General features: G+C 40.7%; 2 protein-coding genes across 6 annotated transcripts; both read right to left on the reverse strand.

Moving 5' to 3' along the window:
• Positions 1-38,595: 38,595 nt before the first annotated feature.
• On the reverse strand, positions 38,596-53,296 carry LOC136764040 (myeloid cell surface antigen CD33-like). Its single transcript, XM_066717872.1, has 8 exons — positions 53,292-53,296; positions 53,085-53,191; positions 49,921-49,983; positions 47,948-48,313; positions 46,528-46,767; positions 42,128-42,242; positions 41,784-41,865; positions 38,596-39,378 (listed from the first exon to the last, which is right to left on the reverse strand). The coding sequence occupies exons 1-8, from the start codon at positions 53,294-53,296 to the stop codon at positions 39,064-39,066; spliced, it is 1,293 nt and encodes a 430-aa protein (XP_066573969.1). The 3' UTR covers positions 38,596-39,063.
• Positions 53,297-65,402: 12,106 nt separating this feature from the next.
• On the reverse strand, positions 65,403-98,229 carry mag (myelin associated glycoprotein). Of its 5 annotated transcripts, XM_066719128.1 has the most exons (13): positions 97,998-98,229; positions 77,951-78,094; positions 77,523-77,598; positions 76,541-76,909; positions 75,879-76,175; positions 73,101-73,358; positions 72,653-72,913; positions 71,955-72,245; positions 71,199-71,298; positions 70,815-70,917; positions 70,045-70,101; positions 69,511-69,570; positions 68,863-68,976 (listed from the first exon to the last, which is right to left on the reverse strand). In XM_066719128.1, the coding sequence occupies exons 3-12, from the start codon at positions 77,566-77,568 to the stop codon at positions 69,541-69,543; spliced, it is 1,812 nt and encodes a 603-aa protein (XP_066575225.1). In that variant the 5' UTR covers positions 77,569-77,598; positions 77,951-78,094; positions 97,998-98,229; the 3' UTR covers positions 68,863-68,976; positions 69,511-69,540. The 5 variants fall into 5 exon arrangements, with proteins under 5 accessions (XP_066575222.1, XP_066575223.1, XP_066575224.1 ...); XM_066719125.1 differs by lacking the exon at positions 69,511-69,570 and having other exon boundaries at positions 65,403-68,976; positions 97,998-98,228; XM_066719126.1 differs by lacking the exons at positions 69,511-69,570; positions 97,998-98,229 and adding an exon at positions 91,653-91,767 and having other exon boundaries at positions 65,403-68,976.
• Positions 98,230-108,517: the final 10,288 nt, after the last annotated feature.

The raw sequence follows: 108,517 nt of genomic DNA on the forward strand, positions 1-108,517 counted from the left end.
TTATTATTATTATTATTATTATTATTATTATTATTATTATTATTGACAAACTCTGAAGGTCTAAACTGGTGTTAAGCGGCACTGCGACAGGGTTGAAATGCTAGTTAGTTGACTCGGGGTGACTGAACTGGAGTTAGTGGGTGCGCATGCTCAGTGCGTGCGCAGTGTCTGTGCCGGACTGTCCCCGGAATAATGCAGCTGATAATGTCAGGATATGAGGGTTTAAAGAAAGGTTAGCGGCTAAATATAACACCATGGTGGCCAACAAAGCCAGGAAGGCTTAGCAGCGCATTGCCGACAGAGTCAATTCGTAAGAACCGTGATCTTGTCATATGTTCTCTATTTTGTCTCACGGACTCTTCTTTTAAAATAGTCTATCTACATACAGTGGGGGAAAAAGTATTTGATCCCCTGCTGATTTTGTACGTTTGCCCACTGACAAAGAAATGATCAGTCTATAATTTTAATGGTAGGTGTATTTTAACAGTGAGAGACAGAATAACAACAACAAAATCCAGAAAAATGCATTTCAAAAAAGTTATAAATTGATTTGCATGTTAATGAGGGAAATAAGTATTTGATCCCCTATCAATCAGCAAGATTTCTGGCTCCCACAGTGTTCTCATTAAAAGTTCCAGTCCCCTCCCTGGACCTCACTTCATCAGCAGCAACCCCGGACCTCATTTCATTCCTCATTGCTGACACTGAGAGGAGCTTTGAACTTATTCAGACCAAAACATTTGAATTTATTTTTTACATCTCTCCCTAATTTGGCACACACTGGACTGCTAATGCATCAGTCAACCATCACCTCTGCTCATCTCTCACACCCATCATTTGTGATTTTTATTTTCTCAATAGTGTATCTGTAGTAATGTGAATGCTTATATAATGCAGTTAAAGAAATGCCACTAGAGGTCAGTAGCGCTAGATACTTACCCCTCTTCAGGGATAGGTGGGCAGAGAAAGTTTGGCTTAGTTAGAAAAACACTAATGTGTAGGTTCCAGCAGAGATTTCTCTAATAAAGACACTGTTATTACTCTAATAAAGTTATACTCTTGCGTCTTGGATCTCGGGTTATTACAGTATCTATTTGTGAATTCCAGTAGATCTAAAGCAATATCTCTAAGCCACTGCAGATTTCAAGATTCAGTCATCCTGCCCCAAGATGTCAATCCATCTTCCACAGTTAACCTAGTAACTAGAAGTCACTTAACAATCATCCATCCTTGAAACCGCTTTTCCTGGTGAGGGTCACAGGGAAGCCAGAGCGAATCCCAGTAGGCATAGGGCACAAGGCAGGAATACACCCAGGACAGGATGCCAGTCCATCACTGGGTAACACACACACACTTTGGGCAGTGGGAAGAAACCGGAGTGCTCAGAGAAAACCACACGGACATGCAAACTCCACAGAGCCAGGACTCAAACCCCAGACCCCGGAGGTGTGAGGCAGCAGCGCTAACCACTGTCCACTTTAACTATTTAGATTGCTTCCAGTGAGAATACATGATATTCATACATGATATTATATATGAATCTGTATAAATGTTATCAATTTTACCTCCCTGTTTGTTTGGTTGTCAATTAGAAACCTGAAGATGTCAAACCAGCTACAGCATGAAATGGATATGGGGAATTATAAAGTAATCAATGCATCAAATTATAATATTCCTAATATTAATAACACTGAGCTGCAGTTATAGCTTTACTACGAAATATGTATTTAAAAGGGCAAAATTATTGCAGATTATTGCAAATAAACTGAGGGAAGGTCTAAACATTTTTCCCAGAAAAGTTTTGAGTTGAAAGGATTATCTTCCTACAATTACATTCATTTACATATTAAACGATAAAGTAATACAAAAAAAACTGAAGCCACCAGATTTTTTGGTCCAAACAGGTGGAGTAAACTGTGTGAATTCCTACAATAAAGATTACTCTGTGTATTGGTATTGAAATGGATTTTGGTGCATACCTGTATATTGCGGTTTCAGCTTTATGTGAACATTGTGTAACGTACCGTGGGGCATGGGAACAGGGGACCCCATTGCGGTGTCGGGTAGAGATGATCAGACAGGCATGGGTCGGGTACCAGCAGAACAGGGCAATCAAGGACAAGGCAAAGATGTGATCGTGGTTACATGCAAGGGTCGGGCGATCAGGCATACAAAGTCAAGAGGAAAGTCCAAAGTCGTGGATGTGCCATCCTGGAGGAGCTGGACTACCTGAGCTACCTGAATGGGCTGCAGGTACCGCCTCATGCTACCAGTAGTGACAAGGACACTAGCAAAACATAGAACTAGAGAAGAATCAGTCAGGAAGGATAACAAAATAGCAATTGTCTGTGGCCACCACCTGCAAAACCATTCCCTTTTTGGGGGTTGTCTTGCTGTTGCCTCTCCAGTCCACCTGTTGTCACTTTCATTTGCACCAAAACCAGCGACATTGATTCATAATCGCTTAGGCTTCCCAAATGGACAGATTGATATCCATGAATTTTAATTGACTTGGTGTTATACTGTGATTGTGTTCGTTAATTTTTTTGAGTAGTGTATATATATGTAACGTGTGAACAGCAGGACTGTGGCTCCGTTCTAGCTTGTGTAGACTGTAGCTCACTGCTGCCGTTTCCAGCTGATGGCGCTCAAGCTGTTCTCGCTGCCTCGCTGTGTATATAGTTCCTTGGTCAGCAGGTCTGTAGCCCGCTCTGGCTGTGTGCCATAGACCAAGAGACCACTGCTGCAGTCCTCAGTGGTAAGCACTGGAGTAGGCTCTCGTGTTCTGCTGTGTACATAGTTAATCTGTCAGCACAGTAGAGCTAATGTTGCCCTGTATTAGCTGGTCTAATCAACAGGTGTCAACTGCTCCTGTGTTTCGGAGGTGGAGCATGAGTTGGTTCCTGCGCCCGTGGTGTATATAGTTTGTACAACATTGTAGAGCTGGTGTGGCCTCGCTCCTAGCTGGGCTAGTGGAGCGAGCATCCAATGCTCCCATGTTATGCGAAGAGTGCATAAACGGTATTCCTGCATACCGCAATATTTATGGTTCGATTGTCATGGTAGAGGCTGCTGTTGTCGTGCATTAGCTGCAGGTGATAGGTGACAACTGCTCCTGTGTTACATGGTGGTGCATAGGGTTTCCTAAACGGGGAGAAAATTCCAGGTCCGGGTTTTTGGAGTTTAAAATTCATAGCCCCGGTGCACCAGGGCTTGAAGCCAAACTATTTTATAGGCATATAAATGGAAAAAATAAACAATATGGAAACAAAATTAAATAAATAAATAACACAAAGCTCACTCTAAACTTTTCCGATCGTGTCTCTCTCTCTCTCTCTCTCTCTCTCATGTCATTATAAAATGCTTTCAGCAGAGCGTGCCATGGTCTCTGGCCATATCAACAAGGTAATGCTAAATATCTGTATTTTATGTGGAGCTAAAATTAAACACAAACTCAGTTACACCGCATCATCATTATTATTATTATTATTATTATTATTATTATTATTATTATTATTATTATTATTATTCATTAATTCACATAGTTATTAATTATTGATCAAACTGAAGCGACCTTGTAGAGCCCCCAGCTGTTTGCAATACCTTGTTTGCATACTTTTTGCATTTGGCTGATTGGCTGTACTTCTTGTAGGAAGTAGAACCAAACCAAGCTTGGATCGGAACGTATTTTGCAACAGTGCTCAATTATATTTTAGGTTTTGCTGACAGAATATGGAATGAACATCAATTTTCTCACTGAATGAAAAAATACACAAAAGTATAAAGGAGTTTGCTGTTGAGCTGTGCACACAAGTGTTTTTGTTTTCCACCCCCCAACCCCAGTTTAATACCTATGCCAAACCCGGGCTTGCAGGGTTGAGAAATCGCCCTGGTTTCCCGGGTTTCTGGTGCCCCGGGTCCCTGGGCTGGAAACACTAATTGGGAACAACTGGAAGTGGAAACAGTATGACAAGCATCTTTTAGAAATAATGTTCTCCCATGGTCCAGTAGATGGCACTGTTTAGTAACTCTACAGGCAATATCTTGCTGCTTCTCCAAGAAGAGAAGTGATTGAAGTTTTGTCACAGTCTGCTGTACGGCAGCATCACTTGGGAGTGAATGATGCAAGCAGGGAAGACCAACCATAAGACCCCCATAAAACCACCAGAACACACAGCCAAACAAGAAAACAAATATCTTGATGTTAAAACAAACCTCTTTTTGTTTTTGCCAATGTTATTGCTACAAGAAAAGCTACCTTGAGCGAGAGGAAGCAGAGCTCCTTTGTGGAGATGGGCTCAAAGGGAGCACCGCTAAGTCCTTGCAGCACTAATTCCAAGTCCCAGGCTGGAATTGTGTCTTTTATGGGTGGTCTCAAGTGTCTCGCACCCTTCAGAAACTGAATCGGCAGGAAATGGGCTCCTGGGGAGACATTGTCAATTTTATTGTAACATGCGGAGATGGCAGCCAGATAAACTTTTAGTGTGAATGCAGATTTCCTGTCTTCAAGCAGCTGTTTGCAGGAAGAACATGATTGTCGATATGGGGCACGACACCAGATCCACACGCTGGCTGGCTCCACGTGGCTTCTACAATGTCCACATAATCCTCAAGGAAAGGGAGGGTTTCCGCAGGCTTAGCGGTCCTCTCTCTCACCAATCAATTTTTCTGAATTTCTTCCTGGGGGCACCAGGGAATGTCCACCGCCAGAGCCGCACGTCGCATCAGGGCTTTAAACTCCATACTCGGTGCCTGGAAATGCTCTGACTTGGAACTCACCACCTCGGTCTCCCCTGTAAAGGATGCCCCGTGGAACAGCGCTTCTTCCGGTGGGGGCGGTGGCAGTTGAGGGGGGTGGTGAACATCCTCTCCCATCAGAAGTTGCACCACCATGGAGTGCAGAATTTGTTGGGAGGTGGAGGGGGGGAGACAGACTGCGCCCTCGCTCGTGAAAGTCAGGGGAAATACGACCGCCGCCTCTTGGAAAGACACTCACCAGGGGTCCACGCGGAGCCGACCCCACAGAAGAGTGGCAGGTTCCACTGCCATGGATGGGTAGTTCCTGGTCCTCTTACCCCGTAAATGCCGCACAGTGCACGCAGCCCACTTCTCCTGTCAGTGCGCTCTGGGCGTGCTCCTCCCCAAGACAGTGCATGCATAAGTTGTGTTCATCATTCGAGGGCAGCTTGCCCTGACATCCGGAACAACGATGGAAAGCCCCCTTCAGCTTCATCCCGGTCAGCAGATCTGTGTCTATGTCTCTCTCATCCAGACCCTCTAGGTATAGTGACAGTTCTTGTGGCAGATGGACTTTGCCAAACTCCTCAGCACTGATACTGTCCCCCTTGATGTCGAGATTGTCGACGTTGAGGTCCGAGAGGTCGACAAGGGCATCTAGAGGTCGAGAGCAGGTTGTGTTGTCGAGAGGACGAGGGAACAAGAAGGTCGACGAGATCGGTCAAGGTCGACACAGGATGCAGAATGGTCGAGGGTAGGTCGATATTGACGAGAGTCAAGGGATCGACAGTTTGTCGAGGTCGATGTGATAGAGGTCGACAAGGTGTTGGTCAAGCATTGCTCTGGACGAATCGAGCGGTTTAAAGTTCACTGACAGAGGTCGAGAGAATCCGGGACAGAACAGGGTGGTCGCCGACCAGCCACAGGAAGGGTGCTCGAGAGGAGGAGTCTCCGGCTCTGTCCTCTCCTACAACACTCTAATCTGTAAAAGAGAATAATGGTACAAGAAGGTAAAATCTGTACAGTAGATCTCCGTGGAGGGACCGAGGCCGGCTCCAATCGAGAAGCAAATAATATAATGAAAAATACCGTAGTCCAAGCTCTGAAGAGACAAGACTGTAAGGATACTCCGAAGAGAAAAGGTAAGAATTAACCGCACTCCTAAGAGTAGGTGAGCACACGTCTCAAGCTTTAAGCAATCACATAAGCATAAGCACATTCACAGGCAGGTGAAAGAAGAAATGTCAGGGAGCTGCAGTCAGGAGGAGACTTTTTACAGACGCTGGGGGCGTGTCTTCCTCCTGACAGCAGGGCCCCTATTGGGCAGCTTTGGTACATGTTTTCAATGATTGGCAGGTCAGAAGGCTTTTCCCTTTCGGTAATGGCTGTCTTTTTCAGCGAGCCGGTATTATGATAATAACCTATTGTTATAGCTCACAGTGTTAGTAAACCATTTCGCCACCCCCAATATCTGTCACCGGTGTGGAGAGACCGAAGCGGAAGTAAACGAGCTGCCGAGGCGGCACCGGAAACACGTCAGTTATAAGCGTTTCTAGATCCGGTCACCCTGTGTGCTGACGCGGCTCAGTGGCAGAGCGCCTGCGTGAGAGCGGGCCGACCGGCGGCTCGATTCCGGGCGTCATCAGTGCAGGTGACTAGAACAATAAACCCTCAAGACCCGTCGAGCAGTAGTTTTGTATATAACAATATTGAACATATTAAAAAGTCAATTAGTACGTGTAACAAGCGCAGCTCACAAAGCGCTTTTCAACGGCCAACATGTCAAGTCTGATGCAGGCCTCCCCCTATATCAGCGCTGCCACACGCATGATCGCATTTGAGCACAGGCTTCGGTCTGTGTTTTCGGAGCCCGTGTTAGGATGGCTTTGCTGGGCATCGTGTCTCCAGAGGGATTAGCGGGGAAATCCACGCCTGCCTCCGATAGGACGTAAAGCCCAGGAGCGGCCGGACCAAACTGCGGCTCTACTGCGGATATCACACTCAGGCGATATGTGTACAAGTGCGCTTTCTACTCATGTGTAGATCGTGAAATACAGTTGTTTCTTCTGAACATTAAAGAGGATGTCAAAGTAATGACAGAAATGTGTCTCAAGTGTACCCGTTCAGTTGAGAGGATGAATGCTGTTTTAAAAAAACGTGCTGTAGGCTATATATATGGTTTTATAAATACAGAATTTCCAAACTCGGATTTGCCTGGAATATACCATTTTAAATATGTTTGTAGTTTATTTCATTGTTTATGAATGGATACCGTTTCCCTCAACAATAGACAGGCTTTTTGATTGAAGTCGACGTTCTTGTAATTGTTATAATGTAGCCTATATAACGTTTTCAAGAACTGACTTTTTATTATTATTAATATTATGATTGTTATTTATTTCTTAGCAGACAAAATATAAGCACAATACAAACTGCAATACTACTTTTTTTTTTACTTTCCAGACATACTTTTAATGACCCCCATATGTGTGTTGTAAGAAGTGTTAGTTGTGCTCCTTGGTTCTTCTGATGTAACAGATAATGTTGTATAGTAGTGTTGAAAGCACAAGCCATATAGTGCTCTATGGTATTTTAAATGTAGTGCAACTTAATGACATTGATAATATTATTATTATTATTATTATTATTATTATTATTATTATTATTATTATTATTATTTTAATTTCTTGGCAGACGCCCTTATCCAGGGCGACTTACAACATAAGTGCAAACAAAGTGAAAAAATACAGAAGTACAAGGCATCAATTAATACAAATTTTGGAGCTTCACTTGCGTATGGAAAAATAGCTATTTTACTAAATAATCGGGAGAGCTTAAATACAGCTCTTTTGGAGCTTCACTAGCGTAGGGAAAAATATCTATGTTTTCTAAAGAATCTGGAGGGTATACATAGCGCTCTTTTGGAGCTTCACACGTATAGAGAAAAAAATCTATTTTACTAAAGAATCAGTCTGGCTTAAAGACAAATCTTTTGGAGGGTTTGAAAAGACCCTGAAAAGGGTTGAAGACCCCAACCACCCTGCACATTCCTTCGGTGCCCTGTCAACTCCACCCATCAATATGGTAATTATTCTGTGACAAGCACCCCCGCCCCCCTAGGAAGGGGCCCCCCCACCACCCTGCTGTTTTTGTTGTATTCTAACCACTGGTATTTCTGATACCAGTTACTGTTAAAACATCTTTGCTTGGTTCTTAAGAAGGTGTAAGGGAAGGCATCTTTAAAATAGTACTGTTGTCATTCACAAAAACAAGCACGGAATGTACACTTGCATTTAAACTAAAATGCCTAAACAGAGGCAATTTAAGAACTTGTTGTCATAATCAAGGTGTTGCTCAGTGTGTTATGTACCTGTTGCCGGCACAACGTGGCACAAAAACACCGGCGGTGCAGGTACACATTCGATGATGCGCATGAGGGTAGTGTGCTGGACAGAGGTGCGTGCCATGTTTCTGCACTTGTTTGTTACGTTTTAAACTCTATTGTTTGTACATTCACACACGCATATATATATATATATATATATATTGTAGCGACCTCGGGTCTGGAGGTCAATGATGAAATAAAGAAACGTAAAACCAAAGATTTCAAACAAAACCTAGACTTTATTGAAGATACAGGGAGGTACCTCAGGTTTCCCTCCAAGCTATCTCTCCTCAGAACGTCACTCATGTCTGCTTTTTTCAATGCCTCTCTTCCAACTCCCCGAGCGGTGCGTCAACCACCACCTAATATACCCCCCTGAGGCACATGACTTCCACCTGCCAATCGCCACTCCCTAACCCAAAACAACAACACACAGACGCATGCATTCACATATACACACATACTCACAGACAGATCGACAGACAGGGTCCCCAAACCGACCCACCCACCCACGATACAAACTTTACACCCCCCATCCCTTGGACAGCCCTACTTGCAAAAGACACACACGCACGCACACACACACACATACACACACACTCCCTACAGCCACCCGCCAGGATCGCTACAATATATATGTGAGAGAACGGCATTAGCAATTACACGTGTGCTAAGGGCCAAGTCTAGCCTTTTGCTGGTGTGGCCTCGCTCCTAGCTGGGCTAGTGGAGCGAGCATCCAATGCTCCCATGTTATGCGAAGAGTGCATAAACGGTATTCCTGCATACCGCAATATTTATGGTTCGATTGTCATGGTAGAGGCTGCTGTTGTCGTGCATTAGCTGCAGGTGATAGGTGACAACTGCTCCTGTGTTACATGGTGGTGCATAGGGTTTCCTAAACGGGGAGAAAATTCCAGGTCCGGGTTTTTGGAGTTTAAAATTCATAGCCCCGGTGCACCAGGGCTTGAAGCCAAACTATTTTATAGGCATATAAATGGAAAAAATAAACAATATGGAAACAAAATTAAATAAATAAACAACACAAAGCTCACTCTAAACTTTTCCGATCGTGTCTCTCTCTCTCTCTCTCTCTCTCTCTCTCTCTCATGTCATTATACACTCACCTAAAGGATTATTAGGAACACCTGTTCAATTTCTCATTAATGCAATTATCTAACCAACCAATCACATGGCAGTTGCTTCAATGCATTTAGGGGTGTGGTCCTGGTCAAGACAATCTCCTGAACTCCAAACTGAATGTCTGAATGGGAAAGAAAGGTGATTTAAGCAATTTTGAGCATGGCATGGTTGTTGGTGCCAGACGGGCCGGTCTGAGTATTTCACAATCTGCTCAGTTACTGGGATTTTCACGCACAACCATTTCTAGGGTTTACAAAGAATGGTGTGAAAAGGGAAAAACATCCAATATGCGGCAGTCCTGTGGGCGAAAATGCCTTGTTGATGCTAGAGGTCAGAGGAGAATGGGCCGACTGATTCAAGCTGATAGAAGAGCAACTTTGACTGAAATAACCACTCGTTACAACCGAGGTATGCAGCAAAGCATTTGTGAAGCCACAACACGTACAACCTTGAGGCGGATGGGCTACAACAGCAGAAGACCCCACCGGGTACCACTCATCTCCACTACAAATAGGAAAAAGAGGCTACAATTTGCACAAGCTCACCAAAATTGGACAGTTGAAGACTGGAAAAATGTTGCCTGGTCTGATGAGTCTCGATTTCTGTTGAGACATTCAGATGGTAGAGTCAGAATTTGGCGTAAACAGAATGAGAACATGGATCCATCATGCCTTGTTACCACTGTGCAGGCTGGTGGTGGTGGTGTAATGATGTGGGGGATGTTTTCTTGGCACACTTTAGGCCCCTTAGTGCCAATTGGGCATCGTTTAAATGCCACGGCCTACCTGAGCATTGTTTCTGACCATGTCCATCCCTTTATAACCACCATGTACCCATCCTCTGATGGCTACTTCCAGCAGGATAATGCACCATGTCACAAAGGTCGAATCATTTCAAATTGGTTTCTTGAACATGACAATGAGTTCACTGTACTAAACTGGCCCCCACAGTCACCAGATCTCAACCCAATAGAGCATCTTTGGGATGTGGTGGAACGGGAGCTTCGTGCCCTGGATGTGCATCCCACAAATCTCCATCAACTGCAAGATGCTATCCTATCAATATGGGCCAACATTTCTAAAGAATGCTTTCAGCACCTTGTTGAATCAATGCCACGTAGAATTAAGGCAGTTCTGAAGGCGAAAGGGGGTCAAACACAGTATTAGTATGGTGTTCCTAATAATCCTTTAGGTGAGTGTAAAATGCTTTCAGCAGAGCGTGCCATGGTCTCTGGCCATATCAACAAGGTAATGCTAAATATCTGTATTTTATGTGGAGCTAAAATTAAACACAAACTCAGTTACACTGCATCATTATTATTATTATTATTATTATTATTATTATTATTAATTAATTCACATAGTTATTAATTATTGATCAAACTGAAGCGACCTTGTAGAGCCCCCAGCTGTTTGCAATACCTTGTTTGCATACTTTTTGCATTTGGCTGATTGGCTGTACTTCTTGTAGGAAGTAGAACCAAACCAAGCTTGGATCGGAACGTATTTTGCAACAGTGCTCAATTATATTTTAGGTTTTGCCGACAGAATATGGAATGAACATCAATTTTCTCACTGAATGAAAAAATACACAAAAGTATAAAGGAGTTTGCTGTTGAGCTGTGCACACAAGTGTTTTTGTTTTCCACCCCCCAACCCCAGTTTAATACCTATGCCAAACCCGGGCTTGCAGGGTTGAGAAATCGCCCTGGTTTCCCGGGTTTCTGGTGCCCCGGGTCCCTGGGCTGGAAACACTAATTGGGAACAACTGGAAGTGGAAACAGTATGACAAGCATCTTTTAGAAATAATGTTCTCCCATGGTCCAGTAGATGGCACTGTTTAGTAACTCTACAGGCAATATCTTGCTGCTTCTCCAAGAAGAGAAGTGATTGAAGTTTTGTCACAGTCTGCTGTACGGCAGCATCACTTGGGAGTGAATGATGCAAGCAGGGAAGACCAACCATAAGACCCCCATAAAACCACCAGAACACACAGCCAAACAAGAAAACAAATATCTTGATGTTAAAACAAACCTCTTTTTGTTTTTGCCAATGTTATTGCTACAAGAAAAGCTACCTTGAGCGAGAGGAAGCAGAGCACCGTTATGGAGATGGGCTCAAAGGGAGCACCGCTAAGTCCTTGCAGCACTAATTCCAAGTCCCAGGCTGGAATTGTGTCTTTTATGGGTGGTCTCAAGTGTCTCGCACCCTTCAGAAACTGAATCGGCAGGAAATGGGATCCTGGGGAGACATTGTCAATTTTATTGTAACATGCCGAGATGGCAGCCAGATAAACTTTTAGTGTGAATGCAGATTTCCTGTCTTCAAGCAGCTGTTTGCAGGAAGAACATGATTGTCGATATGGGGCACGACACCAGATCCACACGCTGGCTGGCTCCACGTGGCTTGTACAATGTCCACATAATCCTCAAGGAAAGGGAGGGTTTCCGCAGGCTTAGCGGTCCTCTCTCTCACCAATCCATTTTTCTGAATTTCTTCCTGGGGGCACCAGGGAATGTCCACCGCCAGAGCCGCACGTCGCATCAGGGCTTTAAACTCCATACTCGGTGCCTGGAAATGCTCTGACTCGGAACTCACCACCTCGGTCTCCCCTGTAAAGGATGCCCCGTGGTACAGCGTTTCTTCCGGTGGGGGCGGTGGCAGTTGAGGGGGGTGGTGAACATCCTCTCCCATCAGAAGTTGCACCACCATGGAGTGCAGAATTTGTTGGGAGGTGGAGGGGGGGAGACAGACTGCGCCCTCGCTCGTGAAAGTCAGGGGAAATACGACCGCCGCCTCTTGGAAAGACACTCACCAGGGGTCCACGCGGAGCCGACCCCACAGAAGAGTGGCAGGTTCCACTGCCATGGATGGGTAGTTCCTGGTCCTCTTACCCCGTAAATGCCGCACAGTGCACGCAGCCCACTTCTCCTGTCAGTGCGCTCTGGGCGTGCTCCTCCCCAAGACAGTGCATGCATAAGTTGTGTTCATCATTCGAGGGCAGCTTGCCCTGACATCCGGAACAACGATGGAAAGCCCCCTTCAGCTTCATCCCGGTCAGCAGATCTGTGTCTATGTCTCTCTCATCCAGACCCTCTAGGTATAGTGACAGTTCTTGTGGCAGATGGACTTTGCCAAACTCCTCAGCACTGATACTGTCCCCCTTGATGTCGAGATTGTCGACGTTGAGGTCCGAGAGGTCGACAAGGGCATCTAGAGGTCGAGAGCAGGTTGTGTTGTCGAGAGGACGAGGGAACAAGAAGGTCGACGAGATCGGTCAAGGTCGACACAGGATGCAGAATGGTCGAGGGTAGGTCGATATTGACGAGAGTCAAGGGATCGACAGTTTGTCGAGGTCGATGTGATAGAGGTCGACAAGGTGTTGGTCAAGCATTGCTCTGGACGAATCGAGCGGTTTAAAGTTCACTGACAGAGGTCGAGAGAATCCGGGACAGAACAGGGTGGTCGCCGACCAGCCACAGGAAGGGTGCTCGAGAGGAGGAGTCTCCGGCTCTGTCCTCTCCTACAACACTCTAATCTGTAAAAGAGAATAATGGTACAAGAAGGTAAAATCTGTACAGTAGATCTCCGTGGAGGGACCGAGGCCGGCTCCAATCGAGAAGCAAATAATATAATGAAAAATACCGTAGTCCAAGCTCTGAAGAGACAAGACTGTAAGGATACTCCGAAGAGAAAAGGTAAGAATTAACCGCACTCCTAAGAGTAGGTGAGCACACGTCTCAAGCTTTAAGCAATCACATAAGCATAAGCACATTCACAGGCAGGTGAAAGAAGAAATGTCAGGGAGCTGCAGTCAGGAGGAGACTTTTTACAGACGCTGGGGGCGTGTCTTCCTCCTGACAGCAGGGCCCCTATTGGGCAGCTTTGGTACATGTTTTCAATGATTGGCAGGTCAGAAGGCTTTTCCCTTTCGGTAATGGCTGTCTTTTTCAGCGAGCCGGTATTATGATAATAACCTATTGTTATAGCTCACAGTGTTAGTAAACCATTTCGCCACCCCCAATATCTGTCACCGGTGTGGAGAGACCGAAGCGGAAGTAAACGAGCTGCCGAGGCGGCACCGGAAACACGTCAGTTATAAGCGTTTCTAGATCCGGTCACCCTGTGTGCTGACGCGGCTCAGTGGCAGAGCGCCTGCGTGAGAGCGGGCCGACCGGCGGCTCGATTCCGGGCGTCATCAGTGCAGGTGACTAGAACAATAAACCCTCAAGACCCGTCGAGCAGTAGTTTTGTATATAACAATATTGAACATATTAAAAAGTCAATTAGTACGTGTAACAAGCGCAGCTCACAAAGCGCTTTTCAACGGCCAACATGTCAAGTCTGATGCAGGCCTCCCCCTATATCAGCGCTGCCACACGCATGATCGCATTTGAGCACAGGCTTCGGTCTGTGTTTTCGGAGCCCGTGTTAGGATGGCTTTGCTGGGCATCGTGTCTCCAGAGGGATTAGCGGGGAAATCCACGCCTGCCTCCGATAGGACGTAAAGCCCAGGAGCGGCCGGACCAAACTGCGGCTCTACTGCGGATATCACACTCAGGCGATATGTGTACAAGTGCGCTTTCTACTCATGTGTAGATCGTGAAATACAGTTGTTTCTTCTGAACATTAAAGAGGATGTCAAAGTAATGACAGAAATGTGTCTCAAGTGTACCCGTTCAGTTGAGAGGATGAATGCTGTTTTAAAAAAACGTGCTGTAGGCTATATATATGGTTTTATAAATACAGAATTTCCAAACTCGGATTTGCCTGGAATATACCATTTTAAATATGTTTGTAGTTTATTTCATTGTTTATGAATGGATACCGTTTCCCTCAACAATAGACAGGCTTTTTGATTGAAGTGGACGTTCTTGTAATTGTTATAATGTAGCCTATATAACGTTTTCAAGAACTGACTTTTTATTATTATTAATATTATGATTGTTATTTATTTCTTAGCAGACAAAATATAAGCACAATACAAACTGCAATAATACTTTTTTTTTACTTTCCAGACATACTTTTAATGACCCCCATATGTGTGTTGTAAGAAGTGTTAGTTGTGCTCCTTGGTTCTTCTGATGTAACAGATAATGTTGTATAGTAGTGTTGAAAGCACAAGCCATATAGTGCTCTATGGTATTTTAAATGTAGTGCAACTTAATGACATTGATAATATTATTATTATTATTTTAATTTCTTGGCAGACGCCCTTATCCAGGGCGACTTACAACATAAGTGCAAACAAAGTGAAAAAATACAGAAGTACAAGGCATCAATTAATACAAATTTTGGAGCTTCACTTGCGTATGGAAAAATAGCTATTTTACTAAATAATCGGGAGAGCTTAAATACAGCTCTTTTGGAGCTTCACTAGCGTAGGGAAAAATATCTATGTTTTCTAAAGAATCTGGAGGGTATACATAGCGCTCTTTTGGAGCTTCACACGTATAGAGAAAAAAATCTATTTTACTAAAGAATCAGTCTGGCTTAAAGACAAATCTTTTGGAGGGTTTGAAAAGACCCTGAAAAGGGTTGAAGACCCCAACCACCCTGCACATTCCTTCGGTGCCCTGTCAACTCCACCCATCAATATGGTAATTATTCTGTGACAAGCACCCCCGCCCCCCTAGGAAGGGGCCCCCCCACCACCCTGCTGTTTTTGTTGTATTCTAACCACTGGTATTTCTGATACCAGTTACTGTTAAAACATCTTTGCTTGGTTCTTAAGAAGGTGTAAGGGAAGGCATCTTTAAAATAGTACTGTTGTCATTCACAAAAACAAGCACGGAATGTACACTTGCATTTAAACTAAAATGCCTAAACAGAGGCAATTTAAGAACTTGTTGTCATAATCAAGGTGTTGCTCAGTGTGTTATGTACCTGTTGCCGGCACAACGTGGCACAAAAACACCGGCGGTGCAGGTACACATTCGATGATGCGCATGAGGGTAGTGTGCTGGACAGAGGTGCGTGCCATGTTTCTGCACTTGTTTGTTACGTTTTAAACTCTATTGTTTGTACATTCACACACGCATATATATATATATATATATATATATATATATATATATATATATATATTGTAGCGACCTCGGGTCTGGAGGTCAATGATGAAATAAAGAAACGTAAAACCAAAGATTTCAAACAAAACCTAGACTTTATTGAAGATACAGGGAGGTACCTCAGGTTTCCCTCCAAGCTATCTCTCCTCAGAACATCACTCATGTCTGCTTTTTTCAATGCCTCTCTTCCAACTCCCCGAGCGGTGCGTCAACCACCACCTAATATACCCCCCTGAGGCACATGACTTCCACCTGCCAATCGCCACTCCCTAACCCAAAACAACAACACACAGACGCATGCATTCACATATACACACATACTCACAGACAGATCGACAGACAGGGTCCCCAAACCGACCCACCCACCCACGATACACACTTTACACCCCCCATCCCTTGGACAGCCCTACTTGCAAAAGACACACACGCACGCACACACACACACATACACACACACTCCCTACAGCCACCCGCCAGGATCGCTACAATATATATGTGAGAGAACGGCATTAGCAATTACACGTGTGCTAAGGGCCAAGTCTAGCCTTTTGCTGGTGTGGCCTCGCTCCTAGCTGGGCTAGTGGAGCGAGCATCCAATGCTCCCATGTTATGCGAAGAGTGCATAAACGGTATTCCTGCATACCGCAATATTTATGGTTCGAGTGTCATGGTAGAGGCTGCTGTTGTCGTGCATTAGCTGCAGGTGATAGGTGACAACTGCTCCTGTGTTACATGGTGGTGCATAGGGTTTCCTAAACGGGGAGAAAATTCCAGGTCCGGGTTTTTGGAGTTTAAGATTCATAGCCCCGGTGCACCAGGGCTTGAAGCCAAACTATTTTATAGGCATATAAATGGAAAAAATAAACAATATGGAAACAAAATTAAATAAATAAACAACACAAAGCTCACTCTAAACTTTTCCGATCGTGTCTCTCTCTCTCTCTCTCTCTCATGTCATTATACACTCACCTAAAGGATTATTAGGAACACCTGTTCAATTTCTCATTAATGCAATTATCTAACCAACCAATCACATGGCAGTTGCTTCAATGCATTTAGGGGTGTGGTCCTGGTCAAGACAATCTCCTGAACTCCAAACTGAATGTCTGAATGGGAAAGAAAGGTGATTTAAGCAATTTTGAGCATGGCATGGTTGTTGGTGCCAGACGGGCCGGTCTGAGTATTTCACAATCTGCTCAGTTACTGGGATTTTCACGCACAACCATTTCTAGGGTTTACAAAGAATGGTGTGAAAAGGGAAAAACATCCAGTATGCGGCAGTCCTGTGGGCGAAAATGCCTTGTTGATGCTAGAGGTCAGAGGAGAATGGGCCGACTGATTCAAGCTGATAGAAGAGCAACTTTGACTGAAATAACCACTCGTTACAACCGAGGTATGCAGCAAAGCATTTGTGAAGCCACAACACGTACAACCTTGAGGCGGATGGGCTACAACAGCAGAAGACCCCACCGGGTACCACTCATCTCCACTACAAATAGGAAAAAGAGGCTACAATTTGCACAAGCTCACCAAAATTGGACAGTTGAAGACTGGAAAAATGTTGCCTGGTCTGATGAGTCTCGATTTCTGTTGAGACATTCAGATGGTAGAGTCAGAATTTGGCGTAAACAGAATGAGAACATGGATCCATCATGCCTTGTTACCACTGTGCAGGCTGGTGGTGGTGGTGTAATGGTGTGGGGGATGTTTTCTTGGCACACTTTAGGCCCCTTAGTGCCAATTGGGCATCGTTTAAATGCCACGGCCTACCTGAGCATTGTTTCTGACCATGTCCATCCCTTTATAACCACCATGTACCCATCCTCTGATGGCTACTTCCAGCAGGATAATGCACCATGTCACAAAGGTCGAATCATTTCAAATTGGTTTCTTGAACATGACAATGAGTTCACTGTACTAAACTGGCCCCCACAGTCACCAGATCTCAACCCAATAGAGCATCTTTGGGATGTGGTGGAACGGGAGCTTCGTGCCCTGGATGTGCATCCCACAAATCTCCATCAACTGCAAGATGCTATCCTATCAATATGGGCCAACATTTCTAAAGAATGCTTTCAGCACCTTGTTGAATCAATGCCACGTAGAATTAAGGCAGTTCTGAAGGCGAAAGGGGGTCAAACACAGTATTAGTATGGTGTTCCTAATAATCCTTTAGGTGAGTGTAAAATGCTTTCAGCAGAGCGTGCCATGGTCTCTGGCCATATCAACAAGGTAATGCTAAATATCTGTATTTTATGTGGAGCTAAAATTAAACACAAACTCAGTTACACTGCATCATTATTATTATTATTATTATTATTATTATTATTATTATTAATTAATTCACATAGTTATTAATTATTGATCAAACTGAAGCGACCTTGTAGAGCCCCCAGCTGTTTGCAATACCTTGTTTGCATACTTTTTGCATTTGGCTGATTGGCTGTACTTCTTGTAGGAAGTAGAACCAAACCAAGCTTGGATCGGAACGTATTTTGCAACAGTGCTCAATTATATTTTAGGTTTTGCCGACAGAATATGGAATGAACATCAATTTTCTCACTGAATGAAAAAATACACAAAAGTATAAAGGAGTTTGCTGTTGAGCTGTGCACACAAATGTTTTTGTTTTCCACCCCCCAACCCCAGTTTAATACCTATGCCAAACCCGGGCTTGCAGGGTTGAGAAATCGCCCTGGTTTCCCGGGTTTCTGGTGCCCCGGGTCCCTGGGCTGGAAACACTAATTGGGAACAACTGGAAGTGGAAACAGTATGACAAGCATCTTTTAGAAATAATGTTCTCCCATGGTCCAGTAGATGGCACTGTTTAGTAACTCTACAGGCAATATCTTGCTGCTTCTCCAAGAAGAGAAGTGATTGAAGTTTTGTCACAGTCTGCTGTACGGCAGCATCACTTGGGAGTGAATGATGCAAGCAGGGAAGACCAACCATAAGACCCCCATAAAACCACCAGAACACACAGCCAAACAAGAAAACAAATATCTTGATGTTAAAACAAACCTCTTTTTGTTTTTGCCAATGTTATTGCTACAAGAAAAGCTACCTTGAGCGAGAGGAAGCAGAGCTCCGTTGTGGAGATGGGCTCAAAGGGAGCACCGCTAAGTCCTTGCAGCACTAATTCCAAGTCCCAGGCTGGAATTGTGTCTTTTATGGGTGGTCTCAAGTGTCTCGCACCCTTCAGAAACTGAATCGGCAGGAAATGGGATCCTGGGGAGACATTGTCAATTTTATTGTAACATGCCGAGATGGCAGCCAGATAAACTTTTAGTGTGAATGCAGATTTCCTGTCTTCAAGCAGCTGTTTGCAGGAAGAACATGATTGTCGATATGGGGCACGACACCAGATCCACACGCTGGCTGGCTCCACGTGGCTTGTACAATGTCCACATAATCCTCAAGGAAAGGGAGGGTTTCCGCAGGCTTAGCGGTCCTCTCTCTCACCAATCCATTTTTCTGAATTTCTTCCTGGGGGCACCAGGGAATGTCCACCGCCAGAGCCGCACGTCGCATCAGGGCTTTAAACTCCATACTCGGTGCCTGGAAATGCTCTGACTCGGAACTCACCACCTCGGTCTCCCCTGTAAAGGATGCCCCGTGGAACAGCGCTTCTTCCGGTGGGGGCGGTGGCAGTTGAGGGGGGTGGTGAACATCCTCTCCCATCAGAAGTTGCACCACCATGGAGTGCAGAATTTGTTGGGAGGTGGAGGGGGGGAGACAGACTGCGCCCTCGCTCGTGAAAGTCAGGGGAAATACGACCGCCGCCTCTTGGAAAGACACTCACCAGGGGTCCACGCGGAGCCGACCCCACAGAAGAGTGGCAGGTTCCACTGCCATGGATGGGTAGTTCCTGGTCCTCTTACCCCGTAAATGCCGCACAGTGCACGCAGCCCACTTCTCCTGTCAGTGCGCTCTGGGCGTGCTCCTCCCCAAGACAGTGCATGCATAAGTTGTGTTCATCATTCGAAGGGCAGCTTGCCCTGACATCCGGAACAACGATGGAAAGCCCCCTTCAGCTTCATCCCGGTCAGCAGATCTGTGTCTATGTCTCTCTCATCCAGACCCTCTAGGTATAGTGACAGTTCTTGTGGCAGATGGACTTTGCCAAACTCCTCAGCACTGATACTGTCCCCCTTGATGTCGAGATTGTCGACGTTGAGGTCCGAGAGGTCGACAAGGGCATCTAGAGGTCGAGAGCAGGTTGTGTTGTCGAGAGGACGAGGGAACAAGAAGGTCGACGAGATCGGTCAAGGTCGACACAGGATGCAGAATGGTCGAGGGTAGGTCGATATTGACGAGAGTCAAGGGATCGACAGTTTGTCGAGGTCGATGTGATAGAGGTCGACAAGGTGTTGGTCAAGCATTGCTCTGGACGAATCGAGCGGTTTAAAGTTCACTGACAGAGGTCGAGAGAATCCGGGACAGAACAGGGTGGTCGCCGACCAGCCACAGGAAGGGTGCTCGAGAGGAGGAGTCTCCGGCTCTGTCCTCTCCTACAACACTCTAATCTGTAAAAGAGAATAATGGTACAAGAAGGTAAAATCTGTACAGTAGATCTCCGTGGAGGGACCGAGGCCGGCTCCAATCGAGAAGCAAATAATATAATGAAAAATACCGTAGTCCAAGCTCTGAAGAGACAAGACTGTAAGGATACTCCGAAGAGAAAAGGTAAGAATTAACCGCACTCCTAAGAGTAGGTGAGCACACGTCTCAAGCTTTAAGCAATCACATAAGCATAAGCACATTCACAGGCAGGTGAAAGAAGAAATGTCAGGGAGCTGCAGTCAGGAGGAGACTTTTTACAGACGCTGGGGGCGTGTCTTCCTCCTGACAGCAGGGCCCCTATTGGGCAGCTTTGGTACATGTTTTCAATGATTGGCAGGTCAGAAGGCTTTTCCCTTTCGGTAATGGCTGTCTTTTTCAGCGAGCCGGTATTATGATAATAACCTATTGTTATAGCTCACAGTGTTAGTAAACCATTTCGCCACCCCCAATATCTGTCACCGGTGTGGAGAGACCGAAGCGGAAGTAAACGAGCTGCCGAGGCGGCACCGGAAACACGTCAGTTATAAGCGTTTCTAGATCCGGTCACCCTGTGTGCTGACGCGGCTCAGTGGCAGAGCGCCTGCGTGAGAGCGGGCCGACCGGCGGCTCGATTCCGGGCGTCATCAGTGCAGGTGACTAGAACAATAAACCCTCAAGACCCGTCGAGCAGTAGTTTTGTATATAACAATATTGAACATATTAAAAAGTCAATTAGTACGTGTAACAAGCGCAGCTCACAAAGCGCTTTTCAACGGCCAACATGTCAAGTCTGATGCAGGCCTCCCCCTATATCAGCGCTGCCACACGCATGATCGCATTTGAGCACAGGCTTCGGTCTGTGTTTTCGGAGCCCGTGTTAGGATGGCTTTGCTGGGCATCGTGTCTCCAGAGGGATTAGCGGGGAAATCCACGCCTGCCTCCGATAGGACGTAAAGCCCAGGAGCGGCCGGACCAAACTGCGGCTCTACTGCGGATATCACACTCAGGCGATATGTGTACAAGTGCGCTTTCTACTCATGTGTAGATCGTGAAATACAGTTGTTTCTTCTGAACATTAAAGAGGATGTCAAAGTAATGACAGAAATGTGTCTCAAGTGTACCCGTTCAGTTGAGAGGATGAATGCTGTTTTAAAAAAACGTGCTGTAGGCTATATATATGGTTTTATAAATACAGAATTTCCAAACTCGGATTTGCCTGGAATATACCATTTTAAATATGTTTGTAGTTTATTTCATTGTTTATGAATGGATACCGTTTCCCTCAACAATAGACAGGCTTTTTGATTGAAGTGGACGTTCTTGTAATTGTTATAATGTAGCCTATATAACGTTTTCAAGAACTGACTTTTTATTATTATTAATATTATGATTGTTATTTATTTCTTAGCAGACAAAATATAAGCACAATACAAACTGCAATAATACTTTTTTTTTACTTTCCAGACATACTTTTAATGACCCCCATATGTGTGTTGTAAGAAGTGTTAGTTGTGCTCCTTGGTTCTTCTGATGTAACAGATAATGTTGTATAGTAGTGTTGAAAGCACAAGCCATATAGTGCTCTATGGTATTTTAAATGTAGTGCAACTTAATGACATTGATAATATTATTATTATTATTATTATTATTATTATTATTATTATTATTATTATTATTATTATTTTAATTTCTTGGCAGACGCCCTTATCCAGGGCGACTTACAACATAAGTGCAAACAAAGTGAAAAAATACAGAAGTACAAGGCATCAATTAATACAAATTTTGGAGCTTCACTTGCGTATGGAAAAATAGCTATTTTACTAAATAATCGGGAGAGCTTAAATACAGCTCTTTTGGAGCTTCACTAGCGTAGGGAAAAATATCTATGTTTTCTAAAGAATCTGGAGGGTATACATAGCGCTCTTTTGGAGCTTCACACGTATAGAGAAAAAAATCTATTTTACTAAAGAATCAGTCTGGCTTAAAGACAAATCTTTTGGAGGGTTTGAAAAGACCCTGAAAAGGGTTGAAGACCCCAACCACCCTGCACATTCCTTCGGTGCCCTGTCAACTCCACCCATCAATATGGTAATTATTCTGTGACAAGCACCCCCGCCCCCCTAGGAAGGGGCCCCCCCACCACCCTGCTGTTTTTGTTGTATTCTAACCACTGGTATTTCTGATACCAGTTACTGTTAAAACATCTTTGCTTGGTTCTTAAGAAGGTGTAAGGGAAGGCATCTTTAAAATAGTACTGTTGTCATTCACAAAAACAAGCACGGAATGTACACTTGCATTTAAACTAAAATGCCTAAACAGAGGCAATTTAAGAACTTGTTGTCATAATCAAGGTGTTGCTCAGTGTGTTATGTACCTGTTGCCGGCACAACGTGGCACAAAAACACCGGCGGTGCAGGTACACATTCGATGATGCGCATGAGGGTAGTGTGCTGGACAGAGGTGCGTGCCATGTTTCTGCACTTGTTTGTTACGTTTTAAACTCTATTGTTTGTACATTCACACACGCATATATATATATATATATATATATTGTAGCGACCTCGGGTCTGGAGGTCAATGATGAAATAAAGAAACGTAAAACCAAAGATTTCAAACAAAACCTAGACTTTATTGAAGATACAGGGAGGTACCTCAGGTTTCCCTCCAAGCTATCTCTCCTCAGAACGTCACTCATGTCTGCTTTTTTCTATGCCTCTCTTCCAACTCCCCGAGCGGTGCGTCAACCACCACCTAATATACCCCCCTGAGGCACATGACTTCCACCTGCCAATCGCCACTCCCTAACCCAAAACAACAACACACAGACGCATGCATTCACATATACACACATACTCACAGACAGATCGACAGACAGGGTCCCCAAACCGACCCACCCACCCACGATACACACTTTACACCCCCCATCCCTTGGACAGCCCTACTTGCAAAAGACACACACGCACGCACACACACACACATACACACACACTCCCTACAGCCACCCGCCAGGATCGCTACAATATATATGTGAGAGAACGGCATTAGCAATTACACGTGTGCTAAGGGCCAAGTCTAGCCTTTTGGGGGCCCCAAGCAGGATATGATTTGGGGGTCCCCCTTCACTTTTTTTTTCCTGATCCCATTTTTTACAATGACATACATTTAGATGTTTACAAATGTACAAAGTCAGCAGCACCCAATGTGTAGTCTGAAGCCTGTCAGTCAACAAAGATCCTGATTTATATTTTTTACACACTTTGCAGTCTGTCTAGACCAGCGGTTCTCAAACTTGAACAAAATGAGCAACCCTGAGCAATGAGAAAAAGTGACTGCGCCTCCTTACAAATACAATACAGCAATATGTTGCAAAAACATATTTCTCCCTTTCTCACAAAACAATACATTTCTCTCAGGTTCTCCCAATGCACGGTGCTGAATTTACTTGTATACCTATATATATTTACGTTATACAATAACGTATAATAATTTATTTAGGAGTGCCTTTCAAGGTACCCCAGGACACTGTACAAAAACGTCACTGTTGCTTTGGAACAGAAGAACTTTAAGCAAAAGCTTTTTTTATGTATTTATTTATTTATGTATTTTTTAGAATATATGTTAAATGTATATATACACATTTTTTTATACTTTCTTTTTAACTGTAACTAAAGACACACTCCTGCACCCCCCTTGGAAGGCACAATGCACAGTTTGACCTAGACCAAGCTACAATTGCCAAATCCCATCTGTTGATTTAACTTAATAGCTAATTCGCTAACTTCAGGGATGTTTCTAGACTTCTAGTTTTAGGGGGCAGGGGGGGCACATCTAAGCTACACTAGTTTAGGGTTACCATACATCCAGTTTTTACTGGACTTTTCCCAGCGCTGAGCTACAGTCCCGGTGTGAGTTTAACCTTCTGCTCCGGCAGTGCTGCAGCGCCATCAGACATGAGTGATGACGTGTGAGGTGACTGTTCGTCTGTGTCAAGCCTTTCCGAACAACTATTGGTTGTTAATAAATGACTGGCGTCTGTAAGGACTACAACAACAAATCAGGAAGGTTTTATTTCTTGGGGCGTTACCAATTTACTAAAGGAAAGTTAGACGAGAAGGGAGAGTGACTTGAGAGGACAGAAATTAGATAAGTCGATTATAAATAGAAAGTCAACAGGATGTTTTAGAGATTTTCTTTGAAGAAACACAGGCGCGGGTCTCAGCAGGCCGAGCGTATTCTCACAAACTATCTCATCTCTAGTGGTGTTAAGTTGTTGCTGTTTCTCAGAGTTATAATTGTAGTATATTACCTTGTTATAGTGTTAAAAAGTATGACTGTTTTGCGGAGTTGCTTCTTCATTCTTAGTTTCTTTTGTTGTATTATTTTTATGGGGGCTGAGAGAAAACACAAGGGGCGGCTGATGGTGTTTTGTCGGACTGTTTGACGCACTGTTACTTCATAATCGTATTACATAAATGCTTGTGACGCGTCAGACTTCTGTCCCCTCCTGAAGAGGGTCTGCTCCACCTCTGTTGCTGGGGTAGACAGTTTATGCAGATGTGACTCACGTTGGCGATACACGAGGCATGACACATAAGAAAGTTTACAAATGAGAGGAGGCCATTTGACCCATCGTGCATGTTTGATGTCATTAATCACTAAGTAATCCAAGGATCCTATCCAGTCTATTTTTAAATGTTCCCAAATTTTCAGCTTGTAACAACTCTTTGTATGAAGAAGTAACTCCTGTTTTCCATTTTGAATGCCTTGAAGCCCAATTTCCATTTGTGTCCCCGGGTGTGTGTGTCCCCGCTGATCTGGAAAAACTCCTCTGGTTTGATGTGGTTGATGCCTTTCATGATTTTGAAGACTTGAATCAAGTCCCCACATAGTCTCCTCTGTTCCAGGGTGAAAAGGTTCAGTTCCTCAGTCTCTCAGTAGGACATTCCCTTCAGACCTGGAATAAGTCTGGTTGCTCTGCTCTGAACTGCTTCTAGAGCAGCGATATCTTTCTTGAAGTGTGGAGCCCAGAACTGTCCACAGTATCCAGATGAGCTCTAACTAGCGCATTGTACAGTCTGATCATTACTGCCCTTACTGACATTTTTGTTACCTGCATTGTATTACCTTGCACTTGTCCACATTGAATTTAATCTGCCAGGTCCACAACTGAATATTATCTAAGTCCCTTTGAATAGCCTGTGCTGCCGAGATTTTATCTGCTGAGCCACCTATTTTAGTCTCATCAGTATTTTTGAAAATCTAAGTATATCATATCATATGCTTTCACATGATGTACAGCTGCAGTTGCATGTTAAAAAAACTGCAAACTCCATATATATAATTATGACGTATACAATCTTTCAGTTCCACTTTAGCTGCAGACCTTGTAGCTCACACACACTTTAAGAAAAACAACTCCTTATTAGGCATTTCTTATTGATCTACAATCTTTCATAGAACTTGTTCTGTTCCCATTTACCCTCTTTATAGAACAAGTTCCGTTTTCCAAACTGAGGCACGTACATTCTGTTCATAGTCAGACAACTATTTTCAGTCCTATGGTTCTCTGTGCATTTCCTCTTTGTGGTTGCCATGTTATTGCTGCCAGTCCGCCACAGGAGACTCAGTAATCAGAACCAGCATCAGACATTTAGCAGAGTCTACACCGATCCCTGAGCGTCACGTGGTCCCCTCTATTCCTATTATTTTACCCCTCTTCAATGACATTATACTACAATTTATAAACTAGACGCCCTATACGAAAATGAAATACAAACATGTACAGACCTAGCCGGCTAGCTTCATGCATAATTTAAATTAATATTTAAATAAATGTAATCATGCATTACACACACCACACAGGCAGCTGATACCAACAGGGATGTTGCCACTGACTTGGCTGTGTTAATTGAGTCTCAAGCAGGCAGATGAGTGTCCTTAATTGCCAGCCCTAACACCAGCACACTGCTCAGGTCATTGTTGTAGCTGCATATGTCTCCTAACGGTTTGTGTATGGCAGGGAAAATAAATAAATAAAACCTTCATATTCGGGGACCAAATTATAATGTGGGTGGGGGGGGAAGGCAAAGACCATGCCAATCTGGCCAAAAGAGTAAAGAGACATGCACGAGAGGTATTGTACTATTTGGTTATGCTAAGTTTGTATTGCTGTGCAGTAGCTTGCTTGCTACTGGCTAAAGTAGATTATTAATCAGTGAGTAATGTGTAGCTAAACCAGATGGATGGCTGTATGGGTTTCTTGTTCCTTTAGCTGGACAGTCCAAGTTCACCTTACCTGCCACCAAATACTGTTTTATTATAACATGGTGCTGTGTATTTGCATCTATAGTGAGTTGACCTTGAATAGGATCTGCAAGAGGTCTGCTCAACCCCTTTAATGATCAGCATCAATGATCAAGATGGGTAATTAACAAGTTAAAATCAGAAAAGGGGATTTGGTAATTGTAGCTTGGTCTAGATACTTTGTTTAAATCTGTGACGTACTATCAGTGCAGACCTCTGACAGATTACACATGATGGGGGTGCTGCTAACTATGACTAAGTGGTGCAAAAACTTGTGCATGTGTGCTTATACAAATGTTTACAAGATGGTATGCTTAAGCCTATTTAAGCCTATCTTCCTCAAGCTCATCCAGTGAAGTTGTCAATATTAAGTACATCCTGGTAAAAGACTTGGTGGTAAATTTTGCAGACCGTGGTCTTTTCCTTCTTGGCGTCGGAAAGCTTCTTCTTGACTACGTCCTTGCTGACCTCTGCTGACAGCTCCGAGGTCCACACTGCCTTGAGCTCCTTCACAGGCCAGCCTCTCCAGGGACCTGTCATCCAGGCCAAAGTTGTCACGGGCCTTGGTGAGGATCTTGACCATGTTTTTGTCCACCATGGAGGACACCATTGGGATGGGGATGGCCGAGACCCCTCCGGAAAGCGACACCACAGTCCAGACTACAGCTTTGAAGGCTGCTCTCTTCTTACAGAGCATGGGCACAGAGAAGGCGGGGAGGGAGATGACCAGGGTGTTCATCCAGATCTCTGGGATATCCTTCTCCATCACCTCCAGCAGGTCCATGAAATCTAGCTGCTCCAGGGCCGAGACTGAGACCAGGACACATGGTCTTCAAGCTCTCCACGTTGGTGCTATTTTTCTCCTGCAGGGATTGGCAAGAATCCTTTGTGGTTGTGAGCAGGATGAAATAAAGCACCTTGCTGGCTCCCTGCATCTCTTTCCAGAGCGAAGCGCAGCTGGGCTGGAAGCTCTGAGCTGCCATGACAGTGAAGGCTGAAGAGACTGTATTATGTTTTATATTAATAATAGTAGGCAAACCGAGCAAAACAGATTTATTAATCTAGCAACAGCCACTAAGGCAGTTGTTCAGGGCATACCCTCTAGACATTCCTCTCTCCACTTTGACTTCTGTTTATTATGATAAGAGGAACACCCAAACAGAGAGAGAGCTGTTTGTTAAAAGTCTGTTTGTAGGACTTAATTGCTTCCCTAGATATTCAGGAACTGTCTTTGTTAATGATTGAGGGAGAGTTGTAAAAGATGACAGTGGGATCTGACCTTTTGCAAATACATCAAAGAAAGCCATTTGGTTTGCGGATCCCACACCTCCCCCCAGGAAGACAGATTTTAAACGGACTCAGGCTTAATCCTTTTGATTGGATGAACAGCCACAACATTCAACATCATTTTGTTATAACGTTTCAAAAACTAAGTTCTCACTGAAGGAATTCTCTGACGTGTTGCTTTCAAGGTAGCTTGTTAATACAGTTTCTATTTGCTTTATCTCAATAACTTTTCCAATTATTTCCAAGAAGGGTTCAACACTTGACGTCACGAACAAGGATCTGAACTTACCTCCACTCCCGGGACCAAAATGGGTGAGTGTTTTTATTCTACCACCCTGTATATTTAGATTTGGTCTCAGGATTTTTTGAGGCTCTCAGATTGTAATTTAAACTGAACCTGTGGAAAAGTAGAGGTAAAACAAATAGAACGGTTGACTGTACAGCAGAGGTTCTCAGTAGGGAGAACTGCAGGTTAAGACAGATCTGCAGGGATTGATGGCAAGGGAACTGAATGGCATGAAAAGACCTACTGAGCCCCATGTTATGCAAGGAAGTCCTTGTACGCTAAGGCCAGTGTTAGTTGCAGTCAATAGCCAGATGGAAGCGGAGTCCAACAAAAGTCCAACAAATGCCCCATCGCTGGCAAAAGATAGGATTGGCATAATGGCATTACAAGACGTGTCTGTATGTGAATACCTACAAGAGAAGTTTAAAATTTTTAAATTTTAAAAGGAAAAAATTGATCACTATGGATCAAGAAAACACAGAAGTAGTGAAATAATTGAGTGTCTGAGGTCCAGAGCGCTCTGGAGCAGGTTTTCATCGCGGATGTCTCTGTACATTGCTGCATTCATCTTTCCCTTGTTCCTGACTAGTCTCCCTGTTCCTGCCGCTGAAAAACATCCCCACAGCATGATGCTGCCACCACCATGCTTCACTGTAGGGATGGTACTGGCCAGGTGATGAGCGGTGCCTGGTTTCCTCCAGACATGAGTTCAATCTTTGTTTCATCAGACGAGAGAATTTTGTTTCTCATGGTCCGAGAGTCCTTCAGGTGCCTTTTGGCAAACTCCAGGTGGGCTGTCATGTGCCTTTTACTGAGGAGTGGCTTCCGTCTGGCCACTCTACCATACAGGCCTGATTGGTGGAGTGCTGCAGAGATGGTTGTTCTTATGGAAGGTTCTCCTCACTCCACAGAGACAAACTGGAGCTCTGTCAGAGTGACCATCGGGTTCTTGGTCACCTCCCTGACTAAGGCCCTTCTCCCCCAATCACTTGGTTTGGCCGGGCGGCCAGCTCTAGGAAGAGTCCTGGTGGGTCCAAACTTCTTCCATTCACGGATCATGGAGGCCACTGTGCTCAGTGGGACCTTCAATGCTGCAGACATTTGTCTGTACCCTTCCCCAGATCTGTGCCTCGATACAATCTCAGTCTTGGAGGTCTACAGACAATTCCTTGGACTTTACAGCTGAATTTACCACAGGTGGACTCCAATCAATTTGTAGAAACACTTTCCTCACTTTCTCCATCCAAACAATGTGGGGAATCAATAAAAAAGGCAAACAGAATGTTAGGGTATATTGTCAAAAATGTAGAATTGAGAACAAGGGCAGTAATGTTCAGACTGTACAATGCACTTGTTAATGTCCTACTGAGAGACTGAGGGAACTGAACCTTTTCACCCTGGAACAGAGGAGACTATGTGGGGACTTGATTCAAGTCTTCAAAATCATGAAAGGCATCAACCACATCAAACCAGAGGAGCTTTTCCAGATCAGCAGGGACACACACACCTGGGGACACAAATGGAAATTGGGCTTCAAGGCATTCAAAACGGAAAACAGGAGTTACTTCTTCACACAGAGAGTCACAATCTGGAACAAACTCCCAAGCGATGTGGCTGAGGCTGAAAATTTGGGAACATTTAAAATCAGACTGGATAGGATCCTTGGATCACTATTAATGGACACCAAATGAGCACGATGGGTCGAATGGCCTCCTCTTGTTTGTAAACTTTATTATGGTCTTCTTATGTTCTAACCCCTGAACCCAGGAACTAACATTTTCTGGCTAACTATACACAGAACACATGAACTGTCCCATCCCCAACACACAGATAGACAATTACAGCACCCAGTCCCAAAAGTACACAAAAAATATATATTACAAAAAATTAAAACACAAGCTATCACTTCAAACTACCCCCCCCTCCAAAAATTCTAAATATGGCCCTATAAGTTTAATTTACTGCAGTTCCAAAGTGCTAAATATTAATATATAGATATATACAGTATTAAGGTCAAGACTCTGTATTGGAATTGATGAAGAAAGTGTTTTTTATTACCTATATAATATTTTATATTGATATTAGGAATAATGACATTTGTGCAGACTTGGTAAATTGGATTTATTAGTAAAAAGCCATACAAAGCAGTTAACGATTCACCGTTTCTTAAATTCTCTCACCGCTTCTGTTTTTGTATGATAAGAGAAATGGGTTTGTCTGAATGTGTCGCCCATGGGTTTGTCCGAATGTATCCACCCATGGGTTTGTCCCCTTGTGGATTTCCTGTTTCTCCTCTCAAAGCTAAAGATGTTACCTCGTTGTTAAGAAAATCACAAGATCGTACCGTTTGTATGCTGTAACAGGACCAGACATCTGCCTCCATGATGACCTCCTCCCTTGGGAAGGGCAGCCTACAAACTTTCCAGAGCTTGCATCTTTTGAAGTCTTTGATTGAATGAACGGCCACAACATTCTACGTCATTTTCCTATAAAGCTGCACTCATGTTTGTAAACATTAAGTTCTCACTGAAGGAATTCCCTGACTTGGTGCTTCCAAGCCGGCTTGATTAAAGTTCTATTTACTTTATCTCAACGACTTTTCCAGTTATTTCCGAGATGGGTTCTCCAGAAGGCAACTATTAAGCTTTTATAATTGCTAATTAGCAATGCATATGGGGAAATGTACATCTGAAACTCATACATTGCTTCTAATTGAACTACATCATTGCAATGCTTTTTCTTTCCATTCCTCTTCTTTGCCTTTGCCAACTTACAGTTGTCTTAAAATATACAAGTTTCACACAAACCCTTTACCAAGAGCAGTGAGTATATACTATAATGTAGCCCTAATCTCAGTAAACAGGGAACACAATACACTCATGCAGTATAATGTATTGCAAAGAGCCACAGCAGACAGAAGAGCCACTTGTGTCCTTCAAGTCTTAGTCTGTGCATCACTCTGCTGCAGTGTCCAATATCTGTGTGACATCTGCAGAAGGAAGGAGGGGGTCTGAGCTTTATATTGCCGTTTAAATATTGCTGTAGCACTGAGTTATACTGAGAGTTGATGTGTATGTCTCTGCTGCCCAAGAAATATGGAAATGTGCAGTATATGGAAATGTGAAGTATTTTGTATTTTCTGACTCAATGACAAATAAAAGAAGTGGGTCTTGTGGTTATCAAGTAAACAAACTGAGTGTTTCTGCCAGATCTAAACATATGCTTCTCCACTTCAGTGTCTTCAGTTTCCTTACCAACAGTCTCAATGTTTGGCCTAAAAAAGGCAGATGAACAGAAGGTGGTCCCTGCCAGTCTTAATAATAATAATAATAATAATAATAATAATAATAATAATAATAAACCTTTATTTTCTATACCGCCTTTAAAAGTTGCATCTCAAAGCACTTAACAGAAAAAAAAAATTGAAATACAAAAAACAAGGAAAACATACAATCAGAATAATTTAATAAAGAATAAAATAATAAATCACATAATAATCACTGAAAAGCAATCCTAAAATAATGAGTTTTAAGAGAGGATTTAAAAATACTAAAAGATTCAGCATGTCTAACCTCAGAAGGGAGAGAGTGCCACAATTTTGGAGCAAAAGAAGAGAAAGCCCTGTCACCCATAGACCATAGATGAGTAAGAGGAACAGTTAAAAAAACAGATTCAGAGGAGCGGAGATCACACATTGGAGTGTAGGGGGTTAAAAGTTCAGACAAATATTGAAGGGCCCAACACGAAGTCAACACGAAACTTGACAGTGCAAGGACTCCAAAATAGGAGTGATGTGATCACTTGTCCTGGTCCTAGTCAAGGGAGAGTAGTCTTAAAGGGAGTGCTCCTAATCTCAGCTCGTTACCTGTATAATAGACACCTGTCCACAGAAGCAATCAATCAATCAGATTCCAAACTCTCCACCATGGCCAAGACCAAAGAGCTGTCCAAGGATGTCAGGGACAAGATTGTAGACCTACACAAGGCTTGAATGGGCTACAAGACCATCGCCAAGCAGCTTGGTGAGAAGGTGACAACAGTTGGTGTGATTATTCGCAAATGGAAGGAACACAAAATAACTGTCAATCTCCCTCGGTCTGGGGCTCCATGCAAGATCTCACCTCGTGGAGTTTCAATTGTCATGAGAACGGTGAGGAATCAGCCCAGAACTACACGGGAGGATCTTGTTAATGATCTCAAGGCAGCTGGGACCATAGTCACCAAGAAAACAATTGGTAACACACTACGCCGTGAAGGACTGAAATCCTGCAGCGCCTGCAAGGTCCCCCTGCTCAAGAAAGCACATGTACAGGCCCATCTGAAGTTTGCCAATGAACATCTGAATGATTCAGAGGAGAACTGGGTGAAAGTGTTGTGGTCAGATGAGACCAAAATCGAGCTCAACTCAACTCGCCGTGTTTGGAGGAGGAGGAATGCTGCCTATGACCCCAAGAACACCATCCCCACCGTCAAACATGAATGTGGAAACATTATGCTTTGGGGGTGTTTTTCTGCTAAGGGGACAGGACAACTACACTGCATCAAAGGGACGATGGACGGGGCCATGTACCGTCAAATCTTGGGTGAGAACCTCCTTCCCTCAGCCAGGGCATTGAAAATGGGTCGTGGATGGGTATTCCAGCATGAAAATGACCCAAAACACACAGCCAAGGCAACTTAGCAGTGGCTCAAGAAGAAGCACATTAAGGTCCTTCTCCAGATCTTAATCCCATAGAAAATCTGTGGAGGGAGCTGAAGGTTCGAGTTGCCAAACTTCAGCCTCGAAACCTTAATGAGGATCTGCAAAGAGGAGTGGGACAAAATCCCTCCTGAGATGTGTGCAAACCTGGTGGCCAACTACAAGAAACGTCTGACCTCTGTGATTGCCAACAAGGGTTTTGCCACCAAGTACTAAGTCGAAGGGGTCAAATACTTATTTCCCTCATTTACATGCAAATCAATTTATAACTTGCCTCCTCTCCACTCTCCTTCCTCCAGAGCCGCTCCTTCTCATCCCTGGCCCCTAAGTGGTGGAATGACCTGCCCACCGAAGTCAAAACAGCAGAGTCCTTGACCTCATTCCGACGCTTACTCAAGACGCATCTCTTCCGACAGCACTTGTAATATTAGTCCTCTATCCCTGCTAGATAGCACTTCAGCTTATTATGCTTCTCGCGTTCTTGATTGTTTTCCTCCTTGCTCCCTTTCCCGTAGCCCTCGTCTGTAACCCTACATCTTGACAGCACTTAGCTTTCACCGTCTAGGATGTAGGAAGTCTCTTACTGTACTTGTGTAAATTGTAATTGGAATTTGTAAAATGAAAATGTATTATTTTGAATTGCTATGTTTTAGCTAAGTTGAATTTGTAATGATTGATGCCTTGTACTTCTCTGTATTTTTGCACTTATGTTGTAAGTCGCCCTGGATAAGGGTGTCTGCCAAGAAATAAAAAGAAAATTATAATAATAACTTTTTTGAAATGCATTTTTCTGGATTGTTTTTTTGTTATTCTGTCTCTCACTGTTAAAATACACCTACCATTAAAATTATAGACTGATCATTTCTTTGTTAGTGGGCAAACGTACAATATCAGCAGGGGATCAAATACTTTTTTCCCTCACTGTACAGATGCTCAAATTTGTTGGCATCCACCATTGTTTGTTCCATATTTAATTAGAAATCGTACTTTGCTTTTGATTTTTTTCAACATATTATAAATAAAAAAAAATAAAAAAAATGATGGGACCCTCAACCTAATATTTTGTTGCACAACCAATCACAGGCAACCACTGCAAATCAAACATTTTCTGTAGCTCTCAATGAGTCTTCTGCACCTGTTAACAGGTAGTTTGGCCCACTCTTCCTGAGCAAACTGCTCCAGCTGTCTCAGGTTTGATGGGTGCCTTCTCCAGACTGCAAGTTTCAGCTCTTTCCATAGATGTTCAATGGATTCAGATCAGGACTCATAGAAGGCCACTTCAGAACGGTCCAATGTTTTGTTCTTATCCATTCTTGGGTGCTTTTAGCTGTGTGTTTTGGGTCATTATCCTGTTGGAGGACCCATGACCTCTTACTGAGACAGAGCTTTCTGACACTGGGCAGTACGTTTTGCTCCAAAATGCCTTAATAGTCTTGATTTCATTGTGCCCTGCACAGATTCAGGGCACCCTGTGCCAGGCGCAGCAAAGCAGCCCCAAAACATAACCGAGCCTCCTCCGTGTTTCATTATAGGTATGATATTCTATTATTTGAAAGCTTCATTTTTTCATCTGCGAACATAGGGCTGATGTGACTTGCCAAACAGCTCCAGTTTTGACTAATCTGTCCAAAGGACATTGTCCCAGAAGGATTGTGGCTTGTCAATATACATTTTGGCAAATTAAGTCTGGCTTTTTTGTTTTTCTTTCAAAAGTGGAGTCCTCCTGGGAAGCCACTTTCCCTCAAAAAGTGACAGATGGTGCGATCAGAAACTGACGTACCTTCACCTTGGAGTTCAGCTTGTATCTCTTTGGCAGTTATCCTTGGTTCTTTTTCTGCCATTCACACTATCCTTCTATTCAATCTGGGGTTGATTTTCCTCTTGCGGCCGCCCAGGGTGGTTGGCTACAGTTCTGTGGACCTTGAACTTCTTAATAATATTTGCAACTGTTGTCTCAGGAACAAGCTGCTTGGAAATTTACTTGTAGCCTTTACCTTTACCTTTACATTACATTACATTACATTATTTGTCAAATAAATTATGTCTCTTGCTCTTTCCTTGCATTTCACCATGCCCAGATGTGAAAGTTTCTGAAAACTTTTTTCTTGCTTACTTCCCCAGACCTATTCAGCATCATTCTCCAGCAGCTGTCTGAGTGGAGCACTTACTTCTGACAAGTTGGGAATTAATTTGGCAAGATACTGCAACATACCAAGACATCTTTGAAGAGCTTGTTTGTCTTCTGGTGGAGGTAACTGAACTACGGCTCTCAACTTCTCTTCATCTGGTTTTAGTCCTTCTGCTGTCAGTACATGACCGATATACTTGTTCTGCGAAGTTCTGATCTGACATTTATTTTCGTTCAGCTTGAGGTTGTACTCTCTTGTCCTTTTAAAGTTTTATCAGTCTGGCGTCATACTCTTGTATTGTTTCTACCCATACCAGCAGATCATCCACAATGTTTATTACACCATCCAGATCTTCAATCATCTGTGCTACAGCTCTTTGGAATACTTCAGATGCTGATGATATTCCAAAAGGCAAATATAGGAATCTGTATTGTCATATGGGCATGTTGATTGTCAACAATTTGGAGCTTTCCTTGTCCAATTTTATCTGCCAGAACCCTTGGTTGGCATCAAGCACAGAGAATACTTTGGCATTTGGGACGTTTGACAAGACTTGGGACAGTGACAGTGGGTAGTGCTTACGTTTAATTGCCTTGTTCAAATCCTGCGGGTCGAGACATATGCAAATTTTATTTGGCTTGACAATTGTCACCATGCTACTCACCCACTCAGTTGGCTCTGTTTGTCTCGCAATGACATTTGTGTCCTCCATACTGTGCAGTTCTTCTATTATTCTTTCTTTTAGGGCGACAGGAACTTTTTGTGGAGCATGTACAACAGGCTTTACTGATGGATCCACTTGAATGTGATGGTATCCGTGCATGTATCCTAGACCAGTGAATAGATCTTCATACTGTTTCAGAATTTCATCATCAGCAGACACTTCCTGTATCCTTTTTATCATGCCCAAAGTACCTCTTCCTAGTATTGCAGGAGCATCTCTTTCTATGATCTGGAACTGAATTTTGTGTTTTTGACCTTTGTACTCACAGGATAACTGTTTCTGTCCCAATGGCAACATCTGGTGTCCAGAGTACATAAGCAACTTGCAGGTGGATTTATTCAGCTTCTCCGTTATGCCCAACCAGTGCCCAACCAGTGTCCAGCTTCAATGTGACTTGCTTGCCTCTTATCTTGAGTATTTCTGACCACTTTCTCTTTTTCTATCTCTGTTGTGACAGCTTGTATACTTTCACTTCGTTTCTCTGCACTTCTACTGTGCCCAGGAACATATTTTTGTCACCTTCTTCTGTGTGTTCAAGCATGTGCATCTTTTTTTGCTGTTTACGCTCATTTCTGCAAATTTTTGCGAAGTGGTTCTTTTTACTGCACAGTCTGCACATTTGTCCGTAGGCAGGACATTTTCTCTGCTCATGTTTATAACCACATTTGCTGCATTTTGTGTCGTCACTTGAGTCATGTTGCACTTCTTTTGGCATACTCTTGTTGATTTTTTGCTTAATTTTTACAGTTTTGATCTTGTGGATGTCTACTTCTTTGTTCAGCGCTTTTACTTGGCTAGACATGATTTTGTTAGCTCAACAAATGTCCACAGCTTTTGCTAATGTGAGGTCTGCCTCTTTAAGTAATCTGGCTCTTACCATGTCATCTCTTATGCCATCTCGTCGAGATTTCCTTGAAGACATATTGTGAGGGAAAAAAGTGTTTGATCCCCTGCTGATTTTGTACGTTTTCCCCCTGACAAAGAAATGATGAGTCTATAATTTTAATGGTAGGTGTATTTTAACAGTGAGAGACAGAATAACAACAAAAAACGCATTTCAAAAAAGTTATAAATTGATTTGCATGTTAATGAGGGAAATAAGTATTTGATCCCCTATCAATCTGCAAGATTTCTGGCTCCCAGGTGTCTTTTATACAGGTAACGAGCTGAGATTAGGCGCACTCTCTTAAAGGGAGTGCTCCTAATCTCAGCTCGTTACCTGTATAAAAGACACCTGTCCACAGAAGCAATCAATCAAAGAGCTGTCCAAGGATGTCAGTAGTGTGGTGATTGTCTTGAAGTCCTGCTTCTGATAAAGCTTTATATTTTATCATGATCAGGATTATCATTTGCTGTATGCATTGTTTCTGTTCACAGTTTAGTTCACAGTTTAGGAGGCTACCTGAGAAAACCGATGAAGAGAAGGATGAGTGAAAATAAGCATGAAATGTGGTCAGAGGCCTCAGTTTTCACAGCTTTCATTTAAGAAAATAAGTGAGGCTGATTTGAGACCAAATTATTAGAAGTGAAATACTGATTAGAAATGTGTAAAACACACAATAATATTGTTGTTGCTGTGTTTGTTGATAATAACAGGAACTATTGGCTTATTTTATTCTACACAGACATGTAAAGTTACACTGCATTTTTTTAAACAAACAGCAGTTACTGGATATGAAAAAGGACGTATTGCCTGCTTAAGATGGTAACACAGTCAAATGACAGATCATTTATATTTGCTCTAATTATTTGAGACAGGAACTTGAACCATGAAATCTAAACCAACTGCAATGTTTAGTTTCACCTCATTCCTTGTAAAAGCTTAAATAATATTTTTTTATTTTGGTAGTAACACAGAAATAAAGCAAACCACAAATTCCTTTTTAATTATTCCTCACTAGTGTTGTTTCTGTTTATAGGTTTCCATTTCTACTGCCGTTTGTAGACAGGCAGACAATACCGACTGTAAAATGAAAATTCTGGATGACATTTGTATTATACATTGTTAAAGTATTGTTTTATCATACAGTGGCTCTCAAAAATATTCACCCACCTTGGACGTTTCCACATTTCATTGTGTTGCAACATGAAATCAGAATGGGTTTAATCAGGAGTTTTTGACACTGATCAACACAGAAAATGTCTATAATGTCAAAGTGAAAAATATAATCTGCAAATTGTTCTAAATTAATTACATGTACAAAACAGAAAATAATTACATGGTTTCCAGGCCCTGATGCAGAGAAGCATCCCCATAGCATGATTCTGCCACCACCATGCTTCACGTTAGGGTTCTTGGCATGTTATGTGGTGTTAGGCTTGCACCAAATGTAATGCCAAAAAAATCTCTTTTGTTCTCGTCAGACCAAAGAATCTTCCTCCAGTTGGTCTCAGAGTCTCCCACATGCCTTCTGTCAAACTCTAGCCAGGATTATATTTGAGTTTTTTTCTCTCCCATAAAGGCCACTTTTGTGAAGCACCCGGGCTATTGTTACAGTCTGCACAGTGTCTCCTAGCTCAGCTGTGGAAGACTAACTCCTTCAGAGTTGCCATAGGCCTCTTGGTGGTCTCTCTGACTACTGCCTTTCTCGCCCGGATACTCAGTTTTTGAGGACGGCCTGATGTATTCAGATTGACAGTTGTGCCATATTCTTTCCATTTCTTAATAATGGACTTTACTGTGCTGGGGGAGATATTCAATATCTTGGAAATGTTCTTATATCCAACCCCTGATTTGTGCTTTTGAAGAACCTTATTCTGGATTTGATTTGAATGTTCCTTTGTCTTCATGATGTAGTTTTAGGAGGACTACTAAGGAATTGTACTAACCAATTGTGGGACCTCCCAGAGACAGGTGTATTTAACCTGAAATCATGTGACACACCTTAATTGCACAGAGGTGGACTCAACATTTAACTAATTACGTGACTTCTAAAGACAATTGGTTTCACCACATAGGAAAGGGGCTGATTACTTTACATTCAATTATTTTCTGTTTTGTATTTGTAATTAATTTAGAACAATTTGCAGGTTATTTTTCACTTTGACATGATGGACATTTCCTGTGTTGATCAGTGGCAAAAACTCCTGATTAAATCCATTCTGATTTCATGCACAATTAAACTTGTGTGACAGTAAGAACCACTGTATCTTTGTCAATAATATTGTTACATATTCATAAAAATAGAATCAACCATATCAGCTGCCCCCCTTAAGCTAAAATCACTATATATAACAAAATATCTTCAGAACATTTTGAATAATAAAACAGACCTTAGAAAGGTAGAGGTGGTTTATGTAATTTTTTATTCATAACATGATCAGCAAATAGAAAAGCTGATCAATACAAATATATTGGTATAAAGAAAATTAACTTCTATAATATTAGCATATTTACATGAATATGTTTAGATAACTGATTTGTAACAAGGAGGTCAGGGGACCGAATCTGTATAACTGACTGTGCAGAAATATATTTTATTAAATATCTATAATGTATATTATATTAGAATAACTACTCTAATATTGTATTCAACATTCTATTCTCTAAAAATAACTCGGCACTAAGAGAACGTGTACAAATGGGCCTACTCAACATGACAAGAACTCTCCAATAGTCTCTGTCTATGTTTATTAGTCTGTCTGGAAAAGGAAAACTATTTAAAGATATAATTTTAAATATACTATTAAAGTAAAATCAAACATAGTAGAACCAAAAGAAATAAAGATATACATTCTTATTTGATGTTATGAGATTTGCATTGTTATTTTTTGATCGCCTTTATCTGGGAGTATACACACGAATCCACCTCTGTGGGATCGGTCCCGTTGTATTCCTCATCCTGCTCTTGCTCCTCTGTGTTGTCTTCATGCCTGTTCTTGTCTTTGAGCTTTACCTCTGCATAGTCCGTCCCGCCAACCTCTGCCTCCGTCTCCGCCGGGCTGCTCTTCCCCGGGAGTCGAGCGAAGTCAATGCTGGCGTACGGCATGTCCTTCTCTTCCCCGGCATTCACTTCTAAAGGCTCTTCACCGGCCACAGGCTTGTCCTCCTGCAGTGGGGTCTGCTCATCCTGCTGAACCTGAGCCACAGAAATAGCAGCCGTCTCAGATATAATACACAGTGTTTGAATCTCAATTTGTGGGAACAGGCAACAATTATCAATTTGACGGACTGAAATTCTCTTACAGATTTGTAATATACATCTATATCTATATAAATACATTTGGGTGACAAATTTGCAGTGACCCTTCCATCTAAGGGGACAAGTGGACCCAAACCATTCCGGGAAAATACCCCCCACAACATAACTGAGCCTCTGGACCCCCTCACTGTAGGGGTTAACAAAGTCAGGCCTGTACCATTATCTTGGTGTTGCCACACATGCACTTGCCTACATGTCAAGAACACTAGCCAGTTGAGCATCTTTGTGACTGAAGCTCCTGCCATTCGTGCCCCAATAATGACCCCTCATTCAAAGTCACTTACAGTGAGGAAAAAAAGTATTTGATCCCCTGCTGATTTTGTATGTTTGCCCACTGACAAAGAAATGATCAGTCTATAATGTTAATGGTAGGTGTATTTTAACAGTGAGAGACAGAATAACAACAAAAAAATCCAGAAAAACGCATTTCAAAAAAGTTATACATTGATTTGCATGTTAATGAGGGAAATACGTATTTGACCCCTTCGACTTAGTACTTGGTGGCAAAACCCTTGTTGGCAATCACAGAGGTCAGACGTTTCTTGTAGTTGGCCACCAGGTTTGCACACATCTCAGGAGGGATTTTGTCCCACTCCTCTTTGCAGATCATCTCCAAGTCATTAAGGTTTTAACGCTGACGTTTAGCAAATCGAACCTTCAGCTCCCTCCACAGATTTTCTATGAGATTAAGGTCTGGAGACTGGCTAGGCCACTCCAGGACCTTAATGTGCTTCTTCTTGAGCCACTCCTTTGTTGCCTTGGCTGTGTGTTATGGGTCATTGTCATGCTGGAATACCCATCCACGACCCATTTTCAATGCCCTGGCTGAGGGAAGGAGGTTCTCACCCAAGATTTGACGGTACATGGCCCGTCCATCGTCCCTTTGATGCAGTGCAGTTGTCCTGTCCCCTTAGCAGAAAAACATCCCCAAAGCATAATGTTTGACGGTGGGGATGGTGTTCTTGGGGTCATAGGCAGCATTCCTCCTCCCCCAAACGTTGATGCCAAAGAGCTCGATTTTGGTCTCATCTAACCACAACACTTTCACCCAGTTCTCCTCTGAATCATTCAGATGTTCATTGGCAAACTTCAGACGGGCCTGTACATGTTCTTTCTTGAGCAGGGGGACCTTGCGGGCGCTGCAGGATTTCAGTCCTTCATGGCGTAGTGTGTTACCAATTGTTTTCTTGGTGACTATGGTCTCAGCTGCCTTATTATTATTATTATTATTATTATAATATCATTAACAAGATCCTCCCGTGTAGTACTGGGCCGATTCCTCACCGTTCTCATGACCATTGAAACTCCACGAGGTGAGATCTTGTATGGAGCCCCAGACTGAGGGAGACTGACAGTTATTTTGTGTTTCTTCCATTTGTGAATAATCGCACCAGCTGTTGTCACCTTCTCACCAAGCTGCTTGGCGATGGTCTTGTAGCCCATTCAAGCCTTGTGTAGGTCTACAATCTTGTCCCTGACATCCTTGGACAGCTCTTTGGTCATGGCTATGGTGGAGAGTTTGGAATCTGATTGATTGAGTGCTTCTGTGGACAGGTGTCTTTTATACAGGTAACGAGCTGACTGAGGTAAGTAGGTAGAGTGTTCCTAATCTCAGCTCGTTACCTGTTTAAAAGACACCTGGGAGCCAGAAATCTTGCTGATTGATAGGTGATTTACTTATTTCACTCATTAACATGCAAATCATGTTCCTCGTGCCATCTTGATCCAAACTCGAGATCAACTGGGCCTGTTCAGCATTTTTGTACATGCCACAGAGCATGATAGGATGTTAATTGCTTAATTGTATCATGCAGTACACCTGTTTGGAGGCATCTGCATTCATTATGTTCCTCCACTCATTTATTCAAGTTTTTCCTTTAATTTGTCACCTGTCTGTGTGTGTGTGTGCATGCGTGCGTGCGTGCGTGCGTGCGTGTATATATATATATAGTGTAAATTATTTAAAATTGAATTATTATTTTCATTATTTCAAATATAATTGATCTATTGATTTATTATTATGATTTATTATTGCGTTCATGTGTGAGGATCTTAGGGCTGGAATTGATCACCTTCTCACCACTGGAGTGGTTCCCTCGGACTGTCATACTCTCAGGAGACCAGTTTAATTAATTAAATATGCATTGCCAAGATTTGTAAACTATGGTCCTAATCACACACACAATACTGTATGTTTGGTTGTTCGGGCGGGGAGGGCGGGTCAAATCTTCTATAAGCAGTTTTCTTTTCTCATGACAAACAGATTTGCAACACAGCTGTACCTGCTGAATGCTTGTGACCATCTCCAGGGTGTGATGCAGTTTCTGATCAGCTGGTTCTTGCTTTAACTTTGGCTTCTTCCTCCTTCACAACAACATTTATTAATAAGCTTCTTACATGAACATTTTCATTGTGACAGAGATATTGATGGCATTGATTCATACTTATCATTATTAATTATCATAATTTCTCTCTTTCTTTCTGAACAGGCATCCTTATCAAGGGGCGACATATAGTTTACATAAGAACCATTAAAAACATTACAAATTATCCACATGACCATGGTGGAGGGGTGACATTCATGTCAGTTACAGCTTATTATATATATTATACAAGAAATACTGACCTTTTACATATGCCTGCTATGCAACACCAAATAAAGACGACAAAAGCAGCTGCAGAAACCCCCGAAATGAATCCAATAATGGTGTTTGGATGTGTGAGAAGTAGCAGCCAGTGATCTAAGAGAAAGTGGGACATGATATGTCAGGTGGGTTGACTAAGGCTCTGTATCATGTTTTATGTATTTTTCTTCCTTGGGGTTTATTATATAAGGTGTGATTTATTTTCTTATTGGTTTGTATCACTTTTGCACTGCTTGCTTTACGATTTTATTTAACTAATTGTTTGATTGTTTAATTATATTATTTTCTGCACGAAATGTTGCACACCCGCACCTAACTGATTCAATATTTAGGAGACCTCACAACGTCCCCTAACTAGTTAGGCAGTAATGAGAAGACAGGGTCAGCGCACCCTCCGTGAAAGGAAATATGTTACAGCACTATGATGATGATGAAGAAGAGTTATTGCGATGATATACACTCACCTAAAGGATTATTAGGAACACCTGTTCAATTTCTCATTAATGCAATTATCTAACCAACCAATCACATGGCAGTTACTTCAATGCATTTAGGGGTGTGGTCCTGGTCAAGACAATCTCCTGAACTCCAAACTGAATGTCTCAATGGGAAATAAAGGTGATTTAAGCAATTTTGAGCGTGGCATGGTTGTTGGTGCCAGACAGGCCGGTCTGAGTATTTCACAATCTGCTCAGTTACTGGGATTTTCACGCACAACCATTTCTAGGGTTTACAAAGAATGGTGTGAAAAGGGAAAAACATCCAGTATGCGGCAGTCCTGTGGGAGAAAATGCCTTGTTGATGCTAGAGGTCAGAGGAGAATGGGCCGACTGATTCAAGCTGATAGAAGAGCAACTTTGACTGAAATAACCACTCGTTACAACCGAGGTATGCAGCAAAGCATTTGTGAAGCCACAACACGTACAACCTTGAGGCGGATGGGCTACAACAGCAGAAGACCCCACCGGGTACCACTCATCTCCACTACAAATAGGAAAAAGAGGCTACAATTTGCACAAGCTCGCCAAAATTGGACAGTTGAAGACTGGAAAAATGTTGCCTGGTCTGATGAGTCTCGATTTCTGTTGAGACATTCAGATGGTAGAGTCAGAATTTGGCGTAAACAGAATGAGAACATGGATCCATCAAGCCTTGTTAACACTGTGCAGGCTGGTGGTGGTGGTGTAATGGTGTGGGGGATGTTTTCTTGGCACACTTTAGGCCCCTTAGTGCCAATTGGGCATCGTTTAAATGCCACGGCCTACCTGAGCATTGTTTCTGACCATGTCCATCCCTTTATGACCACCATGTACCCATCCTCTGATGGCTACTTCCAGCAGGATAATGCACCATATCACAAAGGTCGAATCATTTCAAATTGGTTTCTTAACATGACAATGAGTTCACTGTACTAAACTGGCCCCCACAGTCACCAGATCTCAACCCAATAGAGCATCTTTGGGATGTGGTGGAACGGGAGCTTCGTGCCCTGGATGTGCATCCCACAAATCTCCATCAACTGCAAGATGCTAATCCTATCAATATGGGCCAACATTTCTAAATAATGCTTTCAGCACCTTGTTGAATCAATGCCACGTAGAATTAAGGCAGTTCTGAAGGCGAAAGGGGGTCAAACACAGTATTAGTATGGTGTTCCTAATAATCCTTTAGGTGTGTGTAGATTGGACAGAAATTGAATATTGTGTGTTACTGATATTTCTCATCATACCATAATGGCCTTAACAGCACCCAAGATAGTTCGACCGTTTATTGATTTCCCCACCGCAAATATGCCCAAAACAAGCTGCATTCATAGACTATTCATCAATAATTTGACATTACACCAATTCTATAGCTGACTATTTTTCAAACATTAATTAAAGTAAAAATAGAAATGATCCACTCATACAAAGCATATTCATGTTGAATGCATGTTAACTTTTATCTGTATTTTTTCAATACAGAAAAAGTGCCTGAAATAGAGAATCGCTGTAAAACCCTTCATGAATATACCCCAGTGTGACCTGTGACCTGTGGACAATTTCCTTCATTTTAAGGATAAATAGTGTTACATTGTAATATGTTTTAGCATATATGTATTTATTTATTAATTTAGCATTTTAATGCCATGTAGCACCTAGTAATGAAGGAATGAGGGGGAAATGTTTATTTTATGTCATATTATAAACTAATAAAATGCTGTATAGTTGTATTTTCGCTTTATTAATGGAATCATTTGATTGTGCCAATATTCTTATTTCTAAGGGTGACTCTAGCTAGCTGCCATAACCTGACTTGCAAAGAGATGTAGGCTTTACTGACCAATAGGACAATGGTTATTAAAACATCTGGACATTATTAGAAATTGTGAATAGACCTGCTTGAATAACTTAATCTATTATTCCTTCTTTTAAACTATAATGGATGTGTGGAGAGTAGGGTTGATAGGGTACAAACCAGTGATGGCACAGATTTACTAATGTGTGCTAATACCCTTATATACAATCTTAACCTTCAATGAAAACACTGTATTAAAACTTTTCGGTTTGAATTATTATTATTTATTTGAAGATGGAAATGTCCCAGAACCAAGCTGAATAATTTAAAGTGTTGAACCATCATAATTATATAGATTAAGGATGGCCCCCCTAAATTGGGTCTGTGCCCCCCCCTTGGCAACCCCATTCAAAATGTTGTGGACACGCCACTGCAGAAGAGCCTACAGCCGAGAGAGCAGCAGAGAGCTCCTGCAGCCAGGAAGCTTAGGGGTTCCTTTGTTTTTGTTTCTTTGAAAATTATATAGAATAGGGATTTTATTGTAGTATGGATTTTAGGATTCTATTAGCTCTATTAGTTTTATTTGCTTAGTTTTAGAACAGAGTTTCTTTGATAGCTTCAGGTGTTGTCCATTTTGTCCCAATTTGTGAAAAAAAAAAAAGATTCTTAATTGGTTCCTAATGGTGGCTTTCTAGGAGACTGGTCAGGGTCTAACCTGCATGGAGAATGTATCAGGGTGACATGAGGTTCTCCCTCATCATTAAGAATAAAGGGGAGTGGCATAGTCAAGGGAAATAGTAAAAGATGGATTTCTGTGAGGGGTGCTAATAGTGATTTTGGGGGTTTCTCTTGTCCACTGGGACACCCGCCCCCCGTTCACAGATATTTTAACAGTGTAATTTTTTTCCTTCAGTGCCACTGCTATGTAGGTGTGGAGAAATCACCAGCCGTCGGTCACTCTCACTCACATCCACCGTTGACTCAATTCTCCTTCCGGCTGCACAACCTATAAAGAGTGTTTCAGCTCAGGCCTCACTTGGTTTCGCTTCTCTATGTTTTGATTGGGTGGCAGACGCCTCTATGGTCCACCTGATGACACCCCAGCACAGATTAACGAGATTGTACATGCATTCTTCACCATTACAGTCTGAATATCTCTAATCCAAACCATGCTATGTGCCAAGCAATTTCTTGTTGAGACACTAAACAAGTTACACTATAATAGCATCCCTCCCTTTTCTACCAGCTCACCTGATCCATTTATGGTGTTGCTGCCATAAAGCTGCCTCCTCACCTCACCCATCTCATTTCTACTGACACACAAAACACTGTTGTTTGTAGTTGCGTTTGCAGACAGGACTATGGTGCTGTTAATGCTCTGGTTAGTTGAAGCTGTAGAGACACTGAGGGGTGTATCTGTGGTTACATGCACTTCACGCCACTCTATGCATTTGAAATGATTAAATCTAAATCTTCTCCTGCTTCTCATGCTGAAATGGCAGGACTGATCATTTCTATGGTCCGTTTCTTAATTCCTCTAATGCTGTTAGTTGCCACCTTTGCAGTGTTTCCCCCAGAAATTTGCATAGGCAGTGTGTTGTATTTCCAGTGTGCTACGGGGTGGTGCTAGCAGATTGTTGACGGGAGGGGGTCGTAGCGAACGAGAGCGGGGAGCAGAGCATGTGCACTATTGCGCTGTAACTTTTAAGGTGAGCTTGGGGGGGCAGGCCGCTCCCCTTGTAAAATGGTCAGGAAACAGTGCTTTGACCATCATGCATTCAACCTAATTGAAATGAAACTCTGTGTCATTGTTAACTCCTTCGTTCAGGGTTGGATTTGTCATGAAACATTTCACTGTCATCAACTCATACAGATTATTATGTCCAGTTTATCCTACATAAAACCAATATAAGACAATGTCTTGACTTATTTCACCTGTATGTTCTGCCCTGTTGGATCCCACTTCGCTGATATGCTTTTCTTGTTGTATATACATTACATTTAATGAAAGATTTAGGTGTTGTGTTTATGTTCTGTTTTTATTTATAAATATTTTGTACTATATTGAAAGTATTTTGTACTAAGATCAGTACGGTGTACTTACAATGTACAGAAACCATGATGGAGGCATTCACAGTGTTGTTGGCAGCATCCGTATGCGTCACATTAATGGTGTGTTTCAGTTCTGTGACCTTCTCCTTGTTGATGATTGACTGTGCTCTTCCAGCCTTAATCCAGAAAACAGTAGATGGTGGATTGCAGTAGAAATTGCATGTCAGAGTTAGAGCTTCACCCTCGTTTACTGTTTCTGGACTATGACTGACTGAAGGCTTCCTTTGAGAATCTGAAATACAGAATATTTGATTGAAATCAGTAAATGCCTTCAGCTAAAACCATTCTGAGATTTCATACTTTTCCTGTGTCAATTACTTTTGCCTTTCAATTGCTATAGAAATCAGTGATATCTGAATTGAGGAAATCTTTAATAAAATACAACAAAGACAATAGTAATATCTGTGTTATATTTTTGTCTTGTGTTTAATACTTCTGCATTGAGTGTCATCCAATGAAACTGAACATTTGATTTGCAAAGTTTGAAGGTATTTGTAGTGTGTGTGTGTATTTGTGTAAATATATTAATTGATCTAGTTTATTGGGCTTCTGTGTCAGATCTGAAAGGACATGCATTTAACATACGTGACAGGTATCTGCATCACAAATGAAACAAATGTTGAAAAAAAGAAATCTAACCATACCGAGAACCTAAGAAAGTTAATTCATTTGCATTTAGTTTTAATCAGAGTATGCTGCTGTTATGGAAGAAATGGAGGTCCTATTATCTTTCCTCTTATAGCAGTTATACCATGATCTCCAAAGCAACTCGCCATCCTGAAACCTGCAGTGTTCTTGGGTCTCATGTGTCTTTTGAACGCCTGCTTATTCTCCAAATACAATATTTCAATTAAGAAATGTTCTACAGAGAACTGTCATCTTTGTCTGCCTGTGTAATGTGTAGCTGAACAGATTGAATCTCTGTATTCCTCTGTAATACATGTAGCTGAGCAGATTTATTCTCTCTACCTGTGTAATGTGTAGCTGAACAGATTGAATCTCTGTATTCCTCTGTAATACATGTAGCTGAGCAGATTTATTCTCTCTACCTGTGTAATGTGTAGCTGAACATATTGACTCTAATACATGCTGAGCAGAGCTGGAGCTCCAGACTGTAAGGATCATGGTTGACTGCCTGTATGTGACGGGAGCTATTACTCGTCCAGAACGTCATTCACAAACCAATATTATTGAACTTCATCCAAGACTAGTGCTGATGGAGGTCTGAGAAACCAGCTACTAGTGTGACAGCTACGTTATCGGTGCCTTAAGATACTGGTTTCTAAATTCAAACAGTTTCAAATCATGTGATAATAGCAATCTTTGACCTGTCAGTATTAATTTTAAAAACTGCAGTTTTGTGTGAACTGCTTAAATGGTTTTAATTCCATCAGTTATTCTTTTCTGCTTACCATTTATAATGATATGAACTTTCTTCTTATATGTATAATTTTGCCCATTTGCTTCCACTCTGAACTGATAAGTGCCCCCGTCGCTCTTCCTCAGGTCACTGATAATCACAGTGCATTGATTCTCAGTGAGGTTGCCAAGCAGGGCAACACGGCCTCTGTACTCCTCACTCACTTTAGAGGGGCCACTGGAGTGAAAAACTGATTTGGGGGGGGTTTGTTCTGTTTTTAGCCATATTCCAGTAAAGGGGGGCTGCAGTTTATTCTCTGGATTGCTGAAGTTGCATGGGATGATCACACACAGACCCTCCTCTGCTGTGAGCTTCTGAGGAAGATTGATAGGCCAACCTGTGGTTTCACTCTGTGTCCCTGAAAAGTAATGACATTTAAATACATCAATACATCAATTCATAGATTCCTCAGCAATCAAGTAGTTCAGGATTTTGTATATGTATTAATTCCTATCGATAGGATATCTTTCAGAGCAACTTATTGTACTGCATTGTTTACATTAAGATGAAACTGCAGTATACAGGTATGCATCCAATCCTTGTGTTTAATCTTAACAGGCATTACAGGGCAAGAAAGCGGTGAATTAAAATCCATTTCAGAAAGTAAGTAACCTTCTCATACCAGTTCACTGCAGGAATTCACCCAGTTTACTACACTTGTTTGGATTATAACACTTCGTAGCTTCAGTGTTTTTAATGTATTACTTTATTGTTTAATGTGTGTCTTCATGTATTTGTAGGAAGATATTGGCAATGGATGTGGTTATGGCTCTGGACTGTGGAGTGGAGGTTTGTGGGTTCAATCCCAGGTGGGGACACTGCTGTTGTACCCTTGAGCAAGGTGCTTTACCTAGATTGCTCCAGTAAATGCCCAGCTGTATAAATGGGTAAAAGTGATACTGTAACAATTGTAAATCACCCTAGATAAGGGTGTCTGCTATGAAACTGAGTAATAATGAAACAAACTCCTATCAACTTTAAACTGTTCTGGGAATATGTTCAGTTTGTTTGTTTCTCTATAAATAAATAACTGCAAATCATCTTTTCCTTTAGGGTTTGTGTTCATTGAAATATCTAGTTTGTAGTAAATCTCTTTAGAGGCCACTGATCAAGAACAGCTATAACTGCAGCTCAGTATTGGGGAATATTATCATTTGATGTGTTGATTACACTATGTAACACAATTTTTGTTCCTGTGTGGTAAGTGTTATTTCTTAATTGCATATGCCTCGAAAGTATAGAAGATGGCTATTATTCCCCACAAACTTTGCTTTTGTGACCAGGACAGTGATATTTTGAAATTAAACTATTTTCAATGAGAAAACGGTCACATCTTTTCCTTCACATATCACTGGCCTGGTCACAAAAGCAAAGTTTTGGGGAATAATAGCCATTTTCTATACTTTTGAGGCATGAGCATTTAGGAAATAACACTTACTACCCAGGTACAAAAAAAAAAAAAGTTATCCATTTCATTGTGTAGCTGGTTTGACATCTTCAGGTTGAAATTGACAACCAAACAAACAGGGAGGCAAAATTAATAACATTTATATTGATTCATGTAGATTAATATCATGTATACTCAAAGTGGGTGTGATTGTTATGTGACTTCTAGTTACTAGGTTAAGATTAAGGTTAAGGTTAAGGTTAGAAGATGGATTGGCATCTTGGGGCAGGATGACTTCATCTTGAAATCTGCAGTGGCTTAGAGATATTGCTTTAGATCTACTGGAATCCACAAATAGATACACATTTGTGAAAATAAAATCACAAATGATGGGTGTGAGAGATGAGCAGAGTTGATGGTCAATGTGTGACAGATAAGGGAGAGATGTAAAAAGAAATGAAGGTATTTTGGTTAGACTGTGTTCAAAGCTCCTCTCAGTGTCCGCACTGGATAGAGAAGGATGAACTAACGGCCTGTACAGGTAGAGCTGTGAGAGCAGGGGGCTCCTGCAGGTTTACCTGTGACACAGAAGATCAATATGAAAACCACTGCAGGCATCCTTCTCAGAAAATGACATCGATCTGTGAAAATGAAGCAGAAAGTACATCAGCGAGGCAATGCAGAGGCACATCGTACAGCAGATTCTGAAATAACTTGCTATTTTATTTTTTGTTTCTTTGTTTCCTCTGCACACATTCACTGCACAGTTTGAGTCGTGTCGTTTAGAAACTGCTCATGTACATTTCAGATCTGATAGGTTTACTTTTTAATCACCACTTATTTTTACAAATTTTTCGGTTTCTTGTTTTGAAGGCTGTGAATCTGTGATGCTCTGCGGTTACTGTATTTGGGCATGAGAGGCAGGGGAAGAAGCCCAGTTCCTCACATCTACAATAGCTGCTTTAACTAGCAAGCCTGCAGTGTGAGCTCTTCTCATGGGGACCCTTTTGTACAGATTGAGAACAAATGGAAACACTGGTTTATTAAGGAAATGTATGCATGTTTCGGTTTTGCCAACAATTTTAGATTTGGGAAGTGATTTATGGAACATTTTCATAAAGTTGTAGTGCTGCTTTTTTACCAAGACTTATGGATAACCTGTTATATTGTTTTCCAATCACAAGTAGTTTTTCATTCTGTTTTGCCGCACTATAAGCTTAGTCTTAGTCTTTTTTGGTCAAACTTAACTATAATGGGGAACGATTCTTACTGAATTAATATCTGAATACCACAGTAATAGCACATGAATACCACATGCACTTCACCTGAGCTCTGCGGTTAATCACTTGTGTAACAAGGTTAGGGTCAGGGTTACAGACAGGGGTTGGGGTTGGGGCCGATGCATGTGATCGACAGCAGAATTTAATTAATGTTTTTCCTGTGTGATTTTGACTAATTTATTAAGAATGGCTGCATATCACTTAACAGTGCAGTTTGTGTCAATACTAAATACATCAAATAGTAAAACCCTTTCAAACAGGTTTCCTCAACTTATTTTTATGTAATACATGAAAAATGTATTTCAACCATCATCATTTATCAGGAGAAAGAGGGGAAAAACACCCAGTTATACTGAAAATTTAGTAAGCTTTTCTTTCCACTAGGATGTATGCGTATATATATATATATATATATATATATATATATATATATATATATATATATATATATATATATATCATTGTTATTTTTGAACAGTACTTTAATTTTGTACTATATTACTGCACTTTTGTAGGGGAGACCAGGGACAGCTGTAACATTTTGTACCTTTTGCTCCATTACTTCAAGACCGTTTTGACTTCAAGAGCTGTTTTGCTGTTGTTGTATTTTTAATACAAACCACTTTAATCTGTCTGCTGTAATTGCACACTGTTTTTATGTTTCTAGAGGTAACATGCGAACTGCAGTATTACTTTAAATCCAAAGAGTCTGACATTACCCCCAATTGACCCCATGACCAGGGTCAGTTGAAACAGGCACCATGGTCAAATTAACAAGTTGTGTAAAATTCAAAACATCATAGACACACCATATATTTAAGTCAGAAACTAAAATCCTAATTGATATCTTGTTTTGTTCTGATTCACACTTCATATGTACATATAGCTGCTCAAGTGCTTCAAGGGTCCTGTGCTGGACACATACTTTCTTCCCTATATGCTTTTTCATTTGCTTTTCATTATCCATTAGGCATTATTTTTTGTTAAAATTGTTTTTAACTAGTAAAATATTTTCAAACACACTTCCAACTGTTCAGTTTCAATAAATCAAAAGGATACCACTCGCTTTCTGGTTTTAAGTCAACCTTTGAGTTACAGAAAGACATGTATGATACTATGCTAATCTGATAGGGGACTCTGACCATAATACAAATCTGCAAACACAAACAAAACAAGAACATTTTCTATGGGGTCAAATGTAATATGTGTAAAGACAGACCCCATCCCTGGGAGCCATGACTAAACACAAATTTTAGATACAGGATCACAGAACTATATTACAAAACATTTACAAACCTGGCTAAAAAACTGTTTTTTTGGGCATAAAACCTTGAGGTTTTGGCTCATTTTTGACAGGCAGGTAGGAAACCAAATTCTGTGTGTCCAGAGTGAATGACATCAGTCTTCACTGTGATTAGATTAATTCAAGTGGTTAGAACTGACCCATGTTACTACAACTGTTCCCAGTCTCCCCTATTGCTTATGTAACCTGTAAGTCACTCTGGATCACGGTGTCTGACAATACATAATAATATTATTATTATTATTAATAATAATAATAATAATAATAATAATGTGATCAACCTGCTGTATCATATACAACAACCATGCAAGTATAGTACGTGTGCATTCAGTGATGTAACATTCAATGATTTGTAGTTTCTGTTGTCGTTGTGTTGGTTCAAATTGATAATATTCTAGCTTGAACTCCACACAGTTATTCACAGTTTCATGTTCAATAATCTTAATAGTGGATAGTGGGGTTTTTAAAGACAATGTATCTGCACAGGACACAAGCACATTTATTATCAGTACCTTTTCTGTTCATAGCACCATTGACTAATTATGATGATGACTATAATTGTTTATTATGATTATTTTGTTTATTATTATAATATTGGATTCAGCTGTTTCAGTACAGATTAATTCTAAATTCAGGCACTGGGTTGTGTTTGACTGATACAGCATTGACCACAATGACCTCTATGCCTCTAATTTCTGTTAATAAGCCTTGATTTGAAAGCATTGCTTCATTTTACAACCAGAACAGCAATATACAAAATTCCAGGAAACAATGCATGATCATCTTGTTAAACCTGTGCAGGGCTTCATCCATACTAACAGCCCTGTTACTTTCAGATGTAGCACTATAGAAGTGCATTATCTTCCAAAATATGAAAACAAAATATTATAGTACGTGATGTTGTGAGTAGGTTGTGAAAAGGTCATCAAGCCCCAAACCTGACCCACCTGCCAATCAGAAGTATTAATACCAAAACACAATGGCAGCTTTTTGGTTACCAATGGATTCTGTCTTTTGCCTAATGAAATCCCATCGTCTAGTACAATTATTCACTGGCAATGTAGGTGGATCAAACTTTGAATTGGTGCAGACATAAGTCCTTTAAAAAAAATCTATAATATTTTTTATAAATGGAAAAATCTGCTTATTGTCACCTTACCTTTATAACAGCAACGCATCTGCTGGGTGCAAGAGACAATGTGCTCACAGCTCTTCTTCAGCCAGGCTCCTGTGGCTCGCGGTGCAAAGAGGAACTCAAACAGCTTCCTGTCCACAAGTGAGTGTCACAGCTGGGCCTCACGCTGAGCTGTTTCTCGAGAGTTTTTCATAGTTGGTCAGTCGTGATGTTTAACTCTTGAAGTCATACCCCATTTGGAAAAATAATATGAATATGACAGCACCATTCGCTGCTCCCCACCACCACCACGTTTCCTTAGAAACCAACACACCATTCAAAAAATGTAGCAGTACAGACATTGACCATAGAGGTTAAATAAAGCAATCACGTTTGTGACTCTTTATGAAAATTAAGTTGGATTCTATCTATATCTGCATAGACAATTATATAGACATATTGTTTTTATTTGCACAGATCTAACCCCCCAAAACATTTACCAGACAGCAAGAAAACAGTATATTCTTTCCACCAACGAAAGTTGACCTGCCTGCCTTTTTTCCCTGCAAAGCATGTACAGTCTGTTAAATCCAGTTGAGCCAGTACATGCTCAATATATATTGCAAGTCCATTCAATCGTTGCTCAGTCATCATGAGGAGTTCATTCGGTTGTAGCCATGAAAAGCTGCATGCCCCCTTTGTTCTGTCATCCAAGATACCTGAACATACTGCATGCAATACATGTGTTCACCTATACTGTAAGTGTTGATGTTCACTGTCCAATATTTATGTTGAAAAAATTTAATTGGAACAGTTAAAACACAATGGAAATGCAATAAGTAGGTTGTTAATACCAGTTGTTTTTCTATGCAAAATGTATATCTGTACATGTATTTTACTTATATTTCACAGTTTCCTGATGAAGATCTTACAGTTGATTGCTGCTTCCACAACATTACTTTCTCCCGTTTATTTCATTAAAATTATTCTAACCGGTCAAAAGCTCTCTGGACTGTCACTCTGCTTAGTCCCACCTTCAAGCAGAGGTACATGATGCAATCAGTGAAGCAAGGCCTTGGAAACCACTCGGTAAGAACAGAACTGCTCCGGGGCAGATGTGATGCCCTTGATTGGTTACTTGCCTTTAGAAGGTGGGATGTACATGACACGACCTTAGTTTTGAAAGGTTAGTAAACTTGGAGACGAAGCTGCCCCCATGTCTTGCCACTCTGTGCAGTTTCAAACACTTGCTCAACAGGCAAGTTCCTTACAGGAACAAAAGGAAAAATTACCATGAATGTACATGTTGACTTTTGGAAAAGAGCTCTTCAGTTATGCAAAAAGAAATGTTATCTATTGTATTACAACATACAAAATGTTCTTGTTGCTGCACATTTATCATCCATCATCCAATACTGCTTAATCCAAGGGTCATGGTGAGCCGGAGTTTAACCTGGGACACAGGGTGCAAAGCTAAACTACACTCTGAATAGCACACCAATCATTGCTGCCCATGTTTGATTTAAATATTTAAAAAGGGTTGTTAGTTTGAGTTTTGTTTTCCATACAGCTTATTGTCTTTCATATGCTTCAATTGTATAAGTGTTTTCCATATGGGACATATTGAAATGTATAGAGACTTTCATGGACTCAACATGTTTATTTTTCACACTATAGGAAGTGCTGTTCCATATCTTTCACCTCTTTTCATTCTTCTACTGTCACAATTCAGCAGTTCAACCTACACCAAACAGGTTTTGAAGTTCCCCCTGTCTAGAGCTTAATTTGGTTTAGCTGTATTACAAACCAAAGAACATATTTATATACATGCATGCATGCTCCCGGGGGGAACAAGGAAAATCTTCAACCTACCGTGCCCCTGTTGTGGAGCCAAGCCTCTCGCTCCCTCTCCCATTCAGCTACCACCCATCCCATCATTGCTTCCCCTGCTCGATGCACTGCGCTCCGACCACTCTATCCCCCACGTCACATCAATGCCTAGCAGCGTTCCCTAATTTAAATCAGGTGCGTCATGTCCAACACCTGCCCATCAGTATTTTCCAGCTGGGAGAATCAAATCAAATTAATCAATGCATAAAACAATTAAGAGGCAATTAACCAATAAAACAACATTTTACTAATTAACAAATAATAATGAACTAAAACCCATTTCACCACCTGTGACACTATCTTTTTAATTTCCGCTAGTTCTTTCACACCGTTGGTATAGTTCATAGTCTAAAGCGGCCACAGCCTTCATTTGACATTTTAAACTAGTGATTTGTTTAGTTTTTATACATTTGATTTCTTAAACTCTATTAATCAATTCTATATTTTCAGATTCCAGTTGATTTGGTTGAAAAAGTATTTAAACCTCGGATTTCCAGTCAAATTGTAAAAGTTTGCAGGCCCCTGTCTTAACTCAGTTAAATCAAAATAAATGTTTTGAACTCTTGAAGGGGTAAGGAGGGAGAATATGTAGGGTATTGTATTGGGCAGAATAATATGCAGACCAAGCAAAGTAAATTTATTAAGCTAGCAACAACCACTAAGGCAGTTGTTCAGGGTGTTAGAAGAGGTGCTGGGAGGGGTGATTGGTGTTGCCTATTAATTGGTGTTATTTATTATGTTTATTTTATTACGGAGTTTGTGGGTTTTTATTTTCACTTGTCATTACTTTTGTATTTGTTATATTACTTGTTAATTTGTTAATTTGTTAAACTTGTTAGTTTTCATTCATCTCCTGACCCCTACTGAAGAGCACCTGCTTTAAAAAGAGTGCAGAGAGCAGGAAGGAGAAGACCTGGGACTGAGAAGGAAGGAGGACAGCACTGTGGGTGGGGAACAAGCCTAGAAGACAGCCTTGAGAAACAGAGGAAGCTGCAGATGGGAACAGGGGAATTGTTCATGGCAGGATAAGTACTCTGATGTCTTATGGGGAAAACTCTCCTTGGTTTTGAATGAGTTTTGGCTGATGATTGCTGTGCACCCTTCCTGGCTCCTGGCTGCCTCTGTGTAATGTGTGGTATCTGAAGAGAAATGAAAGTAAACTTGAGAATAGATACTGGACTGATTTCCTATTTACCTGACAGGGCTGGTAGAGACGGTGTGTTCCCCCGGTGATCAGCTGGGCCTGAGACAGAAAGCAGTGCACCTGTGGAGAGACACACTGGGGAAAAGGATAGCGGACGGACGTGAACGGGGAAAATAACCACTGTAGTGTGTGTGGTTTCACTTACCCAGCCTCAATGACGCGTCCCCTCTGAATGTCCTTTCCTTGTTCCTCTCTCCCTGCCTAGGATTGGTGGCACTGCAGAGCCTGGCCCAGGGGCTGACACAGTAGGAGGGGGGCACCGTACTGCCAAGCCTCTTAGGAATCCACCTGCCAAGAACTTGAATGGACATTGGTGACAGACTCCTTGCAACAGATTTGCACCTTAATTTTGGGACTTGGATTTTTGCGGGGGGGGGGCAAGACCGGCTTTACTTTTAGGATACTTTTATTGGGGATTTTCTTAGGACTAGTTTTAGTATTTTATTTTTTGCCTGTCTTTTAAACATTTCCTGTTTTTTTTTTTTTTTTTTTAATCGATTGCTAGTGCAATCACCTGTTATTAAAGGCGGTTTTAGTGTTTCTAGGTAATGGGGCCTCTAGGCCGGAGGACTTCGTGCCCTGCCTGGTAACCATTGTAATAAACTTGTTGTGTTGAAATTCCAAATATTGACTCTGTGGTGTGTACATTGGGATCTTGCTCTCTCACTTCTGCTGTTCAGAGAGAGACTCTGAGGTGGAGATCTTCCATGTTGGGCCCTTCCAGGCCTGGCATCTTAAATACATGTTATCCTCTGTACGTCAAGACTGGGTCCTTCAGTGGTGGAGAGTGCTGTCTACACGTCTGTCCAAAATCTCCCATAGGTGTTCAATTTGGTTGAGATCTGGTGACTGCGAAGGCCTTAGCATATGATTTACATCCTTTTCATACTCCTCAAACCATTCAGTGACCCTCATGCCCTGTGGACGGGGGCATTGTCATCCTGGAAGAGACCACTCCCATCAGGATAGAAATGTTTCACCATAGGATAAAGGTGATCACTCGGAATAACTTTGTAATGATTTGCAGTGACCCTTCCTTCTAAGTGGACCCAGACCATGCCAGGAAAATGTCCCCCACAGCATAACAGAGCCTCCGGACCCCCTCACTGTAAGGGTCAAGCAGTCAGGCCTGTACTGTTCTCTTGGTGTCCCACACATGCACTCGCCCACTTGTCCAGAACACGAGCCAGTTGATCGTCTTTGTGACTGAAGCTCCTGCCATTCATGCCCCAATAATGACCCCTCTTTCAAAGCCACTTGGATCCTTTCCTCTTGCCATCTTAATCCAAACTTGAGGTCAACTGGGCCTGCTCAGCATTTTTATACATGCCACAGATCATGATAGGCTTTTAATGGCTTGTATCATGCAGTACACCTGTTTGGAGGCATCTGCATTCATTATGTTCCTCCACTCATTTACTCAGGTTTTTCCTTTAATTTGTCATATATATATATATATATAGATCTCTTCTGCCCTCCACTCAACCCGATCCACTCTGTGTGCCAGTGAACAGTAGTGGAAGAAGTCCAAACTCCCAGCTGCTCTTGATCTCTACCACTCTCTACTGTCCACATTCTCCTCCTCGCTCACCTCAGCCAAGAAGTCTTACTTCCAATCACTCTTTGAATCCTCTGTCAACAACCCCCTCAAACTTTAATCCACCTTCTCCTCCCTCTTCACCCCCTCTCCCCTTCCTCCTCCCTCATCTCTCTCTGTTGATGATTTTGCCTCCTCCTTCTCCTCCACAGACATCCGCAAGCTCCTCTGCCATGCTGCCTAAATCTCCTACTAATCAACCTTAATTGTCTTCATTATCTCCTCTCTCCTCCTACGTCACAAACCTTCAACGTGTGCCCTGGACCCTCTCCCCACTTGTCTCCTCCAAGCGACAGTTCCTGATCTACTCCCCTTCATTTCCTCCCTCCTCAACTCCTCACTCCTCTCTAGCTGTTTCCCCTCTGGTTTTAAACAAGCTGCTGTCGTCCCATTACTCAAGAAACCAACCCTTGAGCCTACCTCTCCCCAAAAGACCCTTGAGCGTGCTGTCCACCGTCAGCTCTCTGCATTTCTTTCTCATTACTCACTGCTTGATCCTCTGCAATCCGGCTTCCGCACAGCTCACTCCACTGAGACTGCTCTCCTGGCAGTCACTGACTCCCTCAGCTGTGTTCGGGTGGCTTCCCTCTCCTCAGTCCTCATCCTCCTTGACCTCTCCGCAGCATTTGACACTGTCGATCACTCCATCCTCCTCTCCTGCCTCGCTGACCTTGGAATCTCTGGGACTGCTCTCACCTGGTTCTCCTCCTACCTCTGTGACTGGTCCTACCAAGTGACATGGCGAGGCTCCTCATCCACACCTCAACCTCTCCTAAAAGGCGTACCCCAAGGCTCCGTCCTGGGCCCCCTCCTGTTCTCTCTACACTCGCTCCCTGGGCCTCCTTGTCGCCTCCCATGGTTTCTCCTACCACTTCTATGCTGATGATGCCCAGATCTTCTTGTCTTTTCCATCTTCTGACCCTCTCATCCCCTGTCGCATCTCTTTCTGTTTGTCTGCTATATCCGCCTGGATGCACTCGCACCACCTCAAGCTTAACCTCTCCAAATCGGATCTCCTCTTTTTCCCCCACTTTTCATCACCTTCTGCTGACCTTTCTCAATTCCCTTGGAATTTATGACACACTCTCCCTCTTCTTCTGACAAGAACCTTGGAGTCACCCTCGATCCTTTGCTCTCCTACACCCAGCTCATCACCATACTGACACGCACCTACCGATTCTTCTTGAACAACATACGCCAAATCCAACCCTTCCTCAAAAACTACTCAACTCAGCTGCTCGTCCAGTCACTGGTCCTCTCCCGCCTGGACTACTGCAACTCCCTCCTGGCCGGCCTGCCTGCATCCACTACCCGCCCGCTCCAGCTCATCCAGAACTCTGTGGCTCGTCTGGTGTTTCTCTGCCACGGTTCGCACACGCTACTCCGCTGTTCTGCTCCCTCCACTGGCTCCCGATACCGGCACGCATTCAGTTCAAGGCATAGACCTTCACCTACCACTGTCTTGACCAGAATGCACCGAGTTACCTTCAGTCCCTCATCTCACTGTACATCCCCTCCCCTCCTAAGTAGTGTAATCTATTGGATATGTTGTTAAAAGTGTTATCAGTGTACAACTTGCCCTCAACCTCCTCCCATCATCATCAAATTGCCAGAACCCCCCCTCGGTTTTACATTTCACCAACACCCCCCCTCCAGGGGTCCGGTATTTTTGTATCTCAAAAGTGGCAACCCTAGTGGCAATCAGGGTGCAGGGGGTATGACTCCAGCATGTCACCTTAACTCCTTGGCATCCACCTTTTGGACAAAATAAACTCAGGACATTTCAGATAACAGATGGCTATAAAATGAGGTGAATTTGGGCAGGTGAAGAATTTGGTTGAAATAAAATAATTTGGAGATACTTAAAACTGTATAGTTAAAATGGACTTTCCTTCTTTTGTAAGTGAGTTTCCTTAACTTGCCTGTTGCCTGAGACAAGACTGTGTTCCTGTTGTAACAGAATACCTTTTTACAGAATCAATACTGCAGACACTATAATGCATTGAGAGACAAACAACAGTGCAGCATAATTGTGTAGACACAATATTTACAAGATATAACTGAAAACTTTTTTTCAATTTTTGTATTAAGTTAATGCTTTTATTACTGTTGGCTTCTACATGCATATAAACTGTATTTTAAAATACATTGTTGATACTTATAAGCTCATTAGCTTCAGCCCATTTCTAGCAAAGAGGAACTCTGTGGTGGGACATCTATCGTATTGCTGTATGTAGTTCAATCTATGCAATATACTTCCAATTTCACTACGCAGGACAGAAAAACTATTGCCCCAGTGTCTGTAATACTGTAATGTTTTTGTGAAAGTTAATCAAACATTTCAGTGATTGTAGAATTATTTTATACATTCTTACTTAAGTATGTATCTATCTCTATATTTTGTTGTATTTTGATTAAAATGAGTTTGAACAAAGTCTCCACACTTGATCGTAAATTTCTCACCATCGTGCTTCAAAGCAGAACACTTGACCTAACCTTGCTGATGCAAATCTTTTCGAAATACATAAACGGTGTTGAAATGAGGAAACTCAATCAGCCTAACCTTGCTTCCTTCTCTAGAGCTAGAAATAACGATCTGGTGGAAATGGTGCTTTAGTGTTTGTAACTAATTAAGCAATGTTTTTTTTAATTTTTATTAATTGTTTTCCTGTGCTGTCTCATATGTTTATTTACTTCTACTTTTGAAATGCTGACCACTGAGTGCCTCTTGTCTCTGCTGGCATCATCCTAATATGCATTTAGCTTTGAATCCCAGTTACAATTAAGAAGGAATAGGCTTGGAATATATCTGTTACATTTTCACCCTAACTCTCAGATGTTATTTTTGGAACTTATTGTCAGCACTTGAACAGAATACTGTTCTCAAAAGGACAAAGTGACATAATTTTCCATGGTGCACAAACAAGCATTCTGCTTATCTATATCACAATCAATTATATATCAGTTTGAAGTTACCTGTTTAATGAAAAATCTTCTAGAGTACAATGGACAATACAAATAATTGTAATTTTTCAAGCAGCTACATGACAGTAAATGTAAGCTCTTGGCCTTATTGAGAGATCTCATGGCTCTTACAGAGGAAGTAGAGGAATCCCCTCTTGCCAGAGTCCTGTCTTGACAGAATATGTATGATGATTTCTCTGCTGATCAATGGCACCACCTATTGCAGTCTCCACAATTAACATTATCATGTGCAGTTTATTTATTATTTTTATTTATTTAATTTAACCAGTAATGTTGATCTGCATTGGTTTTTAAATATCAAAGGCTCAAAATTCAATTTTCTGTAAATAATTCGGTAGGCTGTTTTTGTTTTTGAGCATTGTGTTTAACTATTAAAGTGGAATCTGAAACATTGCTTATTACAGGCCTTTTAACCATACATATTAACTTATAGATTTGCAAATTTGACTGAAAGTAAGGTTAAAAAGGAATCAACTTGAATGTTGACATAATTTTAATGTTTCTACACATTGGAAGCAATAACATAAGACATTATATCTAATGAGGGAACTATAGTTGAAATAAATCACCTCAATAGTACATGTAATACTGTAGTGAACCACTCTATTGCGATTCAAACATGTTATTCTGTGTAATTCATGCAAGAGAGCAGTCTGTAGTAAAATATATATTTACATATATGCTATCGGTCAAAAGTTTTAGAACACCCCCATTTTTCCAGTTTTTTTGAAAAATAAGCAGTTCAAGTCCAGTGAATAACCTGAAACTGTACAAAGGTAAGTGGTAAACTTACAGATGTTTAGGTTAACAAAAACTGAAAAATAATGTACATTTCAGAGTTATATACTGTGTTACTACACCCTCTTAAGCATTATTTGTCAGTGTTACGGGCAGCTCCAGTGCATTGAAGTGACAATGTATTACTACATTATGCACATCATTCTCAAACGCATCCGAGTTACAGTTTCCGCATCGCCCGCCATCATTCAAAGGTCTGCTTTGTCTGCTCCAGTCGTCTCATTCAGACGGTCACAGATCACTCAGTTTCGATCATATTTCTTTGCAAATAGGCTTGTTTTGTTGAGAATAACTTGAGTTATTGATAATGATTATTTGATGTTCTATCAAACACAGAGAAGTTCAGATCCAATTATGTAAAATCACAGCTCTCTACCGGTGTGTGTTGCTTCTACCAAAACGTGGACGGTCTTGTTTTGATCAGTAGACTGTTTTGTTCCAGAATATATCATAATTGTCAATATTTTCTGAGATTTGTATTCCTACTCAGGTATACTAAGGTATACTCAGGATACTCAGTATCCTCCCACCCCCCATTCCAGAGTCTCAGCTTTCATGGGATACCAAACACTTGGCAAACAACACAACAGTGAAGAGTACACATGGGATTAAAGAGAAGCACACAGATTTGGTGCCCCACTTATGTTGTAAGTAGCCCTGGATAAGGGCGTCTGCCAAGAAATAAAAATAATAATAATACCAGAGGGGTTTATCAGCTTAAGGGGTTACATTTTGTTAAACAAAATGATTCCATTATTTATTTTTTTATCTCCAACTGTTTATTTGTGCTATGCTTTAATTTCAGAGTACGTTGAGAAATTAAACTATGTAAATTCCAATAAAAACTGGAGAAATTGAGGTGTTCTAAAAGTTTTGACTGGTAGTGTATATAAGATAAATAATATGTTGTGTAGCATTTAGTATTTCACGAGACGTAAGCCTCCATTTAATCGAGGAAGCATGCCTGTTGGTGCTTTCACACACAGCACATGGCTCGAGACATGGCTGAGCGGTCGAGGGGAGTGTAGAAGGCAGTGGTATTTCCAGAACATTTTCAATGGGGTGGTCAAGTGGGGGCACAGGGCTGTTTTAGGGGGGCATCCTCAGTTTATCAACGCCATGTCTGACAGTGTTTCATTCACGCTGGGGGGGCGGGGGTGTTTCGTCCATGGAGCCCTTGTTCCTCGGTTGTAATTTGTCGGGTGGGCCAGCCTCATTTCAGGTACACACAGACCCATATACTATTGACAAAATAATTGTCTTGTTGTTTGCAAACCACTTTGTTGTTGCTTCATGAATATTGTGGTATCTATGTGTATTTTGGTTGTTTTCAATATTCAAAAGTTCTAGAAATTAGTATTTAAATGTATTGGCATTGCAAACATAGCAATATCAATGTCAGGCTCACATTACATGTATTATTATGTATTTCTTTTTTTAATTATTTTTAATTTTTAATCTCAGTGTTGTCAGCAGCATACTGTACTTTGAGGGAAACATCATTTGCACTGTTCAGAGATTGCTCTTTCTCCCAATCCTTATTTTGTAAGTAACCTTAAAACATTTCTTTGAAATTAGTAAAAACAAGGTCAAACAGTCCCCTTTTCTGAGAATCTGAAATTATTTGATATTATGTCTCTGCAAACTTATTAGATGCAAACCAAAGTAGGCTAACCCTAACCCTATTTATTATTCAATAAATAAATAGATAAATAAACACATAAAAACAAGGAAATACTAAATAAAACCTGTGTGTTATTTGTGTACCAGAGAGTCAAATGCAGTCCCTAAAATAGTTTATTAATTGATTTTACTATTTCTGTTTTTTCTTTCCTTTAACTATTTGAACTTGGTGCAATAGCAAATAAAAAACAAGAATCTCTTTTAGAGTGCAGTGTCTCATAATTAAACTGTTGGTACCATCTCTAATAAATAATGTATCTTGCATGTTGCAATATCTTGAATTGAGAATTTTCATTCTTGTAAAGAACAAAGAGCTGCAAAGTTTTTTAAATCATCCATCAGCCCCTATATATGTGTATTAAACATTAATAATAAAAAGCATGTTTTTGATCCTTCCTCATATTATTTGAATTATTTTAAAATCAAATCTCTCCTATTATTTGTTGTTTTGGTCTGGTGACTCCAGGAGCATAAAAGCCATTAACAGTACAACATATAGATTTGTCTTACCACAAAACATGTTTTGTTTGGACTGTAATTACACTGAATAAAAATATAAACACAACACATAACAATTTCAAAGATTTTACTGAGTTACAGTTCATATAAGGAAAACATTCTATTGAAATTAATTAATTAGGCCTGAATCTATGGATTTGACATGACTGGGAATACAGATATGCATCTGTTGGTCCCACTGAAGTTGGTTACGATGCCGAACTGCGGTCAGGTAAAGACCCTGGTGAGGACGACACTGAGCTTCCCCGAGACAGTTCCCTGTTTTTGACAGAAATTCTTCAATACGTCGGCTGGACGTACTGTCAAATTGTGTAAAACAGCATTGGAGGCTGCTTATGCTTATGGCTATGTCTGGTGGACATTCCTGCAGTCAGCAGCCAATTGCACACTGCCTACTGTATCTGTAGCATTGTGTTGTGGACAAAAGTACACATTTTAGAGTGTCCTTTTATTGTCCCCAGCAGGTGCACCTGTGTAATGAATTATGATCATGCTGTTTAATCAGCTTCTTGATATGACACACCTGTCAGGTGGAGGGATTATCTTGGCAAAGAAGAAAGGCTCACTGAAAAAGAGAAATTTAAAGAAATACGCTTTTTGTGCGAATGGAACATTTCTGTGATATTTTCAGTATAGAATCTCATGCTGAAAGCCTCACAGCCTCACTGTGGTTTTGTAAAGACTATAGGAAACGTCATGTAATATGTTCAACAGGGATAGTAATAATCCAGCCGAACAACGTTACTCAGATAAATACAGGATTTATTGTGTAGTCGTCATTAACCAACTAAATATAACATTAGGGAAAGAACAGACAACTCTCACATACCTGCAACACTCGTCACTAGGGGGCAGCATTTAACTACATTTACAGTAAATGTATATCAACGCATAACACTTCACACGTAGTTGACTTCCCTACTTTTAGTCTTCACAGTTGCCTTTGGTCTTATGTCTGATGTCTTTTTTGTGTGTGTGCGATTCCTATATAGATTTTCTAACATATTCTAACAGTTTCTATGTGTGCAGTAACTTTGTTGGACACATGAACGTCTCTACTGGCATTACCATTCTTTATATAGTGTGGGAATAATTGTACCTACAGAAACTCATTGATTTGGATTCAGACGTGTTCTAAAGAGAAGAGAAATTCACACACATGACCTCAAACTCAATGATAACCGTCCTACCAGTACCAGCTACGACAGCAGTGACATAATTTAACCCCTTATTATAGTATATACTAGGACTGTAGGTGACAGCAATTGGTCCAGAGTCTGGAGATCATTCTGTAGGTCTGGAGGAAAATGTGGATCTTGAATCATCAGTTCTGGAAATGAATCTGATCTCTCGGTCTCACCACTTGGCTTTTTAAGCCCTGTGGCTTTATGCCTACTAACCAATGACCATTTACTGTTCCACTGTCTGGCCAATCACTATTAATTATTTGTTTAAAAAAATGTGAATAACTGGCCACCCTCTGAATTTTAAACTACATGTTAAACTTTGTAAAACCCTGCCATGTGGAAAGAGCCAGTGTCTTCAGTGGCTTCATGAATAAGGATCAAATTTGCATTCATCTTAGATTTTGTTTTAAATCATAAAAAGTCAGTTGCAAAAGCATACTTACTGCTGTAAACAGGAAAACTGTAGTTTAGGATTGGCAAGAACACACACGCACACAGTGAATTGTGAAAAAGTATTATTGACCAATACAATAACTCATCTGATACATTCAAGTTAATAGATTATTGATTTCTTATATACAGGTGTGACAAACCTACAGAATCACATCAGGGTGCTGTTTTGTCTTCTTACACGAGAGGTTTTATTGCCGCTGAAAGAAAACATGTGCTTTGTGTGGGGGCGCTGTTCAGAAACATTTAAAAGCAGATTAAATTATCCCAGCTTCATGAATAGAGCCCTTACACTCCAACGGCATGAATACAGAAGCACGTTTCTTATTTAAGCCAAGGCAAAGATTATTTATAATACATCAGTACACACTAACCAAAGGGGACAGTGCAGTGTGTCTGAATGATCAGTTGACAAGGTCCAATAGTTATATGTACCATTCAATGATGGAGCATCAAAAGGAGCTTACACATATAGCGAATATTGTTCCATTTTAAATTAGGTATTCTTAGGGCTTTTGTTATAAGGTTTTGCAGTAGTCTGTGCACAGTAAAGATTCAGTAATCTCAGTAGACATGATTGAAAAGCTTGTTGCTTTCCCTCTTTGCTTTCAAATACATTTTTGTTACTACAAACATGACTAAGTATGTAGATGATACTGTGTATTGTATTCCTTTCTTTGTAAAATGAACATTCTATAATTTCATTGTACTGTAAGCTTGTGTGGCATTTGGTTTGGTTGCCCTTTGAAACTGCAGAGCAGATTTGGCCAAAATACATAATAACCTCCACACTAACTGAATCACATACTCAGTGGGTGACTGCAATGTATACATGAAAGCCCAGGGTGTTGTCTTCTGTGAAATGACATTATGATGATGTGAATTACACTCCACTGCAGTACAGTAATATATATATATATATATATATATATATATATATATATATATATATATATATATATATATATATATATATAATCTCCTTAAACCTGTCAGAAGAGCCATTTTTGAAACCATAGCTTAACTCAGGTATCCTGGAGGCCAGTGAAAACACAGAACTAATTACAACCACCTTTACAATATACAGGCGATTGTATATTTGTAGCCAGATTTCCACTTTGGATAAAGCCATCTAATTAACTTACTATGGAGGGGAAATTACAACCTTTTACTCATTTTGCAATGACAAAAACAGACAGAAAATGAAGACCAGTGGCTTATCGGCAGAATACATTTTTTGTTGACAGCGATACGAATGACTGAAAGAAATCCTGATTATGCTCAATATGCAAATTAAAGAATAATCACACAGTCATGTATATATCTCTGCTTTACAATAACTCTTACAAAATAAAAACAATAATCATTAAAAGGCAGAGTGACATTTGCTTCTCCATACATTTCTTTCAAGTTTACAAATAAATAAAACCATAAACACTGAACAAGGCATATCTCTATATATATAAAAATGTTACAAATTATTATATCTGAGAGCTGCGTCAGTTGAGATCGTTTAAAGCAGAAGGTAGTGGTTTAACGCACAGGTTAGGACATAAAACATCTAGCTCTAACACAAAAAGCAACATGCAAGGTATTTACATGTACTGTATATTGTTATGGAGGTGAAATCTCTGGGCAATCTATGCCCATCAAGACCTCAGCCCAAAACACTGACCTTGTGACACTTTCGTACTCCAAACAATCATTATATAAAGAAATATGTACTAAGGAGAGCGTGTGATGTGACCTGGGGTTTCCAGTATAATTTCAGACCTTTCAGAACTCATCTGGAGGTTGGTGCAGCTAAAAGGTATTTTAAGGAGAAAAAAGAGGGTTTGTACTAACTATCCAAAACGGCTGTGTTTTATGTGTAATCTCATACAAATCCAATCAAAACTTTGACCTACCAACACATGACAAACTACACATAAGTCCCCTATCAGATTGTTACTAATAAGTAGTAGAAAGTCACTGACAGTAATCCGCGAATGGATGCAATTCTGTGGGCACATCTATTGTTGCAATTGATTTGCATCTTTAAAATGAAATCTCTCAACTCTTGTTGTATTGAAGATGATAACATGCTAATCCCAATTGTTACTGTATATTAAAAATAAGGACTTTAGTAATTGCTAGGTGTATCACAATGTTTTCATGTGCATCGCCGTCCTTCTTTTGCTGGATTCATGGTGTCTTTTTAAGAAAAGATGATAATATCAGTCTCCAAAAAGTTCATGAACTAAAATATGCGACTTTCTAAATGCGAAGACTGTTACATGATCAGTTAATGCACAGTTTGTTGATACACATTTGTCCGGTTTTCCAACATAAATATGTCTGAGCAGAACTGACAGCAAGAGTGTATATTTATCTGGGAACAAACAAATACCAGCCCATTAGACTGCAATCGTCTTTACAATTTTTATGTTCTCTGACGAGTCAGTCCCAAGTTATGGGAGAGAAACTCCACTGGACAATATTGGATGGCCATAAAGAGAATTCTTACTTTGACGTTTGTAACTACCTTTGGCGGGTTGTCTTCATTGAACTGTTTAAACTCTTTGTCATTACAGTTATAGTTATGCATGGATGTTACATCTATCTAAACAGTTTAATGAAGAACACTAGAGTTAAAGGGTAAAAGTATTTTTAATGTCACTTCTGCATCAAGCTTACTGTTTATACCTTGTGTCGCTAACCATGTCAGAACAAGTTGCCAGTGTGTAACTGTTTGCTTTATTTATTTTCTATTGTCATGAGCTGCTAGTATTTTTTATGATTTCTTCAGTTACTTTTCATCTGCAGGCTTTGACTTCCAAATATTAATTTCCCAGATGTGAAAGTATCACCTGTGTGGTGAAAGTATTTCACATACACTTCTTAAACAAATCTCATCTTATGAAGGCTGTTTTGCACTTTTGTACAGAGTGATTGTTCCCAGATATTTTGCATGTGTAGACGTGTCTGTAGCAGTAGAAGTGCATCCCAGATTTCCTGTGGTAAAAAGTATTGTAAACCATCAGTTTTCTTTAACTAAGATACCTTGAGCTTGGCACCTCCCTTGAAATGAATTGGAGTCGTCATCTGTACTCTGAATTCAGGTGGACCTATATCTTTGACATGATGGTATTCAAGTGATTTGAAGCTGTGCATGCTAGCATCAAGGTATGTACTGAACTGCTACACCTAAATGGTTGTAATGCTTGAATAATTCTTCCAACAAACAAACAGAGCAGCTTCAAATACATGGACACAGTGAAAGACAATTGCTGTGCTATATTAGAGGTGTAATCGAGTGGAACAACGCTGATTCTGCTCAAATTATCATGAAAAGGGACAAATCCAGTGGCTTCTTTAGGCTAAAACGGTTCCTTCCTGTAAACTATCCCAAGTCCCTGGCCAGTGGTGGTGTGGTGAGGAGGGAGAGGTGACTCTACTGGGTGGTTGGGGGGGGCAGTGTTAGAGGGCATCGGTAGCTCATTTTGATTTGATCTCTGTGTAGTCACTGGTGTCGTCTGTTTTAGCCGATGCTTCTTTTGGCCGGATGCAGGAGAACTCCAGAGAGGCGTAGTTGATGTCCACATCGGAGAAAGACACGATATTCTGATAATCACTGTCTTCGCCCTGTGGGGACAGAGCAAAGTAATGTAGAAATAAAACATTTACTATGCACTTATAAGAAGCCCAGCTATTGCTTAGTTTTTCCCTAAAACTTGTAAACATTTGTTTTATAACTGTAATCATGGTCATGTAGCTGCATGTCATATCTTAAAAAGACCAAATACACCTCAAAAATAGTGAATAAATACACGGATAGCATAGACTGCTGCATTTAATCGTGAAATCAATAGCTGCTTTTAAAGTTAGAATTCAAAGATGGAATAAAACAGGAAAAGCACTCAATTGTTGCTTTAATATGGAATAATTAAAACTAAGTATCTTTCTACAGAGCAATACCAGAATCCCTTGCTGGAATATGAGGTTGACCTCTGATTGTAGTTTGATTATGAAATAAAAGATGGAATCTATTGTCTCTCAGCACATTAATTCAATAGATGACACATCACCTCAGAGATGGGTTTGTTTGTGGTAGTGGGGGGGTGGGAGAGATGGTAAGTAGGGAAAGAACAAATATGTAAGTTGAACATACACACCCACCCTGTTCTTAGATCACCAGTAATTGTTGGGCTAATGTTGGTAGTCAGCTTGCTGGGTTTCCTGTTGGTTACAGTTGACCATCAGCAGTCGAGCCAACACTGTTGAACGCGCAAACACCTTGCAGAGTTTCTTGACGACGTTAGGCAAGTGTTGAAACTAGTAATGATGGTAAACTACAGTCGTCTGAGATAGTTGGATCAATGGTATTAGGCTAATGCAGTCCCCAATGGATACATGATGATGATAGGCCAAACAGTGGCCCAGCACAGTTTTTATAACTACTTGGTAGCTCTTGCAGAATCATTTAGTTTATTAGTTAGTTTTATTATTTGTATTTTATTTGGATTCATCATTTACAGTAAGACATTAGTATTTCACAATGTGATAGACAGTTACTAATGAATACTAATACTGGATGAAGAATAAAGGCAGCTGGGTGATATGGATGGAGGGATGGGCTGTGTGATATTGATGGAGGGATGGGCAGAGCCAGTGCTTGGCATCATCATCATCTCACAGACAAAACATTCTTACCGTCGAGGGCTCCTCTAGGATTGAGTTAAACTTTGTGCCCAAAAGCTCTGTCTTAAGCTGTTAGAGTTAAGAGAAAGACAGGCACAGATGTGAGAAAGGGTGGACGAAGGGGCTACAATAGGGTGGTGTTTTAAAGGTGAGATTTAGGGGAATTATGATCACGAAAGAGAGGAATTCTTAACGTCTGTTACAATATAACATAAGGAACGCTAGACTAGGCCTCAGACTTTTATTTAATTCTTACAAATATGTATAATCCTTGAAGCCAGTGGTGTTGAGTAATAAAAACATCTTGACCTGCTCCTTGACCAGGCTTTTTACACACCAGACTCAACCACACAAAGAAAGGAGTTCAAATTCAACTGGTTTTGATTATTAAACCAATATCAAGGCCACACCAGCTGTACAGCCATAATACAAATACCCAATTAAAGTTTTTTTTAATTTAAACACTGCATGTATTAATTTGTATTTTTAATATACAGAGACCACCTGTTATGACTGGACTACAAAAGCATCAATTCAAATATTGAAAACTTGAAATAAATGAAAACAGAAAAAGGCAAATTGTCTGGAACTGCCATACTCCATCATCAGCGTCACAATAAACGTGTTAGTGGCCAGGCTGGGACAGAGCCATTCAGAGATGTGAATCAGAGCAGGGTTATGCTGTGCTTTGCAAGGAATTGTTAAGCACTTCTCTGAAAACCACTGGAAGGCATTGGGCAGAGTCGGTGTTACAGGCCGGGACACTAGGGGTCGGCACTCACCACTTTTTTCCTCAAACTGGGCTTCTCCTTCTTCACTGCACTGTAGAACAAGGCTGGGCTTTCCAGCTTCAGGGTCAGGTCCTGACCAGGGTTAGCATTCTCCCTGGAATAGACAGTGAGATGGTAAAATACCTGAGATGGACAGGCAGAATATTTTTGGTCTACTAGGGGCACAGCACTTAACTTTGGTATGACCCATTTATATTGCACCTAGATACTAAATTTAAGATAGAATATTTGTATTTGTACAAAAAAAAAGTTTTCCTTTCTTGTTGTTGCATATTATTGATCTAACAGGCCTAGCCTTCCAGAACACATCACTACAGATTAATTGGCCATTACAGTGTGCAATTTAAAATGGCCAACTCATGGGTAGATACTCACTTCTGGTTTTTGCGACTGATATATCGAACTGCAGCGATGATAAAACCGATAACTGCCACTCCTCCGATGGTGCCAATAATCACGGCCAAAATGTATTTCCCTACAGAATGAACAGCAAGGTAATGGCAATGATGTCATAAACAAAAATATCACACTATGTTAATACAAATCCTCTCATTCGAATGTCACCATTTGTTTATAAATGCATGTAATCTGGTTAAAAATATTCTCTGTTCTTAGTATTAGATGGTTATTTTATTTGTGTTAATTACATATGTTAGTGTGTGGAAAGTCTGCAAAGCCTAACAGACAGGAAGCTTTCAGCAGGAAGTAAAACAGCTTTTAGGGCACTTAAAAGGTGTTATACATCTCTACATTTTTTATGCTTAATTTGTCAGCACAAGAAAAATCATCCCCCATTTCATTGATAAGATCTTAAAGTATGCTACTGAACTAGTTATTCTGGGATCCCAATGCATTAGCAAGACCAATATGATCACCATTTCCTCAAATAAACAGCATCCAGCAACTATTGTGCTTGTTTGGAACATTCACTTAATTATACACAGGAAATATGCTGTTAGAAAATGATTTATATAAAAAAATATAAAACTATTTTAATAAAAAAGTGCAGAAGAAAGATTTGGACTCTTCCTGTAACACAGAGGAATAACCATCAACCATCTAACCATCATAACCCAATTCTCTTGTTCAGTCCACTGCTTTGTGTTGTCCAGACACTGAACAGACACGTACTTTCCTGCTGCAGTTCCAGCCGGACGGTCTCTGTGCCGTATATGTTGGTCATGGTACACAGAACATTGAGCCCAGAGGCTGGCTTGTCCTTCAGCTTGATCATGCTGGTGGCCACATAGCCATCGCTGTGGGTGTAGTAGTTGAACCGGCTCTCTGTCTCATTGATGGTGACGTTGAGGTCAGGGAGGTGGAACTCGATAGCCGGCTCGGGGTTCCCCGAAGCCACACACACGCACTGGATCCCCTCTCGGACCGCCATGCACTTGGACTCCAGGAGGAACACCGGAGCGACTAGAGAGAAATGAAATCTGTATTCATAACGATAATCAACCCGGAATACACCTTGCTCAATCTGGGATGTAAATAACTCTTCTATTATATTGGAGTCAAGGTTGATCTATGCTCCCACAAAACCTGTTGAGCTGTAGTAGACACAAGGACATATTGTCTCTTTCCTTATCTAAATTATTGAGTAGTGCAAGCATCTTACATTGATTAACCAATTAAGACACGGCCTCCCCAGTTGTACAGTTCAGTCTTATTGAATATTAAGACATTGGAAGGCCATTACATTTCTGAGAGCAGAGAGAAAAGCTCTCCCCTCCCTGACACATATTTTTTGCTGTAGAAATCTATTCTGATGGGACACCTGCCAGAAGTATCCATTAAGACTAAATGTAGTTTAAAAGGCCTTTTACACTCCACAGTGATGTTGATGACACTGCTGGCACGGCCGTGCTCGTTCTCAGCCAGGCACCGGTACTCTCCGTCGCCCTCATAAGTGATGTCTTCGATCTCCAGGACTGAGTGCTCCTCGGCGATGATGTTGCCCACCAGGTTGCCATCCTTCAGCCAGGTGAGGGTGGGTACGGGGTTGCCCTGGGTCCTACAGTGGAGATGGAGGTTGCTGCCCTCCACCACCGTCGAGGACTCGTTCACCAAAGGCTCACGTGGAGGATCTGCGTTGAAAAAGGTGAGATTTCCTAATTTAATTTTTAGTTTTTTTGACTGCGCCTTTAACTTGGCGGTGTGTGCTTGTTTCTGTTTCTTAGTAGCAAAATCACTTCACATCTTTACCCACTGTGACATGACTTACTCTGTCCTGCACATCAGCCTGTTATGGTCACTGGATGGCAATGTACTCACACTTGACGGCAAGGTAGAGGGATCTGTTCATCGTCCCATAGCCGTTGTCGGCCACGCAGGTGTACACCCCCTCCTGCCCGGACTCGATGCTCTCTATCACCAGGGAGGAGTTCAGGGAGGTCTCCGCTTGTAGCTCCGTGTCCAGCATGACCCAGCTGATGCGCGACGGGGGGTTACTGTCCACCAGGCAGTGAAGAATCACCATGCTGCCTTCCATAACATCCGTGGACACGTTCACTTCAACAGCTCTGGGAGCATCTGACACAAAATCAAGCTCACGTCAATATGTGGCCTGTCACCCTCCAAAGACTGAGCAAGAGGTACAAACACACTTTTCTCAAAATTACACTATTAGAAATTGCTGTATTACATAACATTAACTTGAAAAATGTTCAGCCATTTGTACAGTAGGCTATTCTGTTTCGGTCCACATTAAGTTTGTCCAGCAGCACAGTTGAAACAGTGTGAAGGTCGGTAAGCTCTTACTATAATGACTAATGGAATATCGGCAATGCTCACATGCATTGACGGCAAATAGATACTAAACGGAAGTCAGGCCTACTTATTTTCAGTGATATTTTTTTGTTATTTTGCAGTTGAATCACTGTTTTGAAGAACACAGTCAAATTAAACTGGAACTAAAGTCACTAAAACTGACAGCTGTCATTAGAGAGTACATTTTTCTTTTTGGTTCTAATAACAGTGTGAAAAAAACCTTATAGTCTTGGATGGGGAATCCTGTTAGATCAGCACATTGTAACTGAAAAGCCTACAATAGGAGCAGATAGTATTATCTATTCGGCTATCAGAGACTCCAAATACATTTCATGTCTGACCAGAAACATCAGAAAGTATTGTCTTCTTTAATTATATAAAATGATATTGGCAGGCCCCTTTCTCTCTACTCCAGTAGTGGCTTGTAAGGTTGCCATGATATCAACATTTCTGTTTTCAATTATTGAATAATTTTTTTCCCCATGATAATGATTCCCAGGATATCCACTATACGATAATTAAATCATATCATTGACATGATCGCATATTGTTGAGGGGGGGCAATCGTGTATTGTTGGGGGTGCTTGCTGATTGGGGCTTAGCCACAGCAGAGTTGTAATGACTTGAGTCACTGTTATCAAAAGACTCGACTTGACTCCCTACAAGAAAAGACTCGACTTGACTTGAATCAGTGCTCAAAATACGTGACCCCATCTGGCTTGTGTCATTGTCTTTATGATAAAAATAAATTAAACAAAAACTGAAACGGCCCTTCTTTACATGCAGTCATCTTTGCATAAACAGAACAGGCTTCTGCAGTGATTGACAAGACCATTGTTAAGGAAATGCTTTTCTGACCTATAGCACAGCTCTATGATCATAGCACCAGCAAGCCAGAATCAAGCTATGGTGGCGTATTGTGCACAATCGGCACAGATACTGTGAATGAATTGATTAAATGGCCATATTCTGTGTAGAAATAGCCAGTACCAGAAAGCAACATAAGATGTGAGACAGGTAGAAGATGTGGTGAAACTGAACTGTACGTGTAAGTGGCATTCTAAAAAATTACATTACCACTGAACAATATACACCGATCTGCCATAACATTATGACCACCTGCCTAATATTGTGTAGGTCCCAAAACAGCCCTGACCCTTCGAGGCATGGTCTCCACTAGACCTCTGAAGGTGTGCTGTGGTATCTGGCACCAAGATATTAGCAGCAGATCCTTTAAGTCCTGTAAGTTGCGAGGTGGGGCCTCCATGGATCGGAATTGTTTGTCCAGCACATCCCACAGATGCTCTATTGGATTGAGATCTGGGGAATTTGGAGGCCAAGTCAACACCTTGAACTCATGACCAGGCCACCTTCCTCCATTCCCCCGTGGTCCAGTTCTGATGCTCATGTGCCCATTGTAGGCGCTTTCGGCAGTGGACAGGGGTCAGCATGGGCACCCTGACTGGTCTGCGGCTACGCAGCCCCATAAGCAACAAACTGCGATGTACTGTGTGTTCTGACACCTTTCTATCAGAACCAGCATTCACTTTTTCAGCAATTTGAGCTACAGTAGCTCGTCTGTTGGATCGGAAAACACGGGCCAGCCTTCGCTCCCGTTAATAACATATACATTACAACCCTCTGTATTTTGTGCCTCCATATGAAATTAAATCCCACCAAATTTTCATTTAATGTGGTGTCTGAAACAATTATAGTATAGTGTCAAAAAAAAAAAAAGTGAGAAAATATTAAGTAATGACTTAATACATGTTTCCAGTTTTCGTCTTTTTCATTTAGGTGCTAGTTGCAATTCTTCTGTTACTTGTGCAGGTGCAGGTGGTGGGGATTTTAGAGACATACTGGTCATGTTTGCATAGACCAGATCTGCAGCTCTGCGCTGCTCCAACAATGGGATCGGTGGGATTCTGCAGATCTGTGCAGAACTGTGGAAATCTGTGCTAAAGAACGTGACCACTGTGACTCTCTCCTTCAAATTGTTCCTTGGTGCTGTATTCTCTTTGAGTATGAAAAGCGGCCAGGGAGTATGACCTACATAGCTCTTTTTTGTTACATTTGAAATCTCAAATGGTCAATTTAAATTTCCCAAGATTTAAAATAAAATCCCAAATCTTTTTATAAATACAGAAAATACTACGATAAGTTGTATAGTAGTAATTTAATATGTATATATCATGAGGAATGATAATCATGGCAACCTTACTTGCTAGATAGTGACCCAGTTTCTAAAGTTAGCACAGAGGAGAGGAGCAGAGGGAGGCTCACATTTTACGTCCAGTGCGATGATCCTCTCGTAGATGTACGTGGTGTTGGGGTACTGCACCTTGCAGCCCAGGAGCTTGCCATTGTGTTTGTGGGTGGGGGTGAAGGTGATTGTGGTGGACATGACTGCAGTCGTGCTCTCCACGAGGTATTCACTAGAGAACTGAAGGTTGGGGAGATACTCGGTGTTCATCCAGTTCACCTCAGGGCTCATGTCGGGGCAGTTGTCCGGGGCATAGCAAGTAACCTCCAGGGACTGATTGCTGATTATCTCTTCAGGCAATTCGATGATGGGCTGATCTGTAGGAAGGATATAGAGATATTTATTCCATTGCTTTTTGTAATTGTTTAATCTCGCTGTAAATGCTTGACCGCTCAAGTATGTGCACCTCTGCCAATGAGTTTCTAGAATCACGTGATTTAAATTTTTGGAACTTGAGGTTTTTGAAACACATTTGCTGTTCTGATTTCTGCTGAAACCAGCTCCCAGTCATTCAGTTTGAAACTATCACTGCTTCACATTGCATTTACAACATCTCCACACATTAGAATCGGTGTGATTACTGTGTCTAAATATTTCTGGAGGAATTTAGACAGCTCATGCATCAGGGTGGGAAACAGCTTTGTAGAATCGTGCTGATTACAGCAGATTTTAAATGGCTCACCCAGTACTTTAACCTCAGAGAAGTCGGGGTAGGTGAAGATGTTGGTGCCGCCCAGGTCTGCTCTGAAGTAATATCTCCCAGAGTGCTCAATGCCAATGTTGTTGATCTGCAGGGTGCAGTTTCTCTGTTGCAGGTCGCCCAACAGTTTGGTGCGGCCCTTGTAGCTCTCGTGGACGATGTCAGTCCGAGATTTAAACACCACGGGTGGGAAGAACTGTGGGTAGGGCTGCCCGAAGTACCAAATTCCATGAATGCCCCTGTATGGCCTCACCCCCGAAGGATACATGAAGGTGCATGGGATGACCACGCACGAGTTTGTCATGGTGGAAATGTCTCTTGGCATCCACACATTCCACTGCGCCCAGGTACCTGCAGAACACAGAACAGAGCTGGGGATTGGATATATTTGGTTTTGGGGTGGGGGCTGCAGAACTATGATTAAGTAATATGCCAGACCTTTAAGAGTTGTATAGTGTAATACATGATTTTATAGTCATGCCAAACACCAGGTTTTCACAAGTGTTATTGTAAGTCTTGACAACTACAACCAGGCACATGCACAGGTAGGCCCCAGGGGGAGCATGAACCCCTGCTCTTTTTCCCTGTGACTCTACAAGGTGTATAGTGCTCATTTTTGGCTTGAATCCCTGCCCCTCAAAATGTCTTTCCACAGCCCTGACTGAGACTTACAGTAAATCAGCACAGAAAAATACTGCAGGGAATCTTGTAGAAATATCAAAAATTAAACCCACTGGGCTGGAAAAACAACAGCTTTAAAAACATTTTAGCTGTAGTAGAAAACATAATCCTGCTTACATTTAGTCTACAAAGAATGTACAGGAATATTCACTTACTTAACATCCTAATTTGTTACTGCTGTTAAATATTTTGTGTGATACCCCTCTGCAGCCTCACACTGGCCAAACATCCAGAGTGTTGAAATGAACATACTTCTAATGGTGGAATTACTTGAAGAGCATACCTTTAAAGACTAATAAAATTGGCAATAACAACTCAAAGCCCCACATGGTTCCTGTTGATTACTGTACCATAGACTTCTGGGGGGAAAAATAAAATAAAAATAAATTAGATTATGTAAAGAAAAAACTTTCAATGTAATAATTCCTCAGAAGTGTAATATTCTTTGTGAAATGATAATATGCTATACAATTAGTATTTGAATTCAACTTGTTACACTGTTGTTTATTGGTATTTTAATACTTAACAAAATGATTATTTTTAGTATTTATATGAATATGAGTCTTTAGTAATTATTATTTCATCAACAACTTACATATATAAAATATATACAAATATAATTTACTCGGAATCTATATTAGTTTGCTGTTATTATTTAAAATGTATTTATTATTATGATTATGATGATTATTATTATACAAAGGGTACAACCTGAGGTTCCTGAGGTGTTAGGAAGAAGAAAGTGCTTGTTCTACAGGGTGCAGTCTTTCTGTAAGGCTTCAGCTACAATGCCAATTCTTCTGTGTCACACCAGGGGGCACAGTGCTTCTGGAAATTCAACCCTCCAGCTTCTCACTGCAACAAACAAATGACATACACATCACTTGGCACAACAGACGCTGACAACAGACCAGCTGGCGTGCCTGAATCACACTTAAAAGGGTGTAGTGTCAGCAAGTGTTGAGGTAACCAGTAGCTCTCAGAGACAGTGTCTCGAACACACACACACACAATCTGGCCACTATATGAAAACCTGTGACTTATGTTTGCTCTGAAGTGACATGGTTCAGACACCAACACATGTGCAGGAATGTCTCTGATGAGATGTAAGACCATTTAATGAAGATGTGAAGCAACTGGTACAGAGAGACACAGAGAGATGAGACAAAGGACATCCCAAAGATGCTCAACTGTTTTCTTGTTTTGATGAATAGATGAATGGATACATTGTGAGGTTTGAACTGTTAACTAGGGTATCTTCAACCATGTTTGAGATTCACTCTCTGTCTTTTATATTATGGGCACAGTCAGATCCTGGCCTATCTGCTACCGCTTTGCAGTTGATACAGCTTAGGAGCCCCCCAGAAGCAAGTGTCTCATTACTTCTCAGAACATTTTGACCTTTCACTCAGGATATCAATCTAATAAATACTGATCTTCAGAAAAAAGGATGTCATACTTTTAAGTGCCAGAAATGAGCTTGGTTTATTTGAGAAAATAAAGTTTGGTATCTATAGAACAAGATACCATTTATTTTTTTCTGACAACATAAGCTACAATGTAATTAAACAACAATTTAAAAGCAGGATTCTTTTTTCTAGGAGTTTTATTTTTTTATTTAGTTTTCATGGCCTCTCTTATAGATGCACATAATTGCGGATACAATTGTATTCTGATTGTTTAAAAGACTTAATTAGCAGAAAACTGTTCATGTTACTATATTAAGGTTGTATCTAGGGTTGCTAGTACAGAGGGCTGTGAGACAGCATTGTCTCAGACTGGGGCTGCAGAGTGCATTGTGAATGCATTGTGGTTAATGCTGAGGTTTTCTTTTAATCAAAGCTTTCGGAAAGTGTGTCGGCTGCGCAGCTCCGCCATAGAGACATGCAGACAGCAGTATGGCACCGGAGATGGGACAAAATCAAAGAGATCAAGCAAAGAACTGTGTGTGTTGTCGGAGCTAGTAACAGTTAAGGCAGGTGTGCATTCAGCCCTTTACAAGTAAGAATAGGAAAACAAGATGATGGAAAATTGAGAAATGCTAAACCAAGTTCTAAACCCCATAAGTATTGAAGTCAAGATCTTCAAGGCTTTTCAAATGTGTGCAGGTAATTATGGGAGCCTTTGTAAAGAGAATGTGAACAGCAGGCTGGCAACCAGCACCAAAAATGTAAAAATAGGAATTGGTATTTATTTTGTACCTTCTAAATAAAGTTTCACTGGTTTCACAGACATCAAATTGCACTAGTTGTTGACTACCCTACCCAAAGTAACATTGCTTAGCCCAAGACTAGTTTTATTTGCAGTCTGTGTAACCTGCTGTATTGCCCATGTCTTATTAAGTCACAGAATAAATACATATTATTTGTATGTATACATTTTTGGTCATACAATCTAAACCTGGAGTTAGAGTGTCTACAGGTGGGATACAAGTTGAGGGTTTCCAGCAGGGGAAATCAAAGCACAATTACATTGTCAGACCACCCACCCCAGGAGCAGGATCTTAGAGTGGCATGGAGGAAGGATGGATTCAAGATTATCACAAGTGCTATGAATCATACAGCAGGTAAAATTAAAAATGTCTGTGATTTAAATACAATTTTAACATAGGCAGGGCAGATTGTAGATTGTTCTTACAATGTTCTTTATCAGTGTTGGGAATTTTTTTAACCTTTTGCTTTTGGCACTGTTTGTTCATTCAACAAGGCAAGGTAACCAGACCAGCAACTATCCAGAGTGAAACAAGGGAGGCAGGACACTTGCAGGGACAGTTTGGACAGCAAGTTAACTTCTGCTATGGCTTTGATTTAATTGAGCTGTAGCATCATACTGATGTTTCTCCTGTGGTCGCAAGATAAATAGCATGATGTAATGTGCCTTCACATTTAATAAAACAGAACTAAATATGCACACATATTTAGGCCAATAATCTCAGCTTCTTCGTACTGGTAATCCTTCTGTACTCTTTTCCCATTCATACTCGAGGAGACTGTACAGTAATCATTTCATTGGATCTGCTGGAACAGTCAAGCAGATACAGGAGAATTAATTAAAGACAAAAGGAGAAAATAAGTAAAATACATTAAGTGGGCAAACGTAATAAGATACATTAAATGGACAGAGCAAGGTGGCACTTAAGAACCAATTACTGATTCAGAGGGAGCTGACGTTTCTTTGAACACACAGGCAATAATCTACTCTACAGGCTGTTTTCAAACTGAGGAGAACTTGTGGCATCTGTCTCTTTAATTGGGACAAGAAAGGCCATCAGTTTTTTTTAACAGTGGCCCTGCTTGAGTAGAGAAGCCGGCTGCTCCGCTGACAGGACGTGGGCAGGAAACGGGTGGCTGACAAACTGTGATTCCAGAGCTGAATTGTTGTGGGCTGCCTTTTCACCACAGTGCTGCAGGTCACACACACACACACACAGGGCCATCGCACACGCGCACACACACACTCGAGTGGGCTGCTACACAATTACAACGCTAATGAAAGGAAAGGAAGCTTTTCTCCAGCACAAGCAGCTGGCAACCCCCCCCTCCCACACAACTGACACCAAAACCAGGCTCTACTAAGGCATGTGTAGGATTGCATTCATAGGGCCCTGCCATTTTACAATTATTAGCAGTGTTTCTGTGCAAGGCTTCTGGTTGCCCTTCAAATGTTGTTAAACTGCCAAATCTGAAGCATCTGGTGTAGCAGGGCAGTGCAATTTTGCATTGATTATTGATTCTAGATCCATGTTCTAAGAGAATGAGCAGCTTTAATACAGAGACAATACACCTGACCTGAGACAAAACGCCAAGCACAAAATGGAGTCGGATGCAACCGTATCTATAATATTAGTCTTTGCATTTAATCAATTATTAGGTTATAATTTTGTATTGTTTTTTGAAGTTTCTGACTGATTATTAATACATATTTTCAAAGCAGTCCCTTACAACTGCAAAATGGGATGAAATGTTTTTTCTCCAGAATATTTGTATATTCTGTGGATATTGTATTTCCCTTCTGTGTTTTTGCTGATGAAAAGTTAGTAGAGCCAGTGAAAGCTGAATAAGTGGATTTTAAATAGATTATACAGCTACACAAGTTGAAAAACAGTCAGTATATTTACTGTATCTTGAGCTACATTTTACAGTTCATGTGTAACTTATAAAGTATTCCATCTTGGCTACTATGGAAAGCAACTTACCCTTTTACAAGTAAACTGACATTTTAAATGAGTTGTTCCAAGTCAGCTTGTTTTAGTTGGTCAAGATCAGACAACATTTACATTTTGCACTGGTATTCATCACAGTGAGAAACTACAAGACTGGTGTTTAAAGACTTGTAAGGCTCTAAAATGTAAATTTATCAACATAATTTGTCACTATGCTAGGTAATTAGATATGCTAATCTCGTCTTTGTTGACTGTTGAAAATACATTCAGTTTTTTTCATATTTAATACATGGTCTCAAATATAAAATAAATCTTCATCATCATCATCATCATCATCATCATCATCATCATCAGAATAACAAAAACAACAACAACAACAACAATAATAATAATAATAATAATAATAATAATAATAATAATAATAATAATAATAATAAAAAACTTGCCTCTTAACCCTGTTGCGTTCATTTCCAGTCACCCTTTATAAACTCCCTGTATTTGTATTCTGAACAGAAAAATGTCCTTTGAGCGCTGGGCTGCCAGAGACCTTGCATTAGGTGGGCAGCTCTTAATATTCATCCAGACATTTCTTTAGGCCTCAGTCCCACACTGCGCATTCCTCTGCGTCTCCGCTCCTTGTGCCTCTGTTCTCCTCGGGCTTCACAGAGTTTAAAAGTACAGTTTTGACAAGGAATACGTGGGTCCAAACTGTCACTCCAAATTTATGGATTCTCTGATTTGATTAAATGTATGTATGTATTTATTTATTTATTATTACATCTTCAAAACACACAATTTTTTTTTATAAATTATATTTTAAAAAGTTGAGTTTAGTAAAAACACAAATAGATGAAGGAAGAAATCAACCACAAAGTACTTTGTTAGGAGAATGATATAAATACAGGACATGTTTAGTTTGTATTTGATTTTCACCTGATCTCATCAAAACAGACGTTATGCAGGCAACACGCATAGACATTCTGGCACAGGTTTCCAGCACCACAACCTGCTGTGATGCAATTAGACTGCGCAGATTGGTCCCATACATTGAAACAAACTTTAATCCAATGACAAGAGCTTGTATAAGAACAGAAGCCAGAGGAAGCCTTTTTGCAAATACATTGATTCTCATTTGCTGATGGTCTGTTTCTGTCCTTACCTCATATCTAAAAGCATGTATTGCCAGCAATATCACCACCTTAGTAAGTCAGCCTCATTTCAAACCCAGATTTTCCGTATTTAATATGACAAAATCGCATGATAAGCTGGATCTGTTTAAACAAATCAGGAACATTATCATGACCTGAAGCATTAAGAAGTTACATTAAAATTAGTATTGTAACCCAGCCTACAAATAAAACCATTATGAAATCACAGACATCCCTGGACATTGATTGAGTGTATTTATTTTGGCCATAATAGTAAGAGCTCTCTGACACAGAGACCAAGAGTATACAACACAACCCCAAGCAGAAAGTGGAGCAGGTACAACACACCCTTATTTTGCAACATGGCCGTGGGCATAACATGGTGTCAGTGATGCAGAGGCTCATGCAGAAAGATTATTTTTACATTTGGAGTGTAGAATGAAAATTAAAATCTATAATCAGAAATAAGATGAATTGTGCTTTAAATTGCTAATACATATCTATAATAATGACTTACAGTGTCTGCTTTAAGGGTCACTGTGGGCTTTACAGACAGTACAGTGTAAAATCCCCAAATATAAGCAGACTGCAATCCTTAATATACTAAATTGCAGCAGCTTCTGCAAGGCATGTGTCTGTCCTGGACACAGAATTACTTCTTGACCCAATGATGAACTCAGAGTGATCAAAAGCAGAAGTATGAGATTGTTAATTGTTTCTGTTAAAATCTGCTATGTCTGCATTTTCCTTATATGGAGTTGTTTTTACTAAATTTTGCATATCAGTGTATGTAAAATGCTGAGTTAGGGAGACAGGCCGGGATACTGGCCCCTGTGTGGGTCATGTCTTTCCGAAGGCCTTCATGATAAACCCTGTTGATTGCTGACTGCATTTGTGGCAGAAAATAGTTCTACACATGTAATAATTCAATTTAGGACATTTCACTATAGGTGAGGACACTTATCTCAACAAAACTCTGTCCACCATGTCCATAGGACTTCAGCAGAAATTGTGGGCTCCATTACAAGGACTAAAACACAGTCAGTTGTCAAACAATGACAGACCCTTACACCACTGTCTTCACTCAAATTCAACACATTCTTAAAACTCTGACTTTTGTCAGAACAATAAACACAAGTAAAAAGGATATTTTTCTTACTTAGGTATTAATACTGGAATGAATTTGACCTAGGAAGGGATGTCACATCTTTCCAACAAGATCCATCACAATGCTTCAGACAATAAGCACCATTTACAAAGGCTGTCCCTTCTAGATTTTCCAAGTACGTTGGTCTCTTAGTCTGAACTGGGGAGCCATACACAATATTAATATTACCGGCTGGTGATTTATGATCTCTGTTGCTATGAATGTCCTTGGAAACCACAGTGTTAACACCAGCTGCCCTCCATCAAGTGATTTTATCAGCCGATTTCTCTATTGGCCCACGGTGTCAAGCAGAAAACTGCGATTGGTCAAGTGGTGAGGGAGGGCATCTCCCCAAGGCTGTAAAAAATCAAAGGGAAGGAAAAGCCCACGGCAAGTTTGCATAGCTGGAGCTCCTCCAAGAAGCACACAGCATACTGTACCCACACAGCCACAGCACGGCCAGTGCTTTATCTCTGGTGTAGAGAAAAGGCAGCAATTACGTAATCTGATTTTGAGATGAGGAGAGTAAAAATTCTAAGTGGGTAGCTTTAGTGCACACATAACCTATTTTACCCCATATAAACAGGAGACTCATCTCCTGTCAACTAAATTTAAATGTAGTGGATCTAAAGCTAACAGACATTTTTAATTGTTTTATAAAGTATAACAATGAGTAAAAAGAGTATATTATTGCCAAATGAGTCACCACACAAAAGCTGGCTATTTGGAGAGCTAGCTTAAGGAAATTATTTAAAACCCCTAAGCTGGTTTGAAGGCTCTGACTTGTTTGGAAAAACTGAGTTGGAATTCATTTTCAGCACTTGACCTTTAGGTAGTATCTATGCTGGGTGTGTCTGTGCTGTCTATGAGAAACCAGGACTTTCTCCATACAAGCTTTATGTATTATGTGAGCATGAAGTAGGTGGGCCATTTGACTTGGTTGCATTAATTATTTCATTTTCATACTTGGCTGTATGTTAAGGCATTCAGCATAACACCTCCAGGACCATTGTTAACCCAGTCTGAGTAAAGAATATATAAAAGGTCAGCGTTGGCCAATGGAGTGGAAGGTCTGACGAATGTACCATTGTATGTGTAATTTCCCCAGTGATGCTGCATGTGACTTTTTAAACAGCATTTCTGCATTTCTATTAAGCTTATTTTCATTAGCTAGGAAACAAATCTGAACCTTATTCGCCTCAGAGTTTAATGTCATAAGTGCACCATTTCATCTCCCACTTAGATTCATATCACTGCAAAATTAACAGCCAACAATCTACTTGTCATGCATCTAAACTTGCTCGTGTAAGTTTTAAGACAATGAGAACTTATAGTCAGTCTTACACACTACCACATCAATGGTCCTCAATATCATTGTGTGAAACTAGGTCACTTCACACACTTCTTGGTAATCAGATGTATTAATTAGCTTGTGAAACAACATCAAAGAATGAGGATATGTATTGATTGGGCAATAAGTATTGAGGATATGAACCTGATTGGACAATCCTGAGTACCAGCTATGAGAGGAAGCTGTTCTGATGCCAGCTGGCACCGACCCCGATTGCTCTTCCTGCATCCTTCCTCCTTCACAAGGGCTAAATCCACAAGCAATGTATGACAAAAATGCCCAGGAAGAAATTGGAACCTGGACACTTTATTGCAGCATCTGTTTGCTGTTCATAAACTGCCAGCAAGCAAAGTGGCTACTGTGTTGTGACCTTCAAACTACATCCCACTTCCCCCTGGTTGCTTACAATCCGGAAGCAGTAGTGTAAAAGTCAAACAGACATCCAGAAACAGGGGCATTTGCAGTAGAGATGAGGTAGCACTGTGAAACCCTACAGCTTGGAATGTCAATGGGCATCAAAGATAGCACCACATTTTAAATATTTTATAGATTTGCTGCTGACTTGTTTCTGTAATTATTTGTTTCAGCACCACTGTTGGTTACAGCAACGGGACTGGCATCAAACACATACAGACATGCATCATTTTATGTCCCTTTAAAATGTTCAGTCAAGAGTACCTCTACATTGTTGTGAGCCATTGAATGTGGGTGGCTCACCACATGTTAAAGACATGTTCTTGGCAGGTTTAAACATGTATATTACACAAAGCCTCAGGTGGCTATCCTCTCCTATGTTCTGCAGCCTGTCACATTTACACAGACACGACACGAATCTACAACTAACAAGGCTGGAAGCTGGTGTATTTACAGTGTGTGTTTGAGAAAGCCCACACTCCCTGCTGCATCATCTTTATACCATCTCCATCTGGCTGGATAAACACCAAATCCCTCCCCATGGCAAGGATGTGGCTGTTTCTCACGCTCTCACTCACAAAGCAGGGCTTCTCTCAACACCTTTCCCTACTGTTGCACTCTTTGAATCTGTTGGAAAATATATCCTTGTGACAGGAGTCTTTTGTCAATCAGATTTTCGAATGGATTCACACGGAGACCCTGCTTCTGGTTAGGACCGCAAGAGCCTGTTGATTCCCTGGTTACTAGCAGTTATATTGGGGCAATCTACTCGAGGGGGCAGTGCCCTTTCTTCCTATTGGATCAATCAGTGCTACAGAAGCAAAACCAGACAATAATACAGTTACACTGTTTTGTATAATATTGAAGGTCTGGGAAAGTTTCACAACTTGCTTTTTGTCTTATACTAGAAACATTTATCTTGGCACAAGAAAAATATGTAGATCAGTACCTGGTTTCAAGGTCTTGTACACATTTACGCTGGAACCTGTGCCCAGCTTCAGGACTTCTGAAGCCTGTGCAGATAGGTGTCCTTCTAGACAACCGTACGCCAGGACCACACCATGTACATGTACAACCAGTGTATGGCATGCCGTTCTCATATTTCCTAAAACGACCTACATACAACTCTTGATCTGCAGCCTCCAGTGGTATTGTGTACGCCCTGGGTACTGGATTATTTCTGCATGAGGATTTGCCCATTCAATCATCCGATTGCAACTGTTCACAATTCTAATGTACCCATGCCTAGCACTGTACCTTCCAAATTTTGGCAGACCCACAATTGTCCAACTGCGATAATATTACCTAAATCTAGTTCAACTGGTGTGCTTAATCATGCTTATATAGCCCCATACTCTAGTGATTGTGCTTTTTTGTCACTGTGAGGTCTTGGTTGATTATTTAAATGTAGGCACCCATGTCTACTGGCGTTGTGCAGTGCCGGCCCCCTACACATGCTGCTAAAAACATTCTTGGATCGCTTCCTAGGACCTCTGGAGCCAAGGCTACCTAGGCCTTAGCGCACAGGTCCTCCAGCAATTTGATTATGGCACTAGGGTTGAACCCTTCTGTAGAAAGCCCCATATTACTCTTTTCAGGCCATTGACATTCCTTCCCCCTCTGGGATGGAAGCAGCTGTCTTTGGAGTGGCCACTGCACTTGCATTTGGAACACACAGTCACTGCCTTCTCAAATGTGTTAAAGAATATTAAAGAAAAGCATTGATCAAATGAGTAGGCTAAACACTTTCTCACACTATGCATTTCTTGCCAGCAGTAAACAATGTCCCAGGCTTTTGTAGGGAAACTCTCCTGGACCCAGTGACTTTGTGTAGTGGTCTCAGCCCACTGCACGTTTTGCACTTCGATTACTTTGATTAAACACACCGCATTTGCACATTTTAATTTGTGTTTTACCCCTTCAGTTCCCGTGCACTGTGGTGTTTAATTGAATCATTGATTAGCGTATTTAAATCAGCTATGTTTCTTTCTTAAATCTTAAGTTATTCAACATCGAAGAGGACCCTGGTCTAGTGTGGTAAAGTGTGACGATAACTCAGGCCTGAACCACGAGAGCAGGATCTGCACGATGACCGTGGTACGGGAGAGAGAGGCCCACTGCTGTAAGGGAATGTGCGCCAAGCAAGGAAATTTCCTCCACACGCACTGCAGAGAGCGGCAGCTTGCAAACCCGCCGAGCCGGCAGGGAGGGTGAGCCGCGCTGGCACCGGCTTGCCTCGGTAGCCCTGCTGCGCCCTGGCAGCCGGCAGCCCTGGATTATTGTACGCATCAGAATTCCCTGTTTATGTCCAGATGGCGCGCGGTGGAGCGCCCTCTCCTGAAGAGTCGACAGGTGGGTCACATTGAATCTTAACACGGGGTTGCGCTGTCACAAGCAGAAGGGTTTCAGTTTACAGCTTTGCACTGAATAGATTTTCAATTTTCTGTTTCAAAATTAATAGAGACTCTTATTAATTTAATGTCAATCCTCTTCAAATGTCCCTCGAGCAGCTTATTGCCAGTTTTCCCCCTGTGATGTTTTTTCACCTGAGTAGAGTTGTGTCTCTCATTGTGTCTCTCTCTCTTTCTCAATATCGTGATTACTTCCAGATTTCAGCCTGTAGCAGACTATGCGGTCCAATAACTGGAATTAGTGTCTTCTTTCCTTCTCCACAATTTGAGCTACTTCACAATCCCTGTGACTCTCAAAAGGGCCAGAGCTTTTAAAAGTCAGGTGGTTCTGATTTCGATCCAGTGAGCCTTTACGTTTTCCAGACTCCTTCCAGACCAGATTTGACTTCACTGCCACGTGGTGTCTCGGATATCTTGTATCATGTCCGTCCACACAGCACTGTCTCTTGAATCAGGTCTGTCCACACACTTTCTAACCTTCTGACTATCGTATTTGCCAGAATTACATAACTCCTTGATGTCCACAGTTCATATTCCTCTCTACCTTGTTTCCTTCCTTCAAGCTTGTCTTCTAGGATAAGTAGAAACCTCACCATTTAAGTATTTAAAAAACAAATAGCAAGTTAAAGCCATATCACCTATAGACATTATATATTTTATATATATATATATATATATATATATATATATATATATATATATATATATATATATATATATATATATATATATTATATTAGACACCTAGAATAATACATACAAACAAATCATGACACATTTAAAGTATTTTAAAACAAAGTGTCAAATTACCATTAGTGTCATATGATGATATAATAGCCCATGTACACAATACAAATATGCAATTTGCAGTTTGTGCAGAGAATAACACGGCAACCACACACTCCCACTCAAAACCTCAGACCTGCTCACCTACGAGACACGCCTCAACACCAAGGGGAACTTTCCACTAAGGGAAAAGCCCACACGCATCCTGCCGCCTCCAGCCAAATAAATCATAAATACGAACTCTTTAACAGAGCCGACACAACTGGAGCGTACGTTGCTGTATGAGTCGACAGCAAACAGTCTAGAGTAGGCCTATAATACTCTAGCATGGCTTACATCAGCAATATTGACTTAGAGCCCCTTTAAATCCTATGTAAAGTAGAAAAGCAGAATTTGTGTGAAGAATTCGTCCCCAGGAGTTGGCTGATTATTTAAAAGAGTTTTGTTTGTTCAAGGATGACAATCTATTATCAAAAAGCTTTGAAAAAGTCACGCTCCTGTTTGTTCCTTGTAAGATTGAATTATTTCATTCTAAGTACATTCCTGTTTAAAAGCACAGGGACAAAAGCAAAATATATACTAGGGGCCAATAAATGATTAAACCAGTGCGAAAAAGTAAAATAGATACGTATTTGTATTTATATTGTTCTTAAAATGAAATCATAATAATAATAAGCTCTTTTAAGTATGATTTTATTCTTTGCTCAAACTATACATTCCTATCTGGGATCGTTGACGTACACAGAGCTAGGTTATCTGGGGATAAGTATTCTCAATGTTCTTTACTTATTTTTTAGTTGGTTTGTAGGGCAGATAAATACTTAACATTTTCTCTGTAGAAGACACATGTCTTGACACCTACAACACGCCTACACATTTTCTCTGTGTGTAAATTGAGAGAGATCTGTCACAGAATGACTGCTCCATGTCCCCTCACTCCGCCTCCCTTCTGTGTATGCTCATTAGTGGGCTCACGTTTGACCCTGCCCCCCCTCCCCAAATAAAATCGCACTGCTATTACATTCATAATTCATTCATCTTAGTAATGACAGCAGTGGAATTATAAGTGGATGCGTCTGTAAACCATTGCCGTGATGTTGATGTTTAAGCAGTACTGTGTGTGCGTACTGATATCTCCTCTTGAATGAGCATTCAGGTTGCTGGATAAATGCTGAAGATCCATAGATCGGATAGAAGCTCTGAGACATTAAAGGTTTAGCATTGAGCCCCTCTGGTTTTATAGCATGTGCTCAACACTGCAAATCGTGCTCGTTTACAAGGCAATCTGCTCAAGCAGTGTTTTTGCATTAATCTGTTCAGCCTCCCACTGTTAGCCCCAGTAAAGACCACACTGGCAGAATGGGCCGGACTGGGACAGGGTGGTGTGAAGTGGGGTGAGGGCTTCATTAACTGCTTCCAATCACCATAAATAGGGAAATATTAATTAATCAACCTATTTGTTTTAGTTTTTTTGCTATTATAATGGGGTCACCCTGTCATTGAAACTATTTAAAATAATGATCTACTTAGTTCAACTGAGGAGGAAGGAGGATTTTACATTTTAAAAAAGGCGCCCCAATAACAAATGCATTTTGTTGTCTCTCTCTCTTTCTCTCATGTGTAAGATGAAAAATGAAAAATTGTGTGACTTGGATTAAACACAAAACAAAGATAATAAATGAATCTACATCAATGAACCAACATTTAGAAAGCATCTGCAAAAACAGAAGGATGTATTATTATTGAAGTGAACATTCACACAAAGCTATCTATTTAAAAAAGCATGAATACATTCAGAAACAGGGTTGAGGGAACTTAAACAGCTATAAAGACTACTTATGAAAACAACTCCCTCCGTATTCAGTCAAAGGCAACCATACAGTTCTGGCCTTGGCTGTAGCTGTAAAATCCTTAGCAATGATATTGTTTAGACCGTCATATTTGCACTTTGCCAGCAGAACATATAGCCTAGTGTAGCCTAGTATCAGTTTCCATTAACAAGAAGTATTTCACAGTAAGGACCAGGGTTGGTATGCTAGTGAAATCCTGTATACACAATCCCTATTTGTATGTGTTTATCAGGATGAATACCTTAAACATTTTTTAAATCACTTTAAAGTTACTTAGATTGCTAAAATATAACTCAAACACATTTCTAATCATTCAGAGTAGCAACAAAGGATTTATTTATCTACATATTTTCAAATGTAGTGTTGAACCTGCTATTCACAGAACCAAGTAAATGTATTTACTCAATGTAATTTTCTAAATGTACTTGCTACAGTTTTAAACAAGGATACCATCTATCTATATAATACAAGATACATATCAAATATGCATTATACATATATATATATATATATATATATATATATATATATATATATATATATATATATATATATATATATATATACACACCTAGGATGTCTATACAAACTTTGTATATTGCACACAATATTGATTATCAGTAGTTTACGCTTAATTGGAGCATCCACAAAAACAAACAGTAAAAACAACTCTCAACAACCAGTGCCAGATTTTGCCCACAGAACTGTGTAATTAATTCACTAAGGACAAACATTAACCCAGGGCCCAGCAAATGAATGTACTAACTCACCAATCATGTGAACTTAAATTAACATTGCCCCTTCAACTGGACCCTGCATGCAATATAAATTATATTCTAGGTTTATTATTTCACCATTGTTCAGCAGAAGAGACAAAACATTTGTCATGAGCAAGCATCAGGTTGATAACGAAACAAATTAAAATAAATAAGCTAGTACAGATAAAGTAAGCTAATAATAATAATAATAATAATAATAATAATAATAATAATAATAATAATAATAATAATAGTTAGAAATTGTTATTCTAGTTATTATTATAGTAATAATAATAACTAGAAATTGTTATTATTATTATCATCATTGACAGAATTATATAAATACATCTACCGCAGAAAAAAAAAGGACATTTAAAGGGACTTACCAAGACTTAGGCCCCTTCCCCGAGAGTGGCCCTACTTGCTTTTTGTGCCGTTGCAGAGTGCACTGGCCGGACAGTTTTCCTTTTCCTCACCCCTCTCTGTTTCTCTCTCTCTCTCACTCTGTGGTCCCTGTACCAGGCCACATCACCCGCTGTATGTAAATAAGCTGCCCCGTGTCCTGCTATTGTTCAGCCCGCCCTGCTCATTCATAAATTCACACTTTGTGACAAGTGTTACAAAAGATGCTCTGTTTCCCAGGAGGGTGCGTATTTCAACTCGGGGGCTCTTTTTTCCCCCTTCAGATTTATTTAGGAAAATTTAGTTCCAGAGGAAGGAGAGAAAGAGATGAATGCTCTTATTTACTTGTTGGACTGACAGTAGGGTGTTTTGCTTGTTTAATGGTTTAAATTCCTCTGTTTGTCTTTTGTGTATCATTTTGGAGGATGGAGGGAGTAATGGCATTTTCTTGCTGTGGAGTGATGCTCTCCCATTCAGTATTCATGTTTGAATATTATTTTTATTTTTTATTATTATTTTTATTTCCTGGCAGACGCCCTTATCCAATATGTTATAGCAGCACAGAGCACAATATTATGACATGCCATGAAAGCACATGAATACAGTCCTATAAAATCCTATATCGTTGCCAAACCATGGATAGGCTGATAGTAAATTAAGCCCTATCAGCAATTGCTTAATTTGTGTGTAATGTAACCATTGGGAGTTTTTGAATTTACGTTTTGGTTAAGTTATTTCGCAGATGCCTTTTTCAAAAAGCAACTAATCATAAAATGATCTATATAACACTACAAGGGTAACAAAATCATTTTAAAAATGGTCCCCACACCTCAGAGTAAGTAAGATTCAGGTAAAGAATAGTCCTGAGGTATAAATTTAAATCAAAGTGTCATAAAGAGGTGCCAGACAGTTAATAAACCCTTATAAAAATGCCAGATAATTACCTAAATAATACTGTGATATGTCAATGCCAATGCATGACTGAACACATCATCAGTAACCATTCACTAGCATAGTGGGAGCTTCTGTCCTCTGTGGACAGAAATAAAGCTTCTGAAATCATGGTGCTGTTGGGACAGGATTGAGTGGCATTTCACAAAGAAAAGCAAGGAAGGTCTTGCACAAAAGACCCCTTGCTGTGCTCTGGGACTGGCCTGTGCTGACACGCTTCACTGACACACGCTTACATCATGCCTGGAGTGCTGGACTTACTGACACACACACAAGAATACACACTCGCTCCAGTCTTGCCACTGCGGCCCCCCAAAGGAAACTGGGTTAGAAGAAAACCAGATCCAATCCGTAATCCATTCTTCGAAGGCCAACAATGAGGCCAGCACGCCGAGCAGAGCAAGATTATCTAATCTTGGGAGCGGAAGAAGAAACGAAGGATTGTTCTGTTGTTAGACAATTATCTCTGTGCACGAACTTTCCAGTGTCTGTCCGTGACAGGCTGGGATTGTACCGTAAGAGCGCAGGGGACATTAGATACAATAGGCCCCAGTGTCAAGAGGAGAGAGGGAGGTGGGGGGGCTCCAGGGCTCGGTAGCAGCATCATGCGCATTGTTGACAGGATCTAGTGTCAATATCTCACACGTACAGTGGAGCCTCTTCAGCCATTGTGGTTGAAGGCAAAAAAAGTCAAATTGGCCATTGTTTCTTGTTCCTTCCTTGTTTCTTGCCTTGTCTTAGCTTCCTTGTGTTTATGTGGGGTGTTTTATTGTAAAACTCCAATGTTTCTTGAAATGAGAGACAAGAAAGCTGCTTTCAATGCATTGAATCAAATGATAAAAACTACTCATTTTGTGTACCTGTAGCTTCATCAGTTATGTTGTCCACTTTTCTTAAATAAATTGGTTTAATTAATGGGTTCTGACCAATAGGATTGTGAAATTGTGACGCTAATAGAGCCAATCCCTTCATCTGAGTATTTGCAATGAGGAGTAATGAGGAGCTATTGGATTTATATAGCGCCTTTATCCCAACAGATACCCAAAGTGATTTAGAACTGAGAGGGGACCCGCTTCCTCCCCCACTGAAGGTTTACATAATTACTCTGCACTAGTCAAGAGTGTGGTGAACCCTATCCCTTTGAAGCATGTTCAAATTTAAAATGTGAAATTGGGAAACATGCAAACTACAATACATTAACAGGATAGATGAAATCAAATTATAGATACAAATTACAAACTTATCTCCAATTGAGGTCAATTATATTGTCAGAGGCCACTTTCTCCTGCCAATAATAAGCGCTAGGGCAGAGGTCAATGTTTTGATTTGGCTAGGACCTAGTGAAACCTAAAGATTATTAGGAACTCATTCAAATACTACACATTAGCTTCCCAAAAGTGATATTGACATATTCAGCAAAGGCAAGGCACACTCTAAATGGCATCAGTTGAAGCAAGATTCACTTCTAGGTATCAGTCTCCAGTAGACAATAGCCCACACAGTCATGGTGAAGAGATTGCTCACCCTTTATAATGAATTTTTTTTAAAAGAGGTGTTGTGTTTCATTGCATAGTGTTAAATCATTCTGGTTATGTATTTAGCACAATAACAATAATCCCTTAATAAGGTAAATGACTCATAAACAGTTACAACTCAAACTTGGAGTGCCTCTCATCATAAAGCACTTCACTACAAAACTCCTAGCTGACAATAAAGTAAAGCTGCTTTTCAGGACTGGAGGGCTGTTGCTGTTGTGAACCACCCACTTGACCAGAGGAAGCAAAAGATGTGATACTTCAACCCTACTCATAATCTAGATTTAAGAACCTGATGTCATGGTCACATATAAATAGATATGAGACCCCTTTCCTTGATTAGTGTTTACATCGGTCTGCCCTACCTCCTAAGGTCTCCCTTGGAAAAACACTGTCTTGGTTTGTGATGCAATTGCTTTTAAAATAAAGATAAAATAGGTAATTTAAAGAGAAATTATATGTAACACAACCAAGGGCTGGACTGAGACCAGAAATAGAGTCAAGTCTGACAGTTCTTCAAAGTTGGCAGGTAGAAATTGTACATGGAAAATCAACCCCTTCTATAGTCGCTTTCCTCAATGACCCTTCTCTCCTTTTCCGAAAACTCAATTTTAATGTTGTGTCCTTATCTGCTTGTGTCAGAAGAGAAGAGGTACTAGAAAAAGTGCTTTGCCCTGATTTCTAGGTAATTGTTGATTACACATTATCAGCTGCTTGCACAATCTGAAAGTGAGACTGGACTCTTAAACATGCACACTTGTTTCTGTGATCCTGACTTGAACCTGCTTGTTACAATGTGCTTGACAGGAATAGGATTTGACACTGATTGGAGTGCCACTATGAATGGACCTATGATTTATGTGGATTAACATAAAGTTTGGGGAGAGAGGACCACAGAGCTTTCATATCCATTCACCAGAAGTCAATGTGCCTCTCGGTTTCCCACAGTTCAAGAAGCAAAGTGTTCTGCAAGGCCCCAGACTTCAAATCCACACGGGATGTATTCTAGCAACCATCCCAATACACATGTAACCCACACCACAGTGTGATATTGCACACCCCTACAGTTAGGCTAGTCTCCTTCCAACATTTATCTCTGCTTTCCCCACCTGCCTTTCAATCCTGAATTAGTATCTGTTTCTCCATTAAATTACAGAGATGTGAGGCTGAATCATACATTAATTCCTTACTTTTTCCATTGAAAGAACTCTTCAAACTGCAATCAGGGTACATTAAGAGCACATGTTTGACTGTGCCATTGTCTAATTCTTCAGGTGGAAAGAAAGATTTAAAATATCTCATTTGTTGACTGCTTTTTAAAAGACTACCTATCTTATTGATTATTTTAAAATAAATGGAGTAACTTTGATTAAAAAATATCTTACTCTATATTTACATCTATTGCTGCATTCTCCCCATCAACATATCTGTCTCTACAAGGCTACACTGAAAACAGAAAGAATAAAAACCACAGGTGAGAAGTCCACTGTTTGATCATTCAGAACACCAACAGAATAGGTTTCCCAATCCCACTGACTGAGGTCACAGCTGTGCATCTGATTTCAAGATAAAGCCATGATGTGTCACTGAGGGTAGGACAGTTACTGTACCTTAACAAAGTATCTTTGTCTTATTCTGGCTTTCTGTATCTTATTTTTGGTGCCTAAAATAAATGGTTAAAATGTTTCTTTCAATACAGAGATTTGTTTTTTGTTTGTTTGTTTGACCTTTCACTAAAGCTATACAAAATAACTTCAGAAAGTCCCCAGACTGTATCCTTGGAGTAATGCTGAGTCAGTTACAGTTTCAGGTTCAAAGTTCAGTAGGGATTGTCAAAGCTCTACTAACGGGTACACCTCAATTAAGATTTTAATAATCCCCTGCCAGTCAGTCAGTTAGGCCTCCCATAGAAAGGTTTAAATAATTTGTGTCCAATTTGGGTGTTGGGTTATTTTTTTTCCATTAAGGGTTTGCATCCAATATATATTCTACCAATATATAGAGACTGATTTGTTTAGATTCCTCGAAGGAAATAAATCAATTCTGATAGGCTTTAGAAGAGAAAACTCCAGCATTACCAAAGCAATTAAAATTGTTGTCAGTTGAGGCAGAACTTGCAGGTGTCTAATACAAATCCTTGTCGAAAACATCCCACTATTGAATGCCAAGAGATCCCACAGACATGAGGTCTGTTCTGATGCAGGGCTTAACTGACTGATAGTGGGCTTATAAATAAAATAAGGAGTGCGGCCCCTAGCTGATCCAGCAATCTGTCAGTCAGTCAGCAGACAGGCACCGACGTCACAGCACTTTTAAAATTGAACAGAAATGGGCAGAAGCCAGGGCTCCCTGTGTCTTTGATTCTTTCAAAGTGAATTCCATATAAAGGACTTGCGGCCACTCTATGGAAAAAAGGAATGCCAACTTTCATATCATGATATGAACCATACAGCTTTTTAAATATACAGTATTGAGAAAAGGGATGATCCCTTAAATCGAGAATTATAATCTTCCTTGAATTGTCTGTAAAACTTTCTTTTTGGATTTACCACGGCACAGTGAGAAAAAGTCAAAAGCATGATTGTCCCAGGGAAGCACAGTCAAAGTGATGTAATGTCTTGCAAAGGACAATGATTTCAATCTAAAATGTAAAATTGCTAATGTAAATGTAAGTTGTAACTGTAAACTGAATTGTGCGGAAGCCATTAAAGCTGAATATCCTTTTATTATCAAACAGTGAGATGTTATGCAGGAGCCACTCACTGCTTGAACTCAGTCTTTACCAAACTCAACGATAATTGAAGGAGATGACAGTAAAACATTGTGCAACATAAATTGCTGTGAACAGAGTCATCTCTCCTTAAATTAGTCAGTCTCTTCATTTTCATATGCTATATAGGGAGTTGATTCACTACTATATATAATAAATTTCTGAAGTTAAATTAGATATACAGCAGTTTAAATTTTACTACAGCAGTAGTAATCAAATATAGATACGTTCTGACCAGCATTTTAAATGTTGGGAAAGCACACAGACTGATGGATAGTGGACAGAAACTCAGACATGACAGTGATGGATACAACCCAAGATCAAAGAGAGATATTAAAGTTGTAATATGCAAATGTGACATTGCATAGCTGTTTGATGTCTGTACAAACTACACTGATGAAATTAGCATTTTAACTATGTGTCTCTCCCTTATGAAGAGAATGTATCTGGTTCAGAAAACAGTCATCATCAATGGTCCAATGCCTAACCTATAGCAAATCATTACTTATAGCAAGGATGTGGTTTCTAAATGCAATCCTTCCAAAACATTTACCCTTACAGCTACACAGCTGTAGGCTTTAACTTGAAATTCCTAACTTGTTTCCTGTTATCACTCTGGTTCCAAGGAGCAAAGCTCTGGCAGTTTTTTATCAAATAAAATAACATAGAAACCAAGCTGTGTAAATCCCCCAGAACCAGCACCAAACGCAAGCCATAGGCATGGTGGATAGCTTTGATAAATACATTTAAAGAGACTCAAGATCACCTTTTTTATGTCAAGCAGATTTGTTCATGATGAAACAGAACATTATGACTAATTGGTTAATTACCTTTCCATTGGTGATTTTCAGGACCCCAATAATATGCACATTTCAAGAACCACATTACAATGAGATCATAATACATTTAAATAAATGAAAAATAATCTATAAATTAACACCTGTTAAGAAATCAAAATTCACAGAACACAGACAGCACCTTGAAAGTTACCACCACTAAGACCTGCATCCAGAGGTCATGCAGTGCAGATGTTTCCCCTCTCCAGTTATCTGTAAAGAGCAGCCTGATCCTACCTGATATGTGATGGGAGCCCCTTGACACCACGGCATGAATCAGGCGCTCAGTTCATCCCCAGCGACATCTGTGTCTCTCCAGTCGGAGCGCAAGAGAGAGAATGAAACCTTGTGTTTGCCTCAGAACATCCCACTGTGCGCTCAAACCAAACCACATGCTCCAGGCTGCTGGCAAGGCACAGTGTGGCAGCGCTTGTTTGCGTCCCTGCGCTCAACACTTCCACGGCAGTAGCTACTTCTCCTGCTCTGTGCCAGAATGATGGCACCATGCAAGGGGCAGAGGCAGAGTGGTGCTGGAGAGGGGAGCTGGGAGGGGTATGAAGGAAACAGGGGCAGCATGCAGCTAAATGCTTTGGGGGGGTACATTTGGAAAACAGATTAACTTTTTTGCAAATGGTTGGTATTTAATGTTTTTAACTACATCTATATACATTTTAAATGTAAGTGTACTTTAATATACTTCTGTATATACATATTCAATACATATTCAATATTCATATTCAATACATATTGCTCTGGTGATTTTCTTATATTTCTGATACCAGTTACAGTTACTTCACTTGGTTCCAAACAAAGTGGTTGAGTCAATCTTCTGGCATGATTAAAATTGTCTGTTTCTGATTATATATTTTCAAAAGTTTAAAATGGTGCATAATGCATTGTACAAAATATAGGTCAATATAGGAAAAATGTGGTCAATGTAATTGCAACTGTAGCTTTTTTACAAGGTTCCACTGTATTTGGTCTTGTTGTACTATTTCTGTTTTAACTGTGTCAACCTAAACAATAATCACCACCTCCTACCTGTCTGAAGCTCATGGTGCTGCTCCTACTGGTACTACAGCTGGCTTCAGGGGAGACTTCAGTCATGGGGGCTTAAAAAAAACTTGCATCCTGCATCCTTGCTCAACATCATTGTTTTTTTTTTGTTTTTTTTTTAGGAAATGGTACAAAACAAACAATAATAATACATGTATTTCTGCATCTCCACACTGTAGCAGATCACATTGTACTAATTGTAAATGCACAGTGCACTCCAGATTTATTTATACCTGATCCAATGTCACAAAAAGATGGTTTTAGTCAATCAGTGTTACAGCAAAACAAATTCAGTCCAAAGTTTATTGGATTTGATTCTTTAGGGTATGGATACTTTTGAACCTAGTTTTTGGACAAATATATGTTTGCTAAGTCCAATACTGAATGTCTTAAAATAGTACTATTGTCATTCATTTATGCAACAAATACTGAATGTGCACTTGCATTTATGTCTCTAAAACGCTCCTTCTCATCCCTGGCCCTTAAGTGGTGGAATGACCTGCCCACCGAAGTCAAAACAGCAGAGTCCTTGACCTCATTCCGGCGCTTATCAAGACGCATCTCTTCCGACAGCACTTGTATCATTAGTCCTCTACCCCTGCTAGATAGCACTTCAGCTTATTATGCTCCTCACGTTCTTGATTGTTTTCCTTTGCTCCCTTTCCCGTAGCCCTAGTCTGTAACCCTACATCTTGACAGCACTTAGCTTTCACTGTCCAGGATGTAGGAAGTCTCTTACTGTACTTGTGTAAATTGTAAATTGGAATCTGTAAAATGTATTTTGAATTATGTTTTAGCTAAGTTGAACTGTAATGATTGATGCCTTGTACTTCTCTGTATTTGTGCACTTATGTTGTAAGTCGCCCTGGAGAAGGGCGTCTGCCAAGAAATAATAATAATAATAATAATAATAATAATAATAATAATAATAATAATAATAATAATAAAATCATTGAATAACTTTACTATTTTTTAAATAATTTGCATTTTGGTAGAAACACGTTTATAGACACGTGGTGTCACTGTGAAAAAACAATAGTATGAGGTTAAAAAAAAAGCCTATATCTTAATTTCCTTATTGTTTTTAGCAGATGCATACTGATTAAAAACAGAACATTACCACAAAAATATGAAATTGCAGGTAAAAAAAACAATTTCTTTTTAATTTGAACAAAACAAAGACAGCACAATATATATGCTTCACACTGCCACCAAATAATCAGGATAAACTAAAATGCCTAAACTTTGAAGAACTTGTAATACTCAGTGTTGTTCAGTGTGTGTGTACTGCACCTGCTGCCTCACACACAACGTGCAACAGAAACACCAGGTACACACTCAATGACACTCATGCACTGATTTAGGGGCTGTCGCTAAATTGAATACTGTAGCTGAAGTGGCAAGGGATCATATGATATTTACTGAAATGTTTCTACATAGGTTTGACAAAAATATGAACAATGGAATTGGGATTGGCATCATTTCACGCAGTATGTGACTGAAACATTCACACTTCAACACCCTGCACTTCAGATCTAATGGGGAGTATTCACAAATGTAAGACATCATGTTACATTTTGCATGTGGCTCCTTCACTAGATCTTAAACCTAATGGTTTCCTTTTAAATTTGGTATATTGTTCTTTAAATCTGTGGAGCGCTCTGTGGCACCCCTGCAAAGGCACTGTACCAAATTAAAAGCGATCAATTGATGAAGAAATCCAAAACTCCCAATGGTCCAAAAGAGACATTCACTGTATGAAATTATTTACTTTATTTTTGTTTTAGAGAGAGAGAGAGAGAGAGAGAGAGAGAGAGAGAGAGAGAGAAATCTTGTCAAACAGCCCAAAATATCTGAATATTACTGTGACTCTTCAGAAACTTGCCTTAGTGAAATAAACATTCTCAAACATAGATAATGGACAAACGGACTGTGGCTTTGAATAATACAGGAACATTAATCTGTTACTCCATCCAGAAAATTATGGTGATGCTATTGAAACTGGTTCTTCAACCCGAATGGAAAAAAGCTCTCAAGAAAAGGGCACACAATTCTCACAGTCGTGGGCTTGTCATGTCAGGTCTTATGTCTGGCAGGGTGCAATACACAGAGGAAGTTGAGAAAACTGCATTGTCTATGCATCTAATTTAGCAAATGTATCTTTGTTGTCTTCTACTACTATGCACAGGCTATTTGTTCCTCATGCCCTTCTTAAATAATGAGGAAGTGTGTAATTAACGAATGAAGAGCCATTATTAATGTTCAATATCTAAGCTAAAGATGTTACCTTATTGTTAAGAAAACCAAGATCATACGGTTTGTTTGCTGTAACAGGACCAGACATGTGCTTCTCTGATGACCCCCTCCCTCGGGAAGGGTAGCCTACAGGCTTTGCGGATCTTGCATCTTTTGAAGCTTTTTGATTGGATGAACGGTCACAACATTCTACGTCATTTTTACATAAAAAGCTACACGTGTGTTTGTAAAAGTTAAATCTCACTGAGGGAATGGGCCTGATGTGACACTTCCAAGCTAGCTTGATTAAAGTTCTATTTGTGTTATCTCAATGACTTTTCCAGTTATTTCCAACAAGGGTCCAACAACGAATGACAAATATAACTAGATTTGCTAACACGTGCATTTTGCCCTGTATATTGTTGTGCTTTGGCATTACACCCTACAGATTGTCAGTGTAAGTGGCACTGTGAGCCCATTGTGGTAAGCTGGAATGTGTCGACAGTAACCATCTCTGGAAAGCATTTGAGAAAGCTTTGGAGTTTAAAAACAGAGGAATAGATTATCTATTGTTTCGTTATCTCTCTGACAGAAACCACATGCATCACAATGTCTTGATGTGAAGACTTCAGCTGGCAGAACCTGGTGTCAGTGTGCCATCTGCTCTCCGGGCCTGTGTGGAGTCACTGCTGGGTCTGATGTCATCTTATGAAAGCTAAAGTCAATTCTTGGTTTCTCTCACAAACATACACTTCCTGTTTGCTCCTTTAAGTTTTTCTTTCACATCTGAGCCTGTTCAAAATTAAACGACAGTTTCCAAATTCATTTAAGAGCTTTTTTGGCAGCTGTTAGTGTGTCTTTTCTTGTTTTTTGCTTTGTGGGTTGTGTCGGTTACAAGTTTGTGTTGTCAGCTTCCTGTGATGTTAGGGAGGATTGATTGTGGGAGATTTTCTTGATATTTAACCCTTTTTTCTGAGTAATTTTACAGCACAGTGTTTCTTTTTTACTATTTCTCCTGGCCTTAATTTATGTTTCTCTGTAGAGGACAAAATAAGACATACCTCAATTATGTACATTGTAGTTGCTCAAAGAGGCCTTGAATGTCACCTTCGTTCTGGGAGTGACTACTGTGTTCCCCTGAGAACGGGGGGAGTACCCCAGGTGCAATTTTTCACAGCACTTCAACACTGGCAGTAATGTCAGGAGAATGCACAGGCCAGGATTACAATATATTTTACCCTGCTCTTTAATAGCTGGTAATTTTCTTTAGGCAAGCCTGAGAGAGTGAAGGTGACCATCCCATTGACTGGACAGTGTAGCCCCCATCAGAATGATGTAAAACGTAAGCTGATGCAATAATTGTATCCAAGTAAGGGTGTTACAATAACTATCCCCAGGGAATGTGTACCAATGAAGTTGCATCTGGCAGTAAGCTGACTGTACACTGGGAAATTAATATAAAATATATAGATATTAATATAAAAGACTGACCTCTCCTGTGGAGCACAAATGTGCAGCTCTAATTCACAGTAACCCAAAAGAATGGGGTTTTAATTCTACATGAATGTAGTACTTGTGTCATGGTCAAATCCCTGTTTTATTTTTTATATTGCTAGGCGATTTGGTCACATACATTTTCACGTATTGAGATCTCATGACCCAGACTGGCTGAGAAACTCAAAAAAGGCCACAAACGAGACCACAAACTCCTGGGCCATGACCAGTTCCGGAAGCCATGAGGAGAGTGTATCCCTGCAGTAGAAAGCCCATGCTCAGCCATGGCTCTGGTGTCCAGAGAGTGAAGTGCTGCTCTGGATGAGGAGCCCAATTTTGGTGACTGGGAGGCCATTTCTCTCCCAGTACACAGGGCCACAACTTAATCTCATGGGACTTTAGTATGGTGGCCCTGAAGTGCAACTGCTGAAAAAATAAAGCAGCTGCTGCAGCATTTTCAGAAGCGATTACGGAAAGGGAGGTACATTGTGAAATATATTTGACTGATGCCATTGGACAGCAAGCAAGTCACGTGGGCCGAGCAGCTTCTCAAAAGTGACAACAGAATCTGAGAAACGGCGCCAACTGCGCAGAGCTCGAAGTATCATATTAATATTGCTGTGATCTTCTGCTCTCTGTCCACTTTGTGCTGACATATTAAGAGTTATAGGGCTGTCCTAACATGTATTAGAAATTAATTAAAGCTAAGGTAGGAGACAGAATGGGGTTAAAAGTAGCTATATTTACTAACAACTGTACTTCATTATTACAAGGCAGTGTGACAGTGCTTTATTTTTATTATTATTCTTAAGCGCTAACAGAAAACATCTGTTAACAATTCCATCAGAAGGAGCCGTTTACTGATTTAATAGACAAGAGCAGGAGCTAATTTGGGAAATGCAAAATTAGAGAGACAGCTTTAACAAATATGAATAACTCAAAAAAACTAAGAAACAATAATAAACAACACATTAATATAAGATAGTATTTTTATTTTGGGGGCGGCACGGTGGCGCTGGTTCGGGTCTCGGCTCGGTGTCTGTCTGCGCGGTTTCCCCGGGTCTCCCGCTTCTTCCCACCGTCCGCCAGGTTGATCGGCAAAGATAAACTGCCAGCAATGGGCTGCGTCCCGTCCTGGTGTGTTCCTGTGTTCCTGCCGATCCGCCATGGGCTTCCCGCCACCCTGACCAGGATAAGCGGCTTCGAAAATGGATGGATTTTTATTTTATTAGGGACTTTTGCATTGTCTCTCTAACTTAACTTAATTCTACATGCGTTTTATACTGAATGTACTTTTCTGCTTTAAAACCATGTCTATAGTGTTCTGTACAAAACCTGTTGGGAACCTTAAGAGCCCTTTTCATCATGATCGTGATTGATTTAACACACATTCAACGTGCTTTAAGGATCCTGGTTTGCAGGGAACCTTAAGGATCCTCCACAGTATTAACCCTGGGATCCAAAAAGGTTCTTATTACAACCTTCACTTCTTAGAGTTTACATATAGGCTGAGTACTGTAATTGTATATGAAAATATACATGTTTAGTTAAATTAGTGATTCCATAAGCTTTAATTAATTCTAATACATATTAGGACAGCCCTATAACTCTTAATATGTCACCACAAAGTGGACAGAGAGCAGAAGATCACAGCAATATTAATATGATACTTCGTGCTCTGCGCAGTTGGCGCCCATTTCTCAGATTCTGTTGGCTCTTCTGAGAAGCTGCTCGGCCCATGTGACTTGCTTGCTGTCCAATGGCGTCAGTCAAATATATTTCACAATGCACCTCCCTTTCCGTAATCGCTTATGAAAATGCTGCAGCAGCTGCTTTACTTTTTCAGCACTTCCAAATCTCGCAGCCGCTGCAAATCTCACAGCCCCTGCTTTATTTTTTCAACAGCTGTTTTATTTTTTCAGCAGTTGCACTTCAGGGCCACCATACTTTAGGCATAAGACAATTAATCATTTAGCTGAACAACATATCTGAAAGCAGTTCCCCTTCTAAATCCCAGAATTGTCTCCATCATTATATGGAAAATACATTATAAAGATGCGATTAACATACTAACATTGTATTCATTTCCACAATTAAGATCCTTTTGTTGTCCCATATCCATCTTGTCTTTCCAACTAACCTTTAAGTTATTATTTTTTTTAATTATTATTTATTTACTATTTCTTTTTTAGCAGACACTCTTGTCCAGGGTGACTTACAAAATATAAGAGCAATACAAAGTGCAATAATACAGTGCAGTTCAAGGCATAATACATTTTACAAATTCTGAATTTACACAAGTGTATAGGAGATACAGTAAACAATATATAAAGTCTTACATCCTAGATTGTAAAAGCTGATAATTGCAGACAAAATGTTAAGTCAAAATTAAGAGCTAAGGGTGAGGGAGGATAGGGGAAATCAAAATAAACAATACAAGTGTTATTAATGCAAAGGCAAGAGTATGACAAAACGTTGTATAAGTGCAATCTTACAGGAGAGTAAATTACTAAATTAGTAGAGTCTGAAAAGATGTGTCTTAAGTTTATTTAATAAGATTATATTTATTTCTTAATAAGTGGTTGCATTCATTATTAGCTTTCAGGAATAAAAACATCAACCATGCAGCTTAATACAGCAGTCAGTTGAGTATCATTTGCAATGTCTACAAGTGTAGATTTGTATTAATTTATTAAAGTTATTTTTACTCTTATTTTTACCAGTCACTCTTATTAGTTGTGCTTTTCTGGTATATTGAAAACAATGTTCTGGTTAATATACACAATTAAACCTCTGGCTCCTTTAACATCATTATTTCCCCCCTGCAGGATGGGTTGTGTGTAGTGCTATTGTAAGAGGAATGCGTCAGTGTGAAGCGCTGCTCGGCCGGTGCCAGGGCGCTGAATGCCGGCTGTGTGTTTGCCCTGCGCAGGTATGTGTGTGGGGTTGGCACTCGCTGGGTGAATAAAAACGAGTGGAATGCCAGACGTTCCTCACACATTCTGCACATTCCCAGCCGCCTCAACCAGCTCTAGAAAAAGCGCCATCTGGTGGTGTGTGTGACGGGGCAATTGAAAGTACTGTTTAGAAAAACGATATTGTAAACTACTCACCCTGCCCTTTTAAGAGAAGCATTGCTTGCAAATGAAACCGAAAACCTTTCATTTATCTTCAATGTTTCCGTCAGAATCCAGTTTGAATCCAAAGCTAGACTCTAGTTTTCCGTTTAGCAGCTTGTAACCCTCCATTGTTTGCTCGGATACCGTACTGTAGCTCTCATGATGTGATGTAATTTGTGGCGTGATTAGACTCATTTATAATTGAACAGTATAATTTAATAATATAATTATAGTCAATATAATGAAATATTTTTTTAATTATATTCTGATCAATTAAATAGAGAAAATATTGATTGTATTCATTAGTTGATTAATAGGTCCGATGAATCGAGGCAGCAATACATTATTTATTTGATTTATTTGATTTTTAGCCAGTATAGAGGTTGAATGGCCATTCAATTTGCCATATCTCAGATAAAAAATCATAATGTACAAATGGTTATATATTTAAGTGTCGGTCTCAAAAGCTGACTAAAATCGCAAAGTACACTGCTTGGTTCAGGAACTCTAATAATTTGGAAAAAATTAGTTTTCAAAACGCTTAAAAAGAGAAGTTCTAACACCTGGGTCTTACATTTCTAGTAAAATTTCAGTGTTACACCAATAACAGGAGTGTTTGCAGGACATCACACCTGTTTAATAGGACAAGAACGGCTCCATCAGACGGCTTTCATTTCAGTATCTCCCTTATTTTCAAACCGTTTGGTTTAACTTGTGAAATACATGGCATCTTTTTAGTACTAAAACATGAACATGATGATTCAGAACTGGGGAGGCTTCCTGGAGACAATACTAATGTGGAAAATCCCAATTAAAAGATGTAGTTTACTATCCAAAATGGGAGATGGCTTGCCTTCAGGACTCTGAAAAGTGCTTCACACCACCAAGCTCTCTCTGCTCACAGCGCCATTCTGAAAGAGAAAGATGACTGATTACAGTTTGCTATCTATAGAGAGAATGATTAGAATGGCATTTATCCTTTTTTGGTACTATATTATATCCTATTTTTTATTGTAAAAATATCATCAACACAATCAGAACAAAAAAAATCAGCAAAACACAGCAATTTGAGGAAGCCGGAATTTAAGCCAAATCAAAAGTATGAGAAAGAAAGGGATACATTTTCAACCACATAACAACAAATAAGTAAATAAAGTATTTAACTTTCAACAGGTCCCTAGAGCAATTAACAACCTCCTACGACAGGTGTCACAACACTTACGTCAGCTAAAGGGATTAAAGTTTAAGCTTGAGAGCTGACAAAATTTTGTGACATTTGTAAATAAACTGTTTCAGCATACCTTGCGTAGGTCACTTTTCTTTCAGGATTTGGTGTCGCTACCCTGCTAACACACAATGTTGCCACAACATTGTAGCAACGAAATTTACCTCTCTCTCCACCCTTGCCTCCACAGCTCTCACTCTCCTACGTTTTTCCCAATCTGTCTGTAAACTGTGCTACTTCCTCTTTGTTCTTCTCCCTCACCTCCTCCCTTAATTCCCTGTGTCCTTTCAAGTCTCGTTCTGTCCATCCCTCCCCTCCACAACCCTGGATCTCCTCCGTCCTTTGCTCAGCAAGATCCAGTCTGTGTGCTGCTGAACAGAAGTGGAAAAGGACCAAACTCCCAGCTGCCCTCAAACTCTACCGCTCTCTACTGTCTACATTCTCCTCCTCACTCACCTCAGCCAAGAAGTCTTACTTCCAGTCACTCTTTGAATCCACTGTCAACAACCCTCGCAAACTCTACTCCACCTTCTCCTCCCTCTTTGCCCCCCTCCCCTTCCTCCTCCCTCATCTCTCACTGCAGATGATTTTGTCTCCTCCAAGATCACAGACACCCGCAAGCTCTTCAACAGTCCCCCCTCCTCTCCCATCCCGCCCAAGTTTCCCAGTAATCAAGCTTCCTTTTCTTCATTCTCACCTCTCTCGGACTCTGAACTTTCCTTTCGCCTCCTAGGTCACAAACCCACAACATGTGCTCTGGACCCTCTCCCTACTCGCATCCTCCAATCAACTGCTCCTGATCTACTCCCCTTCATCTCCTCACTCATCAATTTCTCACTCCTCTCTGGCTGTTTCCCCTCTGGCTGCTGTAATCCTACACCTCAAGAAACCTACACTTAACCCCACCTCTCCTCAGAACAGCAGTCCACTGTCAGCTCTCTGCATTTCTCACTCCTTGATCCTCTGCAATCCGGCTTCCGCACAGCTCACTCCACTGAGACGGCTCTCCTGGCAGTCACTGACTCCCTAAACTGTGCTCAGGCAGCCTCCCTCTCCTCAGTTCTCATCCTCCTTGAGCTCTACACAGTGTCTGACAACATCGATCACTCCACCCTCTTCTCCTGCCTCTCTGACCTTGGAATCTCTGGAACTGCTCTGTCACAAAGTAAACATGGGAGAGTGGTCTCAAGCAAGGAGTAACACAAGTCCAAAATGTGTTCATATCCTTCAGGTAATTGTATACATACAATTCAAGATAAGATATTTGTATCTTGGCTGACCCCACATGTATACAACCTTCGATGCAACGCTACAGGCAAACATTTTGAAATTAACTTGAATGAAAGCAAAGAAAATAAAATATAAACTCTTTTAACATTAAAAATGGAGGCATACATACAAATAAAACAGTAATTTCAATTTACAACATATTCTCAAACAACATATGACAACATTAAACCTCATAACCAGGCCCCAACATGGACTTTAAATAGCCCATAAAAACAACCATTCTGTTCACTATGCTCCATATTATATCAGTACCAATTAAGAACCTGACAGCTTGATCAGTTCTGACAGTTTCCCCTTGGAATCCCAACACTGACCACCTTAGTAACAACATATCAATG

The sequence above is a fragment of the Amia ocellicauda genome, chromosome 12 (assembly GCF_036373705.1).
Source record: "Amia ocellicauda isolate fAmiCal2 chromosome 12, fAmiCal2.hap1, whole genome shotgun sequence".
Classification (NCBI taxonomy): Eukaryota; Metazoa; Chordata; class Actinopteri; order Amiiformes; family Amiidae; genus Amia; species Amia ocellicauda.

Bases quoted from the DNA above. Each gene is read 5' to 3' on its own strand.
- LOC136764040 (XM_066717872.1), bottom strand. The intron at 46,768-47,947 runs GTAAGCAGAAAA...TCTGTATTTCAG, and splicing joins AGTTCATATCATTATAAATG to ATTCTCAAAGGAAGCCTTCA. The intron at 41,866-42,127 runs GTCAGTATTTCT...GTTGTTGTGAAG, and splicing joins ATAGCAGGCATATGTAAAAG to GAGGAAGAAGCCAAAGTTAA.
- mag (XM_066719125.1), bottom strand. From the start codon at position 77,568: ATGTGGGGCTTTGAGTTGTTATTGCCAATTTTATTAGTCTTTAAAG. The intron at 70,918-71,198 runs GTGAGTATCTAC...TGTCTATTCCAG, and splicing joins ATCAGTCGCAAAAACCAGAA to GGAGAATGCTAACCCTGGTC. The intron at 70,102-70,814 runs GTGAGTGCCGAC...TAACTCTAACAG, and splicing joins CCAGTTTGAGGAAAAAAGTG to CTTAAGACAGAGCTTTTGGG.